This window comes from Ambystoma mexicanum, chromosome 2p (assembly GCF_040938575.1).
Source record: "Ambystoma mexicanum isolate Mex_15411 chromosome 2p, UKY_AmexF1_1, whole genome shotgun sequence".
Classification (NCBI taxonomy): Eukaryota; Metazoa; Chordata; class Amphibia; order Caudata; family Ambystomatidae; genus Ambystoma; species Ambystoma mexicanum.
In genome coordinates, this window is record NC_090923.1 from 757,350,272 (window position 1) to 757,494,450 (window position 144,179).

Here is a 144,179-nt window from a genome sequence, read left to right on the forward strand (position 1 = left end):
GAAATAGGGCAAACTTTGCCCTAATGCTTATGCCATGCAACTTTACACTTGCAGTGGTGCACAGTTTCTTTGATCTGGCCCCAGGAAGGTGCATGGCACAAGCCTCTACCCATTTACCTCCAAGATTAGTCTCCAAGTGGAGGGCAGCAAAGAGTCACAGAACTTACCGCACATAGCTGGTGGGCAGGATGACAGCGTGCATGCTGGAAGATAAGGTGTGCCTGAGTTACAAGAAACCTGAAGACATACTTACACACGGGCCGAATCACAAAGCTTTTTACCAGGTGTAATTGCAACCAACGGCTTGAACACGTTCGACCTACACCAGAAAAATGTATATCGATTCATGAAGAGGCATAAGACTGGTGAATGTTTTGCCACCTGCTTTCAGATGTGAGTGTGTTTTCCTAGTGCATCTGATGGACCTTCTGACTTTTACTGAAAGGTGGGGGTTCACTCTCGATTCATTCAGAAGCTTATTGTGTCCCATGTTCGGCTGTGCACGCACACGTTGGCCAATCTGACACCACGCGTAATTTATACCAAAAAAATCCCATCATGACCGCAAAAATAACAGTTTTCACTTCTATAATTGCACACTTAATTTCAAGGGCCTTTAGAGGCTGCTGCTGTTCTGGCTGCTTTCTCGCACATTCACGCAGCCTTTAACTGGAGCAAGCCTCGGGATCCCTTGAGAATCTCTGCGAGGCGCCCGAGCATCTCTCGTTGAACCCCATGTGCACCTCAGCATCTCTGAGGTGCCCCAGGCAGCTCCAGATTTGCTCCATTCAAAGCCTCTGAATACGTTATACGATAGCAAGTGAGAATCCTAAACTATCCAGAAATCCTCTAATGTTCACCTGTACGTACCTTCATGAATGATTTTCGGCCCCCAGGCACAGTGCTTATTACTGGGTGCCACACACATTTTCTGAAATGAGAGTAACATGACCACTGAATGGGAGACACACATAGCTTTATTTTACGGTGAAGTAGAGATCACCTAAAATACACCATGTTCATTTAAAGGGGAATGCCAATGAAAGGAGAAAAACACAAAACAGTCTTCCTCAAACCTCTCCCCAAAAAGCCCCTTTTTTGTTTTAAGGAAGGCTAGCTCAAGGGCAATGCGTTTGTTTTGGAAGCAAGCAACGCAGGGCAACGCAGGTTGGAATCACGATCCTACGCTTAGAAACCACTCGCTGGTATTGAGCGCTGTACAAAATAACTATTATAATAATTATTATAATTACCTAACCCTCCAGTTCCACACCTCTCCCACTTCCCATCACTCCCATGGAACCTAATTGAAAAGGAATTGTGTTCCAGGGAGGAGATATTAACTTTTGGAATGCCTAACCTCCGGGATTGGCACAGACACTCTGGTTTTTCGAGTCTTTCTCCGGGGCGCAGTGAAAGACCTCTGGGACATCTGTCTTGCCCATCAGTCTGCGACTGAAGGTCCTGTTTTCAGATTGCAAAATACAGAGCCTCTCTCTCGTCAGGCAAACTGAAATTAAAAGGTGGTTTGTTGAGGGTATTCACATTGTCAAGCTTTGATACCCTGCTAGCCTTTGAATCTGTGCCCTTCATTGAACACGGTTTTGCAAGGAACAAAACATATAACACACAGAGCTATTTTGCCACTAGAACAATTAATGGGTTTTGTGTCTCTTGACCTAACTGCCCGCCCCTCACTGTCACACAACTTCAAACAAAGCTAGTGAACATCTGTGCATGTATGAGACTGCTTGGGTTGATTAAGCTATTTATAAAGTAGCACTGCCCTGTAAGACAACTGCAATTTTCTGGAGCAAAAGGCTTGCATTGGGGCTAATTTGAATACCCACAATGCCTTGCTGATGAGGCTCTGAAATGGAGATGAACTTCCAGTGATTGTTAATAGGTGGTGTTTGGCATGTGTGACTTGGCTCAAATGGATTATGTGTGCACACACACATTCACTCACACATCATAGTTTACCTTGAGTGAGGCAATGGTAGAGTTTACGAATACTTTTAGCTGGTGGAAGGCACGTGCCAGGCACAGAAGAAATCTCAGGGTTTTTGATGTTCTAAAGTAGGCAGGTCCGTGCTTCCAGTCACTGCCATGTGCACCTACGAGTGTGGCATATTGCCCTCTTTTCATCATGTTGCAATATAATCACACTGTCTTTGTGCAGTTTTTTTCAAGAAGGTTTTTTCTCATGTAATGTTATTGCACACATTATGTAATGCTATTGTGGCCTTATAGTGGCTTAAGTCATATTTTCTTTCAAACGATGATTTCTCTTGGCTTTGATACCTATCTGCGAATTCTTCTTAAAGAGGCTCCGAAAACATTGCAGGCTCTGGTGGAAACACGTTGGCAGTTCTGCGTGAGCGCTCATGAGTCTCTGTGAAGGTCATCGGGTGTCCTAGCTTGTGAGTGCATCGCAGTGTGTGAGTGCATTTTCGTTGTGTTTCTAATGTTTGTTTCTTTACATTTGTGTGCTTGTGTCTGTGCATGCCTGTGAGTACCAATGTGTGTCGTGAGTATACATGATTGTCTTTGCAGTACCCACAATGAGTTTCCTTGAAAGTGCCCTAAGTTTGAAGGGTTTATAGGAGTGCCCTTAGAGTCACCCTTCATTGGTAAGCACCTGAGTGGTCGCTTCCTCAGGCAGTACCTTCAGTGGGCGCATCGCCCCAGCTGGGTCCACTGTTTGAGCTTCCAGCTAGCAGTGCTCTCTGTGCGGACTGCCTCCATGAGCACTCAGTGAGGGAGAGCTCTGACCTCAGTGACACCTTCTTTGGGCATCACTCTTAGTGTGAACCTCCTCCAGTAGTGTTTTCTGCATGGGGTTCAAGCAGCAGAGTCCTTACTGTACAGTTAATAGATATCAAAGGATACAGGAGGAATCCAGGGTGACACTTAGCAACTAACACTTGTAAGTATCTGGTTCAATCTAATCTGGGTAAGGATAGTCAATTAGGAGAAATAGAATCTGGGCGGACAGTTCTTGGTGAAAAAATTGCTGTGGATGTAAAAGTAGGGAGGTCTACGAAGGAAAAACACTAAAACACTACAGTTTAATCAAAGGAACAGAGTTAAAACAAGTATTAAATCAATCAACATGTGACAACCTAATCACAATCAAGCACAAATGTGTAATATATAATGTTCACACTGTGTGAAATAGGAAAACAAAAACAAACAGATCTAATGGTGAACAAAGGTAAAAACAGGTAAGTACAAAATCAATGGTTCAATCACAGTACAAAAGGCGATGGTTTTAAACATAGTTCAATTTAAGAACTCTGATATTGTTATGAGTCGTACAGTTTCGACATGTTTCAGTTCTTTGTCATGATATGAAATTATATGATAGTTTATTTATATAGCGCCTATTCACAATGTGTTACAAAGTGCTTCAAGGCAAGGGAGGGAACAAGAGAAAATACAAAGACATTCTTACAGGCCATGAACAGTAAGGATCTGAAATTAACTATCGTACTCGACCTGACGACATTTCAGATAGTGCAAGAGCTAAGACATAGATAAGGAAGGGAGGGAGAGAGTGGGAAGGAAATGGAAACAGACAATCGACTACCGTGCTAGTTTTGATGACATTTCTGATAGAGCCGGAGAAAACCAAAAGGTAAGGGAGAGGGGTGCAGAAAGGGAGGGGAGGAACAAAACAAGCGACTATCGTACTAGGCATGACAACATTTCAGATAGTGCTGGAGGGGGGGACAGTAAGGGGATGGGGCAGCGACAGATGAGGTTGCTATCATACTAGGTCCAGGGACAATTCTGATTGAGTAAGTGCATAGAAGAAAGTAAGGGGAGGAGGGGAGGAGATAGGAAAAGGGAGAGGGGAGGAGAGAACATAGATTAAGAAGTCAAAAAGAGTGGAGAAGCAAGAGTACAGAACTTTTTTCAGGAGAGGAATCAAATAGAATTCCTATCGTTGGTGTGGGCCAAGCACATGACCTTACAACGGTTCTTGTGGGGGCGAACAACACCAAATAGTGAGTTTTCAAAGGAGGAAATCAATGCTCCTAAAGCGGTGCTTGCGACCCCGCAATGTGCGTGAAGCTGACAGTCGACTCAATTCAAAGAAATAGTTTGATGAACTCTGTTGGCTCTGTATGTCCGGAGTCCTAATCAGCCCTATCAGGAGGGAACAATATATCCTGCGTGCCGAGAAGGACAAAAATGGAAAAATGCATGCCCCACATATTCATGGAATTTATTGTGCAGAGTAACCGTAATCACAAGTTGTGCACGGAATGCCCCCGACATGCCCACACGCAACGCACAAACAGCCAGAACAGCTACCTTTGCGTGCTCCCCCAGGCTTGAATTCACGCACCATTCAAACAGTGCCTTGGGGCCCCCGCAAGCAGACCTGCATCTCACGGACTCTGCGCAGGGTCCCCCATAACTGTTGCCAGCACGCCGACAACATGCATATGAAAAATCGTATCTTGGTCAAAACTCAGAAAATCTGTGTGCGAACCCCCGTAAACTGCTACTGCACCCCGCTACACTGCTTATGGGCACCCCTTACTTAGATCGGAGCTCCTGTTGCATACATGCACCCCAAAATTTGACATGCAAACCCACCTCCACGTTCCAAATCCTATGCGCAAGTGTACTTATGCCTGCCTTCGGGTGGCATAGTGATCAAGGGATTTGCGTAGCCATTTCTCTGCTGAGAGGCTGCGCGGGTGGTTCCGTGAATACGTGTCATTTGGCGCAAATGTGAGCATGCGAGAGATTGCCTGCGGGCTGTCCCGTGTAACGCTCACATTTTTGCATGTTCTTTCTCCTTTTCTGTGTTCCGCCCCTTTCCTAGCCCTCTGCGCAAGCCACGCCCACACTCAGCATGGTCTCTTGTGCAAGGCGCTCGACGGCTCACACAGATGTTCTAGGCCTGCACGAACTCCACGCAAGCCAAAGAAAGTCCCACGCAGTCGGTTCCATGAATCGACAAACATGGATTTGCGTGCAGTTTGGCACGCAAGTCCCCTATTTCCCACACAAATAATTCCTTGCATCGGCCCCTTAGACATCATTGGACATAGGCAGAGAAAGATGGATTGCTCTCCGTGACCTATTTATCCGGTTGGGGATCATGATGCTCATTATTTTCTGAGTGCTTACTTGAAATTCGGTTTGACTCGAAATTGGCGGAGGAGGAATCCTTGGAGGATGCACTTTGCATTCAATGCACACAAAAAGAAGGAGGACTATGTTAGTGCTCCCAGTCTAACATGGCTGACAGCCCTGCAGGCTAGTGTTGTAGCTTTTACCTAATCGAAAGGGGTTTCAAGATGGCCAACAACGTTTTGTAAAATTCTGATCAGGAAATACTTCTCAAGGGAACTTTTAAAAATATTATTGTCCTGTTTTCCTTTTACCTTTTCAACAACGCAAGTCAATTGCCATTATTCCGGAGATTTCTTAGGCAGTGTCTTCAGTGTGTACTTTGTTCAGCAGTGGCATAAGTAAGCTATCCTCGTGCAGTGCCCTCCCTGCAGCCTTCATCCAACAGTGTTAGAAAAATGTTTCTAAAGGTAATTAAATGGTGCACTTTGCATTTGTTGATTTTGTTCATTAGCACATCAATTCCTCCTCTGACCATTCATTGCACGTTCATGTTTTTTTGGATAACACAATTAATGGCAAAAAAATAGATAGTGACAGACAGAATACATGACAGTATAAACACTACACCACTCTGTCCTTCTATATGAGTGTCTTCTAGCCTCTTTCTGTGTCCCTACCTCAACTACCTTCACACTCCCATCCAGAGGTTTAAGCTGTGTGTTTTCACTGGGCAGGGCAAAAGAACCTAAATACAGACACGTGCTTTGAAACTACAAAAGTGGTGAGTTTAGAGCATTGGAAAAGCAACCTAACAAAACATAACATGACATATCAAATAACACTGAAATGCAAAACTCAGAACAATATACCACTCATATCACATCCCTGTCCTGAGACACCCCTCTCCCCCCGATCACACTGAACCAGGAATCAGGCTTGAATGTTATCACAATATATTTTAATAGGTAAACAACAATCACCAATGGGTTGACAGAACACTGAATAATACCTTTAATACATTAGGAATAAGTAATGAGCACCAACAACATATGCAGCATAGAAAATAAATATTTTGTGTTGGTTTGGACAGATGGCACTATGGTCAGAGGTTCCCCCTGCAACAACCCTCAACCCCCAATAGGCAGTTAAATAGATGGGAGGAGAGAGCAGGTATTCAGGGATAGCACAAATCAAACAGAATATCAGTCCTACCTCTCCCCATAAAACACAAGAGAAAAACGGAATTGACTTTTCAGCTGTCAGGATGGCTTTAACATTGTTTTTAGAATTGACTGGGCAAAAACTCCAAATATGGTCAAAAATACTTAAATTGTTGCAAATTCCTATGGGAGCCGCTTTGAACAGTTGCGCACAATCACAAACAATGATTTAGTCCAAAGAAAGCATTTGAAATCTCAAAGTCTAAGTAAGAAACAATTTAAAGTTATTTCACACGTGTAGAATTCTTTCAGAATTGTAATTCGCTGCAAACATTTCCTTGCGCGATATTCGCGATAATGGGAGATGCAATGGTTTCGGGTTCTATGGATAGCTACAGATGTTAGGTACAAGACAGAGTTGAAATTTCATTTCTATCATAAAAACTAGGGGAATTAAAGAGGTTTTAGTAATAGTAATTTTTGCGAGATAGGCGCGGGAAGAGAAAACAGAAATGCACTTTTGAAAATGACAAATGGGTTTTCTTACACTAGAGGATGACTATGAAAAAGCGAATACCACAGAGGGATCTTACAGTCACGTGATCTGTGTAACCCGCTGTAAAGACTGGTAGGGGGTGTCTGTACTTCTGCTCTCTATATGGTAGAGGAGAGGCACAGAAGACCCCAGCCAAGATTCTCTATTACGGTAGCAATGGACGAGCAATCAAGGCCCAGCTTCTCAGGAGGTGATGCAGGCTGGTTCTTAAGTACAGTGTAGTCCCGGAACCCCCACAAAGGAATGTCCACACACTGTATTACTGAAAGCACAGTCTTTATAAAATTAATATTCAAAGGTATGTACACGATCACAATAACGCACTTTGTACTCGGAAGTCAATAATGATAAATATATACAATTCTAAAGTGGTACCACCAATGTTATCGAATCTCATTAAAGTGCATCAACTGTACGGTTAAAATGTCACACAGATCAATAACGAGTAAACCAGCAATAGAGATAGGCAGAAACGTAAGATGGTTGAAACAATAGGCAGAATGCTGGCCCCGTTACCTAGACACAGTTCTGTGTGGAGATCCCCCCACCTGGGCAACCTGTAAATAAAAGATATATAGCACAAGCCCAGTCCATATGTTCAATAGTCTCACTTCTTCCTATTAAGGTTTTACCCCCCCAATGTACCTGGTGGAGTAGAGTTCTCCGACGATGCGCCGACCGATCCTTCTTGAGTGCCTCCCTTTCAGGCGGGAGCCACGGATCGTCGAGAGGTGTCGGGGAACTTGGCGTTCGGTGTCGGGGAATTGACGGCCCTTCTTGAGTGCCCTCCCTTTAAGGCGGGAGTCACGGGTCGTCGAACGTCCGATGGTGAACACGGTGAACTACGGCAGGGAAGTGGCAGCTTCGTTCCTAGCGGTGTTCGTCGACGACGGAGCGTTGACCTCCTGCAAGGAAGAGGCGTGCGGGGCACCTCGGTGAGGATAGCTCTGGACTGCAAAGAGTTGATGAAGAACTGTGGCCCAGCAAGGGCGTCGAGTCGTCGGCGTCTCTGCGGTATGTAGGTGGCGGGAAACCCACTGGTGGATGCTCCTCGGCGCGTCGACGGTCGGGCCTTCTCCAGTGGGAGACAAGCGGATGCCGATGCAGACGCGAGAGTCCGATGATCAATTGAAGTTCTTAGGCAAACTGGAGCATGGCCGCTCCGGTCGGCGACGGCGGTCGTCGACAGCGGCGGACAACAGTCCGAGTGCTTCTCCTTGGAGTTCTGCAGCAGTCCCCGTATCGGGTCGGTAGCCTGTCGAAGGTCTGTCTACCAGGGAGCGTTGGCAAAGATCAGCTGTGCACGATGGTCCCTCGTAGCTCGGGAAGAGGGTGCCTTACCAGGTCCTCTCTGGGTCAGTCCTTGGAGGCACAGCAGCTTTCAGATTGTGAAGGAGAGCAACAGCAATTCTTCACGTCCAGCAGGGCTTCAAGGTCAAGCGTCAGTTAATCCAGTTACTCGTCATAGTGGACTTCAGCTTCTGAACACGATTCCTAGTAGTGAGAGGCCCCCAGATATACTGTTGATCTCCCATTCATTCTGCTGGGTCACACTCAAGCATCCAATCACGACTACGGCATTCATGCAGGCAGGCAGCCAATCAGGCACACAAGGTATTCAGGCCATTCACTTCTCTCCAGACACTCACAACAAGTTATGTGTATTGGGACAAGTACCGAGCCACTCAATACTCCAAGCTGCATTCATACCGGTTTCGGGCAGGGTTGTCTCAGTCATTGTGTCAACTACCAGATACTAGATACCCACAACGCAGAATGCATATTCGTCACACACTCTATTCACCCAGGTCCCACCCACAGGAGGTAACCACAAAATACATCACCGAGAAGGCTCCAGCTAGTCTGACCGTGCCTTCACAACAACACCATATATGGCACTTCCACCCAACAGCCAGTCAGGGGGAAGGGACAGAGTCAGGGCTTCCCAGGACTTTGGGAAAACAAGGTAATGGGTAATAAAAAGCAAGAGGCCACCGGGGCCATCTTGTTTTCCATCAGGAATCAACTGATCCCAATGGCAGGGCCGGGGTATCCCAAAATGGAGGATACTCCGCGCACCTGTCAAATTCAGCATGGAGCTGCCACCAGCCCATACCCTGCTCTGTGGCCCACCCACAGGTGCCCAAAAACATACACTAGGGGCACAGGGTTGTACCCCCACCGATGGGTGCCATAAGGGTATCCCACAGGTCTGTTCACCAAACCAAAAGAAAGAGAGCTGCACCGCCAGGAGTCCCACATGAACTCCTGCGCGGAAAACACGACAGAACACATGATGAAAAGCAGTAAAGGACAAGGATACGGAGGCCCTGTCCCTCCGATGCATTTCCAGCATCACAGTCGCCCCCCCTAGACTGAGGTGGAGGGTGCCTAATCTCCCGCGGGATAGACACCCTCATCCAGACGGTCAACATACCTTCTGGAAAGGCCATCTGCATTATCGTGACTCTTCCCTGGTCTGTGCTCTATGGTGAAGTCTAGCCCTTGTAGGCTAATGGACCACCTGAGCAGTTTCGGGTTCTCACCCTTCATCTGCATGAGCCACTTTAGGGGCTTATGATCTGTTTGGACCTTGAAGGTAGACCCCGTAAGGTAGGGCCTAAAACGCCTAAGGCTCCAAACTATACTAACACATTCCTTTTCAACAATAGCCCACCTAAGTTCTCTACCCCTGAGTTGTCTACTGATGAATATGATAGGATGTTCTCTCCCTTTGTCATCTAACTGGGACAAGACAGCTCCAATTCCGGTGTCGCAGGCATCCGTCTGGACGATAAAGGGTCGGCTGTAATCAGGCGCACACAACACGGGTGCCCGACACAGACTTTCTTTCAAGCCATCAAAGGCCCTCTGACAGTCTTCAGTCCAATTGACCTTCCTAGGCTGCTTGGGTGAAGTCAGAGCTGTCAGTGGTGCAGCTATGGTTCCACAGTCCCCCATGAAATTGCGATAGTACCCAGTGAGGCCCAAAAAGGCTCTCGCCTGAGTTTGAGTGGTGGGAGTCTCCCAGCCCTGTACATCCTGTACCTTACTAGGGAGAGGTTGGATTTGACCCCCCTACCTCATGACCAAGATACGTGACTTTCCCCTGAGATATCTGATACTTGGTGGCCTTGATAGTGAGGTTAGCCCTTTTTAAGGCCTGCAACACTCTACCCAGATGTGTCAAGTGCTCTTCCCAAGTGGCACTGTAGACGGCAATGTCATCTAAATAAGCCACAAAAAAGGCTTCCAGCCCACTGAGAGCATGATTGACCAATCTCTGGAAGGTGGCAGGGGCATTCTTTAACACAAAAGGCATGACCCTAAACTGGTAGAGTCCCTCTGGGGTGGAGAACGCCGTCTTTTCCTTGGCATGGTCCGTCAGAGCTATTTGCCAATAGCCTGAGGTGAGGTCAAAGGTGCTCACCAATTTGGCAGCACCTATGGTGTCCACAAGCTCATCAGTCCGGGGCAATGGGTGCGCGTCAGTTTTGGTGACGGCATTGACTCCTCGGTAGTCCACCCAGAACCTCCAATCCTTGGTACCGGCCTGGGAACTTGCCTTGGGGACAAGGACCACTGGACTGGACCAGGGACTGGTTGAGGGTTCAATAACACCCAGATCCAACATCTTGGCAACCTCATCCTGGATGTGGTTCTTAACCGTATCTGACATTCGGTAGCTCCTGCTCTTGACAGGCACGCTGTCACCAGTGTCAATCTCATGCTTACACCACAGTTAAAAGCCTGGCGTCAGCGAAAACAGAGAGGCATACTGCTGGAGCAAAGTCCTGCAGGCCCTCTGCTTCTTGGTTGTCAAATCTGGAGAGAGCTGCACTCCCTCCACTGAGCCATCCTGAGGGTTGCTATGCAGCAAATCAGGAGGGTGCTCACTCTCATCCTCTTCTTGCTCTGAAGCCAGCAAGAGACATGAGACTTCTGCTCGCCTGTGGAACAGCTTGAGCCTATTAACATGGAATACCTGAGGGGCTACCCCTGGGATTCCCATGTCAACCAGATAATTGACCTCGCCCATCTTGGAGACTATCCGGAAGGGTCCAGTCCATTTATCTGCCAATGCCCGAGGCTTGGTAGGCTCCATCACGAGGACCTCCTGTCCAGGAGTCCAATCCACTTGCGATGCTTTAAGGTCATGCCAGTATTTGTTAAATTCCTGGCTGGCCTTGAGATTCGCCGTTGCTTGACCCATCATCTGTGTCATCCTCCGTCTGAGGCCTAACACGTAGTCCCCCACTTGCTTGGCGGGACCGAGAGGGGTGGCTTCCAAGCCTTCTCTGATCAAGGCGAAGGGCCCCCTCACGGGATGTCCAAAGAGCAACTCAAAGAGGCTGAAACCAACACCCTCTTGAGGTACCCATCGGTAAGCAAACAGCAGGCATGGCAGGAGGAGATCCCATTTCCTCCTTAGGGGCTCTTCCAAAGCACCTAGCATGCCCTTGAGAGTTTTAATAAATCTCTCAACCAGACTATTGGTCTGGGGGTGGTAAGAAGTGGAGAACTTGTAGGTTACCCCGCATTCTTTCCACATGGTTTTCATGTAAAAAGACATGAAGTTGGATCCTCGGTCAGAGACAACCTCCTTGGGGAATCCAACGCAGGTGAAAATGCCCAGGAGGGCCTGGGCAACCACCTTGGCAGTAACAGTCTGAAGGGGTATAGCCTCAGGGTACCTGGTGGCATGATCTACCAAAACCAGGATGAACCGATGTCCACCTGACGTTGGAGAGTAAAGGGGACCGATGATGTCGATGCCCACCCTCTCAAACGATGTGCCAACCACTGGCAATGGCTGCAGTGGGGCAATGACACTGCCTCCAGTCTTGCCAGACAACTGACAAGTTGGGCAGGTCCTGCAGTCGGACTCCACTTCTACTCCCATCTGAGGCCAGTAGAAATGGGCAGAGAGCCTCTGCTTAGTCTTCTTGGTACCAAGATGACCAGCCAAGGGCACCTCATGCGCCAACTGCAGTAGGAAGGGCCTGTAAACCTCGGGTACCACCAACCTCTTGAGGGCACCAGGTTCAGGCTTAGTGGGCTCACTAACAAGGAGCCCACCCTCCCAATAAATCTGGAAAGTCCTAGGCACTTCGCCTGGTGCCTGGGACAGGGCCTGTTTCCTCAGACCCTCGAGAGCGGGACACTCTCTCTGTCCTTTACAGAAGTCTGCCCGGGAGGGTCCCCCTTCAGCCAACGAGCAGTGAAGATCGGGATGATCCTCTGGGTTGAGAACCTCCCCCACAGGAGAGTCTTCTGGCTCTTCTCCCACAGGGGTTGAGACGGGGTTTACCACTGGACCCAGCCCGTCCGGAGCATGGATCCCAATGGGTGCTGTAGGAACAGCAGGAAGAGAAGGGGCTCCCTCCACAGAAGTGGCCTTCTTACTCTTCCTTCGTCGTGCCTTAGGCTGCGCCTTCGGCTCGGGTACCTGACTCACAGCCAGACCCGGTGTCACCTGGGACCTAGTGACCGCAGCAGCAGTCATGGGAAGACCATCCGTGATCAATCCCAACTCGACTAGATCGTTACCTAACAGAATGTTAGCAGGGACGTTGTCCTGAACCAGGACAGGAAGCTTTGCTGTCTTGTCTCCAATTACGAGTGTGACTGGGGCTACAGGCGATAATTTGGGAGGCCCACCAGCTAACCTGGTGGTTCTCAGAGGAGCGTCTACATAGTCCTCTGGCTTGAGCAGTGTCCTGTCCACCACTTTCATGCTTGCCCCAGTGTCTCTCAAACCAGTAGAAGGCTGGTCATTCAGTAGGACACTTCTCAAAAATCTATGGGTGTTCTGTGGGATAGTCGCCAGTACTTCCGCGTACTGGTCCCAGGCCCCAAGGGACACTAAGGAAATCTCTACGGGAGCACCAAAAGTGATCCCTGTAGAGGAGGGGAGGGCCGTGGCCTCCACCTCAGACATGGGGTAAGGGTAGGTCAGGCTGACAGCCTGTACTCCGAGTGCCTTACCTTTACACTTGGAGTCACCCCTTTTGTGATCCAGAGCCCCACAGTCCCAACAAGTGCCGGGAGTGCGGGGTATGGTACTGGAACCACCGGGAGCCTGCTTTGCAGCAGGTGGACCACTAGTCTTATTCCCACCCACAGATGACTTATCCCCACTAGATTGTTGGGTCTTAGGAGATGAGGGTTTAGGTTTATTCGACTGTGACTGCTTTTGGGACTCCTCAGCTTTCTGACAGGCCCCCTTTTCTTTGTCCTTGTCCTTCCCACTGGAGTCCTTAGGGGACACCCGGTGGGAGACCCACTTGTCAGCCAACCTAGCCAGTTTAAAGGGATCCAAAATGTTCTGGTCAGCAACATACTGACGCAGCTCCGGTGAACAGGCTTCAGAAAAATGCTAAAAAAACAACAGGTGGGACAATTCAACAAAAGTTTTCACCTTGTAACTGTCAATCCACCCCATCATATTCATGTGTGCAGCACTCACCCAGTTGACCCAAGACACATTCTCTCTTTTCTTAAAATCACTAACCTTTTAAGGTATTGGGTAGGTGTCTTGCCAAACTTGGCAATTAAAGCAGATTTCATACACTCATACTGACCCCTTTCTTCCACACTTAGCTTCAGAATACAGTCCTATCCTGTTTGAGGCACTCTGCTTAACAAACACTTAGCCTAATCTCTTTTGTCAACATCATGAATTGCACAAGCCATTTCAAATGCTTCAATCCATTGGAGGATATCTGAACCCTCCGAAAACACACCAACCAAATCCTTCATAAATTTAGTGTCTGGGGACCTGACACTTTCACTGGGTTTCGCTGAAGTCTCCAATCAAGCTTTCCCTAGCTGGATTCTTTGACATTCAGTGTCCTTGTCTTTGAGTTCAAGATCCCTATTCTTGAGTTCCACTTGTTGCGCCAGCTCCTCTTTCTTAAGCTCAGCATCTATTTCCAACTTGCGATATTCAAAGGCCAATTTCCTCCATAGTAACTCAAGTTCCAAGGTATTGCTAGGGTTCAGAACAGAGGCAGCAGGAATGGCGCCATTCCCAGAAACAGATTCAGTAGAAACCCCAGGGGCAGAGTCCTCATTGGTTGCATTCCCCCCTCATCAAGAGTTTCACCATCGGTCTGGTAGTCCACCAGGGCAGCGATCAGCTCAGCCCTAGACTTATCCATAAAGTCTAATTCCCTGGCTTCACAAGCACTCTGGAGAGCCTCTAAGCTCATCCGAGTCAATTTACCATTCGCAATAGACTCCATTGCTTGTAATGCAGTTATTTTGTACACACCCAAACCTTAATCGAATAAAGTGCAGATATTTTGTAAGTGGCACGGTTATACACTGATTCTTAAAACCATAAGCATCCCACCGCTGCCACCAGTGTAAAGACTGGTAGCGGGTGTCTGTACTTCCGCTCTCTATATGGTAGAGGAGAGGCACAGAAGACCCCAGCCAAGATTCTCTATTACGGTAGCAATGGACGAGCAATCAAGACCTAGCTTCTCAGGAGGTGATGCAGACTGGTCCTGAAGTACAGTGTAGTCCCCGAACCCCCACAAAGGAATGTCCACACACTGTATTACTGAAAGCACAATCTTTATATAATTAATATTCAAAGGTATGTACACAATCACAATAACGCACTTTGTACTCGGAAGTCAATAATGATAAATATATACAATTCTAAAGTGGTACCACCAATGTTATTGAATCTCATTAAAGTGCATCAACTGTACGGTTAAAATGTCACACAGATCAATAACGAGTAAACCAGCAATAGAGATAGGCAGGAACGTAAGATAGTTGAAACAATAGGCAGAATGCTGGCCCCGTTACCTAGACACAGTTCTGTGTGGAGATCCCCCCACCTGGGCAACCTGTAAATAAAAGATATATAGCACAAGCCCAGTCCATATGTTCAATAGTCTCACTTCTTCCTATTAAGGTTTTACCCCCCAATGTACCTGCTGGAGTAGAGTTCTCCGACGATGCGCCGACCGATCCTTCTTGATTGCCTCCCTTTCAGGCGGGCGGGAGCCACGGATCGTCGAGAGGTGTCGGGGAACTTGGCGTTCGGTGTTGGGGAATCGACGGCCCTCTCAGGCAGGAGTCACGGGTCGTCGAAGTCCAACGGTGAACAGGGTGAACTATGGCAGGGAAGTGGCAGCTTTGCTCCTAGCGGTGCTCGTCGACGACAGAGCGTTTCAGATTGTGAAGTAGAGCAACAGCAATTCTTCTCGTCCAGCAGGGCTTCAAGGTCAAGCGTCAGTTAATCCAGTTACTCGTCGTAGTGGACTTCAGCTTCTGAACATGATTCCTAGCAGTGAGAGGTCCCCAGATATACTGTTGATCTCCCATTCATTCCGCTGGGTCACACTCAAGCATCCAATCACGACTACGGCATTCATGCAGGCAGGCAGCCAATCAGGCACACGAGGTATTCAGGCCATTCACTTCTCTCCAGACACTCACAACAAGTTATGTGTATTGGGACAAGTACCGAGCCATTCAACACTCCAAGCTGCATTCATACAGGTTTCGGGCAGGGTTGTCTCAGTCATTGTGTCAACCACCAGATACTAGACATCCACAACACAGAATGCATATTCGTCACAGACTCTATTCACCCAGGTCCCACCCACAGGAGGTACCCACAACATACATCACCAGGAAGGCTCCAGCTAGTCTGACCGGGCCTTCACAACAACACCATATATGGCACTTTCACCCAACAGCCAGTCAGGGAGAAGGGACAGAGTCAGGGCTTCCCAGGACTTTGGGAAAACAAGGTAATGGGTAAATGAAAGCAAGAGGCCACCGGGGCTATCTTGTTTTCCATCAGGAATCAACTGATCCCAATGGCAAGGCCGGGGTATCCCAAAATGGAGTATACTCCGCGAACCTGTCAAATTCAGCATGGAGCTACCACCAGCCCATACCCTGCTCTGTGGGCCACCCACAGGTGCCTAAAAACGTACACTAGGGGCACAGGGTTGTACCCCCACCCATGGGTGCCATAAGGGTATCCCACAGGTCTGTTCACCAAACCAAAAGAAAGAGAGCTGCACCGCCAGGAGACCCACATGAACTCCTGCACGGAAAACATGACAGAATACATGATGAAAATCAGTAAAGGACAAGGATACGGAGGCCCTGTCCCTCTGATGCATTTCCAGCATCACACGCGCCTACTGTGGAAACTCTACTTCCTTAGATGAGAAAAGGGTCAGCGTAAAGATAGCTCTAACAATACTGGTTCTGAATGAAAGATAGGATGCGTTTGAGATAGGTATACTACAATACAAATATACTATGGGCCACAGTTCTTCCTATTAATGCTCACAGGATAAGTTATTAAATTGGACCGTCAGCTCTGGTCATTGGATTGGGTCTGGTCTAGGAAAGACAGCACATCAGGCACGGCACTGGATCAGCTAGGCCGGTCGCTGGGTTAGCACAGGATCTGCCCTCCAAGTCTGTGGGTATTTGAATCAGCTGGATAGCGAGTTCCTCAGGAAAGCCTAGTGGTGGCAAGCCAGAGAATTTCAGGATACTGGTTCAAATGGACTTCTCACACCTCACAGCGCTTCACTGGGTGGAGAGAAAGAATTTGAGGATTTGGGCTTTGCTTGAAATAGTCTGGCAAGAGTCTTGGCCTCTGGATCTGAAAGGATGTTAAAGCTGGATGTAGAATGCTTTATCAGAGTGCTTGCCAGCTGTCTCTATTTATGCTTTAAAATGATATCACAAAGTAGGTGTATGGGCCGGCTTAGCTAATCTTGATTCTGTGAGCTGGGATAGGATCAAAAATTCATCTCCGCCTTGCAATTTGAGTGATTGGATCAAGGCCGGATGATGTCACATTTTATGGTTTGCTTTGCAGTCCTCAGAGACCTCCCTTTAGCCACTGGTCTCAAAATCGGATTTGATACTATCGGGGTAATTCATAGAAATTTGCGCACAAGTGGGGCACGCGGCTGGCACACAGTGTGCGTGTGCGAATCTCTGCGCCAGCCGCGTGCACTAAAATCCATTTCCGCGCACAGCGTATTCATGGATTTTAGTTACCAAAACCAGCTGTGGCGCACAGTGGCGCAGCTACCCTTCAGCAGCGCCAGTTACACCCCCAAGAACGCCCCTCGCGCAGGGAAAAGCCATCAAAGTCCCCATTCCAGCGCAAAGGGCTGCGCTAACCCTGTACCAGCACAGCAAGCGGGGAACGTGTATTACTGGGGTTTGTGGGAAATTTCACACGCGATAGGCCTTCTGCGAGTGGGGTACATGTATTACTGGGGTTCGGGGGAAGTTTCACACGCGATTGGAGCCGGGTACGTGTATTTCAGGGTGCGCGGGTAGTTTCACACGCGATTGGCCCTGTGCGAGTGGTGTACTTGTATTTCGTTCGTTCGTGGGAAGTCTCACACGCGATTGGATCCGGGTATGTGTATTCCTGGGGTGCGCGGGAAGTTTCACACGCGATTGGCCCTGTGCGAGTGGGGTATGTGTATTACTGGGGATCGCAGGAAGTTTCACACGCGAAAGCGCCTGTGCAAGGGTGGTACATGAATTACTGGGGTTCGCGGGAAGTCTCACACGCGATTGGAGCAGGGTACGTGTATTTCGGGGGTGCGCGGGAAGTTTCACACGCGATTGGCCCTTGCGAGTGGGGTACGTGTATTACTGGGATTCGCGGGAAGTTTCACACGCAATTGGAGCAGGGTACTTGTATTTCGGGGGTGCGCGGGAAGTTTCACACGCGATTGGCCCTGTGCGAGTGGTGTACGTGTATAACTGGGGTTCGCGGGAAGTCTCACATGCGATTGGAGCCGGGTACGTGTATTTCAGGGGTGCGCGGGAAGTTTCACACACGATTGGCCCTGTGCGAGTGGGCTACGTGTATAACTGGGGTTCGCGGGAAGTCTCAAACGCGATTGGAGCCGGGTACGTGTATTCCTGGGGTGTGCAGGAAGTTTCACACGCAATTGGCCTGGTGCGAATGGGGTAAGTGTATAACTGGGGTTCGCGGGAAGTCTCACACGCGATTGGAGCCGGGTACGTGTATTTCGGGGGTGCACGGGAAGTTTCACAGGCGATTGGCACTGTGCGAGTGGGGTACGTGTATAACTGGGGTTTGCGGGAAGTCTCACACGCGATTGGAGCTGGGTACATGTGTTCCTGGGGTGCGCGGGAAGTTTCACATGCGATTTTGCTGTCAGAGCGGGGTACGTGAATTTCAGGGGTGCGCGGGGAGTCCTACACGTGAATTGGCAGTGTGGGTCCTCCCACGAGTTCCCTCTACACCCTCCACGGCCCCTGCAGGCAGACCACACCACAGGGGAAAACCCTGCACCCCTGGTCATGTCCCGCAGGCAGCCCATCCACCATGGGCATGCCCCCCAGCCAAGCCACATGTCACCTTGCACTACTGATCACCAACTCATGTCCCCTTGCACCCCCACACCCCAGCATAGAGGGGCACCTGCCAGCAGGTCCCCACTCATGTCCCCCTGCACCCCCAGCCCCCAGCACTGTGGGACACCTGCCAGCAGGCCCCCACTCATGTCCCACTCATGTCCAACTGCACCCCCACCCCCCAGCACTGTGGGGCACCTGCCAGCAGGCCCCCACTCATGTCCCACTCATGTCCCCCTGCACCCCCACACCCCCAGCACTGAGGGGCACCTGCCAGCAGTCCCCCACTCATGTCCCCCTGCACCCCCACCCCCCAGCACTGTAGGGCACCTGCCAGCAGGTCCCCACTCATGTCCCACTCATGTCCCCCTGCACCCCCACCCCCCAGGACAGAGGGGCACCTGCCAGCAGGCCCCCACTCATGTCCCACTCATGTCCCCCTGCACCCCCAACCCCCAGCACTGAGGGGCACCTGCCAGCAGGCCCCCACTCATGTCCCCTTGCACCCCCACCCCCCAGCACTGAGGGGCACCTGCCAAGAGGCCCCCGCTCATGTCCCCCTGCACCCCCACCCCCCAGCACTGAGGGGCACCTGCCAGCAGGCCCCCACTCATGTCCCCCTGCACCCCCACCCCCCGGCACTGTGGGGTACCTGCCAGCAGGCACCCACTCATGTCCCACTCATGTCCCCCTGCACCCCCAACCCCCCGCACTGATGGGCACCTGCCAGCAGGCCCCCACTCATGTCCCACCCATGTCCCCCTGCACCCCCACCCCTCAGCACTGAGGGGCACCTGCCAGCAGGCCCCCACTCATGTCCCCCTGCACCCCCACCCCCCAGCACTGAGGGGCACCTGCCAGCAGGCCCCCACTCATGTCCCCCTGCACCCCCACCCCCCAGCACTGTGGGGCACCTGCCAGCAGGCCCCCACTCATGTCCCACCCATGTCCCCCTGCGCCCCCACCCCTCAGCACTGAGGGGCACCTGCCAGCAGGCCCCCACTCATGTACCACTCATGTCCCCCTGCACCCCCACCCCCCAGCACTGAGGGGCACCTGCCAGCAGGTCCCCACTCATGTCCCCCTGCACCCCCACCCCCCAGCACTGTGGGGCACCTGCCAGCAGACCCCCACTCATGTCCCACTCATGTGCCCCTGCACCCCCACCCCCCAGCACTGAGGGGCACCAGCCAGCAAGCCCTCACTCATGTCCTACTCATGTCCCCCTGCACCCCCAACCCCCAGCACTGAGGGGCACCTGCCAGCAGGCCTGCACTCATGCCCCCTTGCACCCCCACCCCCCAGCACTGAGGGGCACCTACCAGCAGGCCCCCACTCATGTCCCCCTGAACCCCCACCCCACAGCACTGAGGGGCACCTGCCAGCAGGCCCCCACTCATGTCCCACTCATGTCCAACTGCACCCCCACCCCCCAGCACTGTGGGGCACCTGCCAGCAGTCCCCCACTAATGTCCCAGTCATGTCCCCCTGCACCCCCACCCCCCAGCACTGAGGGGCACCTGCCAGCAGGCCCCCACTCATGTCCCCTTGCACCCCCACCCCCCAGCACTGAGGGGCACCTGCCAGCAGGCCCCCACTCATGTCCCCCTGCACCCCCACCCCCCAGCACTGTGGGGCACCTGCCAGAAGACCCCCACTCATGTCCCACTCATGTCCCTGCACCCCCACCCCCAGCACTGATGGGCACCTGCCAGCAGGCCCCCACTCATGTCCCACCCATGTCCCCCTGCACCCCCACCCCTCAGCACTGAGGGGCACCTGCCAGCAGGCCCCCACTCATGTCCCACTCATGTCCCCCTGCACCCCCACCCCCCAGCACTGAGGGGCACCTGCCAGCAGGCCCCCACTCATGTCCCCCTGCACCCCCACCCCCCAGCACTGTGGGGCACCTGCCAGCAGGCCCCCACTCATGTCCCACCCATGTCCCCCTGCGCCCCCACCCCTCAGCACTGAGGGGCACCTGCCAGCAGGCCCCCACTCATGTACCACTCATGTCCCCCTGCACCCCCACCCCCCAGCACTGAGGGGTACCTGCCAGCAGGTCCCCACTCATGTCCCCCTGCACCCCCACCCCCCAGCACTGTGGGGCACCTGCCAGCAGACCCCCACTCATGTCCCACTCATGTGCCCCTGCACCCCCACCCCCCAGCACTGAGGGGCACCAGCCAGCAAGCCCTCACTCATGTCCTACTCATGTCCCCCTGCACCCCCAACCCCCAGCACTGAGGGGCACCTGCCAGCAGGCCTGCACTCATGCCCCCTTGCACCCCCACCCCCAGCACTGAGGGGCACCTACCAGCAGGCCCCCACTCATGTCCCCCTGGACCCCCACCCCACAGCACTGAGGGGCACCTGCCAGCAGGCCCCCACTCATGTCCCACTCATGTCCAACTGCACCCCCACCCCCCAGCACTGTGGGGCACCTGCCAGCAGTCCCCCACTAATGTCCCAGTCATGTCCCCCTGCACCCCCACCCCCCAGCACTGAGGGGCACCTGCCAGCAGGCCCCCACTCATGTCCCCTTGCACCCCCACCCCCCAGCACTGAGGGGCACCTGCCAGCAGGCCCCCACTCATGTCCCACTCATGTCCCTGCACCCCCACCCCCAGCACTGAGGGGCACCTGCCAGCAGGCCCCCACTCATGTTCCACTCATGTCCCCCTGCACCCCCCACCCCCCAGCACTGAGGGGCACCTGCCAGCAGGCCCCCACTCATGTCCCCCTGCACCCCACCCCCAGCACTGTGGGGCTCCTGCCAGCAGGCCCCCACTCATGTCCCACTCATGTCCCCTTGCACCCCCACCCCCCAGCACTGAGGGGCACCTGCCAGCAGGCCCCTACTTATGTCCTCCTGCACCCCCACCCCCCAGCACTGAGGGGCACCTGCCAGCAGGCCCCCACTCATGTCCCCCTGCACCCTCACCCCCAGCACTGTGGGGCATCTGCCAGCAGGCCCCCACTAATGTCCCACTCATGTCCCCCTGCACCCCCACCCCCCAGCACTGAGGGGCACCTGCCAGCAGGCCCCCACTCATGTCCCACTCATGTCCCCCTGCACCCCCATCCCCCAGCACTGTGGGGCACCTGCCAGCAGGCCCCCACTCATGTCCCACTCATACCCCCCTGCACCGCCACCTCCCAGCACTGAGGGCACCTTCCAGCAGGCCCCCACTCATGTCCCACTCATGTCCCCCTGCACCCCCACCCCCAGCACTGAGGGGCACCTGCCAGCAGGCCCCCACTCATGTCCCCCTGCACCCCCACCCCCCAGCACTGAGGGGCACCTGCCAGCAGGCCCCCACTCATGTCCCACCCATGCCCCCCTGCACCCCCACCACCCAGCACTGAGGGGTACCTGCCAGCATGCCCCCACTCATGCCCCCTTGCACCCCCACCCCCCAGCACTGAGGAGCACCTGTCAGCAGGCCCCCACTCATGTCCCCCTGCACCCCCACCCCCAGCACTGAAGGGCACCTGCCAGCAGGCCCCCACTCATGTCCCCCTGCATCCCCACCCCTAGCACTGTGGGGCACCTGCCAGCAGGCCCCCACTCATGTCCCCCTGCACCCCCACCCCCCAGCACTGAGGGGCACCTGCCAGCAGGCCCCCACTCATGTCCCACCCATGTCCCCCTGCACCCCCACCCCTCAGCACTGAGGGGCACCTGCCAGCAGGCCCCCACTCATGTCCCCCTGCACCCCCACCCCCCAGCACTGAGGGGCACCTGCCAGCAGGCCCTCACTCATGTCCCACTCATGTCCCCCTGCACCCCCAACCCCCAGCACTGAGGGGTACCTGCCAGCATGCCCCCACTCATGCCCCCTTGGACCCCTAGCACTGTGGGGCACCTGCCAGCAGGCCCCCACTCATGTCCCACTCATGTCCCCCTGCACCCCCAACCCCCAGCACAGAGGGGCACCTGCCAGCAGGACCCCACTCATGTCCCCCTGCACTCCCACCCCCCAGCAGTGAAATGCCGATCTCATGACACAAACCAAAAGTCAACTAGGTACATCAACACATGTCCGTCACACACATACACTGGTTGGAATTGCTTGTGGAAACCCACATTTTCACATGCATCAACCCAATGAGCGAATCCCAAACATGGGACTAAAAAATGAAAATGTATTATGTACATATAATCAAAATGAAATGAAAGCATACCAAAATATGAAACATTAAATGAAAAGCATGTGAAAAAGATGATTGAATGAAAATGATAACCAATCCAAAAAAATTAGAAAGTCACCCTCCAACAACGCAAATCCAAAGGAAAGGAAATGTAAAAAAAATCTCCATTGCTTCATGTTCATAATAAAAAAAAAAAGAGAAATCAATCCATAGTCCAACTATTTACAATCCATTGTCCAGAAAAAATAAATCCATTGCTCCATGTCCATAATACAAAAAAAAAAAAATGAATACATGATGAAACTATATACAATCCATTGTCCAAGGAAGTAAAGGGTCCATGATCCCAGCCAAACAAATGAAACCTACCTAACAAACTACCTAAAAATATAACTGTATACAAATTTGTGTGGCATTGTCCATTGACCACAAATAAACGGAAAACGAAAAGGAAACCTAACTCTAAAAACTATTTACAAGGGCAGCGGGCTAGTCCGACACCTCACTTTTGGATGTCCCGGGCCAGGGCATCATCGAACTCCTGCTCAATGTCCTGGAGGCGGTCCTCTTCCATGGCCCCGAGGGTTCGCAGGGACGACGACATGTTCTCCTCCAACTCCCTGCGAATTGCCTCGAGGCACTCGGCTCGCCTCAGGGCCCTCCGCATGGAGTTCTCCGCCCTGACCATCTTGAGCCATGCCTCTTCTGCCCGCTGCCGCTCCGCATCTATAGCATGGCCTAAACGCTGCCACACGGAAGACACTTCCAGTCCTGGGTCCTCCTGCCCTCTGGCCGATGCCTGCTCCTCCGATGTCGAAGGCCCCGAGCCATCATGGCTCCCACCTTGTTGCTGCTGCTGCTGTGCCTCTGCCTGTGCCCTGGCTCTTGCTGCCTGCACATCCTCCTCCGGCTGGGGTGCAGTTGTTGAGGTGGCCACCCCTGCTGGACGTCCGACTCCCGACTGTGGCAGGGATGTGTCCTCCACCAGCCTGGCCGCAGGGTCAGAGGCAGCTCCACAGGGTACCCAGGTGATACATGGGTGGGAAGATGGCATGGAGGACGACTGGCGCGTAGGGGGTTCAGGTGAGGAGGTGGTCACAAGGAGGTCCAGCACACAGAGGAATCCAGCACTGGTGACCCGTCCCAGCAGGTCAACGTGGTCAAAGAGGCACCCGAGATGATGTGCAGTCTCTTCACAAAAAAACTGCACGTCACTTCGCATGCCCCGTTGACGCAACGCTATCCCGGCCAGGACAGGCACAAAATGGTCCTGGATAGCCACATCCACAGGGAGAGGAAGGCCAGTTGTTGTGCGCTTATCCCCTCCCTGAAAACGGGTCTGGACGTAGGCATCCCTGCTGGTACCAAATGATGCAGTGACAGGATCAGGGACATGATTGCACACAGGCACCTCCGCGGCGGCCTGTGCTGCCTCCTGTCCCTGGTCCTGCACTGCACCACTAGCACCAGTGGAATCCCCACCTCCAGACCCTGTGTGTGTCCCTTCCACGGTCTCCTCCTCCACCAAACCCCCCACCAACCTGGATGATTCCATGCCATCTTCCTCCGTGGGACCCTGTGGGGTCTGAGCTTCCCCTTCTGCTGCCGTGGAGTCCACCGCCAACCTCCGCCTCTTGGACCTACCCTCGGCAGCTGCGGTCTGGGACGTGGCACCAGACTCCTCACTCCCCGACGAGATGACAATCTGGGAGGGGAGCCGGGCCTTGCGTCTCCGGCTGGCGGGACGATCCCTGCCGCTGTGCTCCACAGCACCCTCTCCGCCCTCTTCTTCAGTTGACGCTGCAGACAGGGAGAGATAAAACACAGGCATCAGGGAACTGTACAATGGACTGATACACACTTGACAGTTGCACATGAGTGGCAATGTTTAACTTCAGAAACGGCATCACACTCCATGACACACATGTCATTTTAACTCACACACATGAACATTTCAACAGCAATATTGCACCAGGCAGCACCATCCATACACATACAACAGCATGAACAGCCAAAGGTGAGCCTGACATCACATGAAACACAAGGAGTGCACTAGACATGCACACATGCCACCATAACGTACATGCATGTCTACATCTCCTCCAACTGTTGCAGTTATGAGATCGCCATGCATGTCATATCTGCCATTCATCCTTCCACATATCAGTGTCACGTGCATCCATGTTGCATCACAGTTGCACACTTGTCAGATACACATACATGCACATGTACACAGTGCAGATACATGCATTATGAACCACCATCCATGCCACAACCATGCCAATGTACATACACAGAAATTCAAACATGTGTGCTCCCACACCTGCATTTGCCCAGCATGCTTACCAACACATACACCATCAATGTGTCTCACAACTGAGAGGACTCACATGTGGCAGCCTCACGCCCATGTTCATACACATCCCTACATGGCCCTACATAAACACATGTGCAACCTGCACACTACTGGCACACGACGACACGCACAGCGTACTATCAACATGCAGGTACACTTACCGCTCGACTCCAGACGGGTCTGCCTCTCAAGGATCTGGACGTAGAGCGCTGGGCATATGCATTCCAGGACCCTCATTTGATGGTTCGACAGCTGGCCCCGTTGCCCCTTGGCATCCGCTGCCTTAGCGAGGCACCGGGCCTTGTTGAGGGTCCTGGACCTGAAGTCCTCCCAGTGCTTCTTGACATGATGTAAGTCGCGGACTGCCACCCCCTCCGAGTTGATGGCAGCCACGATGTCCATCCAGATCCTGGTCCGTCCTTCATTGTCGGCGCACAAACTTCCAAAGAGGGCATCATATTGCCCCAGGACTTGCTCCACCAGGACACCAACTTCGGTGGCAGTGAAGCTGGTGGCACTCTGCCTCTCTGGCTGGGGGTTGCCAGTGCTGACAGATAGTGTTGTGCTGGACATGGCAACCCCAGAGGCAGGAGTGGGTGGGCAACTGGATCCTGGGGCTGGGCTGTGGAGCGATGGAAACCCAGTCGGGAGTCTTTGGTTCCAGCAGGGGTGGTCACAGCAACTACACCCCTGGCTGACGTGCAGGCAGCAAATGGCAGGGCACGTGGGCAGCAGGCAGTCAGGCAGAAGCAGATGGCAGGTGGGAGTGTGCTTGGGGATCTGGGGGGCAGTAATTTGGCCTTCTGGGCAGGAGCGTGGTCTTCTGTGTGTTTTCGCGTGGCCAGCTCGATATGGAGTGATTTGGCACATGAAAAAATTGCACGTCAGCGTGCAATTCGAGGAAAGGGCCTTAGCGCGTAAGCGCGTCAGCACACGCACGTGATTTCATTGGACCAAAGGCCCTTAGCGCGTAAGCACGTAAGTTACATTACGTGCGCGGGCATTTCACTCATAGCACGTCCGAGTGTCATTGCGGTAATTGGAGGAAAGGGCCCGCGTACACGCGTATCTGACGTGTACGTGTGGGCCAGTTTAAAAGCTACGTGTAGGATGCCATTTCCTTGTATGTGCTTTTCGTGGAGAGCGAGTGGGTGAAATCTGTACTTCTTGTCGGTTCACACGCGATTACTTCACAGCGTTTCTAGTTCGTACTCCCTGTTACCTCTGACAGCTCTTTTCTAAATTTTTGTTGGGCCTGTTTCCTTAAACAGAGTTCACTTCTCCTTTTGTCCTGTCTCCTCAGACAGCGTACAATTCTTCTTTTGGCGGGGGTGTTGCCAACGTGCACACGTGCGTATTTTTCACGTTCCTTTTCCAGGCAGATGGTGAGTTCCGCACGTACTTAGCAACTGTGCTTGCCCCGTGTGTCGCGTTCCCCTTCAGAGGTCATTGTAGGCTGCGTGTATAATGCGTACACTTATTTTTGTGTTTCTGGGTGCCACAGCGTAGTGCGGGTTCATTTTTTCACGCACGTGGTCTACGAGGGGTTGCGTGCATGTTAATTTTTGATTTTGGGCTGCCTGTGCGTTGCGTGACCCGTTATCTTCCCGCAGGGGTCACAGACAGCCTTGTTAGAGCACTAGGGTACGAATTCCATCTAGTATCCTACCGCTTTGACCCCCAATTGCCCAGGACAATATTTTACTGCAACTCCCATATGCACAACAACATCAGTGCCATGGTTGGGAGGCGACCAAGCGGTAAGGGAGGCAAAGGTAGCCGACCTTCAAAAGGTGGGTGTGGTGGGCGCAGTAGGGGACGTTGCCGGGATTTGCAGGGTGCCCCTGTACCCCCATGTGTGGAGGAACAATCAGGGACACCCATGCCCCCCCCATGGTTGAGGGAAACGTGGCTGACATGATCCCAGCTCAGCCCCTGTTGGACCAGCCCATTGTGGCACCTGACCTGGCACAGGATGACTCCCTGGCTGACTTCCAGGTCAGCAAGTCTAGGCCATGTGTGGCGTTGCAAGTTGTTGTCATCAAGCCACGTGGATCTGGGGCAGCTATGTCATCTGCTGCCCCAAGTATGCAGGGTGGGGAGGCTGCAGGGGCAGCTGCAGCTCCATCCGCCCCAGCTCTGACTCTCCCAGCCAGGACAGTGTCAGTCCAGGTCCATCAAACTGACGTTCCCCCTGCCAACATTACCCTGCAACCAATGCCTGCATCAAGACCTATGGTCATTGTGCATTCCCACACTCCTACTACCCAGTCCACTGGTGATTCTGCCCCTACTGACCAGAGCGGCGTAAGCCACTCTGGCTCTGCTCCACCTTTAAAGAAGAGGAAGAAGGGTGCTTTGGCACGACAGGCTGAGATCCCAGCTATGGCTACACACTCTGTTACCTCAAGGAACCCTTGCTTTAATGAGGCGGAACTTGATGCACTTGTGTCCTATGTGTCGGCACATAGCCACGAAATGCTGGTGACTGCAGGGTCCAAGACCACAACTGGTCAACGTAAGGCACACTGGCAGATCATCGCCGACCGCATAAGTGCCCTTGGATTTGTGAGGCGCAAATGATTGCTACAAGCGGTGGAATGACCTGAAACACAGAGCAAAGAACAAGCTGGCCTCAAATCATGCCACTACTCTGGTGACTGGCGGTGGGTCTCCACAAGAGGACAACAAACTCACTGAACATGAGTCTGTTGCTGGGGCATTCGTCACAGAGGAACAGATCCAAGGTGTGGGAGAACTACCTGAATATGATGCATTGTCCGGTGAGTGCCCATGCATGTGTGTGTAATGCATGTGTATGTTGTTTGGGTGATGGGTTCTGATTGAGTGCCAGGTGAGGGTGTGTGTGCCTGAGTGGTATGGGTCACCAATGTGCTTCATCCAAAACATTCAGCGGCCTTGGATTTGGGTGTGACAGTATCCCTCCTGCCCACAGTAGTAATTTAGCGCTACATTATGGCAGTTGCCCTTGAAGTGGCATCTTGCAACAACATTGTATTTTTCAGTGTTCGTTCAGGCTGAGTGTTTCAATTCTCCCACTTTCGCTATGCATTCCTCAGCCCTATTGTCACAGTTGTGACATGCTTCTGTCATTGATGAACCCCACATTGGCTCACATGTGTTACCTTGTTAGGTGAATGATTTGACCATTCAGGCTGATTGAGTATTGGCCTGATCACATACATTTTTGGGGCTTGTTTGAATGTGGAACATGATAGTTGTTTCCTGTCATGTTGAAGTGCACAACCATTGATGTTTACATCGGCCTGCAATCACTGTATGTTTGTACACTGGATGTGTTGCAGTGTGTGGCACATGCCTATTTTGTCACACTATGTAGCATTTTTCATCACATCATGTCCATCTCACATGGATGGCTGACAGTATTCATTCACTGACATATGGATGTACTTGTGGAATGTACCATGGCTATGGTACATGACATCTGTGTGATGGCATGTGTCATGTATGTGTATTGGACATGCCACTCACAGGCCAATGTGTGATGGCAGTGCTGCCAGCATGCAGCAAATGTGTTGCTCTTCCATCTTGGTGTCATCAGTGTCTGCCTTTTTCCTCCCCTTCCAACTCAGTGGCAATGCATGCATGGGAGGGTTATAGTCATGTGGGACATGTGTAAATCATGTACTGGTTCTGTAGCTTGTCAGGCCTATTTGTGTGCTATGGTGCTAATGCCTGTTTCCATTTTTTGTCTTTCATGTTTTTGCAGGGGATGACACACTTGATGCTGTTGAGGTTGAGGTGCAGACCCAGGAGGGATCTCAGGCACAACCGGGCACCAGTAGGGGGCGTGGTGTGGTGGTGGGTGAGAACCCAATCTTGCTTCAGGCCTTTCTGTCCAGGGGTGTCTCTGGGTGCACCTCCCCAGACCTCTATTCAGATGCTGATTCGGATGACGAGACCTATGTGGCGTCGCAGGTAAGTGTTTCTAGCAGGGATTCTGTTCTGTCCAACCCACCTGCACCAGGGGTAGAACCCTCTATGGGGATGTCAGTGTTGGTAAGTCCGCCTTTGGCGGTTATGGATGCAGGGTCACACTCCACAACATCTGATTCTGTTCCTGGGCCAGCAGATCAGAGGGAGAATGCAGTCCTGCAGCCTCAGGCAGTGCCGGCACAGCAAGGTGCAGATCGCCTTGCCCCAAACAGGTGTGGTGCCCGCCGACGCGGTGGACATACGCCACCAGGCAATACCGCATGGGAACAATCCATGTACGGTATGGCAACCCAACAGGCAGCATCAGTTGAGATGATGGCTCAAGCAATGGAGAGGGTGGCCTACCATGTTTCTTTAAGTCTGAAAAATATCTGCATTAAAACCCATCCATATTAGACATAAAATAATATTCTATCCACTGGATAGAAATCACAGCATATGCACTAAAACGTCTCACAAAGACTCCAACAAGTGATCTTTGTAAAGACTTGAAGAAATTAGTAAGCGCTTCCACTGCTCTGGACAACTTCCATTCCAGTATGTTTTAGTCCACCTGCTGCATTACGAAAGGGGGCCGACTATATCCAAATCCACCTTGCTCCTGCCACTAATGGGAGCTGACGTACATTGAAAAATTGGGCTCTTATATTGTGCTGGAGTTGAGCCTCTATGCGTGAGACTGGGTGTCGAACCCGGGCTGCTGAAGGTCGTATTGTCTTCAAGAAAAGCAAGTTGCCCCTGAGCTATTCTACTGGCCCGATGTATCTTATTACAGATGTGTCTTCTCATTCACAGGGAATATATTGATCCTAAGCATTTTCTTAAAGTCTTTTATTTTTGAGTTTCTTTAACATTTTATTTTTGTAATTTCAAGTTCCATGTACTCTTTCTTGACAAAAGTAGAACTTATTTGTGAAGCCTGATCACATATCTAAGTTCAATAAATATGATAAATCACTGATGACTTTATAGCACAGATAACATGCAATGCAATGGGGCTTCCCACTTGCCCACATATATATGTAAGGACATTTCAAAGCATCCTACAGGCTAATATTTCAGGCACCAGCCAGCAATGATGCATAAAGGCATGATTTGCTCTCAAAACCACTTGGTACAGCATAAGAGGGATGAAAAAAATATTTGTTTAAAGCCTTTGCCTCATTAAGAGTTGGCCGGTCTTTAAATGAAGTGCCAGTAAAAACATATACCAGCACCTTTATGGACCAGCCAACTCCAAGTCTGACAGTAGGGGCTGTGATCTACCAGCAGGCCTGACCAGCTGGTAGATGAGCTCTATACGGCAGAGAAATTCCTGAATCATAGCGATTCAGACAACCCCATCCTGTGGGACTCCATGGAATGGGGAAAAGGCAGTTACCAGCGGCTCTGCTGCCCGTAATATCCTGGTAATACTGAGATATCAGATGGCGGAGACAGTATGGTAGTTTCCAGGTATCCCGCCTGAATAACCGGAGAGTTCAGGAAAAGAAAAGAAGATTTGGGTGTTGTTCACATAGAGTTGGTACGAGAACCCAAAGGAGGAGATTAGTTCCCCAAGATGTGGGATGTTTTTACCCATGCATCCTAGCCCTACCTCAAAAACTGTACAGTACTGACATGGAAAACATCATGATGGCCAGAGCTTCCCAGAAAATGCACAGGGAAATGCATGAAGAATAGGCTGCCACTCATTTTTGCCGATGTTATGGGCACAGAAGGGCACTGCCTAAAACCACCATTGGACTACCCACACAGTAGCCTGAAACCATTGGGAATGGCAATGCTGATTGCCAAAAGCAACCTAGAATTGTGGGGAATTCATTTTATTAAATCCCAAAAATGGGTGCATTACCAGTACTCACCACTATCAGAAAGCCGGCGTTTTAAAACCACCAGACTTTTTTTTTTGTGTAAAACTGAATAAATGAACCCAAAGCATGCCAAAGAAAGACTTACTGAGAGGTGAATACAATATAAAGTTATATTCTGAAGTGACTTGAAGGTTTATAACAAGACTGGCTGAGCTGTGGATTTCAGCAGTTTAAGTAAATTTGGACTGAAAGACACTAAAAATCTAAATGTTTAAAAGAAATGAGTGACCTACTTTTGAGTGTCACATAGGTTGCAATTGTTTAAATGTCATAGTTTTAAACTTAGAATCAGCATTCTAGCTGCATATGTAAAATGGTTAGTTTTATTTGAATGCAGAAAACTGGATAACTAAAAGTGACATTAGCTGGGGGCTGGCTTAAGGAACTGAATTCTGCCTACCAGCTACCCCCGACAGGAGTTGAGACTTGCACAACAGCTGTGTTCCCAGGCCTACCTGCCTTTTGCTGCTCCCACCAAAAGGGAGATGACACTTCTCTGATTGAATTACCAAGGGACTGCTAGAGACTAAACATAGGACCCAGGCAGAGGGTTTATTGAAGTGGCCATAAATGGCTTCCTCTTGAACAAAGCCATGTCCTGACTCAGGCAAATGCTTTATTATGGGGGCCGTAAAAGTGGCTTCCTCCTGGAAGGAAAGGGGAGGAGCACTGCCTGTGAGAGCATACTGGCTTGGCAGAACTGGAAAAACCAGAAATTCAACCTTGTGCTGGGGGGAAACCACACCCCTGTAGCCAGAATATGGTTTTAGAAAAAGATGAATAACTCATAGTACGGACTTGTCATAATTATTTAAATGATACCATAATTCTTGTGATTTTTCTGCCCACATTTTAAGAAGTTTTTAGAACCGGTGGCATGATCTGGGGGCAAACTAGCAATTAAGAGGGTATTACTTAAAATGTCTGCATGTGAAAAGTCTGATACATCATCAATTAATGCCGGCATGCCTTGCACACATTTGGGTAAATTTGAGTAAGAATCTGATATTGGTAACTTGACCAAAAAGTGAAAAATATTGCCAATTCTGAATGCAAGCCCCCAGGAAGAGCAGAGTTTGAACAGGGGCTACCATCAGTAAATGCATGATGGGTGCATGTAATTTCAAACCACTCTGTAGCTATGAAATATGTCTTTTTGATCAAATATAGATTGTGTGTAATTTGACAGGGGAGTGTCCTATCTGCAAGCCATTAAATGACATCGCTCTGACACTCCACTTCTTTTCCCCAATCAAGAGAGAAAGGAAAGCTTGACCAATCTGCAGTTGAGAGAGGGGCTGGCTAGTGATGCTGCACACACACCCACTTTCAAAACACATAAAAGCAGACAGTCAGGACAGATAGAGACAGTGAATTCCATCTGCTGCGGGACGCTCTGCCGGGAAAATCCATACTTTACCTCCATCAACCTTCAGAGAGCCAACATAGAGACTTCAATCTATCCACCTTCAGAGACCAAGACTTTACTTCAGAATTTGTAGCAGAGAGGTCAACTACAAGCTAAATCCCTCTTTAGCAGGCCTCAAATCATTGCCACTATCACAGCCAGGCGAGCTGTTTGAATTCTTTGCAAGAACCCTTGCCATTTGCCAGAGAGCAGTGTTGTATCCAGAGAGAGACCAGCTGAACCGGAGACCGCTGTATCCGGACCCACAGACCTGATCAGAACCAGAGACCCAGACCAGACCAGCAGAGTAGAGCTGACCCAGACGCTGTGCGCAGAGACCGTCCGTGGCGAGTGAAGAAAACCTGACCAGATCCGTGGCGAGGCCCATTTATTTCAAAAATATATTGTGAGTACCTAGCAGAACTGTGCAGAACCAATCTCTTAGTTAAAATAATATAATTCAATCTATTTTAATCTAAGTAGAACTGCCTCCTAACTGTCACCTGTCATTTCTAGTTGCTAGCTGTCACTTGTCACTTTGAATTTTAACATTCCAAATCCGAAAAACTACCTTTATTTAATCGCTCATATCTCCGTGACCGTTTGTCTTAGAAACTTGCAGTAACTTTCCTCTGAAAGCTGGGAATCTTGGCTTTTCAATGGACCTAGAACCGCATTCCTATTCCATAAACGTTTGCGCAATCGCGAAAAACGCACTCGCGAATTTGCAGCGATTTGCAAATTTCTCCACGTGGGAAAACCGCAGTTTCCTTGCTAAAAATTTGTTTGCCTCTTAAGAACCATCCCTGAATCATTGCTAGAGTGAGCCGGGACTAATATTAACTAGATACCACTCACCCTGAACCTCTAGGGGGAATTAAAAGCATTTTAGCATATTTTTCACTTCATTGCCAGCACATATAAAAGCATTTTGGGCCTGTGTTTCAAACTTCTATAGTCTAAGCTTGCTGGGGTGAACTGAATTACATTTGATTGCATTTGTGAGAACTGTGTGCTTTCCTTCCATTTCCTTGCATTGCATAAAAGGGGGGGTGAATTGCCAGAGAAAAGTGATTACATTGTTTTGTTGAAATCATATTGAGTATTTTCTGTATTGCATTTTCATTCAACATTATATCCATCTGAACTTATATAAAGCATTCTCTACCACCTTATTCTTCTGTTCCTATTCACAAGTGTGCTAGTGCCAGACTATCCATTATTGATTACTGCTCAGATTAGGTGTGATATTCAATTATTAAATTATTATAAAGTGTGATATATATATCTATTGTTTAAATTATCAAATAAACCTTTTAACTTGCAAAACAGAACTACTTCTTGGCTCAGTGGGGTCAGGGGGATTCCAAGAGAGGGGTGTTATATAGGGGTAGTCATCCAGAACGCATGAACTGGACATAAAGATATATCAATAAGGGTTTCCATTCAGTATCCCAGACTAGGCATTGACTTAGCTGTAGTGTTGAATTGAATCCTCTTACAAATTGGGGGCTCGTCCGGGTTGTTTGGGTTAGATCTACCATTTGTGCAGATTAATACAGCGTGCCAGCTGACCAGATACACATATCCGGTCGGATCACCACGCTGTGTTACGCTGTAAAGCACTCCTCAAAGGAACGCTCTAAGGAAAAGGTCTGTTTTGCAAAAATAAAATACAAACTTCTGTAAGTCAGGACAGAGACCAATCTCTAGAATGACGACCTTAGTAGACATGAAAATAGCCAGAGAGCACTTCTTACATAAGTTATTTGTGAGAGGTGAGTGGACTCACCAGGACCGCATGGTCTGGTTGCAGGCCATCACGCAACAGGTCACTGAAACAGGGTCAGATAAATGGGGAGATCAGGGTCCCCTACATGTGGCCCTGAGTGAACTATACATGGCTCCTAAAGCTAAGGATGAACAAGACAAGATGGTTAGGATAGCCGCATACCTGTACCTATATATGGGAGACATGCAGGATAAATGTACTGAAAGCCAAGATCTGGCGAATAAGCGACAGATGGCGTTAGAGAAGGTCCAATCTGATCTGGTCTCTTCTGAGCAGAGGCTGCAGGGGAGCCAGGAGTCATAAAATGAGATTAGACAGCACATCATTAAAATAAAGAGGGATATGGACATCCTGCAACAGGAAAAGGCTGACCAGGATACCAGATTTCTGGCCTTGCAGAAGGAGTACCAAGAAGGTTTGGACTCCCTACTGCAGAGCCAGAAAAAGCTGGAGCAACAATTAGACTTTAACAGGGCATGCACGGAGCAGGTAGCCACCCTGCAAAGTCTCTAGATAGAGTGAAGGCAGAGAGCAACAAGCTGATTTTGAAAGACCTGGATACCCAGGCAGAGTTTGATGAAGAACGCCAGAAAGCTGGTGCCTTTCAAAGGCAGAGGGACGACCTGGCGGCACAAATGCAGGCTCTTAGTCAGGAAAGAGACGCCTTAGGCCAGGAAGTCTGCCATTTAAAAAGAAAAACAGAAGAAAATCACTTGGCCCTCCAGGGGCTGGGTGTCATGATCTCTGCTTCCAAAAGATCAGGACTTGCCCGACTCCCTTGGAAGCAGACCCATAACCCCGGTTCCGAGTGCCAGCCAGTCCCAATTGGGACCTTTTGGACCCTGTCCTGGCGCCAGTGGCACCAGGCTCATAAAGATGCCCAGTCCCAGCGCTGGAAGCGCCGGGCTCATAATGCTTGGGTGGACTTACCTGCAGCAGACCATGCTGCTTACTTACCTGCCAGTTGAACCCCTGATCCTCTTCTGTTTGGGACTACTTTTCCTGTTGGGTGGGGCAGGAGCCACTCCCTAGGTTCAGAAGACTGGAACTCTTCTGGAAAGCAGGAACTCTTTTCTTACCTAGGCGTGGCTGTGGAAGGAGACACCTAAGCACTACAGGAGGCTATTTAAACCACACCCGATGGATGAATCTTGCTTTGCGTTATTCTGCATTATCTGCAGCAGAACGCTCATCGTGTCTTCTGCTTCTGATCCTGGGTCTAAGGGAACTAAGGCTTACCATCCTGGAATCCAGTCTTCAGCAGCACCTGTAAAGACAAAGAAAGAACAGGTTAGCACTACGGTCTTCAGTGGCAGCGCATCTCTTACCTGGTCCATCGGCTGTCACCAACGCCTCGTGCTGCATTCCGGCATCTGAAAGACAAAGGCTTACCTACTCTTCGCATGCTCCGGAGGTCTTCGCACTGCATTCCGGCATCTGAAAGACAAAAGCTTACCAGCTCTTCGCACGCTCCGGAGGCCTTCGGCGCTGAATCCCGCATCTGAAAGACAAAAGAAGGTGCGTTTAAAGACATTGGGCAACTTTATTACTCATGTGCCATTACTCCTTCCCACGCCGAATCCAGTGGGTATTCCAGCACCCTTCAGCTTCTCTAAAGCTCCGAACTTGTACCTGCAAGATAAAAGGGACAGTTAGTGCGCATCGTGAAGCAGGCTACAAGCGCTTACTTACGTGCTTCCAGGCGCTTCTATTCCTCACGCGGGTTCGATCCTCAACTCTCATCAGCCCGCCATCCGCCATCGCCGGAACCCTGCAAAACAAGAGATATCATTACAAAAGACTTTTAAGACATTTGAAGTGCCCAGAACTTACCGCTCGTGCAGTTAACGAGGGACAGCAGTCCTCTGAGGTCAAGAGGCCTGCACCCTTATCCAGTGAAGAAACTGGTTACGGCACCCTGCCCCGAGGCAGATGGAGAGCTCGGCGTTCACTTACCTAAGGTGAGGGTGTTAACCTTTGGGGTTCTACAGGAGAAGAGAAAGGGAAGAGGAGAGAGGCACCCAATAAACCCAGTTCATTTATCCCATATTTTCTATCTGCAGACCTCTTACTCTTCGAGTCAGACATACAGTGCACAGAGGTCCAGCCCAAAGAGCCAACCGTGTGTTACACATCTCCTTTGAAGATACGGCATTCACCCAGTCAAGACCGGCGCCTCTGCGGGAATCAGGTGAGCGTTACACTGGGTGACCTCCAAAAAGAACACCAGAACTTGTTAGAACACACCAGGAGGGTGGAGGATGCTCTGGCAAGAAAGGAGCAGGCCAATAGGGACACAGCTCAGGAGGTAACCCTCCTGCAGCAAAAACTGGCCCAGTGCTCCAGGACCAATCAGGAGGCACAGAGAGAGAATGAGGCTCTCTGCCAGCACAATGATAGACTCCAACAACAGGTAGCGATGCAGGAGAGACTGATAGAGTCTAGTAAGGCCTTAACTGAGGAACTGAAGGCGCAGGCTCTTGCATTGCAACAGGGAGCAGGGGCGGATCGAGATGAGGTTCGCTGGGAAAGAGAAACTCCTGAGCATAACCCCAGGAGCCCTAGTACCAGAGGCCTTTATATCTCTCAGTCCCTGGACTCTGCCACCCCCATGTCCCCTGGCGCACATGAGCACAGGGCCACAGGGATGGCAGATTACTATCCAGCCAGAAGCATGGGGCTCATAGGCCAGTACCACCCAGGAATGGAGGGGCGGGCATCCGGGTATGGGCACCCAAGCACAGTGCAATTTGATGGGGAACCCCAGGAGAGTAGGCCCATTAAGGGCATCCTGAAAACCTCTGCCCAGTTAGGTCAGTGGGGGGGGGTACCCATCAAATCCTGGCAGCAAGGAGGGATCTGAAGACTCCTCTGAACGGTACAGGACACAGGAGACCAGGTCCCCACATTCTGCCAGCCATTCCCAGGCTCGCAGAATCCGGGAAAGCCTGGAAGAACAGACGGGAACCTCTGGGAGCAGTGCCTCTGAGTCAGAAGATGAATGGACCAGGGTTACCCGGACCAAAAGGGCCAATAAGACAAAAAGGGCCTTGCTTAAGGACCCCTTAAAGCAGATTAAGGCAATCAGGAGCGTCATCACGCCTTATCATAAGAAAGCCAAGTATTCTGTTTGGGAGCACTTAGAGTTGTTTGAGCAAATGATGGAGACTTTTCATTTGAAGGACAGCCAAAGCTGTATTCAATATGTAAAGTGGACCTTCTCCCCGGAATACTCCAGTTTCTTTGCGGGGCTGGAGGACCAAAATCATTTAAGATGGTCCACCTATAAGGCGGCCATCTTGAAACATTTGTCTACTCATAGAAATCCTCAAGAGGCTCGCAAGGCAGCCTACAATTTACAATGTGGGGAGGATCAGGCCCCACAAGAATTTGTGCAGGAGTTAAAGCGTGCTTTTGCACAGACCACTAGAAGGGTGCGCACGGATAGCAGAGAATTTATTAATACGTTTTTCCATGCCTTGCCCAAATACATAATGACCCAGCTCGTGAGGGATTTTCACGAGAAAAGATCTTTAGACTGGGTCATTGAACAGACGACCCGGATCTATGAGGTGCAGAAGCCAATAGAAAATAAAAATAATGCGCCCAAAAACCCCAAAGCCAACAACACCCCTGCTGCTGTCAAGGTGGCAGAGGTAAAGGTCACCCCCGTTTTAGATTTGGAGATGGGGGGGCCTAAAAACCTACCTGCACCTAATAATGCTAGGCCCAGAAGGTCCTCGGGCCAGTCACAGACAGGTTCCCAGGGAGGCAGCCCCACAAATGGGGTCCCTCGCTCTCCTGATTATGTAAGCCCCCGTTACAAGGGAAACAGACCCATCCTGGGTTATGTGTGGACTCCTCCAGCCCAAGGGGGGGGATCCAGCCAAGCACCTAACCCAGAGAACTTCCCTCCCAACTTCTCACAGGAGGGCAGAAACTCACCAAACCCTGGGCAGAACTTCTTCCCCAGGTATCCACCCAACTTCCAGCCCCAAAATCCTCCACCCTTCTTTCCCCAATTCCCTGAGCCCAGACAACCAAATCCGGGAGAGGGGAGGCCAAGGGTGGAGGGGTATCCAAATCGTCCCAACCAGGGGTACTACCAAAGAAGGGATACCTACCCTTCCCGGGATCAGCCAAGGGGAGAAAACAGAGCCCCGTATCAGCCTGAGCGGGTTTCCCAGTTAGAGCGCCAGGTTCAAAACATGGCGCGGGACCTGGGTCACATACTGAGGGCTCAGCAGAACCCTCAGATCGGCATGCCGGCGCAGAACGCACCCAACTCTGGACCTGGTGCTCCAGAACAATGACGGGGGCAGCACCTCGATAACTCACCGGTTCCCAGGGAGGAGGCACAAAGGGAAGGGGGGTGTAAAGCCTTGGAGGAAGCTTCCTTCTTCACTTGTAAACAGCCCCTGGAAACCCAGGAACCGGAAACAAAATCTCTTGCCCCTGAAAGCCTGCCTCCTAAGGAGCAGAGGGGGGGTAGGAGAAACAAAAGACCCAAACAGACTCAGTTTGAGGAGGAGGTACAGATCTTCCAATTTGAGGGAGAGGGATCCTCAGAGGATCCTGGGAAAAGGATCTTCTCCTTCAGAGAGGGGGGAACTCCTCCCAAAGACAAATGGGTCCCTAGGGATGCAAATCCAGACTGGGGAGATGTGGAGACTGAGCTACCGCCGCCCACCATCTCATCCCAGAAACAACAGCAAGAAAATCCCCTGGTTCAAACCCATCCTGGTGACTGCCTCCAAAAAGGGGGGGGCGGCCCGGAACCGGAGCCAGGGGAACCCACAATGGCTCTGATCTCCAGTTGCCATTTTTTCTTTCAGATTCCCAAGGCTCTCCAAAGAATTCCGCCCAAATCTCTTCTCTAGCAATGTCCAAAACCAGAAAGTTAGCCCACCAGTTGTCCAAAAATGTGCATTATCTGTGCCCCCTTGAGGAGAAGGAGGGAAGATACTATGCCCCGGTACAAGTACAGGGACAGGGTACAATTTTGGCACTGGTGGACACGGGATCTCAAGCTACCCTTCTGTCCAGAAGGGCCTTTGATGAACTGAATGCAGGAAGGGGAGGGAATTACCAAATTCCTCTCACCTCACTTCCTGGACAACTCCAGAACTTTGACGGGAAGGAAATTCCCGTCGAGGGGACAGCAGATTTGGACATTAAAATTGGGCGACACAAGTTGAAACACCCGGTCATAGTTGTGGCTCCAGAGGGCACCCCTTGTTTACTGGGAATGACCTCCTGAGGAGGTTGTCCCCCTTAATAGATTGCGTAAACAAGGTCCTCTGGACCCAGACTAGCCGACCAATAAAATTAAAACAGAGTGTCAACCATGTTAGTTTAAACGGCACCTGCCACATGGTTGAACAAAAATCTGACCAAGTAGAATTTCACTTCCAGAATAGCCAAATTCCAGACGTGACAGTAATAGCAGTAGGACAACAGACTGGTGATGGGCAGACGTGACAGTAATAGCAGTAGGACAACAGACTGGTGATGGGGGGTCCTCTCTATTTCTGAAAATCAACCTTCCTTCCAGTTTAAGGTGGTATTCCACACTGGAAGGAAACACCCTGAAATTCTTTACTAATCCACAATCAGAAACTCCCACTCCTATAGTCCAGAAAGATGTGAAATCAGCTCAGAGCCTGGCTGATATTCAGCAAATTGGAGAGCAGTTGTTCATCCCTGTTCAGTTAAATGAGGGGAAGGACTCTGTTCTCGCTCAAGTGTGCGTGAACAATGGTAAGAGCTTCATCAGCTAAGCCATGTTTCGCCAACTCCCAAAAGATCCAGCCATTCCCACCTTCAAACTGATAGACAAATGGGAAATGGACCTGGAAGCACCTAATTCCAAACATCTCCTGCCAAGCAGGTGTATGCTCAAAATCTCCATTGGCAACAAGAGCATAGTCCACAATTGTTGGGTCGTGCGAGACGTCCCTGCCGCCTTTTACTTAGGCAGTGACATTCTCAATCGCTTTGCCATTAGTTTGGACCTAATAAACTTCAAAGCTTGGTCCCGATTAGCGGATAATCCCATGGGCTTTGATGATCCAGAAAAAGCATTTAGGTCAGCTCAATTGCTACCTTATGCAGTTGAAATTCAGATCAAAGAGGAAGTCACCATCCCAGAAAGGACCCGACAATTCTCCCTGGAAGTGAAAGTTAAAAGAGGACAATATTTGCAAAACCCTGATGCTTACATACATCTAAACGCTTCTCTCCAACAGCAAGGGTTGGGGGTAAACCCAACTCCATTAGTCAACATAGAACATGACACCATTCCAATAGAGGTGGATAACAGCGACTTAAAGAGTATTACTCTAGCCGCAGGCACCATTATTGGAATGGCGGTTGATGACCGACATTTTTCCATTGATTTAGGTAATGAACTGTTAGGGCAAATCCCCAAGGACTGCTTTGACAGTGACAGTGATGACAATACAACACCAGACAGGATTTTTACCCGGCATGGGGGGAACTTCCTGGTGTACACTTCCTGCCCCTACAGCAAGGAAGATGTGACTTGTGACTTCAGGAGGGATGAGGTGATTTTCCAGGTCCATGAGGGCTGCCTTTCCCACCTGAAGCCTCCGGTCCAAATCAGCACTCTGACCAGGGACTTCTCCACCCAGCTGGAGGAGGCCGCGGAGATAGCCAAACCAGAAGTCTTTCCAGGCTTCAGGCAGATGGTGGAAGAGAGAGTCAACCTAGCTGATGCCTGTGTGACTCTGTAACAAAAGCAAAAGTTGAAACAAGTTTTCTTGGATTTCCAAGATCTCTTTGCGGTAGACTCATATGACTGTGGTCGCACTGACATCCACACAACAACAATCCCCACGGACCCTGGCATGACTCCTGTGTTTGTGAAGCAATATCGCTTGCCTCTCGCATCAATGGAGTCCCTTACTGAAATAATTAAGAACCTTGAGTCCCGGGGAATAATCTGTCCAGTCCACAGCACCTTCAATAATCCGGTGCTGGGAATATTGAAGCCAAACGGCCAGTGGAGACTCTGCGCCGACCTCAGGGAGCTCAACAAACAGGTCCATACTTCCCGATGGCCTCTGCCCTACATTGACCAAGGGCTGGCCCAGATCCAGGGGTCACAGGTATTCACTGCAATAGACCTGACCAATGGATACTGGACCGTGCCGGTCAGTAGGGAGGACCAATACAAGCTGGCTTTTACCTTTGGGGGCCAGCAGTATACATGGACCCGGACTCCCTTCGGATACCTTAACTCCGGCAAAGAGTACAATATTTTCCTACATAAGGCCATGCCCGACCTGGGTGCGAGGGGTAACCTGGCTTATGTAGATGATGTCCTCATCAAAAGTTCATCTGTGGAGGAATACATAGCAGAGATCCGTTATGTTCTGACGCAGTTGAGGGCCGCCGGAGCAAAACTTTCCTTTCAGAAAGCACAGTGGTGTAGAACCCGTGTTAATTTCTTGGGGCATGAGATTACTCCTCAGGGTCTCTGTCCCCAGGAAAAGAAGGTGGAAGCACTCCAAAAACTGAAAGACCCCACAACTCTGCGGGAACTAAGGAGCCTCCTTGGACTGACTAATTACAGCAGAAAGTTCATTGAGCGCTACGCAGAAATCACCAGAACCCTGATTCATCTCCTGAAGGGGGGGGTCAAGTGGGAATGGGGTCCAGAACAAGCCGAGGCAGTAAGACAACTCAAGAGAAGCCTCTCACAAGCGCCTTGCCTAGCTTACCCTGTCAGAAACAAGGAGTTCTTCCTGGAGACGGGGTTCTCTAATACGTGCTTGACGCCAGTATTATACCAAAAGCATGACAAGGTCAATAAAGTAATCTCCTATGCGAGCAAAACTTTATCCTCTGTGGAGGAAAAATTCAACGATTGTGAGAAGGCACTCCTGGCAACGGTGTGGGCATTGAAGAATTACCGCCCGTTTATCCAGGGGGAACACATCATAGTGGAGACTCCACACCAGCCTCTGCAATATCTCCAAAGTGACAGAATCCGGGCCGGAAATGTGAGTAATTCCCGAATTACTTCCTGGATTCTGTCAATGCAAGGCTTTCCTGTGGAGGTCAGATATGGCCAAAACAAGAAGAATCCCCTCGCGCAAGGTCTGGCTGACTTGCATGATTGTGCCAGAGAAAACTGTCTCGAGGACGAAAGTCTAAAAATAAAGTACAACATGGAGGCATACCTTAATTCCCCACACAAAGTCTTTGAAGAGGACAAGTGTGAGGGAATGCCCACTGTCTATGTGGATGGATGCTCTTACCATGTTGACAACGACGGGGAGAAAGAACTGGTGGCTGGCGTAGGGAATGCCTGGGTGAAGGAGTTCCCAGAACCCTCCGCTGGATACAAAATTGGTCCCCGAAGTAGTCAGGTGGCAGAATTGATGGCTGTGCATCAGGCCATCCTCGCTGCTGTCCAGCATCAACTCCACGAACTGGTCATAATCACAGATTCGGATTATGTACGGAACGGGTTCGTGGAGCACCTGGTTAATTGGAAAACCAGAGGCATGTTATGTGCTAATAACAAACCCTTGAAACATGGGAAGTTGATCCAAAACATTGATGATCTGGTCACCTCGAATGAGATAACCATCTATTGGAAAAAGATCAAGGGTCATTCCAAAGTAGAGGGACCAGACAAAACTGGAAATGGCTTAGCTGATCAGCTGGCCAAAACCGGGGCCATCCAAGGGGATCTAATTGAGATTGAGTCCCTGTTGGGGGAAATCCAGGTCACTGCTATCACTAGGTCCCAGAAAAATGCTCACAACGACCTTTCAATTGCACAATGGAGTAAGGAGACCCCTGATGCTGATTTGATTACAGCTCAGAAGGGGGATCCAATTATTGGTAAGTTTTACCAACACCTTGAGGACCCTGAGAACTTTCCCCTGACGGATACCGATTACATTGGGAAAGAGGACCTAAGAGTGTTGATGAAATGTCCAAAAATGTTCCGAATCCAAGACGGTTTGCTGGTAAGGGAATCCAAAGCGGGCCACGATCAGTGGGTGGTTCCTACCTCATTCCGAAGCCTGATGTTAAGTCACGCCCATGATGCGGCCACCGCCGGTCATAGGGGGTTTCACACAACATTGGAAATCTTAAGAGAGGTTGCATACTGGCCACACATGGGGCAGGACCTCGACCAATACTTGAAGGGGTGTCTTGTGTGTGCACAATTTCAGCCATCATCCCTCACGCACCGTGCGCCTCTCCAAAAGAGGGGGATGACACTGCCATGGTCAGATTTACAAATCGACTTTGTAGGCCCCGTGATTCGCTCTACTAGGGGGAATAAGTACATGTTGACTGTGACATGCTTGTTTACCAAGTGGGTGGAATGTCTCCCAGCCCCAAATTGCAAGGCAGAAACTGCTGCTGCCCTGATGATTAACCACATCTTTTCCCGTTTTGGTCTACCTCAAAGGATTGAGTCAGACAGGGGTAGCCACTTCACCAGTGAAGTAATGACAAAGATGTGGGAGATACTGGGGGTCAAAAGGAAGTTGCATATTGCTTACCGGCCAGCTTCTTCTGGGGCAGTAGAGAGATGTAACCGAACCATTGTGAGCATATTAAAGAAGTTTGTGGCAGATTCTGGGCCAAGTTGGGATATCCGATTACCTCTGGTCCTAATGGCCATCAGATCTACCCCTTCATCTGCAACCAAAATGTCACCATTTGAGTTGATGACTGGGCACAAGATGTTGCTTCCTCAGCATTTGCTCTACAGGACCCAACAGCAGACACTGATAAATGCCTCCACAACTCATGAGTATGTGGAGAATTTAAGGAAACACCTTCAACATGCTTTTGCTTATGCTCAGCGGAATCTAGAAAGATCAGCTGATAGCATGAAGACCCACTATGACCTGAAGACTTCCAGGAAGGAATATCAGGTGGGGGACCGGGTCTATCTATACAATTTCCAAAGGAACCAGGCCAAACAGCGAAAATTTTTGCCTACCCTTTGAGATTATAGACAAAATCTCCCCTGTGGCCTACAAGATCCGCATCCCCAAAGGCGGTTTGGCAGAGGGGGAAGACAAGTGGGTCCACATTAACCAGTTGAAGTGTTGCCATCCCAGGCACACTCTGCAACAACTGGAGGAATCCTCTGGAATCCTAGAGGGTGCTGTCTCAGATTAATTCAGTTCTAACTTAAAAGATCCTACATATCGCCTATCAAATTCTGAGTTTCTCAATGTGGGTGTTTTCGTTTTTGAATGCAAAAAGAAATGTGCATGTTCATATGTTTTGACTATAAATTTATATGCCACCCCACTATATCAATGGTGGGGGAGAAATGTCCATGAATAGGTATTGCCGTTCTTCCTTTGTCATCCTAGGAGAAAGAAAACCTCGAGACTGGCCAGGGAGGATGATCCGGAGACCGGGAGCAGAGACGCAAGGGGCCCAGGGTACCGGCCAATTTTCCCATCAGGACCGGCGAGGAGGACCGATCGATCCGACCGGATGGAGGAAAAGATGCTGAACTGTGCCATCTATTGGAAGAAGATGAGGAAACATCCCAGGTCTTGCGAGTCCCATCAGTGAAACAGAATGGCCATCACAAGAGGGGGGCTTGTGGGATGTTTTTACCCATGCATCCGAGCCCTACCTCAAAAACTGTACAGTACTGACATGGAAAACATCATGATGGCCAGAGCTTCCCAGAAAATGCACAGGGAAATGCATGAAGAATAGGCTGCCACTCATTTTTGCCGATGTTATGGGCACAGAAGGGCACTGCCTAAAACCACCATTGGACTACCCACACAGTAGCCTGAAACCATTGGGAATGGCAATGCTGATTGCCAAAAGCAACCTAGAATTGTGGGGAATTCATTTTATTAAATCCCAAAAATGGGTGCATTACCAGTACTCACCACTAACAGAAAGCTGGCGTTTTAAAATCACCAGACTTTTTTTTTTGTGTAAAACTGAATAAATGAACCCAAAGCATGCCAAAGAAAGACTTACTGAGAGGTGGATAGAATCTAAAGTTATATTCTGAAGTGACTTGAAGGTTTATAACAAGACTGGCTGAGCAGTGGATTTCAGCAGTTTACGTAAATTTGGACTGAAAGACACTAAAAATCTAAATGTTTAAAAGAAATGAGTGACCTACTTTTAAGTGTCACATAGGTTGCAATTGTTTAAATGTCATAGTTTTAAACTTGGAATCAGCATTCTAGCTGCATATGTAAAATGGTTAGTTTTATTTGAATGCAGAAAACTGGGTAACTAAAAGTGACATTAGCTGGGGGCTGGCTTAAGGAACTGAATTCTGCCTACCAGCTACCCCCGACAGGAGTTGAGACTTGCACAACAGCTGTGTTCCCAGGCCTACCTGCCTTTTGCTGCTCCCACCAAAAGGGAGATGACACTTCTCTGATTGAATTACCAAGGGACTGCTAGAGACTAAACATAGGACCCAGGCAGAGGGTTTATTGAAGTGGCCATGAATGGCTTCGTCTTGAACAAAGCCCTGTCCTGACTCAGGCAAATGTTTTATTATGGGGGCCGTAAAATTGGCTTCCTCCTGGAAGGAAAGGGGAGGAGCACTGCCTGTGAGAGCAAGCTGGCTTGGCAGAACTGGAAAAAACAGAAATTCAACCTTGTGCTGGGGGGAAACCACACCCCTGTAGCCAGAATATGGTTTTAGAAAAAGATGAATAACTCATAGTACGGACTTGTCATAATTATTTAAATGATACCATAATTCTTGTGATTTTTCTGCCCACATTTTAAGATGTTTTTAGAACCGGTGGCATGATCTGGGGGCAAACTAGCAGTTAAGAGGGTATTACTTAAAATGTCTGCATGTGAAAAGTCTGATACATCATCAATTAATGCCGGCATGCCTTGCACACATTTGGGTACATTTGAGTAAGAATCTGATATTGGTAACTTGACCAAAAAGTGAAAAATATTGCCATTTCTGAATGCAAGCCCCCAGGAAGAGCAGAGTTTGAACAGGGGCTACCATCAGTAAATGCATGATGGGTGCATGTAATTTCAAACCACTGTGTAGCTATGAAATATGTCTTTTTGATCAAATATAGATTGTGTGTAATTTGACAGTGGAGTGTCCTATCTGCAAGCCATTAAATGACATCGCTCTGACACTCCACTTCTTTTCCCCAATCAAGAGAGAAAGGAAAGCTTGACCAATCTGCAGTTGAGAGAGGGGCTGGCTAGTGATGCTGCACACACACCCACTTTCAAAACACATAAAAGCAGACAGTCAGGACAGATAGAGACAGTGAATTCCATCTGCTGCGGGACGCTCTGCCGGGAAAATCCATACTTTACCTCCATCAACCTTCAGAGAGCCAACATAGAGACTTCAATCTATCCACCTTCAGAGACCAAGACTTTATTTCAGAATTTGTAGCAGAGAGGTCAACTACAAGCTAAATCTCTCTTTAGCAGGCCTCAAATCATTGCCACTATCACAGCCAGGCGAGCTGTTTGAATTCTTTGCAAGAACCCTTGCCATTTGCCAGAGAGCAGTGTTGTATCCAGAGAGAGACCAGCTGAACCGGAGACCGCTGTATCCGGACCCACAGACCTGATCAGAACCAGAGACCCAGACCAGACCAGCAGAGTAGAGCTGACCCAGACGCTGTGCGCAGAGACCGTCCGTGGCGAGTGAAGAAAACCTGACCAGATCCGTGGCGAGGCCCATTTATTTCAAAAATATATTGTGAGTACCTAGCAGAACTGTGCAAACCCAATCTCTTAGTTAAAATAATATAATTCAATCTATTTTAATCTAAGTAGAACTGCCTCCTAACTGTCACCTGTCATTTCTAGTTGCTAGCTGTCACTTGTAACTTTGAATTTTAACATTCCAAATCCGAAAAACTACCTTTATTTAATCGCTCATATCTCCGTGACCGTTTGTCTTAGAAACTTGCAGTAACTTCCCTCTGAAAGCTGGGAATCTTGCCTTTTCAACGGACCTAGAACCGCATTCCTTTTCCATAGACTTTTGCCGCAATCGCGAAAAATGCACTCACGAATTTGCCGCGATTTGCAAATTTCTCCACGTGGGAAAACCGCAGTTTCCTTGCTTTCCTTGCTAAAAATTTGTTTGCCTCTTAAGAACCATCCCTGAATCATTGCTAGAGTGAGCCGGGACTAATATTAACTAGATACCACTCACCCTGAACCTCTAGGGGGAATTAAAAGCATTTTAGCATATTTTTCACTTCATTGCCAGCACATATAAAAGCATTTTGGGCCTGTGATTCAAACTTCTATAGTCTAAGCTTGCTGGGGTGAACTGAATTACATTTGATTGCATTTGTGAGAACTGTGTGCTTTCCTTCCATTTCCTTGCATTGCATAAAAGGGGTGGGTGAATTGCCAGAGAAAAGTGATTACATTGTTTTGTTGAAATCATATTGAGTATTTTCTGTATTGCATTTTCATTCAACATTATATCCATCTGAACTTATATAAAGCATTCTCTACCACCTTATTCTTCTGTTCCTATTCACAAGTGTGCTAGTGCCAGACTATCCATTATTGATTACTGCTCAGATTAGGTGTGATATTCAATTATTAAATTATTATAAAGTGTGATATATATATCTATTGTTTAAATTATCAAATAAACCTTTTAACTTGCAAAACAGAACTACTTCTTGGCTCAGTGGGGTCAGGGGGATTCCAAGATAGGGGTGTTATATAGGGGTAGTCATCCAGAACGCATGAACAGGACATAAAGATATATCAATAAGGGTTTCCATTCAGTATCCCAGACTAGGCATTGACTTAGCTGTAGTGTTGAATTGAATCCTCTTACAAAGAGCAGAGGTGTAGAGTGCAAAGAGGAGCAGAATCGAGATAGAGCCTTGTGGAACACCAACAGTTAGAGGAGTGAGTTTAGGGGTCTTGTTCTCCAGTAGACAGACCATTGGAGAGGTGCAAGGTAGGATTAAATCCAAGCAAGAACTTGAACACGAATTCCAAGGAGAAAGAGGGTATTATGGCGATCAGAGTGATCAACAGTGTCAAAGGCAGCAGACAGGCCAAGGAGATTTAGGATAGAGGATAAGTTGGAGTGCTTAGCAGAGGTGATGACGTTGAACACATTCATGAGAGCAGTTTCCGTGGAGTGACAGGAGTGGAAACCTGCTTGTAGTGGGCTTCGAAGGTTGTGGATGTCAAAGGAATTGCTAAGATGGTTGAACACAACCCTTTCAAGCACTTTAGAGTAGTGCGGAAGGAGAGACACTGGGCGCAAGTCAGCCGGTAGGTTTGCGTCAGTCTGTTGCTTTTTTTGGAGAGGGATGACTGTGACTGTTTTGAAAACAGAGGGAAAATAATCTGAGTTGAAGGACAGCTTGAAGAGTTCAGCTAGGTTAGAGGGCACTAAATGGGAAATAGGGTTGACTAGTCAAGGAGCAAGAGGGTCTAATAGGTCACAAGAGGGGTTAGCCATCATCAGTAGAAATAGGGATATGGGTGATAGAGGTAGAGGAAGATGGTAGAGTAGGCAGAGTGGAGAATGTAGGAGGAGGGTGTGTGAGGAAGGTCGGGAGAGAGTCTCTAATTTTGGACATTTGTGCAGCAAAGTATTCAGCTAGGTCATTAGCTGTGAGAGTGGAGTTGATAGTCATAGACTTAGGAGGAGTGTGGCGTGGATGAGGGTGCCCTGCAGCAGGCAAGGATGATTGAAATGAGAGTCAATGAGGGTTGGGTAGAATTGCCTTTTCAGTCTATCAAAAGTGGACTTGAGAGGCTTCAGGGCAGAGAGGTAGAGTTGCTGGCCCTCATGCAAGTGGTTACTCTCCATTTGCACCGCAGCCAATGCATGTCTGAGCAGTGAGAGTGTATGAATGGGGTGATCCATGGTTGAGGATGCTGAGATTTAGGGATGAAAGTAAGCAGTCGGAAGTGAGAGGAGAATGAGCCCTATATTAGGGATTGGAAGCTTGAGAAGGCAGCCTTGCTGGTAGAGGCATTGGGTGTGAGGGAAGAGAGTGAGAACTGTAGATCGGAGAGAAAGGAGGAATGGCAGAAGGTTTACATTTCCTTTTGGTAATAGGTGAAGCAATTGATGAGGAAAGGTCAGATGGTGGAATGTAAATGGTGGTGGAAACAACTGAGTGATAAGATATGGATGGTGTGACAGTAGTATTTGTGGCTGAGAAGGAGGTGTAGATAAATAAGAGATCCAAAGAGTTAGCCCAGTGAAGTTCAGATTTCTGAAAAGTGGTTGGATATGTAAGGGTAAAGTCACCTAAGAGAATAAGATGATGTTTATTGGAAAGAGAATCCAGGAGTTGCCAAAGATCAACAAAGAATTGTCCAGTGGGACTAGTTGGGCGATAGATCGAGATAATGTGAACTGAGTAAAATAGTAGAGATGGTGAAGTCAAAAGAGGTAGGAGAGTATGTGGCATTGGAGATTTGTGAGGCATTGAGAAGCGGAGAGAGTAGGTGTCCGATGCCTCCACCTCTGACAGTCAGTCAGTCAGTCAAGGAGAGTGAATGAAGGATAATTTGTAGTCATGTAGTGCTGCCAGAGTGGCAGTGTCAAATGGCGAAATCCAGGTTTCAGTGATATCAAGAAGGTCTTGCAGAGTAGAGCTGGAGTGAAAGTAGTCAGTGATAAAGGACATTTTGTTGCCTACAGGGTGAGCATTCCAGGGTGAAATGTTCAGTTGATGAGGTAAGGAAGAGTATAGACGTTGAAGAGAGAAGTAAAGGTGTCTGTTGATGTAGAACCCAAGGGGATTGGAACAGGTGGTCAGCTGGGGTGTGAAACCCTTGAGGTTCATAGCAGGGTGCCAGGTCTGGATATCAGGGTGTTGGGTGCTGTTTTTTATCAGTAGGAATTATGTCTTGTAGCGGTTGTGCTTCAGGTAAGCACTGGACATTGAGGGCTGGATCAATGTGAGGTAGGCCTTGCTGTTGATGTCTCTGATGAAGGCTGTCTTGAGTTAGAGCTGCGTGTCATCTGCATATTGGTGGATATGGATATTGTGTGGGTCTGGTGGGTTCTGAGCTGTTTCATATAAAATACTTCACTTGATGTGACATCATCAGTGGGAGCACACAGTTAGGTACAGGAAGTGTGTGTATGTGTGTATGTGTGTGGGTATATATGTTCATGTGGATGTGAATTGGGGAGGGAAAGTTGCCTTAAAAGTTGGGGGACAAAATAATGGATAGAATGTTTTACATTATTTTATTTTTTATTTTATTGTATTGTGCATGTTAGTTTGTTCGCAAACATTTATACACATTTCTTCATCACTTACTTCAATTCCTTTTCACATTTAAATTCAAGATAAAAAAGACAATTTCTACATTGTAGAATCATCACACACTCCCAAAAACCGAACACAAGGCACAAGACATTTAGGCTTGTCTTTAGGTCCATACTTTAATATTAAGTTTCAATAAGTTACGTTGGAGCAGTCTTTATCCTCTTTTGCATTCCCTGCTATACGGTCATGACCAGGTTTCTTAAGTCATCATGACAGTCTTCTGTTTCATTTCAAATTCTTTCATTTGAAGTTCCATCAGGTTTATTCTTGCACATGTCATGCCGATATTATGCCCTTCCAAGAAGTAGGCCCACCAGTCATCCAATGATGGTGTTTGATATTTCTCAAGGTACTCGCCTAGGAGGGTTGCTCTCATACCGGCTCCTTTTGGGCATTCAAATAGAACTGCTTAGTCGTCTTCAGACTACCTTCAATGATACAGAGCCTGCAAATGCCTTCATCCAATCCTCGTCTTCGCGTCCTCTGTATTTATTAGTCTGATAGACATTTTGCCTGATCCGTATTAGGGCATCTCAATGATGGATACTTGGAAATTTCTGCAGGTAATGCAGAACCATGTTTCTCTTCCTTTCTGAACCTTTGAAATCTCTTGTTACTACAGTTCTGGCTCCTCTATCTATAGATCTTATCCAGCCTCCTTCCTGCAGTTTTGTTTTCACTCTTCCTGGCTTGTTTATGAATTGATCTATTGACGAGTTCACGGACTTGAGATGGTCCCCACACCTGCTTTTCCATTCATTCAGTATTGAAGTTCCTTTCCCGGAGTGTTCTTCTTTTAATATTTTGTATCCTTGTGTCGCGTGATAATTTCTTCAACAGGTTTAGGCTTTTCCACAGCACTACTGACTCTAGGGATTGCAGGCCCAATTCTCTATGGATAACTGCTATCGGAATACTTTTCGGTAGTCTCAGAACTTTCTTCCAGAATTGACCTTCAATAGCCTCCCACACATTCCATGATAGATTTAGTGATGTTTCTCCTCTGTATGTTACTACAGGAATGACTTTGTGTCATGATGCCTACCCCCGGGGACCCAGACCACGTCCAGCAACCCCGGAAGCAGGCATCAAGTTATCCTAAGCAAGCCCAACAACCCCTGCTAGGGACTATTTGGGTCCAGTCCTGGCGCCTATGGCACCAGGCTCATATGGAGAGTCATTCCTGGCGCCATAGGTGCCAGGCTCATAGATTAAAACTTACCTGATACAGACCATGCTGCAAACTTACCTGATGCAGACCATGCTGCAAGAGCTCCAAGCCAAAAGAGGCTTGGAAGGGACTACTTTACTTAGGGACTATTTTTTACTCGGGCGGGGCTGGGGAGGAATACTTACCTGGGACTACTTTGGAGGCTATTTAAACCACGCCCGAAGAGCAGCACACGCTTTGCGTTATTCTGCATCCAGCAGCGTAACGCTCACCGTGCCTGCAAGTCTGCATCCAGCCTTCTGCCACGCCCGCTTCGAGTTTGGAGCTCCTAGAAAAAGGGAGAAATAAGGCTAAAAGGGTAGAACAAGAGCAATACCTTTAATCCTTTCCTGAATTCCCGATCCATCGCGCCTTCGAACTGGAAGAAAGAAGTTATTTTATGCTCGTCGCCCTCGCCTGCTGCAGCGCTGCGCTGAACTCACCAGCCTTCGCAGCATCTTCACATTCCACCGCATCCGCCTGCATGTTCCCGCCGCACTCCAGCACCTAAGGAGAAGACAAGAACAGCAAGGTGAGCCAAGGGAATACACAGAGGAATATTAGTTACCCCCCATAGACTTACCTGATTTTACCACTGGGGGTGCTATTCCTCTTCACGGGTCGGCGCAGCTTCCACTGCATCTTCGCCGAACCCCGGCCCCTAGGGGGAAACAAAAGGACAGCAAGGTGAAACAAAGGGACTAACAAGGGGAACCCTCCTCACCACAATAGACTTACCTGATTTTACCGCCAGAGGTATTATTCCCCAAGACTTCATACTTTCTCTCAGCGCCTGAATAAGGGAGAAAGCAACAGGTTACATATTGACATTATTTTATCGAACTCTTTTGGAAAATACAAATCCTTACCAGAATACTATCGGTTGCCACAAGGAACTCTTCATTAGGGTCAAGCTGCAACCTGCAAGGAATCGGACAAGAGTGAAAGTCAGGCATTTGAACTCTTACGAACTTTATACTTACAGCGTCTTGCCGGGAATCTCGGAGTCAATATTGTTCTGGAACTCACCAATTCCTTCGAGCCAATGAAGCAACTGGTTATCAACGCGCCCCTGCGCTCAATGCAGGATGGAGAGCTCATCTTTTCAACCCATCAGGTGAGACTATAAGAGGGGACATCAAAGGCGATCTGTGGGGAGAACAGCGGGGGTGGGGGGATTTACGCTCAACTCCACGGGTGGTTAATTCCCTTTCTCCATTTGCAGAAAAATATTCCTACGGGCCAAGCAAACGGAGCTAGGTGGGCCAGTCCAGTCCGTCATCTCGGCCCTACGCGTCACATTAGTGGAGACCGCAGCTGTCCAGTTACGATCGACGCCTCATTGGGAGCCAGGTGAGCGTAACACTTTGCTAATGTAGAAGGTTTGAAGAGGGATTAAAGAACATTTTGCATATTGTGCGTGTAGTATCATTGCTTGGGCCGCTAGCTCTGACACCTTTTGATATAATTAATCTTTTCTTGCCATATCAGCAATTGATAAATTGAAGTGTATCCCCAGATATCTTACATCTCTCACTTTCTCTAAGGAATCATCTCCAAATTTCCACGTGAAGTCTTTGCTACGAGCACCCTTGTTTGCACCAATTGCCATGATTTTAGTTTTGTCACTATTGATTGGTAGATCATTTTTGCTCATGTACACTTGGATTTTGTTTAAAAGATGATGGAGGCCAATTTGAGTCTGTTCTAGGATAACCAGATCGTCAGCATAGGTGATTACATGTAGCCCCTCGTCATTGATTTTTCACGGAAAATGTAGGACTGATTGGGTAAATTTGGCAAAGTCCACTATGTAAACTGTAAATTGAGTCGCTGTGAGTGGGCAGGCTTGTTTGACTCCCTTGATGGTCTTAAAGTAGGCTGTGCAGCCTCCGTCCTTGTTTAGTCTTACACAGGATTCTGTTCCACTGTGTAGTGCTAGGATTAGGCCCAAGAGTTTGTCAGGACAATGTGATGCTCTTAATTTGTCCCACAGTGTCTGTCGATTTACATCATCAAATACATTTTTCATATCTATGAACGCCACATATAGACTCTTTTTAGACCTTAGTGCTTAATTTTTCAACAATGATAACAGGAACAGATTTAGGTGTGTCCTTGTTCCTTTAGTAAATCCCGCTTGACGCAGGTGAGTTATACTTTCTTTGTCTGCCCACTGTGATAGACGTTCTTGTAGTAGCCCAGCAAACAGTTTCCCTACTACGTCTAGTAGTGCAATGGGACAAAAATTTACGGGATTGTCTCTTACCCCTTTCTTGAAGATTGGTAATATTAGGCTTTGAAGCCACCATTTTGGTAGTTTTTTGAGTTTTTTTATTCTTCCAAAAACTGAATTTATGAACATTGCCCAATTGGTGGGGTCTTTTTGAAGATGCTTGTTTGACAACCCATCTGAACCTGCTGGAGCAGACTTTTTAAGTTTCAGTATCTTTACCTCTATTATCTTTGCACAGGTTTCAATTTCCCACTCAACTTTGTAGGGTCTTGTGTCTATTTTTAAATTTGTTATGTTGCTGCCAAAGATTTCCTTGTAGTGTGTAATCAATTTTGTCTCTGGCATGCTGCAACTAAACCGGCTCCTGTGATGTAATTTTGTTCCATTTAGAATTGCCCACATCTCGTTTGGATTTGCCTTTGACATTGCTTTCAGCATCAATTCGCCTTGACTTGAAGACGCATCAAATTGTGACTCAATAGCCAATTTGTATATCTCTATCTCCATGCTTTTAATTGCTGCTTTGACTCTTCATCTGTCAAAAGCTTTTTTTGTTTTTTGTTTAGTATGCGTAAGTCCTTTCTCATTTTATTATGTTCTTTCACTACTTCAATATCAAAACCATGTTTTGGCTTCATTAGTGGTTGTTTAATCCCTGTATTCTGCGTCTTATATGCTTCCAGCAGGTGCACATATGATGGATCATTCGTCAGTTCAAACACTGGGTCTTCATATCTATTTAATAGGCTTCTTACATCGACAGCTCGAAGGCAGAGTTTGTTACAGCCTTGATTTAATAAAGAGGTCTTGTCTATAGGTCGTCACAGCCAAAGCTTTACTTAGCTTCCAAGAGAGTTTCAGGATCTTGTGATCACTTTTTGTTTGTTGGATTACATCAAGTCTTTTTATCTTGTCAAAATGGTTTTTGGAGATCCATATATAGTCCATTGTCGATTGGTAACTCCCATTTTACCAGGTTGATTTTCCATGCTCGTCCCCTTCAATGTTTCCATTCACCATATACATGTAATTCGTGTGCATCTATTTTATCCAAAATTTTAACATAGGATTTTGTATTTCATCAGCAGTACCCAGCTTGTCTGCAGCTATGCAGTCAATGTTCAGATCACTGCAAAGCAGAATCATTATGTTCTGATATTGACAACGCTTCAGGACAATGATTTCCAAGATTGATTTTTATATTTCATCCATCTTTGATTTCTTTTGATTCCAGTAGACATTTATCACTATTAGTACGGGGCCTTCATTTATTCCCTGAACTTTATATTCTATGGTAACCCACAGAACAAAGGGATTTGGAATGCCCCGTTCAAGAAGTCGAAAATTACTGTTGCTCTTTATCAAGGTAAGCAGACACGAATACGGTCTTCCTGCAGTGCCTTTTTCAGCTGGATTCCACACTGCTTTGTAACCATCACATACTGGCTTAGCTAGCAGCCACGTTTCCTGCAGACATATAATCTGCGCCACTCTCAAGTCTGGGAAAGATGAGTTAAAAAGATGTCGGAATCCTCTACAGTTCCATGATATTAGATGTTCGTTTTCGTCGCGGTCAGGGCTTGGTTGCTAAACCTTTCTTGGGCTATTTAAAGCTTGTGCTATCCAGGTCCAATCTGTGTGGTCTCCTTGAGGTCTATTGTGTAAACTATGTGGGTATCTTGTATTGTTCTTCCCACCATTGCTGTTTACTGTTACCTTGAAAGTTTGTTTGTCAGGTACCTCAGATCTTGGGATCACCTATAGGTCTCGCTGTGTACTATGTGGCCGTTTTTTTCCTTTTTGTCAAGCCTCATCTGCTGGTGATCATTAACGTCCATTATATCGTAATTTGCTATTTCAAAACCATATCTCAAGAGGTCTTTGGAGCTTTGGAGTAGGTGTTCTTTCACTATCCTAGATTTTAAATGGAGAATCACTCTATCCGCTCTGTGCTCGTCCTTGTATTCCAAAATGAGAATATCGTCTGAAGCAATTGTTCATAATGAGGGGATGCTGTGAAGCAATTTCATGACATTTCTGCTGTTTAGGTTTGTGTCCATTTCATCCCTCCAAATGCATTCTAAAAGTATTTTTTTTGTTTCATTAGCTGGCATCTAATCAGTTATTTGGTGTAACTGCTGATTAGTACTAAATTCGACTTTCCTTCCAGGACCTTTAGGATTCCATTCAAAAATGTTGCTTGTGTTAGATCCTCGATTCATTTCAACAGTGTTTTTTCTATCTCTGCATTCCCTTGTTTGATCTATTTTTTTGGCAATGATCAAAGAGATCGGGTCCAGCATTTGATGTCCATCTTTTTTCCCGCTCTCTTTCTTTTGTCCTCCAGCGTTTGAAGTTTTTTTTGATCCTTTTCTGATTTATTTCCTTAGACTCATTTCCTCTGGCAGGCTTTGTCTGGATTTACAGTCGTATAGTGTCATTTTGCGACACATTTCGGCTTTTGTCTCGTGTATCAATTTCAGTGTCCTGCCCTATACTTCTTTCGATCTCATCAATGTAAAAGGAAATGTCATCTATAAGTTCACTCCCAGTAGCCCCTTCGGACTCGTCCAATTGGTTCATATTGTTTGTTGAAGCTCTTGAATCTAAATCTACAGCGTCTGTGGTTTCTCGCTCTTGCTCCTCATTAATCAATTTCACCATTGTATGAGTAGTCTGACATTTCTTTGTTTGTGGACTAGCTGCCTTTGAAGGGCTAGAGAGATTCCTTAAAAATGCTCTTGCACCATTGGATTTTCGCAGTTTTCCTGGTGGGTGGTTTTTTGGTTTTTTCCCTTGTTGGCTCTGCAGGGGTTTATTACATCTGGGTTGTTGAGCCTAGGCAATTGTTTCCCTTGTTGGCTCTGCAGGGGTTTATTACATCTGGGTTGTTCAGCCTCTGGCCATTGTTTCTGCACTACTTCTCCTTCTTTTGCGTTCTGAAAGACTGAATATGTTTCTGCAACTAACAAACTTGTTTTCGGTCCTGTAGCGGTGAGTGACGTAGTGCTTTCTTGGGAGACCGAAGGGGGAGGTGGAACAGAGCACTTTACTGTCATACACAGTCTCACATTTGTCCCCTGAGACACTATATTCGCTGGAATGTCTTTATTAGACCTGTTACATATATGATTTTGAAGTCCTAGACACCTGCAATCATTGTTTTCCCCCTTATTGTAGGGGTCATGCATTGGTGTATCTTCCTTTTTTTTGGTTTGCTGTTTGACCGCACTTGATCTCATCCATTTTATGGAGTCCAGTAGTGCTTGCATTAATATTTTATTTTCCCCTCTTCCCCCGCTTGCTATGTCACTTAGCCTCCTTTTCCAATTTTGTGATATTTCCGCTTCTGTATTCAGTCATTCTACTACTTTTGCTGTCAAGGTTTCTAAGTAGGCCATTTTTGTGATTATCATTGCTTGTATTGTAGCATTGTCCTTCATGTTTTCGCTCATCACCTCGTATCATTTTGTAAATGGTGCAATCGCAATGGTCATGGCTGCCATTACGTTGTTATGAATTTGAATGCCAGCCGCAATCAACAAATAGTTTTTCTGGGGCACATCTGTCTCTGTACACTCATTTGATTTTACATTACTTTCTTCCAGAGTTTTATCACCACTGTCTGTTTCGTGTTGTTTTTGTCTTTCGTTTGTTACTTGTCCCAGGCTATTTCCCTGCCTTATCTGTCGGCTGGTGTCATGGTCAGATATTTTAGTTTTTTGATGTTGGTCCTGCACATCTGAGTTACTGGTCTCGTGTTACCAATCTGGTATTATTTGCTTACCTATTTTTTTGTCTGTTTTTTTACTTTTTTGTTGGCTGCCAGGTACCAGATCTATCTAACCAGTGAGTCCAGCCATATCAGTTATCCTGAGATCTCTTGTTGCACACTTTGTTTGACTGGCATTTTCGTGATTTTGCTGCCTTACAGTGGATTGACAGATGGTTTCCCTTAACGTCTCCATTACGTCAGTTTTTCCCATTATTTGATTATTGCTCATTGTTTACTCCTTTTCAGGTATGGACGTTTTTCCCTGTCTTGCCATTTTCAAAATGAAACTTGTGCGATGCTCTGGTTCTTTTATTTTGTTTAGTGGTGCCATTGTTGAGTCCCTCGCCACCCGATCGTTGAAGTGAAACCATCGCTGTTTTCGTGGATCCGATGATATTGGCGTAGATATTTGTCTTATTGGGGGAGAGCCCTTGAGTTTGTTTATCGGTCGGAACTTGCTTTTTGTACTCTGAATGACCTCTCTTCCTTCACCGTTGCCAGTGAAGTCCAGTATTTGGTCGATACATACAGCTGGGTCATCTAGTTTAAAACTCAGACTAGCTGAATTTGTGTGCCGGCAGATTTCGTTAGCCGGTCCCGAGCAACGTGGGTCGTCCTCAGTTAGATCTAAAGCACGGGCGCATGTCAGGATTTCCTGCCCCGTTGCGCCGCTGCTCGTTTCGTTCATTTCGAATTTGGAAGAAGCTTCTACTTGTGCCCCACCACCGGCGAAAAAGTCCTTCGACTCACTTGCCTCTAGGATTTCTGTGTCTGTTGGGTCCATGCAGTGTTTGGGAATGAGATCTTTTTTCCGCTTACTAAACTTGCAATCGCTCCGCACATCACATGTACATGTTGCGTCTGAGAGCACGTTCGAGAGTGTATTGTTTATGTTAGCCCACACTGGATTTTTATCAAATGCATCAGTCAATTCGTTCCTACTGCTCATTTCTATTGCGGCTCTTGCAGCTTGCGCCCAGATGTCTTTACGAGTATTTGCACTGCAAGTCGTGTGCTTTCTTTGGTATGAACGAGTGTTTGATGTGAGAGCCGGACTCTTCGTTCTTCCATTGACTCCCAGCAAATCGCAGTAACTGGAGTAACTGGACTCCTACGGACTCATGTGCTGCGCTAAGCACCGTGAGTCAGTATAAGTGGGAGGGAACAACTTAAAACCACAGTACCAATCCACAGTACCAAGGGAGCCAGGCTGGTGAAATCAACGTCGCTGCAGCTCCTCTCACACTGACACATGAACACAGAGGGCCTCATTGCAACCTGTGCGGAATGGGTTCAAACCCACACGCACTATTACAAGGTCCCCTTGCGGGACCCGCTCTGGACGTCTGGTTTTTCCAGACGTCCATAGCGGGTCCCACGAGGGGACCAGGGAGCTAACAACCATTCATAATGGGCCCGTTGTTAGCTCCATCCCCATTCCCATTGAGCCCTATGAGGGCTCCAATGGGAATGGGGAAGGACCTGGCCCGGGTTCTCTGAAGGAGGAAATACCGGGCCCTCCATACTCGGAATCGGCCGGTATTTCCCCATTCAGGGAACCTGGACCCAGACACGATTTTGGAGCTAGCCATGCCCTTAGTAAGGGCATGGCTGCCTCCAAAGTCGTAATGAGGCCCAGAGTCTCTGGAGTAACTGGACTCCTACGGACTCACTTTACATTAATCATAATCATTGAAATTGCTCTAGCCAACCTTCCGTACTGCGGCCTTTTAGCCTATTGACATCATGAGAGGGATGTATGCCTTTACTTTGCCCGCATTCACTTCACCATACATTCACTTTGCCACATTTACTTCTCCATTCCTTTATTTCTCCTTTCTTCCAATCCTCATAGCATTCACATCCTCATTACAGGGAGAGGCCCACCGTGCCCCCCTTCATTTTTACCCAATATTCTTTTCCCTGACATGCCTGGACCCCAACCGTAACATTAAGCTGATCTTAATCACATCCATTGCCCCCTTCACAATCTGCAGATGCAGAGAAAGTGAGGCTTGAGGAAGTAAATGCTCGACAAAGTAAATGTCTGGCGAAGTAAATTTAGACAAGGTAAGTGCAGACCGAGTTTTCTGGGCAAAGGGGGATACCCATTACAGCAGATGACAAGCCATATTGAAAAGAAAATCCTTCTTGAGCGGAAAACAATGTGAGCAGGCCGACTGTCTTCTCTCTAGTAGGGAGACAAACTAAAACCATGAAGTGAAGAATACACGTTTTGGATTGATCATAAGCACTGGCATTATTCTGGCCAAGTAGGGTGGTGGCTGTTGGGTGGAGACCCATGAATAGATTGCCCTTTACAGATGCAGCATTTATGGGGGAGTCATTCTTTGGTAGCTTAGCCCAGAGTGGGGACTCATTTGCAATACTTGCTGTGGAATGCATTGCAGGAAGGTGCTGCACAATAATGGCCAATGATAGTTGGAGAAAAATCCCACACAATACTCACTGGTGACAGTTGTGGTTGTGGGGAAATACCATAGACACACTTGTCTGCTAATGGTACAGAGGGGATTGAGGAATTGCACACAGCGCTGATATGTTGCTAGACATAGTCGACAGAACAGTTTTCCTGATAAAGTGTGGGGTTTCCAGCACTCTTGAAATAAAACATTTGGAATTTCTATTTCCAAAAGGTATCGCATGTAGATACTAGCTGTGCTCTATAGGCTTCGAGGTTTAACCATATTCCAAAAGTGTTCCAGAAGTGGCTCATATGCCGCGTGGCTCCGCATAAGGTTAGCAGCAGGCTTCCTTCTGCCGGGTTCTTTATTCTGTGAATTGTCCAGTTTATTACCTTCGTAACTTGTTCCAAAGCCACACAGAGGTTCTTTGGTTAGTGGTGAAGTTCACCCCACCCGTTACCTGCCTTTGAAGTTAAACCGCTTGGCGTCATAGACTGGTGTAATGGGATGGTGTTGACATCTCAGGGGGTAGAAGCAATGTGCTAACGAGAATGCCCAGAAGTGACAGATCTGTAATAGGGCCCTTATGACCAACACAAACAAAAGAGGACTAGGTCTGGCCTGGTGGAATTACTCAGTCTGTGTGCACCCTCCACCTCATTATGTCTTAAACACTATGTCGAACCATGTAGGAATAAAAAGTTCACCTCAGAGAAGTTTGCATTGCGGTCTTTGGGACGCCTAAAGTGTAGCAGACCCATATTGCTGTCATTGAGTGAGTGAAAGCATTTACAATGTACCAAACATGCCACTGTATTGCCCCCCCACCCCGGGCTCAGAGGTAATTGGCCAGATGTTGCACATGTGGAAGACCACAACTAAAGGATTAAAGGAGGTCTAACGATAACCAGAAGGGTCGGCTCTTAATGGAACTTCCTGAAGCCTCGAGAAAGCGGACGAGGGCTGGGAAGGAGCTTGATTAACAGAGTATCCCAACATATGCGCGATAATGCAGTCAACCACGTGGCACGATCGCTGCATGCTATTCAAGTGGTCTTGCACTCACAGATGTAATGTATATTGACAGCATTCCGGCGCAGCGACGTGTGGTAGCGGGAGACCGTGGGAATAAAATGGTGCCGCTGTTTACGGATTAAATACAAAACGAAGGGGAGATCAGGGTAAAAGGAAAATAACAGGAAAAAAAAAGAACAAAAAATGTATGACAATATTATCCTTCGCACCAAAAGTAGATCCAGGATATAAATTAACAAAAGTACATTTAAAAAAATGTAGGCACATAGGGAGATTTATGTGGGATCACAGTTTTTTATTTGGGAGATTTTGGACAACATACACGATTATAAAATACTCATCTTTGTCGGGTAAAATAAAGCGGGGTTTATTGTTGAGTTCCCCGTAAATCATGTAGAGGGGAAGTGTTACATTTGCTTATTGATGCAAATGTAACATGGTCCCCTGCTCGCAATTTTTTACCTTTGCATGTCGGAGTGCAAAAGAGAGGATTAAAGTGGTCTCCTTCATTTTGCACTCTGCCACACAACATGAATAATCGCAGCCTGGCAGGCAGCGTGTACAATGGATTCCTATGGAACCTGCCTGCTTTTTGCTGGTGTAATGCATTTGGGAACACAAGACACAGAGCTTAATTTCCCCAACGTTGCATAACGTGCCACAGCACACGCATACGAACATAATGACACAAAACTAAGAGCAAAAATGAGCAAAACTCCGGTCAAAAGGAAAACTGCCACTCAGAAGCAACATTTGGAAGGAAGGCTTAAACTAAAACACAAGAATGGAGAAAAGTAGAAGACCAGTAGGAGTGTGTGGCTGGGGGTCGGGGAAGCAGGGACACCCCATCAAGACAGAAAAAGGTGTACATTACAAAGAACCATATCTTGTTAACATTTCTAGAAAGAAAAGATGCATAGGAACAAAATACATATATCTTAACAGAACATTGGTCTCTAACATGTCAAAGCAAACAAAAACACACACACATACACACACGCAGCAAGGAATAGTTGACATTTTTGGTTAGTGGTAAACATGTAACCATTCTGAAAGGGTATGGATGGGCTATACTATGATGACTGGGTTTTCAGTGTGGTGTAACTTACAGGATGTTAAGAAGATGCTTCATGAAGAGGAGGGTGTTTATCTCTTTTCTGAATTACCAAGGGTTGGGAAGAGTCTGATGTTAATGAAAATAGGATTCCACAGGCTGAGGCATATATCGAGAAATCCTATTTCCTGGTACTTTCTCTTTTTTTAATTTCTGTCTGCTCAAGTCTTGCCAGAACCTGACTTTTAGTGATGTGATGGCTGACAGAAATTGTGATTTTGTCTGCCTACTAGGAAGGAGCACTTACAGTAACAACTGTGTGTGTGATTCAGTTGGATTACATATGATGCATACATGTGGGGTTTGTGCAATTTGTGATGAAGCGGGCAGTGGCACTGAGGATGTTTATCATAGATGCTTGGGTGATGATGGTTAAACCGCTGAGTAGGACATTTGTTCATATGCGATAGGTGGAGTGCTTTCAAAGTGGCTGGTTTCGGTAGGAGGGCTCCATTCTCTTCATGGGGGATATTCTCTGGATGGGGGATATTCTCTTCGTGGGGGATATTTAATACATTGCAGTTTGAGTTTTCATCACGTTGTGAGTTTTGAAGAAGAGATGGCTATCTGTGTGGAATTCCATTTGCTTAGTGAAGTGTGTCAGCGGCAGGATGAAGCCCTTGAGGTTCATGGTGGTCAACCAGGTGTAGATGTGGGGGTGTTCCGTTCTGTTGTTGAGAAGCAGGGATTTCTCCTTTTTGGTCTTCATACTGCTTTAGGCGTTGGACATCCAGTCCTGGATCTGGGCAAGGGAGGCCTTGAAGTGGTGGATGTCTTGGATGGATGATATCTTCAGGTAGACTTGTATAGCACCGGAATATTGGTGGATGGGGATGTTCAGACTGGTGAAGAGCTTTCCAAGGGGTTCCACAGGGAGGTTATGGACTATTCCTAATGGAGGGAGGTCAGAAGGACTTGAATATGGTTGGTGCTGTCGCTTAAAGCCAATGCAAATTGAAAAAAGAGTGAAAATGCAGCTTAGTAGCTATTTCTCCAGTAGTTTGCAATGAAATGTTGTAATCATTTGTATTAGATCATTGAATTATTCTTTTTTTTACATTTTTTTTAATTTGTTTATGGTTAAAAATATACCTTTACAAACATAGATAAATTCCATTCAACTAAATTAAGACACATATCAGTGAATACATTACTATATAAAACAAACACTGAAATGTTGACATAACACCATGTATTTCCCTTCTTATAAAAACAATAATTAAAATTATGTCATAATTCTTTCACCCTCTATTTGCCTTCCAACTACATAGAAATATAGGTCAACACTACTTACATCTAGGGACATATAACTTGGTCATGTTACAATCATTCATCACCTCCTCTAATAATAAAACCCAATTTCGGGTTGTACCTATTGACCGCCATGTTCTACGAGTTACTTGCTAGTTTATTACATATGTGGCCACAACTATTAGCTAATGTGTTCCGACCTGGGAGTGAAAGCCCCAAAAGCGTACAATACAATTAAACCCCTTCTGTTTTTCACATGGTTGCCCAGCCCAGCCAATTGTATTCCCTGAGGTTCATTAAGGCGGACAGATTTCCTAGGCCTCTATACAACTCCTATAGCTTTTCTAAACAATTACGGATTCCCAGCTAGGTCAGCCTCAATGATTTTTAGTACCTGTACCAGCGCAAAGATGAGAGGATTATGGATGCCCTCCATCATCCTTGCCCATAATATTTCCAACGCGTCTTCGAAATTAGTTTCCACAAATTTCATCAGGAAATTGGTTCGAGTCACCCTAAACTGAGGGCACTCAAGCGCCAAGTGTTGGATTATTTTATCTCCCGAACACAGAAAATGAATGTCACATTTGTCTCTCTTATACACATTCAAACCCAGGGCTTTTGAAATCTTAAGACCTTTCTTTTTTGTAAATGCTGTCACACACCAACTCAATTATGCTATGAATTATAACAATGGTGGTGTGATCCACAAGGCAGTCTGGGGCCTGGGACCTCCCTACATCAAGCTTTCTCTCCCCAAATACCTCCCTTCTAGAGTTCTTCAGTCCTCTAGCTCTAACTCTCTGCAGGTCAGAAGTTTCTCCAAGCAGAGAGTGGGAGGTAGATCCCTTTCCTCGACAGGCTCCTCCCTCTGAAATGGCCTCCCTGCCCCCTCAGACTTGAGCCAGATTTTCATAAATTCCGGAAATTGCTCAATACCTTACCTTTCTCCTCGTCCTTCCCCTCTCTTGCTATTATCCATCTGCTACTGCAACTGGTGTTTGGTCCCTTCTAAGTCAAACAGCTGCCAAACATTCACTAACTAATCTCCCCTCAGCATACCTTACCAGCACCCCGAGCTAGTCTGAATCTGGTCCACCTTGTCCATTGCACTTGTCTTCCCTTCCTATCCCCTCGTTTCCCCTGGCACTTGCCCTTGTGGCCTCCCTTACTGCTTGTCCTTCCCCTCTGGAACCCCAAAACCCACACTTCTCCCCCTACTCCAACCCCCTGCACCTTTTCACCTTTGCTCATTGTACTTGCATGGTAGGATTGTCACAAGGCCACCATAACTGGCACTGTTGTTATTGCTGTACTGTGTTACTATTGTTTCTTTTTTCTATGTGCACCCCCCATATTTATCTTGTGGCACCTGGAAACACCTTTGTATAGGCGCCATACAAATGTCCAATAAAATAAAATAAATAAAAAGATGACATATGGAATGTCCTGAATGACCCCATAAGAGACAGAACTTGTCATGTTGCACTTCGGCTATGGGAGCAGTAAAAGGCAGGATTTGTGGCCAAGGGGAACCTGACGGGTCAGTGGGAAGAACAAAGAGAAGGTCAGTGGGACAGCGCAGAAGAGAGTCATTGAGGCAGTGTAGAAGATAGTCTGTAAGTGCAGGCAGTAGAGATCAGTGGTGGGGAAGGCAGCCGAGAGACTGTGTGAGTGCAAGAGGGTTTCTGGGGAGACCAGGCAAGAGGATGTGAGCAGGGATTAGGAAAGTGTGTGTGTGAGAAAAAGGGGGTCACAGCTGGGGAAGCAAGATGGTGTTAGTAGTCAACAAAAGATTATGAGTGATGTGTAGTTGTGTATCAGTGGTGGACCAAGAGAGTGAAACAGGGAGCATGTATCAGTGTGGGAGACAGAAGGTAAATAACTATCAGCTGAGTGGAAAGGAATGTCAATAGGGGTGTCGGGCTGGAGAGTGTCAATGGGAGGAAAACAATGTCATTAGGGCAAGCATGTCAGTGGGGTGATGGACAAGAGTGAGTCATTGGGTGGGGTCCCTCTGCCTTCAAACACATTGTTCACGCTTACACAAGATAACACATCTCTTCCACTGGGCTGTCTCCACTGTAAGGCAAGACATCTAGACAACCAGACAAGAAAAAAACAATCCTCTAAGAAAAAGGTCGCAGTGCACCTCTTTGCAAGAAAACAAGTTTTATTTTGTGTACAAAAAGGAAAAAAGGTGACAGAGGGTCCCATAGAACCCAACTTCCACGTAGCTCTCTGTTAGTTCAAAGCAAACATAGCTTTTTAAGGAGAGACATCATCACTGATGACGCACACAATATACAGTGTTCATCACCCACCCTCATTGGCTACCATCTATATAAATACTACTAGTCCCGTGTGGTTCCTTGGCTTATTGGCCACATTCTAATCTACCTCTGCCTGCTAATGTGTGGTCCCCTACTCCTTCAGCTTGGCTTCCGATTACCTGATTGGTGGACCTCCCAGACTGTTACCCGCCCCTTGGGCCTAGTCACATGGGGTGCACCTGGTCATTAACATGAACTCAGTCAATACCTCAGAGATCAAATAGTCCCTTTAGAATAATGCAGCACTTATCTTGATACAGACATGCGGGGGCCCCCACCATGCCTCCCCGTTGTTGGACTCCATTTCTTGGTATCCACTCTTGCTCCTCGTATCACAAATCACAGGATGCTTTGGTCTTGCCTCCCCCCTTATCAACTGCCCCTCCACGTAGTTCCTCTTAGGCCTTTAAAGGACCACACTCATCAGCCAACTTTGATGGACTTAGGTATTCTCTTTTATGGGAGGCTGGAAGTTCAAATGGGATGGCCATTATCCTTGGGGATACTGATGCTCTAAAGCTAGGCCAGGCCTTTTGGAAGCTCAACACCTTTACCATGGCTCCCATGAGTTTGTCCTTCGGGACAGGTGCAGCCCTGTCCGTGCTCGGCCATTCCCATTCCTTTCTAATTTTGCAGACCCTAGGTCGATACAATTACATTTTTGAAGGCCTCTGTGTTCAGTTTCTCTGCTGGGGCCTGCGATGGGAAGGTGATTCAAAACTTGTTACCATCCTGTACTGCTACTTTCAGCAGGGCTTGCACATACTAGGCCTCTTTTCATACATTGTGGTGCTTCAGTATTTCTCGTGTCGGAACTACGTTGGCATCCTTGTACACTATATTTCAACTGCTACACTTCCAAATCGCTCATGTCCTATGCCGGGCCTTACCTAAGCTTCCATACCGGCCACAAAACCCTATTTGTTATTCCCATATTGCATGTTCCACCCCTCTAAAGCCGTGCACGTTAATTTTCTCGTGCACTGATATATTTTGTGCAGCCTAAACATTTGGGTGGGCATGGGAGCTGAACGTGCATCCCAACACTGCCCAATGTGAAAGCCCCCTGTAGTTGATAGAACTTTCCAGTTGCATATGTTGTCTTTTTCTTCGGACTCCTCCACGTGACATGCAAGGGCATGGAAACCTCCATCTGGCACTGGGAGCCTAACTAAACAACAGCAAACACTATAAGGTAAAGCATCATAGCCAGAGACCATGCAAATATCAGCGATGTGTCGTATAAACCCCAGTAGCATAGCATCTAGTCCAAGCCCTGTCAAGAGGGATGTGAAAGGTGGGAAGGAAACCACAGAGAGCATCACTGAATAAAGCGTGACCTTGGCTTGAGTACTCTATGGTTGAGGGTCCTCTGTGATAAAGATTCTGTCTAGTCAGTGTTCATAAGGTTGTCGGGGGGAAATTCTGCCGGGGTCGGCCGGGCCGTCCGCAGACCTCCGGGCAGAGAGGCCCCAACTCCTCCCGTATATCCCAGATGAGATAGAGTATGAGACACACACAAGGAGCAAGGTGACTCTGCTGTTTATTAGACAAAACGTCAGGGATGGGTCAAGGAGCGTACGCGTTCGTCCTGACACACACACAATCGTGGGGCTCGCAGGCCCTTTTACTGTATCATGACGCGCTACTTGCGTCACTTCAGAAAGTTAACAAAAAACCTATCGCCACTCTTAATTGGTTGCTCGAGTGGTAGGGTTAGTATAGCACACATATAGAGAACGATGTTAGTGGACAAAGGGTAGTCAGGTGGTATATCTGGGTTGTCCCTACAATTAGATACATGAGAATTGTTACATGAAGACTCCTGGGGATTGGTTAACATTACTGACGTCAGTGATAGGAGCCCCATGTTCTGATTGGTGCGCCCGTGAGCTTCCCAGCCTGTGACCACCGCTGTTCCCAGCTCTCGGTGTACCTGCAAGTTGCAACAATGTTTCACTATGGGTACGTGCAGACAATGTGAGGACTTATTCATAGCTGGAAGGCTGACCGCTCCCACTGTCGCAGATGTCCATTGAGCCTTTCATGTGTATCTGCCTGTGTCCCGTAGCGATAGATCCAGACGCCTCTACTCTCCTGGGTTTGGCATCTCGTCAGGTTCGGCTTGGTCACGTGGGGAGGGACCGTGAAAGAGGCAGAATTCTGCACAATTAATATTGTTTTTCCACTGCGCGTCTGGTTTAATTTGCCGGTGTGACTTTAACGTTGGTGCGCGGAGTACGAGGTTGCAACATCGTGCCTTTGATGATTTGTTCTTGGAATGTGGGTTTGCAACATTGCGACCTTGGCTGGTTGCTCCACCGGGCTCTTTCTGCAGGATCAGCAACCTGACTCTTGCTTTGTTAATGTCCACGGGAGCTCTTGTTTGAGGCCTACTCGGCCTGGTGCATAAGTAGTCCGTTTGGTGCATAGGTGCTTTAGGTTATAGTGGCATATAGTTCCATGACCAGTATCGTGTCTCCATTATACCTCTCATGGTGGTAACGGGTTTCAAGAGAAGCGTGAGCAAGCTTTATAGATGAGTTCATGACGCGTCTTGCGTTTCTGCATTCTGAAAGCCTATGTAAAAATAATAAAGATGCACGTCCGTGAATATGCCTGTCGCCTACGTCATAGCACTGAGTATATTCTTCGTGTAGATTGGTGTGGGAATGTTCAGTGTGTATATTTGTACAGATGTGCTTCCCGTTGTCTAGGTCGTCATGGCATCTCTAACGACGTGTAGATTTTAGTCTAGTTGATCCGTGCCGCAGGTGTCGGCATGGCCAGTGCGGGCTGCTGGGCAGGCAGATGGACACATCCGTATGTTCCTGTACCAGGGTACCTGGTCGTCTGGTAAATGGACAAACTCTTCTCGCGGCGGGTGTCTGGGTCATGACCCTCTAGGCCAAGCGCGAGAGGTGAAGGACGGGAGCCTGGTCTTCCATTCTCCCACTTCAGTCCCCCCTCTGGTCGACTTGTCGACCACAAACATATCCTTCTCGTTATCTCCTCTTACTCGCCATATCTTAGTTATTCCTCCGAGATGTCCATAATGGTTTACATGATCTTCAAATGACCAATACATATATTCACAGGTTCCTCCAGGAGTACAGTATACCCATCTTCCTATGTAGCTCCTGGGGTTCCTTGGGTTCTCGATCTTCACTGATGGTGGGTCTAGATGGTTGGTGATGATTTGGGTGCGCAACTTCTCCCTCTCCTGTATTATCACACCTGTATGCTGGCCGTCATCTGCTGGCATCAAGGGGTGCATTCCCACCATTTCCAGCAACTCGTCAGTAGTGCGTGCCTTTCGGGCCTTCCAAAATCTAATTATGATCAGAGTAGCTCCAGCCAAAATAGTACAACCCACTATTATTTTCAGTCCATCTGACAGCCAGGATGGCATCCATGACCATAATAGTGAAAACCAGCTCTTATCCTTGTTTACACCGTTACTTTCATCCATCATTTTGGAGTGCATCTGGGCCAGTTGCGAAACTGCTTCTGTCAGTGTACCATTGTCAGCATCGTTGGCAGGTATGAACGTGCAGCATGATTGTCCTATCTTTGCACAAACTCCTCCTTCCATAGCTGTGAGAAGGTCCAATACATATCTGTTCTGGAGTGCTACCATCCTTACAGCTCGCAGCTCCTCTTTAATTGCGTTAAACCCATTTACTGTAGAATTGATGGTCATCATTAGTTCCCATCTAGTTATTTGGAGCCATTTTGCGTTTGCGTAAGCCTGCAGTCCCGGGTGTATTATTGAGGAGAAGAACATTGCTGCTCTGCTGAATAGTCTGTGTTCTGGCGGTATTGATGTTAGTGCCGTTTCCGACCGTCCCCACAGGTAATTTCCTGTCAGTGGCTCTCCTTGTCTTTTTCTCCTATTTAGGACAGTATCATTGTTGTTGGTCCTGTTCCCTTGCTCCTCCTGAAGTGGTGCAGATCTCTTTCTTCTCTTATCCCCCTCATCCATTTTAGGGAATTTCTCCACATTGACGTGCTTCTTAGGTACCACTAGTGATGGTACATTGACGTGTACCATTGTGCACACACCATTCCACAGGGGAGGCAGTGTATGGTATGCCTTTTCTCCACAGGCCCAATAATGGTCCATTATTACTGCTGTTCCCGCTCCCCCCTCAGGTAACTCCATCACGCTTGCACAATTGGTGTTATATCCTACGTCCACCTCTCCTTTATGCTGGTAGCATACCTTGGGCGCAGTCAACGGTAGTATTGTTATTGGGTCTTCATCTTCTTCTACCCACGTGAGCATTGGTACATACTTGATCCACGTCGTCCAACATCGGTGATTGTGTGTCTCGATGGTTGAGATAGTTTCTTTTGTTACCATGTTGCTGCCAATCACTCCTATCTCCCAGCTGTTGTCCAGATACACCTTTCCTGTTATAGTCACCAGCGGCCTCTCCCAGCATCCTTGTTTACCCGGAACTTCAGTGGCGTACCAATCACATGGTAGATGCTGCAGTGTTACTTTCTTTGTTTCTCCTTTTGCAGGGCCACTTGTTATGTATTTGAATGCTTCAGCATGTAAACTGGTCTTGTGATAACTCAAATAGGTCTTGAGGAAGTTGTTTTCATATGGGTATGAGTCTCGTGTTTTCCATGTCATGTGCACTACTGTTCCTTGAAATCTTCCTTTCGTTTGGAACAGTGCCAAGTATATTATGCACTGTGCTGTCTTTTCATCTATTTCTGTGGCAACAAATGTTCGTGAAGCGCTCATGGCGTATGGTATTAATGAGCAAACGTAGCAGCTATCCTCAGTTGTCTGCTTACCAATGCGGGTCATGTGTTGGTACCATATGTTGTTTGTGACGTGTGCTGAATCTTGTATATAATTATCAATACCTTTATTGTCTGAGTATGTGCTGCGTTTAACTCTATTTTGCTTGGGTGCAATGTTACTATTACCACCTGACGTAACACCTGTTGCAGCAGGGAACGGGGGTATATTAGGTTTGGGTGCAGCAATAAAATTGATAGCATAGCTGTACTGCCAGACAGAGGCAGCCAAGAACCCGGTGATCATAAAAATCCCTATTATTTTTATTACATATGCTAATCTCACCGGCATTTTGCTCTTACCTTGCTGCAGTCCTGGCAGCGTATTCTTGCGACGTTAAAGTTGCCCGCCTAAAAATTCTCAAAAATGCTCGTTATTAAATGTTAGTTTTGTTTCCTTTAAGCTCTCCCTATCAAATAGTCATTCAGTGCCCAGGCGAAGAGCTGCTCCCACGCTACTCTAAGTGATCGGTCTCTTAGGACCGGAAAGTATGGGCGGAGGTGGGGCATGGAATATTCTATGGCCAGGAGGAAGGCTGTGTAGTAGACACGTACCCTTCTCCTTTTTAGGTATGTTGGCCTTTTTATTTCGTATACAAATTGGTGTGACAATTCTTCTGGGTAGTTATCGTCTGGGAGTACCATCTACGCCTGGACAGTGAACTTGTTAGTTAGCTTTTTCTTGACAATACAATATTACGCAGTTCCTGTATGTGCGAGAGAAAAAAGAGAACATTCACGTGTTTACATGTGTATTTGTGCAGGCAATGTCTTTCAGTTTAAGTTATAACTGTACTTGGGAGTCAATGGGCGGGGGTTTGGGCTCAGATGGCGGAAGTATTTTTACTCTTTGAACGTGCGACCATGGGGTGGGCAGTATGGGGATCACCCCTTTCTTCGTCAGTTATTGTCTCCGGGGTAGCTGCATAGTGACACGGTAAGGGAACAATTGGGTCGTTGTCTGTGGTGGAACTTCCTTCCGCTGTCGGGGATGTTGTTGCTGTTCTTCCAATGGACCTGTCGTTGGCGCTGGGGCGGGTCTGCAGTTTGTAGATCTTTACATCATGTAGGTGGTTCCAGGCACGCTTGTCCTTTAGTTTTACTGCTCTTGTTGATATGTCCTCTACCAGATGGGGGCCAGTGAACCTCTTATCGTTCCATTTTCTATTGAAATTGCGAAGTAGCACGTGGTCACCTTTGGCAAGTTTGCACAAGTTCTCCTTTTCCAATTCTGTACTTGCGCCTTCTTCTTGATTGCTGGTAGACCCGCCCCGTGTGCGCTCGAGCTGTTGAGACACAAACACGACACTAGTAATCAAAGAAGACACATACTGATACATTTCATCACCTAACACACTCGCTAAACTTTCGTGGTCAGTGAATGCCCTTGACGTTGGCGTTAGGGGAAGGAGCATTTGACGTCCAGTAACCACCTCGTAAGGGGTGAGGTGGTGGTCGGACCCTGGCCTATTCCTTAATTCGAATAGGGCTAACGGAAGGCAATACAACCAACTTTTCTTTGTTGTTTGTTGTATTTTTGCAATTGCCTCCTTCAATAAGCCATTCAGGCGTTCACATACTCCATTAGCCTGTGGGTGGTATGCACATGCAAATTTGTGTTTTATGCTCAGCAGGGATGTGATATGCTGGAACATTTCGTTTGCGAAATGCGGGCCATTGTCTGATCTTAACACCTCGCACACTCCCCACCTGGGGAAGACCTCCCTTACTAGGAATTTGGCTGCTCTAAATGCATCTGGATGTGAACAGGGCCCTGCTTCAATCCACCTAGAAAATGGGCATACTACTACAATCATATACCTATTACCTTGACATATGTTGATCATATCAACATAGTCAATGTGAAGGTGCCGAAAAGGTCCTTCTGGCCGGGGTATGGTACCTCTTATCACTTTTAGAGTATGACCGGCCGTAAACTGTTGGCATGTGAGACAATTGCTGATAAAATTTGACACATGAGAATTTAACTCAGGACAAAACCAATCTTCTCTAATTCGTGCTGCAATTATTTCCTTGCCTGTATGGGCTGGGTGATGTAATTGGCTCAGGGCGGTGTTTAAGAGTGCCAACGGTATTACAACTTTCCCAGTGCCACCCTGGCGCCATAGTGCGTCGGTTGGTGACATTGTACATCCTCTTTTTACCCATATTTCTTTTTCGGCCATTGGTGCAGCCGCTTGTAGCTCCATAATCTGTGTGGCTGGGAGATGGGTGTACCCTTCTCTTATTAACATCTCCCTAGCCATTCCCCTCCCTCTCCCTCTCTGTGAGTCTGTGGGGTTCCATATCTCACCAAAGTATGCAGCATATTTCGCATGTGCGTCTGCTGCTGCATTCCCTTTTGAGACGTGGTCTTCACCATTTGTGTGTGCGGTGCATTTGACTAGGGCTAGTTCTTGGGGGTCGTTTATTACTTCAATTAGTTCAGCCAACAAGAGGGCATGTTGCACTGGAGTGCCATCAGCTCTCCTAAACCATCTTCTTCTCCATTTTGATAGCCCTGAGTGGACAGTGGATGTAACATATGCACTGTCGGAATATATGGTTACTCGTTTGTTAAAACTTTCCTTTAATGCCAATATTAGTGCAACCAATTCCGCGGCTTGAGCAGAGTAATGCTGTGGTAATTGTACACACTTCATAGCCACACACACCGGCGCCTCCATCATTTTTACTACTGCTGCCCCAGTCCTTCGTATCCCATCTCCTTGATCAATAGTTGATGACCCATCAATAAACAAAAGCTCACCTCCCTCTAGTGCGTTTTCTTCAACTTTTCTAGTACATGAGTACATTTCAGTTATTTGGGTGCAGTCGTGGGCGTAATCTCCCTCCTCAATTACTTCTGCTAGGAACCTTGCAGGGTTAACCGTGCTACATCTAACAATTGCTAGTTCAGCTCTAGACAAAATGATCTCATAACCTGATGCCCTCTGTGTCGTTAGTGTGGACTTGGGTTTATTCAATATTGCAAATAGTGCATGTTCCACAAACAGTGTAGTTGGACACCCCATGGTTATTGCTGATGCTTTTTCCACTGCAAAAGCAGCTGCAGCGAGACCTTGTTCGCAAGGGAAGTGGCCTAACATCACAGGGTCTAAGTGACCGCTGTAAAATGCTACTGGTTTATAGCCCATGCTCGTTTTTTGGGCCAATACTGCTTTCATCACTGCTGAGTCGCAATGTGAAAATATAAAAAAGCGTCGCTCATAGTCTGGGGATGCCAGTACTGGAGCAGTTGATATCGCGCCTTTCAATTCGTCAAAGGCCTCCCTCATTTCCATAGTCCACCCCAACTTTTTCTCCCCTTTATTGGCATCCCTCAAACCCTCAAGCAGGGGTCCTATGTATGAACTGTAATCAAATACCCATGCTCTACAGTAGTTGCACAGCCCCAGAAACTGCTGCAGTTCTCTCACAGTCTGTGGCACGGGAGTACTTGAAATGGCCTGTGCTCTTTGTGGTGCAATCTTTCTTCCATGTTGGGATATCAGTTGGCCAATGTAAAGTACCTGTTCCTGACAGTATTGTATCTTTTCCATGTCTACCTTGTACCCCTTTTCAGCCAATATTGTCAACATTTTTAAGGAGTCCTCTCTACATTTACTTTCGTTTGTACTGCAAATTATTATGTCATCCACATACTGTAACACTGTGCTTTCCACCTCAACGTTACCCAAATCCATCTGTATTACTCTATTGAAAATTGAGGGTGATTCACAATACCCCTGTGGTAATCTGGTATGTTTCCACTTTGTATTTCGGTAAGTGAAGCTTGTTAAATCTTGTGAGTCTGGGTGTAATGGTATTGAGAAAAAAGCATTTTTAAGGTCAATCACTGTAAATCGTGATGCTTCTGCTGGAATGCCACACAATATTGTGGCCGGGTTTGCTGTTACTGGATACTCTGCTTCTACTATGTTGTTCAAGGGCCTGAGGTCCTGTATGAAGCGCCAAGACCCCCCTTTAGCCTTGCGCACCGGGTACACAGCCGTGTTACATGGTGATTCTGAGGGGACCAATATGCCATTGTTTATAAGGGCCGTTATGGTTTCATATATGCCCTCATCTGCCTCTTTTGACAATGGGTACTGTTTCACTCTTGGTAGTATGGCACCTTTTTTCAATTTTATCCTTACACCCCCTATGCTTTTTATACATCCCACGTCATAAGGGCTAATAGTCCATAATGATTTTGGCACCTTTGACATATCCTCCTTAAAGAATGGGACTGGGGTGCATGCGGGTGCCTCAAGTGCCATTGCAATTTTCTGTGCTACTTGTTTGTGAGCCACTCTTAGCCATATTTCTACACTCATCATGAACACCATTTCACCTTCCTCCTTTTCTTCTGAGAACAGCTCTTCATCTGACACCTGGGTCAGCCTACATCCTTCTGCTAGTGCTATCACTGCCCTCCATGCTCTCCCTTCTTTATCTTGGGCGTGCACAGCAACATAATCAGCTGTTGCAATAATGCTCTCGATGTCCATTACAAACACCTTTCCTTCTGGTTCATTAACTGGTGTTTCTGGTCGGAACAGATAGGCTGCTGGCCTCCTCCATATTTTCCCTTATATCCCTGGCATCCATGCAAATGCCATGTCTGTGCCATACTGGAATAGCTCGCCATCTACTGGCTCAGCCCTAATCGCTGTCTGTCCACAGTATGCTTGCATAATCTGTCGTGCTGCGAGCATGTTAATCCCTGGAGTAGAGCAAATTATGCCATCCTCTGTAAAGGAGATCGTCATATTCAACCTGTTCATTATGTCCCTCCCCAGTATATTTACTGGTGAGGCACTATAATACAAATGTGGAACCGATAGATCATAATCTCCAATAGATAAGGGAACGTTATCAGTAAATGGAACCAACCCTTTAGCCCCAGAAAATCCTTGGGTGTTCATGGCTTCGCCTGACATCTTAAATTTACCTTCCCTTATGCAAGGCCGGGTTGCCCCGGTGTCAACAAGGAATGATAATTTTTTGTCACCTATCGTTACCTCTATGCGTGGCTCCTCCGCACTATTAGGTGTTACTGACAGGATGGGACACACCAAGGCCGTCTGTGGGCTGTCCTATTGGGGGTACAATGATTGGCCATTCCCTGTGTAAGGGTTGTGTCCCAACACCGTCACCCTACCCAATTGCGTTTGTTGAGTTTGGGGTGGTTGTATTAGCGCTACTTGTTGTTGTGGCAGTGGCTGTTGTTGTGTTATTTGTTGGTGTGGCAGTGAATATGTTTGTGGCTGCTGTTGTGTTGTTTGTTGTTGTGGGTCACTTCCTTGTTGTGACATCTGCTGTTGTTGTATGCCCTGCTGTTCTTGTGAGGTCCTAGGTTGTGCTTGTTCATTCCATGCTGGTGTTCCTGGCCTGACCCTACACGTACGTGACATGTGTCCTAATAGTCCGCAGCTCCAACACACGGGTGGTTCCCTGCTTTGCCATGGGAAGCTCCCTGTGTTGTCCTGGTATACGGGTTGCCCTGTGGGGTAGGAATTTCTAAGTCCCCCCGCCTGTTGTTGGGTATTATATCCGTATCCTCTCCCTCTCATAAATCCTCCTCTCCCCCTGTTATAACTATAATACCCAGCTCCTTGCATTGGGTACCCTCTTCCCATGTTTGGTGCGTGTAATTGCAGAGGTGGCACTTGCTGTATTACACTTTGTGAAGGTGCTATTTGAGCGGGATCTTGTGCAGCCACTACTTGCGTGGGGCTTTGGGCCATTGGTGTGGGCGTAGTTATTAGTGCCCCTTCCATTGTGTATTTAGTAAGTTTTCTCTGTACTAGTTTGGCCTCTTCTGTTTTCCTGTCCTCTTCCTTTTGTTTCATTTTTCCTTGCCATGTCCTGCAGTGATGTACTATAGTCAGTTGTATTTCTGGCCATGGTTTTGCTTCCATTCCCACTACTTTCTTTAGTTGTTTCTGAACTCCTTCTGGGAGCCCTTGTACTAGTATATGATAAAATATGGCTGGTGTTTTGTCCCATTGTTCTCTAGTTTCCATGCGCCACTTCTCTTGAATATCCTGGATATAATCAACAGGATCCTCATTCTCACGCATCTTACGGGAAGTAATGGCTCCTATGTCTGATGTGTCTGGGTACTGTACTCTCAGTGTCTGCCATAGCGCATGTCTGCAGTTTGCAAATGGTGCCCCATCATGCGATGTGTTCGTTATTGATACCCCATGGAATCCCGCTCTCTTCCAAATGTCATCCGCTCTATCCCCTAATATTGATATTAACAGGCCCTTCACATCTCCTACTGCTAGTTTCTGTCCTGCGGTGTGTTTTTCCATTTCATATATCCACTTACCCGCACCTCCACTTAGTGATGGGAGCCTATATTTTATATTTTCTTTATCCGTGTGTTTCCAAGGTACATACTGTGGTCTAACCCCTCCTCTCTCCAACAGTGGCATCAATTTGTGTCTTGTGTCCCCCTTTACGTTCCATAATATCGAGTCCTCACACCCCTCCTCTTCTCCCATTTCCTTTACCTCTTCAAGTTCGTCCTTATTACCCCTGCTCGTACCTCCTTCTCCGTCCTTTCCCCTTTTTTCATCATTTCCTGTGTTTAATGTGGGCATGTTTATTTGTCTGTCTTGTCTGCGACTAGGGAGGTCTCTAAGCCGACATGCATAGGGAGTCAGTTGGTCCATGAAGGGCGCAAGCTTTATTGTGCGCAGCGAGCGTGTGGCGGTTGAGCATGTAGGGTGCGATGGGGGAGGGCGTGATGGAGATGGGGATGGCGTAGATGGGGATGGCGTGGTTTCCTGGGTTTGTTTTTCCACTAGTTTTTCCACCCCCTCTTCACTTCTCTCCAGCTCCTCCCTTCTCCTACTGATCCATGGCGAGTCTATGTTTGTTTGAGTGAGGTATAGCTTATCTAAGCTTTCCCTTTCACTCTTTCTTCCTTCCCTCTCTACTCCTTCTTCCTCCTCACTGCAAAAGTCAGTCATAAAGGGTATCCCCCACTCTGCCTTTTTCCCTTTTATTGTTACTGTTTCTAAGTCTATTAGGTCCATTTCTCCTTTTCCTTTATTATCAACTGCTCCCCCTAGTGCTGATGTTGTTGCTACTTCTCTACTTCTATATAAATCCCCCCATTTTTCACTCTCCCTACTCCTCCCTTCTCTTTCTCCTTCACTCCTCTCCTCCATCTCCCTACTATTTTCCTCCCTTTTCCTTTTTAATTCCTCCATCACTTCGTTGCTCATCTGTTCCAATATTCTTTCATCCTCTCTCTTCCTTTCCCATTTCACCCTTTCTCTTTCTATTACTTTCCCCTCTTCATATTTCTTAGCTGTCTCTGATAGTACCCTCCTCCTCCATATTGCCATTTCCTTTTCCTTTTCTTCTTCTTCCTTCTTCTTTTCTCTCAGCACTACTCTTGACACCCTGTCTGCTGCTGCTTTTACCCTTTCAGCTTCTCTCCTTTGCTCCTCATTTCGTTCCCTTAATTTGTCCAATTCGTCCTTACCTTCTTTCCTTTTCCTCACTCTCTCTCTTTCCTCCCTCTCAAGCTGTTTGATCAATTCATTCTGCTCATCCCTTAGTTTTGCTAACCTTTCCTCCAAAATCTCTTCCCTTTGTCGTAATAGCTCCTCCCCCCTCATCTCACTCTCTCTTGTACTATCCTCGTCTGTTCTCTTTACTACCTCCCTCTCTTCTCCAGTTAGTGAACCTCGTAATTTTAATAATATCTGTGCAGCTACCCACTCATCATTTCCTATCTCTACAGTCTGCTCTTCTCCAATCCTCCCCGCCCCCATTGGTATCTTCCTATGAGCCACATATGGTGGAGGGCTGTATGCCGGGTTCGAGTATCCTTCAGCCGCCCTTAACTGTCCTTCTATTTCTCCTAATTCTCTTAAAGGGTACAACCCTCCTCCCTCTGTTTTCACTCCCGGTGTAATGGGTATCTCATTGCTCGGTTCCTTTTTTATGTCGTCTGATTTATCAATCTTTTCTCCTCCCTGTCCTCCGTTCCTCGTATTCTTTGTGCTCTCACACCCCTCTTCCCCATCCGTTCCTTCTTTCTTAATCTCCTTTTCTTCCGGTGTTTCCCCCATAGTGAACATTCCATTTGGTCCTGGTCGGGACCCCTGGAACATCCTCCATAAGTTAAACACCTCCACATGGTTTGCCAACTTCTTCCCCTTGTATGTATTGTGCAGATGGTTTAGCAGTGAATGTTGGGCATATGGATCGAAACTACCATTAGGCGGCCATGGTGTTAACATTTTGTTGTCCGTCCCCTGGGTCCACTCTATACTGTACTTAATTAATTTCTCCCTATGGGGTGGGAGTGTGGTGCATATGTGTTGTAGTGGGGTAGTGAGGGTGTTCCCCCACCCTCCCGACCCTGTCCCGTATGACATAGTGGCGCTCCCCTTGTTACCCTTCCCTTCACTAGCAGTTTACAATATACAACCTTATATTGTTTACCTGGCCCCGCAAGTGTGGGGACTTACGACAATCCTTTGACAGAATATGCAGTAAAACTTATTAAAAACATAGAACAAAATATATATATGTATCATTTTATATTGTATATTCCTTCCCCTACGGCCCCCTGCGGCCGAAGCGCACGCAGCCCCCTGCGGCTGCGTACCCCTTACGACGCTCTTATACAGTCGTCCTGTTTCCCCGTTCTCCTCCTCCTTTTACACTTGCCGTGGCCGGCGTTCTCCGTGCGCAGCCACGCCCCTCTCCCCTTCTCCTCTTCCGATCCACTCGTTTATCGTTTATCTCCGTATCCGCTCCCTTATCATATTTCTCTTCCCCACCATTCTCAAAAGTTCCTTGTGCTCGCTATATCCTATTAAATCCCTACTGGTGACGTCACCGATTTCTTCGAGCTACTGGTACATTCTTATTATGTTCTTTAAGTTGAAAATACACTTGCAATCTACCCCGCTAACCCTACAGCTGTCTTCCTGTCTCTCCTGGAACAAGGTAATCAAATCAATAATATAATCGGACTGCGCACGCTGCGTCGCCTCGCGTGTGATACGCCCCTCAACAGGAGGGCTTAACCAGCCAATTATCTTCTGTATCGGGCGACTAGGCAACTAGCTACCGTCTACAGGGAAACGTCATCTATCTATCGAGTTTCTTGCTCGAACAATAGGGATCCTCGTCTACTCATTGATCAGTAAATGCCAAATCGTAGGAAACCACACACCCACCCTCACACGTAGTCGCGACTTAGGCCAATCAGTGTCTTACGAGCGGCCGCACGTGATGTTTTCGTGCCCCGCCCCCCTCTTTCGTGTAACGTAGCCGACTGCTCTCGCACTCGTTTCGCTACCATTCATTCCATTTCCAACAGTTGTTATACCTTCGCCGCGCATCTGCACAACACCTCCCTCCTCCCTTATTTACTTCCTCCCCTTCCCTCACAATTTCGCATTGCTTGTTGTGCGTGTCATGCTCACCAAGTTCTCTCGATGCAGGGCCGCTCGACTGCGTGCACCCCTCCAAGCGGCTCGCCACCTCCCCTCGTCTGGACCACGTCTGGACACTCGCCGACCGCGGGCGGGATACTTCTCAACCGGCTCCCGAAAGGCAAATATCCGGATTGCGCTGTCCGGTCTTCTCGCAGCTCCGCAATGGTCCTGTAGTCCTCAGAAGGGGGCAACGGCAGAGGGGGCCGCGCCGCCGGGCCTCCTCGCAACGGGAGTGCCTGGAAAAAGTAAAAAATAAAAAGTCGATCTTAAACAGATCTCAGCAGTGCCTCCAACTTGTCGGGGGGAAATTCTGCCGGGGTCGGCCGGGCCGTCCGCAGACCTCCGGGCAGGGAGGCCCCAACTCCTCCCGTATATCCCAGATGAGATAGAGTATGAGACACACACAAGGAGCAAGGTGACTCTGCTGTTTATTAGACAAAACGGCAGGGATGGGTCAAGGAGCGTACGCGTTCGTCCTGACACACACACAATCGTGGGGCTCGCAGGCCCTTTTACTGTATCATGACGCGCTACTTGCGTCACTTCAGAAAGTTAACAAAAAACCTATCGCCACTCTTAATTGGTTGCTCGAGTGGTAGGGTTAGTATAGCACACATATAGAGAACGATGTTAGTGGACAAAGGGTAGTCAGGTGGTATATCTGGGTTGTCCCTACAATTAGATACATGAGAATTGTTACATGAAGACTCCTGGGGATTGGTTAACATTACTGACGTCAGTGATAGGAGCCCCATGTTCTGATTGGTGCACCCGTGAGCTTCCCAGCCTGGGACCACCGCTGTTCCCAGCTCTCGGTGTACCTGCAAGTTGCAACAATGTTTCACTATGGGTACGTGCAGACAATGTGAGGACTTATTCATAGCTGGAAGGCTGACCGCTCCCACTGTCGCAGATGTCCATTGAGCCTTTCATGTGTATCTGCCTGTGTCCCGTAGCGATAGATCCAGACGCCTCTACTCTCCTGGGTTTGGCATCTCGTCAGGTTCGGCTTGGTCACGTGGGGAGGGACCGTGAAAGAGGCAGAATTCTGCACAATTAATATTGTTTTTCCACTGCGCGTCTGGTTTAATTTGCCGGTGTGACTTTAACGTTGGTGTGCGGAGTACGAGGTTGCAACATCGTGCCTTTGATGATTTGTTCTTGGAATGTGGGTTTGCAACATTGCGACCTTGGCTGGTTGCTCCACCGGGCTCTTTCTGCAGGATCAGCAACCTGACTCTTGCTTTGTTAATGTCCACGGGAGCTCTTGTTTGAGGCCTACTCGGCCTGGTGCATAAGTAGTCCGTTTGGTGCATAGGTGCTTTAGGTTATAGTGGCATATAGTTCCATGACCAGTATCGTGTCTCCATTATACCTCTCATGGTGGTAACGGGTTTCAAGAGAAGCGTGAGCAAGCTTTATAGATGAGTTCATGACGCGTCTTGCGTTTCTGCATTCTGAAAGCCTATGTAAAAATAATAAAGATGCACGTCCGTGAATATGCCTGTCGCCTACGTCATAGCACTGAGTATATTCTTCGTGTAGATTGGTGTGGGAATGTTCAGTGTGTATATTTGTACAGATGTGCTTCCCGTTGTCTAGGTCGTCATGGCATCTCTAACGACGTGTAGATTTTAGTCTAGTTGATCCGTGCCGCAGGTGTCGGCATGGCCAGTGCGGGCTGCTGGGCAGGCAGATGGACACATCCGTATGTTCCTGTACCAGGGTACCTGGTCGTCTGGTAAATGGACAAACTCTTCTCGCGGCGGGTGTCTGGGTCGTGACCCTCTAGGCCAAGCGCGAGAGGTGAAGGACGGGAGCCTGGTCTTCCATTCTCCCACTTCAAGGTACTACGTTAATCTTAGACAAACATCTTGTTATTATATTAATTTCCATAGTTTTTAAAACATCACTCAGAATAGATACCATTAGCACTTTCAATTATTGAAGAAATCTATTTTCAATGGCAATATTTTGATGGGTAGATGTGTCGATATTCCTGATTTCTTTTGTTTGTTTTAGTCACATACAATGAAGCAACACTCATTTCTCAACAAGGTAAAATGGCAGACTGAATCTACATCATAATTGTTATTTCGAGGACCTTTGAACAGTGCCTTAAATGCCAAGTGTGTGTGGTGGGCTTAGCGTGCTTCGAATGCTTATCGCCTGGTTGCAGGGATTAACCATTAGCCAGTTTCGACATGAGTTGTGGTTTGTAATCCGACTTTGGCAGCAGCACGTTTTCAATTTATTTCAACTGCTCATTTGCCTGTCATCTCTTTACCGCAGAGGCACTTTACTTCTTTGAACAAGGATGTGCACGTTGAAAGTGAAACGTGGCAGATTGGAGAGCGCTTGCCTCGTCTCTCTACAGCAGAGTGGCGTCTCTAGACATCAAAATTAGGGGAGTGATGGGGCAAACGAAAGGGCACAAATAGGACCAGGGGGTGAAGTGGTGGCACATCAAATAAGGGTCAACAGGCCAAAATGGCTTAAGTAAACGTATATTTCAATAATATGGTTAAAAAGGTGAAATGATACGAGTTCATTGTTGGTTTAAGACAAACTTTTCGAATCAAGTTAATTTACACCCTACAAACTCATGTTCAACAGCTGCAAAAAAGACCCTCAAAAAACGTCCAAAGGCATATGGTTTATCAAGCTTTTTACTGTGTGTTTTTTCATTGAACACATTGTAGCATCATCTGTTGCTCTAGCTTTAAAGCAGTTCATGAACAATTGCACAAGCAAGGTAATTAACAGTCTGAAATCCGCCCCCCCCCCGCTCTTCCCTTTCATAGGTACCTTCAAGGTCCAACCCACATCACCCTGATGGGCACCTCAGCCAAACATGGATCCTACAATTCCAACATAACAGTTCTACTGCCTTCCCTATGGTGCTCCTATTGCTTTAAACGTAATCCATAACAATGTTCCATCTAACCCTGGTCCATTATTTCAAGTTCAACAATAATAATATCACAATGTTATCTAGTGCGCCATTGCAGATGTCTCGCTCTTTTCTATGTGCTATAATACATGTTATTATGATCTAAATTAATGGTAATGTAGCATAATGTAAAGTAGTGTTGTAAAGTGTATCTCCAAAATTCTAGGTGGCCTTGTGGATGTAGTTTTGCCAAAACAAAAGAGGGGGTTGGTTATAAGGGAGAGGCAGGTACTAACCATGTGGCATTGATGAATGCAGTCCCGAAGTACCAGTGCGTGTAGGGTTCTTTGTGGTTTGTGGCAATGACACTTGAGCATGTGTCTTATCTAGAAGTACAAACTCAATATCTATTAGATGACAGTGCTGGGGAGCACCTGACAGACCCCACAGTATGTGATAGAGATAAAGATGTTGACGGCTGTGCAATGAGCTCTGAGCTGCTCCCCGTTGTTCCTGTGGTTGGAATGGTGCTAGCAGGCATAAACCTAATGTGTGTAGATTAAAGGTGATAGTAGATTGAAAGGTTGTGGAAAGGGGAGATGATTTGGGGCTACTGAGAAGTCATATTTGAACTGTGAGGATGGACTGAATCGACAGAGTTCAAATTGTGTTGTTAGCTATTTTGTTGGTGGTGTTGCTGTTCAGTGTTCCATTGTACGACAATTGAAGGGTGGTGCCCTGAAAAGGTTGGGAAGACTTACCCAACTGGGTTCCGACCTCCAAAGTGTTCTTGATTTGCGTTTTGTGCACAGCTGAATTTCACATGTCACTGAGGCTGACCAGAAGGGGTCAGTCTCTATTTTGTCCCGTTTGCAAGAGTAGTGCTATCAGTTTTTTGTGTCCAGATTTTACGTGGCTATTATGCTGTGAAGATCCATATGGTCCATCCATTGGGCACACCAGAACCCTGCTGATTCATCTGAGTGGTTCTTGTGGGTCTTAAGAGTCCCAGCCTGTGATTAGAGGTTGAATGTTGGAGGTGGGAAGTGCTCCTTGGTCCAGTCTTTTGAGAGTGCTATGGAGATTTGTATTTTACAGTCTAGTGAACAGTCAGGTTTTGTGAGATATTTTGAAAACTAAGTGATTGTCCTCTGCGGAGTCACCTGGCATTATGTTCCATAGTTTGGTTGTTCGGAGAGAGAAGGAGGTTCTTCAAGTTACTCAATTTACCAACTTCTGAAAGATGAAGGGCCTAGTCAACCCTGCCAGAATTAAAATTTGGAACTTCAGGTTGCACTCAGATGTCAATGATAAACACTTAATCAGTCGGAAATAATGCAGCCTGCAATTCTTGGTTTGAAGAAATAGCCCACACTAACCCAGGACTGGAATCCATTTGCTGTCTCCAAAGTAAAGTGTTGCATTTAAAACTTTGCGCTTGGCTAACTCACAGGATATACTGGACTCAGGACCCCAAATACGTATGCAAACTACAACCTGCCTCAGAATCTGAGGTCCATGTTGGAAGACAAAATTACTCAAGCATCATTCAAGCATAGACATTTAGGAGACTACGTCTTGGGTGTAGGTGAGTTAGCTGCATGGAAATAAAACACAGACAAATATTTAAATAAAGTAGAAAAAGAAGGTCAGGCGCGCACTCTAGTTCCCAGTGATTTAATCCTGATGTAAGTAATAACAGGGTTAAATCCCAACAAAGTTAAAAAAATAACAGGGTTGAATCCCAGATGCAAATAGTCCCAACAATGTAAAAAAATTACCAGGGTTAAATCCCAACTGCTGCAGTTCAAATGCACAATAGTTCTACTCCTCCAAGTACTTTCAAGTCTCAAACTCTCTTCAGGGAGGCTGTGTTGGCTGTGTTCCTTTTCAGGTGTTGCTACTTTTTTAATTTGAGTCTCAAGGGATTCTGGTTATCAAGAGGCTCCCCGTTGTAGGGGTCTCCCTTCCTCCACAGAAGGAGGCAAGTGCTTGCAGCCCAGCAGCAGACATGAGGAGGTCTGCCAGAGGACCCCCACGCCCTGAGCTGAGCCATAGAGAGTGAGGAGGAGTGCTGCGAGCTAATGCTAGCTGCATCAGGGATGGAGACAGGCAGCAACTGGAGGAGGAGACAGCGGAATGTGGGGCTCCAACGGGGGGGGGGATGACTCTCCTGGCTCCTTTCGCTCTCACTCTGCTAATGTACTGCGCTCACAGGTAACATCTCGTACATTCCAGGACTAATGTCTAAGAGGTCTTTTGGACAGTAATGAGTCTTCCCCAAGAGAAATCCCCACCCATTGAACGAAAATGCGGGTACCTGACATCACTGTTCTAATTTCTGAGTTACCCTGCACAGGTGCAGTGTGGGAGCTACTTCATGTACATGAGGTAATTTGCAGCAAAGAGTCTACTGATAGCTAGCTGAGTTCCTGAGGCAAGCACTCCAGCCACCCCATAACAGAGATTGCTCCCCGGGACAAAAGCTAGCAGTCTTGAGCAGTAGATCCACAGGTAGAACAAAGGGGCACCATGACAGCTTGGGAGGGGGGTGCATCAGACAAGTAATGGTCCTTCCTCTCTTTACCATTTATAAGGCAGCACATGCGCTGCACTCAGCCTGTTACCTACCTCCTCACTCATCCCAGTATAGTAATACACTCTGTGTCTATTAAATTACCCTGCTACTAATCCCCCAACACCCTTATCAATCCTCCATTGGGACTAGTCTTACCATTCTTTCATAAATGCTTAGCTACCCTTGTCATATAGGTGTGGTGGGGGCTACTCCTGCATGAATGCATGAGGTACATAAGAGGCCTTAAAACACCAATTTGTGACCTGACAGTAAAGGAGGTTTTAAGTTTAAAGGAATACAAGAGTACAACAATTGTAACAATTAATATGTATTGCTTTCTCTTTTTCTCCCTTTTTTGTGTTTCTTGTGAGTGGTTTATCTTTACAATGTGAATTTTGTCTATTGATATATGGTTAATTCATGATTGTGTCATTATTTGATACTTGGTCTACCTTGAATAGAGAGTTAGTCGTGAGAAAGACCGTGTTGACTACAATTTTCAAGAGCAGGATTCAAAGGGCATGTTTGCTCTGTTACATGTTGTTAGATAATTTAGGAAATTGGAAATGAAAATCCAAGATACGAAATAATATCATATTTCTCAAGGATATTTTTCAAGGACTTAACAGTGCTGTAATAAGTTTGAACATACTGTGAATTGGCAAAATCCAGGCTACTTAACCTATGGGAAAGCGCAACTGAATTTGCTGAGGGTTTTGAGTTTGAATAGCAATGTAATAACAGATATGATGGGTGCTATATCATGGGTGCCGAGTAAAAAAAAAAAAAAAGCCATAATGAAGAAATAGCTATATTGTCTGCACCAAAATGCCAGTATACTGTTAAGGATTTCAATTAGGCGATACACTCTGCTCTCAGCCTATTGTACAGCGCAATTGAAAAACTTATTTGATATATAGATTCAATTATTTGAAAGATGTACCACTCGTATCACACCCCTTACTTAAAAATACCCCGGGTCACGCTGGACCAGGAATCAGGCTGGTTTGTAGAAGGTAGTATTTATTTATTTAAGATCAAAATCACAATATATAATAGATACAACAATCACCAATGGGGTGACAGAACACTGAATAATATCTTTAATACACTGGGAATCAATGTATAAACAACAGCAGAATGCAGCAGAGAACACAAAACTTTCAATGGGTCTGAAACAGATAGCACTGTGGTTAACAATTCCCCATGCAACACACCTCCACCCACCAATAAGCACATTTAAATAGATGTGAGGAGATAGCAGGTATTCAGAAATAGTACAGATCAAACAGTGTCTCACTTCCACTTGCTCCCCTTACATAGAAAGAGAAAAATGAAGTGGGCTTTTCAACTGTCAGGATGACTTCTAAAGTGGCTGAAAAAGAACTCTAAATGTGTGGAAAAATGCTTAAATTATTATAAATTCCTACGGGAGCAGCTTTGAACAAATGCAAACAATCACAAGCAATGGTTTAATCAGAAGAAAGTAGTTTGGATCTCAAAGTCAAAGTGGGAAATTATAGAAAGAGAGTTCACACGTTTAAGGTTTTGGCAAAAATGCAAATTCGCAGCAAACTTTTCCTTGCACGATATTCACAATAACAGGAGAATCCCACTATTTTACAATGGATAGCTATGGATGTTAGGTACAAGTAGGAACTGAAATTTCATTTCTAGCTATAACGGTGAAAAAGTTGTAGAGGTTTTAGTGAGAGGCGTTTTTCAGGCTTCAGTTTTAAAATCAGAGAAATATTGACTATGGACTAAAGCATCCAAGCTAGGCCACCAGGATGGCACAACGTAAGAATCAGGAGTGATTTGCGACTCAATCCTGGTTCCTTGATGTCCACCTCGGAGCGCTAGGCTGGTCACTAGAATAAAATTAATAGATCTAAATTGACAAAATGACTAGCAAAAGGATGCTTTTACAGATAGACAGAATAAGATTTCACTACGGATTTAGACAATGTTACTGATTATGGAAGTAAGGATAGTTCAGGGGTTAGGAGGGGACAAGATAATGGACAGTAATCAACAGTTTCTAGCTTCCTGTTAATACTCACAAAACAAATGGATTTAAGATTTTGGACCATCAGGATTCTGGACCATTTAAAGGGTAATTCATAGAATTCAGCGCACAAGTGGCGCATGCGGCTGGCGCACAGTGTGCGCGTGCGAATCCCTGCGCCAGCCGCGTGCGCTAAAATCCATTTCCGCGCACAGCGAATTCATGGATTCCAGCCACCAAAACCAGCCGTGGCGCACAGTGGCGCAGCGACCCTGCAGCAGCGCCAGTTACGCCCCCAAGAACGCCTCTCGCGCAGGGAAAAGCCATCAATATACCCAATCCAGCGCAAAGGGCTGTGCTAACCCTGTACCAGCACGGCAAGCGGGCTACGTGTATCATTGGGGTGCGCGGGAAGTACCTCACGCGATTGGCCCCGTGCGAGCAGGGTACGCGTATTTCCGGGGTGCGCGGGAAGTTCCACACGCGATTTCTGCAGGGTACGCGTATCTCAGGGGTGCGCGGGAAGTGCCACACGCGATTTCAGTAGGGTACGTGTATTTCGGGGTGCGGGGCAAGTTTCACACGCAATTTCAGCAGGGTACGTGTATTTCAGGGGTGCGCAGGAATTTCCACACGCGATTGGGCCCGTGCGAGCAGGGTACGCGTATCTCAGGGGTGCGCGGGAAGTGCCACACGCGATTTCAGCAGGGTACGTGTATTTCAGGGGTGCGCGGGAAATTCCACATGCGATTGGGCCCGTGCGAGCACGGTACGCGTATCTCAGGGGTGCGCGGGAAGTGCCACACGCGATTGCAGCAGGATACGTGTATTTCAGGGGTGCGCGGGAATTTCCACACGCGATTTCATCATGGTACGTGTATTTTGGGGTGCGGGGGAAGTGTCACACGCGACATCAGCAGAGCACGTGTATTTCAGGGGTGCGCGGGAAGTTCCACACGCGATTTCATCAGGGTACGTGTATTTCGTGGTGCGGGGGAAGTTTCACACACGACATCAGTAGGGTACGTGTATTCCAGGGGTGCGCGGGAAGTTCCACACGCGATTCCATCAGGGTACGTGTATTTCAGGGGTGCGTGGAAAGTTCCACACGCGATTGGGCCCGTGCGAGCAGGGTACGGGCATTTCAGGGGTGCGCGGGAAGTTCCACACGCGATTCCATCAGGGTACGTGTATTACAGGGGTGCACGGGGAGCACCACACGTGAACTACACGTGTGGGTCCTCCCAGGTGTTCCCTCTACACCCTCCATGGCCCCTGCAGGTGGCTCACACCACAGGGGACTACCCTGCACATGTCCTGCAGGCACACCATCCACCATGGCCATGACCACCAGCCAACCCACATGTCAACTTGCACTACTGCCCACCAACGCATGTCCCCCTGCACCCCCAGCCACCAGGGGCACCCTCCACCAGGCCCCCACCCATGTCTCCCACCACCCCCACCCCGCAGCAGTGCAGGGGCACCCTCCACCAGGCCCCCACCCATGTCTCCCACCACCCCCACCCCCCAGCACTGTGGGGCACCCTCCTCCAGGCCCCCACCCATGTCTCCCACCACCCCCACCCCCCAGCACTGTGGGGCACCTGCCAGCAGGCCCCCACCCATGTCCAACACATGTCTCCCACCACCCCCACCCCCCAGCACTGTGGGGCACCCTCCACCAGGCCCCCACCCATGTCTCCCACCACCCCCACCCCCCAGCACTGTGGGGCACCTGCCAGCAGGCTCCCACCCATGTCCAACTCATGTCTCCCACCACCCCACCCCCCAGCAGTGCAGGGGCACCTGCCAGCAGGCCCCCACCCATGTCTCCCACACCCCCACCCACCAGCACTGTGGGGCACCCTCCACCAGGCCCCCACCCATGTCTCCCACCCACCCACCCCCCAGCACTGTGGGGCACCTGCCAGCAGGCCCCCACCCATGTCTCCCACCACCCCCACCCCCCAGCAGTGCAGGGACACCCTCCACCAGGCCCCCACCCATGTCTCCCACCACCCCCACCCCCCAGCAGTGCAGGGGCACCCACCACCAGGCCCCCACCCATGTCTCCCAGCACCCCCACCCCCCAGCCACCAGGGGCAGCCTCCACAGGCCCCCACCCATGTCTCCCACCACCCCCACCCCCCAGCACTGTGGGGCACCTGCCAGCAGGCCCCCACCCATGTCTCCCACCACCCCCACCCCCCAGCCACCAGGGGCACCCTCCACCAGGCCCCCACCCATGTCTCCCACCACCCCCACCCCCAGCACTGTGGGGCACCCTCCACCAGGCCCCCACCCATGTCTCCCACCCCCCCACCGCCCAGCACTGTGGGGCATCTGCCAGCAGGCCCCCACCCATGTCTCCCACCACCCCCACCACCCAGCAGTGCAGGGGCACCCACCACCAGGCCCCCACCCATATCTCCCACCACCCCCACCCCCAGCACTGTGGGGCACCCTCCACCAGGCCCCCACCCATGTCTCCCACCACCCCCACCCCCCAGCACTGTGGGGCACCTGCCAGCAGGCCCCCACCCATGTGCAACTCATGTCTCCCACAACCCCCACCCCCCAGCACTGTGGGGCACCTGCCAGCAGGCCCCCACCCATGTCCAACTCTTGTCTCCCACCACCCCCACCCCCCAGCACTGTGGGGCACCTGCCAGCAGGCCCCCACCCATGTCCAACTCATGTCTCCCACCACCCCCACCCCCCAGCACTGTGGGGCACCTGCCAGCAGGCCCCCACCCATGTCTCCCACCACCCCCACCCCCCAGCAGTGCAGGGGCACCCTCCACCAGGCCCCCACCCATGTCTCCCACCATCCCCACCCCCCAGCACTGTGGGGCACCCTCCACCAGGCCCCCACCCATGTCTCCCACCACCCCCCACCCCCCAGCACTGTGGGGCACCTGCCAGCAGGTCCCCACCCATGTCTCCCACCACCCCCACCCCCCAGCAGTGCAGGGGCACCCTCCACCAGGCCCCCACCCATGTCTCCCACCACCCCCACCCCCCAGCAGTGCAGGGGCACCCACCACCAGGCCCCCACCCATGTCTCCCAGCACCCCCACCCCCCAGCCACCAGGGGCAGCCTCCACCAGGCCCCCACCCATGTCTCCCACCACCCCCACCCCCCAGCAGTGTAGGGGCACCCTCCACCAGGCCCCCACCCATGTCCCCCACCACCCCCACAGCAGTGCAGGGGCACCCTCCACCAGGCCCCCACCCATGTGTCCCACCCCCACCCCCCAGCAGTGCAGGGGCACCCTCCACCAGGTCCCCACCCATGTCTCCCACCACCCCCACCCCCCAGCACTGTGGTGCACCTGCCAGCAGGCCCCCACCCATGACTCCCACCACCCCTACCCCCCAGCCACCAGGGGCACCCTCCACCAGGCCCCCACCCATGTCTCCCACCACCCCCACCCCCAGCACTGTGGGGCACCTGCCAGCAGGCCCCCACACATGTGCAACTCATGTCTCCCACCACCCCCACCCCCCAGCACTGTGGGGCACCTGCCAGCAGGCCCCCACCCATGTCCAACTCATGTCTCCCACCACCCCCACCCCCCAGCACTGTGGGGAACCTGCCAGCAGGCCCCCATCCATGTCTCCCACCACCCCCACCCCCCAGCAGTGCAGGGGCACCCTCCACCAGGCCCCCACCCATGTCTCCCACCACCCACACCCCCCAGCACTGTGGGGCACCCTCCACCAGGCCCCCACCCATGTCTCCCACCACCCCCACCCCCCAGCACTGTGGGGCACCTGCCAGCAGGCCCCCACACATGTGCAACTCATGTCTCCCACCACCCCCACCCCCCAGCACTGTGGGGCACCTGCCAGCAGGCCCCCACCCATGTCCAACTCATGTCTCCCACCACCCCCACCCCCCAGCACTGTGGGGCACCTGCCAGCAGGCCCCCATCCATGTCTCCCACCACCCCCACCCCCCAGCAGTGCAGGGGCACCCTCCACCAGGCCCCCACCCATGTCTCCCACCACCCCCACCCCCCAGCACTGTGGGGCACCCTCCACCAGACCCCCACCCATGTCTCCCACCCCCCGCACTCCCCAGCACTGTGGGGCACCTGCCAGCAGGCCCCCACCCATGTCTCCCACCACCCCCACCCCCCAGCAGTGCAGGGGCACCCTCCACCAGGTCCCCACCCATGTCTCCCACCACCCCCACCCCCCAGCAGTGCAGGGACACCCACCACCAGGCCCCAACCCATGTCTCCCAGCACCCCCACCCCCCAGCCACCAGGGGCAGCCTCCACCAGGCCCCCACCCATGTCTCCCACCACCCCCACCCCCAGCCACCAAGGGCACCCTCTACCAGGCCCCCACCCATGTCTCCCACCACCCCCACCCCCCAGCAGTGCAGGGGCACCCTCCACCAGGCCCCCACCCATGTTTCCCACCACCCCCACCCCACAGCAGTGCAGGGCACCCTCCACCAGGCCCCCACCCATGTCTCCCACCACCCCCACCCCCCAGCAGTGCAGGGGCACCCTCCACCAGGCCCCCACCCATGTCTCCCACCACCCCCACCCCCAAGCACTGTGGGGCACCTGCCAGCAGGCCCCCACCCATGACTCCCAACACCCCCACCCCCAGCCACCAGGGGCAGCCTCCACCAGGCCCCCACCCATGTCTCCCACCACCCCCACCCCCCAGCCACCAGGGGCACTCTCCACCAGGCCCCCACCCATGTCTCCCACCACCCCCACCCCCCAGCAGTGCAGGGGCACCCTCCACCAGGCACCCACCCATGTCTCCCACCACCCCCACCCCCCAGCACTGTGGGGCACCTGCCAGCAGGCCCCCACCCATGTGCAACTCATGTTCCCCAGCCAACATGTCATCACAATCTAGATCCCTGGTCCCTATGGTCAGCCTCCAAATGCAAAACACCCACCCGAGTATTGCATCCACCCACTCATAAATTGCAATTACATCACAGAACACCAATTGCAAGTTCCGAAACAAACACATCTCCCTCACATACACCCAATGGGTGTCAGTGAAACTCAAAACCCATATCATGAAATGCATGAAACCAATGAGATACCACACATTGAAGTTCACCAAAAAAAATATCTATTAAAGGAAACATAAATAGAATCAAAAATTAAGAAACAGAAATGTGAATGTACAAAAATTAAAAGAAGCATGTCCGTGAAAAAAAGCAAAACCAAAAATAAAATTCCAAAGTAATGGTGTCCAAAGTCAATGTCCACAAAACAAAATCCAATGGGAAATAAAAAAGAAAGCCATTGCTCCATGGTTAAAATTTGAAAAAAAAATACAATCCAACAGTGAACTATGTACATGGGAACAAGCCAGGGTCCATTATCCCAACAAAAGAAAGGAAACCAATCTAACTACACTAACTAATAAAATAAACTATATACAAAAATGTGGCCAATGTCCGAAAGGTCCAAATAAAATCAAAACAAAAATGAAACCTAACACTACCTACATAACTATGTACAAGTGCAGTGGGCTAGTTTGACGGCTCACTTGTGGATGTCCCGGGCCAGGGAATCATCGAACTCCTGCTCAATGTCCCGAAGGCGGTCCTCCTCCATGGCCCAAGGGTCTGCAGGGCCATCGCCGTGTCCACCTCCAAACCCCTGTGGATTGCCTCGAGGCACTCGGCCTGCCTCAGGGCCCTCCGCATGGAGTTCTCCGCCCTGACCATTGTGAGCCGTGCCTCTTCCGCCCGCTGCCGCTCCGCATCTATGGCGTGGCCCAACCGCTGCCACACGGAAGACACTCTCTGTCCTGGGTCCTCCTGCCCTCCGGCCGATGCCTGCCCCTCCGATGTTGAAGGCCCTGAGCCTTCATGGCTCCCACCACGTTGCTGCTGCTGCTGTGCCTCTGCCCGTGCACTGCCTCCTGCTGCCTGCACATCCTCCGCCGGCTGGGGTGCAGTCATAGATGTGGCCACACCTGCTGGATGTCCGACAACCGACTGTGGCAGGGATGCCTCCTCCACCAGCCTGGCCGCACCGACAGAGGCAGCTCCACAGGGCACCCAGGTGACTGATGGGTGGCAAGATGGCACGGAGGACGACTGGCGTGTAGGGGGTCCAGTTGAGGAGGGGGTCGTAGCAAGCCCCATCATACGGAGGAATCTGGCCTGGGTGACCTGTCCCAGCAGGCTGACGTGGTTAACGAGCCATTCGAGATGACGTGCAGTCTCCTCATGAAAAGATTGCAGGTCACCTCGCATGGCCCGTTGACGCAACGCCACACCAGTCAGGACAGGCTCAACCCAGACCCGGATAGCCACGTCCGCAGGCAGAGGAAGGCCAGTTGACGTGAGCTCATCCCCTGCCTGAAAACGGGTCTGGACGTAGGCATCCCTGCTGGTGCAAGATGATGCAGGGACAGGATCAGGGACAGGATTGCACACAGGCACCTCCGCGGCGGCCTGGGTTGCCTCCTGTCCCTGGTCCTGCACTGCACCACTAGCACCAGTGGGATCCCCACCTCCAGACCCCGTCTCTGGTGCTTGCACGGCCTCCTCCTCCACCAAACCCCCCACCAACCTGGATGACTCCGTGCCATCTTCCCCTGTTGGGCCCTGTGGGGTCCCAGCTGCCCCTTCTGCTGCCGAGGAGTCCAACTCCAACCTCCGCCTCTTGGACCTCCCCCCGGCAGCTGCGGCCTGGGACGCGGCACCAGACTCCTCACTCCCCGACGAGATGACAACATGGGAGGGGAGCCGGGCCTTGCGTCTCCGGCTGGCGGTGGGATCCCTGCCGCTGTGCTCCACAGCACATTCTCCGTCCTCTTCATCAGTTGACGCTGCAGACAGGGAGAAACAAAACACAGGCATCAGGGCACTGTACAATGGACACATACACACATGACAGTTGTACATGAGTGGCATTGGCAAACCTCAGCCATGTCATCACAATCCCCAACACACGTCATTTTAACTCGCACACATGAGCCATACCACAGCCATATCGCAACTGCCAGCACCATCCATACACATACAACAGCATGAGCAGGCAAAGGTGAGCCAGACATCACATGCAACACAGGAAGTGCACCACACATGTACACACACTACCACACTTGCAAGCATGTGTACACCTCTGCCAAGTGTCGCAGTGTTCAGACAGGCATCCATGTCACATCTGCCAATCAGGCTTCCACATACCGCTGTCACATGCATCCATGTTGCATCACTGTTGCACCCTTGTCAAATACACACACATGCACATGTACACAGTGCTGATACATGCAGCCGAAAACAGCATACATGCGTGACATCACGGACATGTCTACTTACATACACATTCATCCAAACATGTGTGCCCACACAACTGCATTTGGCATGCAACCCTACACACACAAGCACCATCCATGCCTCACACATTACAGCCCTCGCATGTGTTAGCCCCACGGCCCTGTACACCCCCACCCATACTCGACCCCATACAAACAGATGTGCAACCTGCACACTACTGAAAAATCACCACACGCACTGCTCACAATCAGGATGCATGTACACTTACCGCTCGACTCCAGACGGGTCTGCCTCTCAAGGACCTGGACATGGAGCGCTGGGGATATGCGTTCCAGGACCCTCATCTGTTCTTCCGACAAGTGGCCCAGGCGCCCCTTGGCATCCGCTGCCTTCAAGAGAAGCCGGGCCTTGTTCAGGGTCCTGGACCTGAAGTCCTCCCAGCGCTTCTTGACATGTTGTAAGTCGCGGACTGCCACCCCCTCCGCGTTGATGGCAGTCACGATGTCAGTCCAGATCCGAGTCCGTCCTTCCTTGTCGGCGCGGGAACTTCCGAAGAGGGCATCATACTGCCCCAGGACTTGCTCCACCAGGACACCAACTTCGGTGGCACTGAAGCTGGTGCCCCTCTGCCTCTCTGGCCGGGGGTTGGCAGTGGTCTCAGATGGTGTTTGCCCCGACATGACAACCCCAGAGGCAGGAGTGGGTGGGTAACTGGGTCCTGGGGCTGGGCTGTGGAGCGATGGAATCCCAGTCGGGAGTCTTCGGTTCCAGCAGGGGTGGTCAAAGCAACAGCACCCCTGGCTGATGTGCAGGCAGCAAATGGCAGGGCACGTGGGCAGCAGGCAGTCAGGCAGCAGCAGATGGCAGGTGGGAGCGTGCTCAGGGTTCTGGGGGGCAGTAGTTCGGCCTTCTGGGCAGGAGCGTGGTCTTCCGTGTGCTTACGCGTGGCCAGCTTGATACGGAGTGATTTTGCACGTGAAAAATCTGCACGTCAGCGTGTAATTCGAGGAAAGGCCCTTAGCACGTAAGCGCGTCTGCACGCATACGCATTTTCATTGGACAGAAGGCCCCTCAAGCGCAAGCGCCCCTGTGACGTGACGCGTACAGACGTGCATGGGCATTTCAGCGTGTGTGAAAACTGCACGTCCGTGTGTAATACAATACGAGGAAAGGGCCCATGCGTGTAAGCGCGTGTGAAAAACTGCACGTCCGCGTGCAATACGAGGAAAGGGCCCATGCGCGTAAGCGCGCGTGGAAAACTGCACGTCCGCGTGTAATATGAGGAAAGGGCCCATGCGCGTAAGTGAAGTGACGCGCGCGTGCGTTTCCCTCAGCACGGGTTAAAGGTGAGCGGGCCCAGCAGTTCGCTGTACGTGCCTTTCATGGAGACCGACGTGTGTTGCTGCTTCCTGTTGTTTCGCACGCCATCACAACTTCACAGCTATCAAGGACATATCTCTTCTTTTGGCGGGGGTATTGGCTACGCGTGTTTTTCTGCATCGCGCTAGTCAGACAGTGAGTCGCACACGCTCTTTTTCCCACTGCGGATGCCCCTGTGTATCGCACCCATTTTCGATGTCATAGTAGCCTGCGTGTCCCACCGTACGCGTTATTCGTGTTACTGGGTGCCACCGCGTACTGCGGGAGGTTGAATCCACGCACGTAGACTGCAGGGTTGCGTGCACGGTTTTACTGCAGTTTTGGGGTGCATGAGCGTTGCGTGCCCCCTCACCACATCACCGGGGTCACATACAGCCTTGCAGGTGCAGGGGGGCTGTTAACATCTTGCTTCCCACCCCCTTCACCCCAATTGCCCAGGTCAATTGTGGTGTACACCTCCCATTGGCACCACTCCATCTGTGCCAGCACTACTACATCTGTGCCATGGTTGGGAGGGCACCAATGGTGAGGGGCGCCTCAGCTGGGCGTCCTCCTCGTGGCGGGCGTGGTGGGGGACGTGGCCATGGTGACCAGGGAGTAGGGGGGCTCCACGGTGTCCAGGGCAGCCACAGAGGGGGAAGAGGCAGGGGTGCGCCACTTGAGCACAATGTTGTGCCATGTGTCGGTGCAGCCATGCCACCACCCCCTGTGGTTCCGGGGGATGCAGCTCCTGCATCTGGCACTGGCACCCGTACGACCCGGCAGTCCGTTCCATCGACTGCCACGGGCCCAAGGGTAGTGGTAGCTGCAGGTGCAGCTGTGGACACCGCCACCCAGGCTCAGGGTCTGCCAGCGCAGGCTGCGTTGGCACTTGAAGAGCCCTTGGTAGATCTCCAACAGGCCAGGGGGGAAACCATAGGGGCACGCCGGGCTGCTCAGACCAAGACACGTGTCCCTGGGGCAGTCATGTCATCTGCTGCCCCGAACAGCCGGGTGTTGGCAAGTGCAGGGGCAGATGCACCCAACAGCACCCCGGTTGTGAGTCTGCCAACCAGGACCGTTGCGGTCAATGACCCTGCCACAGCTGATGTTGCTGCGCAGGGTCCATTAGTGGGCACCCAGCTGCCACTGACACAAGTCAGGCCTTTGGTCATCCCTCCACCTGCCACTCCATTGGCTCAATCCACCGAACCCACTGACCATACTGGTCAGGGCGGCATTAGCCAGCCAGGGTCTGCGCCACAGTCCAAGAGGAGGAAGGTTGCACCTGCAGACTAGGCTGGGATCCCACAGACAGCCACGACCTCCTGCACGTCGAGGAAGAAGCCTTTCTGTAAGCAGGAACTGGACTTCCTCGTGGACTACGTGCGGGGCCACAGCCGTGACATGCTAGTGGGTGCCAATAGTCAGACTACGGCTGCCCAACGTGACACCCACTGGAAGCATGTTGCGGAACATGTCAGTTCCTTCGGCCATGAGGTGCGCACGGCGCAGGAGTGCAAAAAGCGTTGGAATGACATCAAGCGCAGCACTAAGGCTAAGCGTGCCTCAAATTACAACTTGACTATGGTGACTGGCGGTGGGCCTGCACCAGAGGAGGAAGAACTCACTCCGCATGAGGCTCTCGTTGCGGAGTTCATACCACCTGAATTGGTCGAAGGAGTGGGAGAGATGCTGGACTTTGATGCCCAGTCCAGTGAGTGTTGATGCGTGCTTGTTGAGGACGTGTGTGTTTCACTTGTGGGATGTGTTGTGCATGATTGCTGCTGCATGTGACGTGTACATGGTTCTGATGCATAAGTAATGCAATGCTTCCGTCATGCATGTCTCCTCTGCCTGCATGCGGGACTCCATGTGGGCATGCTCCCTTGCCCCTCCTCCGCCACTCTGCACCCCCAGTTCCACCTTTGCACTGGTCTGCTTCAATCTTGCCAATGTGTAGTTTCTTGTTCATGTGTCCTGTGTAGATGCTAACTTCCAGCGTAGAAACTGCCAGACATATGCCCTGTGGTACAGCCTTAGTACTCGATGCAGGGTATCTCACTTGTACTGTGCATGGGTCAGATGTCCCGCAGGGACATGAGTGCCCATTCATGCTCCATGTGCATTGCACGCATGCCCCTATGTGTCCTTGACTGGATGATCACTGTAATATGAGTCCTTGGTTATATACATTGCCTGCCATCTCATCGGCCTCCCCATGTCAACTGTGGCTCAGTCCTGCGTTGCACACAATCTTTAGGCTCTGACTATCTGTGTGGCTCACAGGCCTCAGCCTGTTCAATGGCCAATGACTCTGTCCAACTCTTGTTGTGTCTTCTTCACACGTGGGCGGCCTCCGGAATTTTCATCATGTGTCCTGCCCACTGTCCCAGCATCATTTGCAGTGTTGTAATTTGAATCACATTAAGCTGTTGATGCCAGTCAACACTGCCTGTCAATACACAGGTGTATGGTCAGCCTTTTGATACCATGCTAGGCATCCCTGCTTTGGTACTGGGGTGGAGGGGTGCTTGGCTTCTAGACATGGTACACATTGAATGCACAATGCACGTGATGTGTGAATTTGACATTGCACTGCCTTCACATTTCCTGCCACACACCATGGAGTGCTTGTGCATGTAGGTAGTGAGTGGCGTACACATTTTCTGCACTGCATAGACCCACTTCCATGGAAACTGCCACCTTTCAACAGGTCTGATCACAGAAGCTATTCAAAGTAGACCCAGCATGCATGCCAGGTCATATGTTGTGTGGCACATGTCTGCCGGATGCCTTTGCTGTCGGTGTGTGTGTGTGTCGTGTGCTTCTGACATGTGTAGTGACCTTTTTTCTCTCTATTTTTCAGGTGATGACGCAATGGAGGCGGAGGATGGTGTTGTCATGCCAGACACAGGGTTGGTAACACCACATCAACCCGGCACTAGTGGGGGTCGTGGGGTGGTAGGCCACGAAAACCCCCAAGTGCTGCAGTCCATCTTGTCTCTGGCTGCCTATGAGTCCAGCCTTGATGACGACTCTGACGTCCATGTTGAGTTGGATGAGCATCAAGTCCATGTGTCAGGGGTGAGTGATTCTGATGTGGACACTCCTCTGTCTGCGACACCTGCACTGAGGGATCAGACAGTCTTGGTTCCTCCGCCCGTGGTGGATCGGGACGCAGGGTCACCCTCCACACCAGTCACTGATGTGCCTGGGACATCACGTCGATGGGGGCATGTAGTCGTGCAGCCGCAGGCGGTGCCAACACAGCGAGGACCCCTGGTCCTTGGGTCCCGCAGGGGTCAAGCCCGGCAACGCGGTCGCCGCGCGCAACCGCTGTATACTGAGTGGGAGCAAGACATGACTGCCAATTCCGAACGGCAGGGGGCAGCAATGGAGAACATCGCTGAGAGCATGGAGCGTGTGGCCCGATCTGTGCTCCCCCCTGCTAGGCAGGTGCTTCTCCAGCAGCAGGCGGCACGGTCCACGGCCCGCTCGCTCAGGCTGGGCATGGCGGCCTCAGACAGGGCACGCCAGGCTGAAATGTCGTCTCTGCGTCAATCAATTGCTGCTCACACAGAGGCGCACATGGATGCCCTGAGGGAGGAGTATGCTTCCCTCAGATCCACTCTGGGTGTCCTTATGATGTCCCAGAGGCAGCAGGCAGAGGAGAGGTTTGCACAGCTTGAACGTACCATCTCGGCTGAGCTACAGGCTTGCCGGGAGGTGCAGCAGTTGTCCAGCCAGGCCTTGCAGGAGGAACTCCGTGTTACACTTGCTACCTTGCAAGAGGAAGCACGTGTATCACGTGAGGTTCTGCATGCAGACCTATGTCACACGCCACACAGAACCAGGCTCACCCGTCCGGCAGACTTGCTGCCGACGAGGGGGAAGCTGCAGGTAGGCGTGGCCAGGCTACTGTGCCACGTCCTCCTTTCCAGGATGAGCCAGACTCGGACGACCATCTATCTCCCACATAGGTCGGGCTGTGCAGGCGTTGAGCCCATGGAGGTTTTTTTTTTGGCTCAGCATCATCGCATGTGGATGTTGAGCAGCACCCTGTACCTCCCCCCTCCTGGGTGCCTCCCCTCCCCCCCGGGTCGTATGTGGCCATTTTTGATTTTTCTTTTAGTTTAGTTAGTTAAGTTTCTGTTTGATAGTTAGTTTAAATAGGTAATGTAGGTTTTCCATTGTTAGTGCAATTAGTTAATAGTTGATTTAGTTTAAAATTGCTAGTCTATTGTGCTTTCATGTGACGGTTCAGTGCTTTGTGGCTTTTGAAGGCATCCACTGTCTGTTCCAGCTGGGCCCTTCATGGTTGTCTTGTGTATGTGTTTGCTGCTTGGGGTCCTTGACTCACATATGCCACTCCTGCCTCCCTTATCCATGGGCACACAAGGATGGTTCGGTGTTACAGAATATTACACAAGGGCTTTGGACTGTCAAATCTGTGGCATGTCTGGTGCTGTGTGACTTGTGTTGACACCCGTAGTGGGGATGATTTTGGTGTCATTGTCCACTGTTCGGCTTTTGCTAGATGGGGTGTGTCATGAATAATGTGTACATTGATTGCTATGCATTGTGTAGTATGTTTCATATCTTTCCTGTACACGTGCTTGTTGCAATTCATGCTGTAGGTAGTGTACCACACTTTGGATGTGAAAGACGGACTGATGGTGTGATTTGTGATGTGACTCTCTGACACGGTCAAGTAATGAGATGCCTGATGAGACACACACAGATGACTTTGAAGCATTAATCATGTGTTTCATGCCCTTTCTGCAGGGGGATGAGCCTCCAGAGCACCTTTGCCAGCAGACATGGCCCATTGGACGACGGAAATCTGGACCCGTTTGTTGGTGCCCACATGCACATGTGTGCACAAGCAGAGACACAGTGATTGCAGACCCACATCCTAGAACTGCTGACATGTTCCAAGGAACTCCAGGCAAGGTGAACATCACAGGGGGGCCACGACACAGCAAAGCTTGCACTAGGCGAGTTGCACATGCAGGCTTAGTCACAGCACTGAGGGTGAGCTTAGACGAATATTGGTGTTGAAGCACACAATGCAGCTCAGATGTGTTTGTGGACTGATGGCTGTTGATAGTAGGATTGTCTGGGACACATGCAGGGGCAGTGGCACATACCCTCCGGTACACCAAGGTCCATTGAGGCACTTGTATCAACCATGTAGCCTTCCGAGACATGGAAAGGGGCAGCTCACAGGGACATACAGCAAGGGACATACTCGGGTGCAGTGCATTTCATTTCCATGTACTTTATGATAAATGCACTGCCAACTTTGTTTCGGTCATGGTGGTACGCAACTTGTACTGAAGTCATGGCTTGCTATATGGGTCTGTCTGCTTACCCAGGGAACATTGCATGTTGTGTGAATTGTGACACATTGGTGTTCCATTTGCCACGCACCCACCGGCGGCTGACTTACTGCATTGACTGTGTATGACCCGTCACAGGGGTACTGATATGTATGGGTACGAAGCATCTACACCAGATCGTCTGTTTGTAGAGTACTTTGTTGCTATGGGGCATGTTTGGTGGTGTGTTTTTGTGTAATTGGCACGTACTGGATGTTGACTGTGGCTCTCTTTGCAGCATTGCAGTGCTCCTGTAACCGGACCTGAGAGTGCGCAGGCAGGAGGCCAGCACTCAAAACCAGAGCTAAGTGTCTTGTTGTTTTTCTTTCAAACTGCTCTGCATAGGCTTGCTGGGGGGGTGCACTAATGCATGGATGTATGTGTGATTCAATTTGGTATGTTTTTTTCCCCCTAATCACCCGGAATCCTATGCAATTTTGAACCCTGTACCCTATACCCGGTGTTCCTGCTTCCCGTACCTATCCAAGCAACGTTCCCTAACCCTCTTTCCCCACTGGGGTTGCGGATGCCTGTGTAAGCCCCGAACTTGCAGGCGCCAAAACCCTAGAGGGGGTGGTTGGTTCGTACCACTCCTAGGCCTGGACTACAGAAGGCCATAACAATGATGTCCAAGTTTGTTTGGATTGTGTATGTGTTCATACAGGTAGTACATTTTCGTTCATTCCCTACTTTCATGTGTCATTGCTCCTCCCCTCTCCTGCCACTCATTCCAGTTATCCAGTGTGCCAACACCTGTCCCGACTGCATATCCCTGAACCTCCTTCCCCACCAGGGTCTCAGGGGCCTGTGTGAGTTTGACCTTGCAGGCACCCGGGACACGGTGGGGGTGGTTGTTTCGTGACACTCCCGCGCCTGTACACGTGACCTGTGACAATACACATCCGTTCATGATGCATCATCCTATGTTATGTACCACACATGGTTCACATCCTGTTGTGACATTGTTTTACTGTGCTACCTTGGTTGTTGCATCATTGTGGTAGTACTTAGCCTTTGTGAGGTACTGCTACGTCAAGTCATCTACTGGAGGGTGTTCGGGTTCGTTTTTATGCCTTGGATTTTGTGATTTTGGAAAAGTGTGGATTCTGAGGGTTCAGGCATCTTTTTACACACAAGGTGGGAGATGGTGACGAAGGGTAAAGTGATCCTGTGGCCAGGTGGAATTGAGGGTTGGAGGCTCCATGACCCAGGTGCAGTTGTTCAGTGGGTCATGGTCATTTGTGAGGGCGGGGGGGGGTTGTTGTTGATAGTTGCCTTGCCCTGCAGTGTGATGGGAACTCTGACATTGTAATGGTGGTATCCTATGTACATGTTGTGTTCTGCTGATCAATGCCTGTTCATGTGTTGTGTTTTCCTTTCAGGTGCAAGTGGATAGTTGTGGTTTGACATGCTGGGGTGTACACATGGTGAATGTTCACATGTGATGTGTAGGGAACACTGATGGTCACTTGAGTGCACATGCATATGTGGAGTGCATGTCCTTGCAGAACCACACACTTGCACTCTGATGCACTACATGTACTCCCACCCTTGCATATCCACATGTACACTGTTTGCCTTCTGGTGCCCACTGTGTCCCTGCAGCACATGTTCTGTGACCGATTATGGATCCAGTACATGCCTAATTTGATGTTTGATGTAGTCTGTCACTTAGATGTGATGCTCAGGGTGTGCATCACACACAATGGCTGTTCACTGTGCTGTGCGATGAGCAGTGTGTTGCAGGAGTAGGACACTGCACACATGAGCTGCAGTGTTGATTTTGCAATGCATAGTGTGCATGTAGACAGGCATTCATTGTTATGTTACATCTACGACTGTTGTAATGCATTTGGAAATGACTTATTTTGGGTGGGAGATTTTGTTGGTCTGTCATTTCATCTGATTCCGGGTCAGGCATCATTGTCTGATGCCACTGTACATTTAGGACATGGCAATGTGTACCTTATCGTTACTGTGTTGGTGTATGGGTATTGCTTGCCATGTCATGTTGATGTTTGGGAGGGTTTGAGTGACATGACAGTGATGGCCAAGGCCTGTTTTGCAGGTGTGTGTGATGCACACCTTGCATGTCAGGGTCATCCGCTTCTCAGAGCAACTAGCTGGCGGTAGATTTCTCTCCGCGGCAGGGCCCTCCCCCTGGAACAGACTTCCTGCCTGACTTGAACTTGAGGGGAACCATCTCCAGTTCTGGAAGCACCTCAAGACCTTCCTCTTTGCTTCTGCTTACTCTCTGCCTCTCCCTTGCAGAATTCTTCACTGGAACTGCACTGGAGCTGCAACTGGGTCACTCTCACCGACCTCGGTCCCTGGCCCAGCCACTCTCCACTTGCACTGCATCCCTGGCAACCCCTGCACTGCAGTACTGTCTCTCTATCCCTACAGCCCTCCCTTCCCAGCACTTGTCAGCACTTACCTTTGCAGTTGCCACCAGCCGACCTATGTATTATTGTTTTGGGCTACTTCCCCTGTACTGGACTCCCCCCCACCCTTCCCCTTGCACTTTTCCCTTCCCCCTGCCCCTGCACTTGCACAATCTCAATGACACCTGGCCTAGTAGTACCGTTGTCTGTCTTCCCTTGTTCCCCCCTCCCTGCCTCATTGCGCCTTGAAATACTTGTGTATGGGCCATATCATGTCATATGTCATATGTGTGCCTTTTGGTCACACAGGATAGCTTGTGTTTAAGTAGCTAGGGATGCAGACGATGTGGCACTTCCATGGCAACTATCTCAGGGTGGTAGGGTTGTGACAGTTGACTGTCTCTTTGTCATCATCGATTGTCACCTGGTATGTGCCAGGCCTGTGTGCACTCCGCAGGGGTGGGAGTTTAGGTGAAAAATGTGGCCACAAGCTGGTTCCGGGCTTCCTCGCCACGTGCCCTGTCCCCTCCCATGGGCAGCGCCTGTGCCTGTGGTTGGGGATGTGGGGGCACCACCATGTCCACCGGGACGCCCTGCCGTGTTGCAACATTGTGCAGGACATATGCTGCCACAATGATTCTGCACAAAACTGGTGGTGCATAGAGTAGTTGCCCACCAGAGCGGTCAAGGGAGCGGAAACGTGACTTGAGCACTCCGAATGTGCGCTCCACTATGCCCCTGGTTGCAATATGGGCGGCGTTGTATCTTACCTGGGGTGGTGTGGTGGGGTTCCGGATTGGCGTCATCATGTGGTTGCTCAGAGGGTAGGCACTGTCCCCTGGGGAGGTGATAATAGTTGAGATTATTAGGGTTTGGATATTTGTCTGTGTGTGACTTGCATGCATGTGCAAGGGCATTTGTACTGACCTAGGAGCCATGTGTCACCATGCTGCCCAGCTTCCAGGGCCCGGCTCAGGGCGGACATTCTGTATATGAAACTGTCATGGGTGGAGCCAGGGTAGTTTGCATAGACAGAGGTGATGATTCCCTTTGCATCACATACCACCTGTACATTGATGGAATGCCAGTGCTTGCGGTTTCGGTAGATGTGCTCAGTGGCCCTAGGTGGACGTAGGGCCACATGGGTGCAATCTATGGCACCGAGCACTTTGGGGAAGTGTGCCACCCTGAAAAAATCCAGGACAATGGCCTGCCTTTCTGCGGGTGTTCTGGGCATGTATATGTGCCTGCGGATTGAGGGGCGCGCTGTCATGATTGCCAGTACCTGGTGTAGGCAGCGTGACTGCGTGGCCTGTGAGACCCCCCCCCACTATGGCAGTGGTCCGCTGAAATGACCCAGTGGCCAAAAAAAGCAGGACATTGAGCAGCTTCTCCAAGGGGCTCAATGCTTGGGAGCAAAGGGTGGGGGATGTGAGGTCATCTTCCCACTCCCTGACCAGGTCTAGGATGATATGGGGTGGAAACCTATACCTGCCGTAGACCTGGTCGTCAGGCATCCCAAAAAGGCTTGTCCGTGGTGCGAAAATGCGTGTCCTGGCAATTCTCTTCCTCCTGCGGTGTCCCACGATCAGTGCAGTGACAAATGGGGCATTCATCGTAGCTATATATACGCGTTTGTTGTTTGCGCGCACTTTTATGCTGTGCGCGGGGACGCCTCCGCCTGCCTTCATGTGGGCGGACGCGTTGACGCCTGTGCACGTCTTTTGCCGAGCGCGGGTTTCCCGTATTCGGATACGTGGTAAGACTGTACGTCCGAGTGTCACCGCGTGTGATCGGAGGGGAGTGAGCGTACACGCGATTGGCCTGGGTACGTGTGTTTCAGGGTGCGTGGGAAGTTCCACACGCGATTAGCCTGGGTACGTGTGTTCCGGGGTGCGCGGGAACTTTCACACGCGATTGGTGGAAATCCACGTGTGTTCTGTCATCACGTGCAATGAGGGAAACACCCGCACGGGTCACGTCACAGACGCGCTCACGCGCTATGGGCCTTTGGTCCAATGAAATCGCATATGCGTGCTGCCGTGCATACGCGCTAAGGGCCTTTCCTCGAATTACACGCTGACGTGCAGATTTTTCACGTGCCAAATCACTCCGTATCAAGCTGGCCACGCGTAAGCACACGGAAGACCACGCTCCTGCCCAGAAGGCCGAACTACTGCCCCCCAGATCCCCGAGCACGCTCCCATCTGCCATCTGCTGCTGCCTGACTGCCTGCTGCCCACGTGCCTTGCCATTTGCTGCCTGAACATCAGCCAGGGGTGCTGTTGCTGTGACCACCCCTGCTGGAACCGAAGACTCCCGACTGGAATTCCATCGCTCCACAGCCCAGCCCCAGGACCCAGTTGCCCACCCACTCCTGCCTCTGGGGTTGTCATGTCGGGGCAAACACCATCTGAGACCACTGACAACCCCCGGCCAGAGAGGCAGAGGGGCACCAGCTTCAGTGCCACCGAAGTTGGTGTCCTGGTGGAGCAAGTCCTGGGGCAGTATGATGCCCTCTTCGGAAGTTCCCGCGCCGACAAGGAAGGACGGACTCGGATCTGGACTGACATCGTGACTGCCATCAACGCGGGTGGCAGTCCGCGACTTACAACATGTCAAGAAGCGCTGGGAGGACTTCAGGTCCAGGACCCTGAACAAGGCCCGGCGCCTCTTGAAGGCAGCGGATGCCAAGGGGCGCCTGGGCCACTTGTCGGAAGAACAGATGAGGGTCCTGGAACGCATATCCCCAGCGCTCCACGTCCTGGTCCTTGAGAGGCAGACCCGTCTGGAGTCGAGCGGTAAGTGTACATGCATCCTGATTGTGAGCAGTGCGTGTGGTGATTTTTCAGTAGTGTGCAGGTTGCACATCTGTTTGTATGGGGTCGAGTATGGGTGGGGGTGTACAGGGCCGTGGGGCTAACACATGCGAGGGCTGGAATGTGTGAGACATGGATGGTGCTTGTGTGTGTAGGGTTGCATGCCAAATGCAGTTGTGTGGGCACACATGTTTGGATGAATATGTATGTAAGTAGACATGTCCGTGATGTCACGCATGTATGTTGTTTTCGGCTGCATGTATCAGCACTGTGTACATGTGCATGTGTGTGTATTTGACAAGGGTGCAACAGTGATGCAACATGGATGCATGTGACAGCGGTATGTGGAAGCCTGATTGGCAGATGTGACATGGATGCCCGTCTGAACACTGCGACACTTGGCAGGGGTGTACACATGTATGCAAGTGTGGTGGTGTGTGTACATGTGTGGTGCAATTCCTGTGTTGCATGTGATGTCTGGCTCACCTTTGCCTGCTCCTGCTGTTGTATGTGTATGGATGGTGCTGGCAGTTGCGATATGGCTGTGGTATGGCTCATGTGTGCGAGTTGAAATGACATGTGTGTTGGGGATTGTGATGACATGTCTGAGGTTTGCCAATGCCACTCATGTACAACTGTCATGTGTGTATGTGTCCATTGTACAGTGCCCTGATGCCTGTGTTTTGTTTCTCCCTGTCTGCAGCGTCAACTGATGAAGAGGGCGGAGAAGGTGCTGTGGAGCACAGCGGCGGGGATCCCACCGCCAGCCGGAGACGCAAGGCCCGGCTCCCCTCCCATGTTGTCATCTCGTCGGGGAGTGAGGAGTCCGGTGCCGCGTCCCAGGCCGCAGCTGCCGGGGTGAGGTCCAAGAGGCGGAGGTTGGAGTTGGACTCCTCGGCAGCAGAAGGGGCAGCTGGGACCCCACAAGGCCCAACAGGAGAAGATGGCACGGAGTCATCCAGGTTGGTGGGGGGTTTGGTGGAGGAGGAGGCCGTGCAAGCACCAGAGACGGGGTCTGGAGGTGGGGATCCCACTGGTGCTAGTGGTGCAGTGCAGGACCAGGGACAGGAGGCAGCACAGGCTGCCGCGGAGGTGCCTGTGTGCAATCCTGTCCCTGATCCTGTCCCTGCATCATCTTGCACCTGCAGGGATGCCTACGTCCAGACCCGTTTTCAGGCAGGGGATGAGCTCACGTCAACTGGCCTTCCTCTGCCTGCGGACGTGGCTATCCGGGTCTGGGTTGAGCCTGTCCTGACTGGTGTGGCGTTGCGTCAACGGGCCATGCGAGGTGACCTGCAGTCTTTTCATGAGGAGACTGCACGTCATCTCGAATGGCTTGTTGACCACGTCAGCCTGCTGGGACAGGTCACCCAGGCCGGATTCCTCTGTATGATGGGGCTTGCTACGACCGCCTCCTCAACTGGACCCCCTACGCGCCAGTCGTCCTCCGTGCCATCTTCCCACCCATCAGTCACCTGGGTGCCCTGTGGAGCTGCCTCTGACGTTGCGGCCAGGCTGGTGGAGGAGGCATCCCTGCCACAGTCGGGAGTCGGACGTCCAGCAGGGGTGGCCACATCAACGACTGCACCCCAGCCGGCGGAGGATGTGCAGGCAGCAGGAGGCAGTGCACGGGCAGAGGCACAGCAGAAGCAGCAACGTGGTGGGAGCCATGAAGGCTCGGGGCCTTCAACATCGGAGGGGCAGGCATCGGCCGGAGGGCAGGAGTACCCAGGACAGAGAGTGTCTTCCGTGTGGCAGCGGTTGGGCCACGCCATAGATGCGGAGCGGCAGCGGGTGGAAGAGGCACGGCTCACAATGGTCAGGGCGGAGAACTCCATGCGGAGGGCCCTGAGGCGGGCCGAGTGCCTCGAGGCAATCCGCAGGGGTTTGGAGGTGGACACGTCGACGGCCCTGCGGACCCTCGGGGCCATGGAGGAGGACCGCCTCCGGGACATTGAGCAGGAGTTCGATGATGCCCTGGCCTGGGACATCCACAAGTGAGCCGTCAAACTAGCCCACTGCCCTTGTACATAGTTATGTAGGTAGTGTTAGGTTTCATTTTTGTTTTGATTTTATTTGGACCTTTCGGACATTGGCCACATTTTTGTATATAGTTTATTTTATTAGTTAGTGTAGTTAGATAGGTTTCCTTTCTTTTGTTGGGATAATGGACCCTGGCTTGTTCCCATGTACATAGTTCACTGTTGGATTGTATTTTATTTTCACATTTTAACCTTGGAGCAATGTTTTTCTTTTTTATTTCCCATTGGATTTTGTTTTGTGGACAGTGACTTTGGACACCATTACTTTGGAATTTTATTTTTGGTTTTGCTTTTTTTCACGGACATGCTTCTTTTAATTTTTGTACATTCACATTTCTGTTTTTTTATTTTTGATTCTATTTATGTTTCCTTCAATACATATTTTTTTTGGTAAACTTCAATGTGTGGTATCTCATTGGTTTCATGCATTTCATGATATGGGTTTTGAGATTCACTGACACCCATTGGGTGTATGTGAGGGAAATGTGTTTGTTTCGGAACTTGCAATTGGTGTTCTGTGATGTAATTGCTAATTATGAGTGGGTGGATGCAATACTCGGGTGGGTGTTTTGCATTTGGAGGCTGACCATAGGTACCAGGGATCTAGATTGTGATGACATGTTGGCTGGGAACATGAGTTGCACATGGGTGGGGGCCTTCTGGCAAGTGCCCCACAGTGCTGGGGGGTGGGGGTGGTTTGGAACATGAGTTGGACATGGGTGGGTCCTGCTGGCAGGTGCCCCACAGTGCTGGGGGGTGGGGGTGGTGGGAGACATGGGTGGGGGCCTGGTGGAGGGTGCCTCTGGTGGCTGGGGGGTGGGGGTGGTGGGAGACATGGGTGGGGGCCTGGTGCAGGCTGCCCCTGCACTGCTTGGGGGTGGGGCTGGTGGGAGACATGGGTGGGGGCCTGGTGGAGGCTGCCCCTGGTGGCTGGGGGGGTGGGAGTGGTGGGAGACATGGGTGGGGGCCTGGTGGAGGCTGCCCCTGGGGGGTGGGGGTGGTGGGAGACATGGGTGGGGGCCTGGTGGAGGGTGCCCCTGGTGGCTGGGGGTGCACGGGGACATGCGTTGGTGGGCAGTAGTGCAAGTTGACATGTGGGTTGGCTGGGGGGCATGGCCATGGTGGATGGGGTGCCTGCAGGACATGTGCACGGTAGGCCCCTGTGGTGTGAGCCACCTGCAGGGGCTGTGGAGGGTGTAGAGGGAACACCTGGGAGGACCCACACGTGCAATTCACGTGTGGTGCTCCCCGCGCACTCCTGTAATACACGTACCCTGATGAGATCGCGTGTGGAACTTCCCGCGCACCCCTGTAATACACGTACCCTGATGGAATTGCGTGTGGAACTTCCCGCGCACCCCTGGAATACACGTACCCTGCTGATGTTGCGTGTGATACTTCCCCCGCACCCCGAAATACACGTACCCTGATGAGATTGCGTGTGTAACTTCCCGCAAACCCCCGAAATACACGTACCCTGATGAGATCGCGTGTGTAACTTCCCGCGCACCCCCGAAATACGCGCACCCCCGAAATACACGTACCCCGCTCAATCGCGTGTGTAACTTCCCGTGCACCCCCGAAATACACGTACCCCGCTCAATCGCGTGTGTAACTTCCCGCGCACCCCCGAAATACACGTACCCCGTTCAATCGCGTGTGTAACTTCCCGCGCGCCCCCGAAATACACGTACCCAGCTCAATCGCGTGTGTTACTTCCCGCGCACCCCCGCAATACACGTGCCCCGCTCGCACAGGCCCAATTGCTGTATGTTGCCACTTTTGTGATGTGCTGGGACTCTACCGCCTGCCTTGGTGTGGCGGACGTGTTTCAGCTTGTGCGTGTCTTTGGCTGTGCGTGGCTTTGCCCTATTCAATTCCATGAATACGTGTGGTTCGAGTGCGTGTGGGCGTTCCGTCTGCTTCCCTGCAGTACATCCCCAGTTACGCCCTTATTTTCGCTCGTTGTTCCCCATTCCGCGCGTTACGCCCCGTGTCCCGCCCACTTTCTGGTGTATGCGCCGAGATTGTTCGCTTTCACTGTGCGCGTCGCGCACGCCTTTCGGGATGTTGCAGTGACTTGTGCGCCATGCACGGGTTTGGCACACATCCCGAGGTAAACACGCGTAGGGACTTCCATGAATCGCACGCGTGCGCCTGTTTTTTTGCGCTTGCGCCTGCTTGCGCCTGCTTACGCAAAGATTTTCGGCGCACGTTTGTTCCATAAATCGGCCCCTTAATCGGATCTATCAGGGACTGACAGCTGGGCACATCGGACTGGACAGGGTCAGCCAGGCTCTCTGGTCACAACACGGCACAGGACTGCACGGGATCTGCCCTTCTTGTTTCTGAGGATATTTCAATTCAGCAGGCAAGCATTAACAGCATGCCCGGCTGTATTATGATGCTTCCCCTAGGCTTTTGGGATTCTTTTCTAGAATTTGAGGCCTACTTGAGAATGGTTCAGCTATGCATAGACCTTTGCTTTGCCGAGTTTCTGGAGTCTGGAACAAGGAAGATGTAGATTTCAGCAGCAGAGCGCCCCGCCAGCAGTAAGGAGATATAAAAGTTGTAGAAGTCCCTATGTGTTGTCAGCTGTCCCTATGTATTATGCCCGATGACATCCCAAAATGGGAGTATTGGGCCAGCTTAGCTAAGCTTGCCCCTGTGAAAGGTGATTGGGTCAGAGTCTACTCTCTGCCTTGATAGGAGGAGAGAAACAGAGTGTCATATTTATGGTATAATTTTATGATGCTGACAATCCACCCCTAGCCACTGGAACACAAAGTCTAATTTTGGCAAAATACATATTTACTCATGTGCAACCTCTATAAAAATCATGGAGTATCTGCTCCACTGAGAATTTGTTTCAACTTTCTGCAGAATTTTGTCAATTTTGTAATGAGAACATGTTCCAATATTTCTGTAAATTTCCACAAATATGCATGTTTACCATGGGAATGTGTGTATAAAGTTTCACAATTCTAGCTCAAATACAATCCCCATAAAAACACATTTATTGCCATTCCTGTTCAGAATAAGCTACACGGTTGTACTAAATTTTCAAAGGTAGTGCTAAAAATTAGGTTAATTAATCTGCCATTTTCAGATTTTGCACCCCTTCTGATAATAAGTTATATACCTTCTAAAAATGTCCATTAAATATCCTGTTAACACCAAATGGTCAGTATTTGTCACTCCTTGAAGCATGTGGTAGCCCCCTGCTTTGGAATTTTCTTCTGTCAGCCAGGAGTTTCCTGGGCTGCAGCAGTTTTTTACAACCTTTCACACCTTCAATATCCTGGGTTGGAGGATGTCCATTGTTTAGTCCTGGGCTGGAGACAATAGTCTGTCCTAGCCTGAAATTAGCACAGTTCAGCCAGCATCTGCTGAGAGGAATGCCCTCCCTCTGGATAGAATTACATCCCCCTGCCAGGCTTAATTTAATTGTTAAATTATTATGGCTTGAAATTTGCACAAAACAAACTTGTTGCATCAAATAACAGATATAATTCTCATTCAAGATTTTAAACCTATGGGATCAAAAACAACTACAATATGGGTTACTATCAGTAACAGGCCTCTTATATTGCAAACATTTGTCTTTCAGTTCAGAACATTTTAAAGTTTAATTAGGCCCCTGACAACTGTCATCACAGGTAGTGCTCTGCTGCACAGAGATTTTTTTTACAGAACCACAGGCAGGCCACTTTTGCTGTGGAGATCTCTTTTTGCTCTTAGCCTTTCAGGACCTTGTAAATTCACAGTGATTCCTTAAACTAAGTGAATTGTAGCACTCAATGATTATTTTGAATATTTGGAAGGTGTTATGTACCGCATTCTGAAGTTTCAGCAGCAAAGAAAAGGTGATTTAAAGCAATAGTTGGAGTTTCATTTAGCAAAGCACTGCTTTTTCCTTCTGCACTCCACTTTCAATTGTTGTGGCGCCCAGTGACACATTTCAGTAGTGAGAGCTCTGTTCCACCGCTGACAACATATGGGGCAGATTGGGCAGCCATCTTTTTGTGCGTTGAAAAGCAAGATTTCCAGGGGTTTTATCGCGCACAAGGGTTTTGCTGCCATTTTGCTGTTTCTGGCACCACCATAACAGAGTGATGCAGCATAGCAGAGCCAAAAATGGGTCAATACATCCCACAATAGCCACACAATAATATGGTTCCTTCTTGCTTTGTCACAGTCATAAATGCCATGTCAAAGTAAGACATAGGCTGGCTGCACCAAAATGCCAGTCTAGCCAAGAATAACTAATATCATGCTGGCGTTGCCCATTAAAAAAATGCCATTTCATAGTAAGAAATTATAGCTTGACTTCCTGCACCGAGATGCCAGTCTAGCTATGTATAAACAATTATCATGCTTGCTTATCTATATATAGCCATTAAAAAATACCACGCCACAGTAAGAAATAGCTAGACTGGCTGCACCAAAATGCAACTCTAGCTACATAATAAAACCTATCATGCAAGCTTATTCATAGATGTCCGTTAAAAGATACCTTGCCACAGTAAGACATAGATAGCTTGGATGCACCAATATTCCAGTCCTAACAACACCTTTCATGCTTGCTTATTCATAGATGCCCATAGATGCCCATCAAAAATGTTTAAATGTCAATACATTTTTTTTAAAAAGCATGCCAAAGTCCCCCCACTCACCGCCTGACCTATCCCCAAAAACCCCAGCCTACCACAAATACAAGCACACACACAATACAACATTCACACACTATATCACTCAATCAGTCACACACAGCATGCAGCTGCTCATTCACACTTGCACCCATACATCAAACAATCACTCATTCACAGACAAATACACACGTTTTTTCTGCATTAAAATATCTTTTTTGTTCGGAGGATTCCTTTACCCATGGACTGAAAGCGTAAGAATGTGAATTTCAGTGGGACTTTTTTTCCTATTTGTGTCCCCTTTGTAGAAGGACATGCACTGCCGCCCAAGTACCACATATCTCCCTTGTTGTTTGTTGATAATACATACACACATATACACATACAAAGAGAGGTCAGGGCGCAAGGTAATCATGTGGTGGTGGTCAGAAAAAAGTAAACATAGGTAGACATAAGTTTAAAAAGCTTACTTCACTTTGTCTTTTATGTTGTTTGAATGAACATGTAAGCTGCATATTTATTAAAAAAAACATACTGTACCCAGCATGCGGGAAGCCTGCTTTCAGAATAGATGGCCCCCACCCCAATGATATTCATGGCCCAGCCATGTGGTTCCAGCTTCAGGCCATATGAAAGGAGAGCTAAGAAATCAAAGGCGCTGTTAAAACGTGATTGCGCGCTGTTAAAACGTGATTGCCGGCTGTTCAAAGAAGAACCTGTTAGACTCCTGGAAAGTGTTCTTTGACAGAGGGGAAACAAGGCAACAGTTTGGTGGGGGAGGGGAGATCAAAGCAGCAAATAAGTGAGCAATTGCCCCTCTTTTTACCCCTGTAGGAGCACCTTTGCTGCAGCATCACAGAGGTTTCTAGGAGCCACCTTGGCATTGAGGATGCAAAGGTCCCACAGGTGCAATTGTTGACAAGAAAAAACACGTAATCTTGCTGAAGCTTCGATTTTTCCAGTTCCGCAAGCATTTCTTAGCTCCTTCGTTTTAACCACCGAGCACCTCCTTTCATTTGACTAATGCAGCTCATATGCTAGGTGTCGCTCCCCTAACAAGTTCCTCAGTTGGCAATGCGCCTTATCATGAACTGCTTTTCCTTCCCTCACGCCCACGTCTAGCATTTCCACCCCACCCCCGAGTCTCCTTGCCTACCTATATGTTTAAATCTCGAGGCCTACCTGACAGCCATTGGACCAGGTAATCCCCACGTTCAACTTAACCAAGCTGCAACAGCACAACGCCTCAATGAGCCTTTGGGCATCAGTATAGGTTGGGCGGTGCAGTAAAAATGTGGCGGTAATAGCGTTACGGCCGCATTACTGCACCGCCCAATCCAGAGATTAGGGGAAAGTCGCGGCAAGGTGAATGTGCCTACTTTCCTCTGATTTTCGGCACAATTACTGTGGCGCAATTACCGCCACAGTAATTGTGCCTAAAAAGTATTTATTTTGCATTTTTAGCAAAGCGCACACACAGCCCAGAGGCATCGAGGCGCTGTTACGGAAGTTTTTTTGTCTTAGTTGAGTATTTATAACATGCTTAAATACCCAGAGGTTTCTAAGCACGGACCCGGGGATCAAACCTGTGTTGTTTTGTGTCATCTTGCTTCCAAGGCGAGCACGTTGCCGCTGAGCTATCCTCCTGAAAACTATTGCGCTATTGAGTCCTATGGACTAAAACAAAATGGGGATTTACGCCGTCACTGCCACTTGTGGCTCCAATACGGCCAGACCAAGTGGTGGTAACAGTAATTGCGTTGGGCGGTATTCTGACAGATTTACCACCAGGATACCATCCAATTTATAGTGAGGGCCTTTAACTATTAACAAGAATCCCACTTTCCTGGAGATCTAAAGACAGCCTTCCGCATTCCAACTTATTTGCATTCTCATTAGATTACCCTAAAAAAAAGTATGTCTTCTGCACCAGAGGAATCCTGTGCCAAATGCCCCTGGCTGAAAAGACATAGGCCCTCATTACGACCCTGGCGGAAATCAACCGACCGGACCGCCATAGCGTAAATAGCGTTTCCGCCATTGCACGATGGAGTAAAGTGCGGCTCATTCCGACCCATCGGGCACGAGCACCACGTTATGGCGGAAGTGCAAAGTCTGCGATGGCGGAAATGACCCTAAAACGGCCCACACCGCCGCCGTACGGCGCCCTAGGTGCAATACCGCCACCCATCTCAGCGGACACCGCAGTGAGCGCCAACCGGAAAGTACGGTGACCGTAAATATACGGAAACGGAAGTAAAAGCATGGTCCCGGAACGGGAAACATCCCGCCGTACACCTATAAAACCACAAATTCCACACAACCATTAAAAATACTACCCTGAGACACATCCCAACCCGTCATCCACCCTAGTGAAACCAAGAAAAATGGGAAAAGTAGCGAAGAAAGCGTGCGACCGCAAGCGGCAGGTCCACTTCTCCCGTGAGGAACTCACCGTGCTCACAGAGACCCTCCAGGAGAATGCTGCCGCCGTCTTCTCCACGCAAATGACCAGGACGGCACTTGCGAACAAGAAGGCCATATGGGCCCTGGTGGCACAGCGGGTAAGTGCGGTGGGGACCGCACCCCGCAACCCACAGCAATGCAGAAAGCGATGGGACGACCTGCGGATACGCCTCCGTAGCATACTTTCTGCCAACCGCAACATTGCCACAGCTACCGGGGGAGGATCGGAATCACCCATCAAGTTGACCCCCTGGGAAGAAATCTGTGCCTCCACCATTGGAATGGAGAGCATAGAGGGAGTCGGAGGGATGGAGAAAGGAGTGCAGACATCCGAAGATTCAGGTAGGTGTCCCAAATAAAACAATGCCAAAACCACAATGTCCAATCATGTGAAGTACCACGTGCCCACATAGTGCAACAGGAACACATGTCCAGGAGAACGTCCACATACATAGGCCTGATAGCACACTTTAAAACTTACATCAAATACATAAATAATTAAAAATCCTAAAAACACCCTCTACACGTGCAGCAGGCACACCCTAACTGCAGGCTGCCAAACAACTGCACCCTCACTCCACACACAAATGAAACCACCTCCAAGGCCCGACCCAAATCACCCTCAGGTACCACCCCAATGCATGTGATACATTGCCATTCCAATTCCCACAGACCCATTAATAACGCTCGCCCTCCTTTACTCCACCACAGGGTCCGATCCAAACGACGAGCTCCAGGACACCCCTACCAGCACACCTGCAAAGAGGGCCAAGACCAACGGCCAAAGACCCTCCACCTCAGCTGCACGCATCAAGACACGGCAGCAGCACAAATCAAGTGGCAGCACAGAGGAGGGAACTCCAACAGGCACCCCAGCAGCCAGCATGCCCACAACACCACCACCACAGGTCCCCCCAATGGATGCCACAGTAGGCACTGCTTCTGGTGGCAGCAGCACCATAGGTGACACTGCATTAATGGCAGCATGCTCCGACACAGAAAACGGGGATGTCGAAGTTAGATCCATCCATGACCTGTCTCAATCCCCCTGTCTGTTCCATCCCGTACACCATGAGGATACCACGCAGGGGCACCCACAAGACGACGACTGGCCATCCCCCACAAGCCCTGTGGCAAGGCAACATGAGGTGATCAGCCACTCTGTGACACCACCGCAAATGGCCATGGCCCAGCAGAGGCAACAGTCCCTCGACCAGGTAATCGTGCAACAGCAGCAACTGGCCACGCTCCTCAAGGACCATGCCGATGAATGTGGGGGCACTAAGGCAGACATAGAAACATCAACTGAGACACTTAGGGCAGAAATGGAGAGAAGCACCGAGAGCCTGAGGGGGGAACTGCATGCGACGTCCAAAGACGTATGTGCCGAACTTGCCGCAGTGCGCCGTGTGCTCACTGAGCTCTCACAAACCCTTAGGGACATGCATGGACGTGAGCAGGCAGAGACATCATCCGTTGCAAGTTCCGTCCAGGGCAGCCCCCAACGTAGATCTGGGAGGAACCTGCGCTCCACAGGCAGGGGTGCCCCTGATACCCGCAGAGGGGGCTTGCAATAGCGACTGCCCACTGACAATGAGCATCTTTGGACACTGGTGTTCGGGGGGGAGGTAGGAGGGTGGAGGGGGTGTGTTGGGCTCACTTGGGTGGCGGGTCGATAGGGTGTTTAACATGATATCACATATGCCATAAACAATGCACGACCATCCAATGAGATGTGTGGACATTGATCTTTGTGTACGAGGCCATTATAGGCGTACAGTCCATATTGTGCATGTTCCAGACACACACAGTGCCACGAGTCCCGTGTCCATGTATCAGCCACCAGGCGTGAGTGCTAGAAGCATGCATCTATCAGATGCTGACGAATGTCACGGCCCTCCTGTGCCTCGCAGACTCCTTGAGGTGCTGCCACATCCCCACCCTCATCATGACCATCATCAGGTGCTTGCAGTTCTGCGTCAGGGGGCATGGGCACATTTCTACGTACGCACATGTTGTGGAGCATGACACATGCCATGACCATCTTTGCAACCTTCACATGGCGGTACAGGAGTGCCCCGCCAGACCTGCTGAGGCAGCGGAAACGAGTCTTCAGTAGGCCGAATGCCTGTTCTATGACTACACGGGTACGTGAGTGGGCATGGTTGTAGTCCTCCTCATGCTGGTCCCGTGGGTTCCGGACTGGTGTGAGGAGCCATCTCTTCAGTGGATACCCGGCATCACCTGTATGTGGACAATAAAGGAATTTTGAGGAATGCCATTGCTACGTACGCACCCCCCCCCTTCCTGCCAGGTCATTGCCGCATCACATACCCCACATCATCATGCATGAAATGAGACTCACCGAGTAGCCAGGATCTGTTCCCTGCGTGTCGCTCCATGTAGCGTGGTATTGTAGAGTTCCTCAAGACCATAGAATCATGGGTTGATCCAGGGAATCGGGCACAACAATGTGTAATGATCCTGTTGGAGTCACACACCATTTGTACATTCAGAGAATGAAATTGTTTTCGGTTGCGGTACTGGGCCTCCATGGCATGTGGGACGACCAATTCCACATGGGTGCAGTCGATGGCACCAATGCAACCAGGTATGCCGGCAAGTGCATGGAATCCCACTTTTGTGTTGGTAATTTCCTGCTCCGAGCGTGGTAGAGAGATGTAGTCGTCTGCGTGCTTCAGGAGGGCATCGAGCACTTGCAATAGTGTCCGTGAGAACAGTGGCTGTGATATGCCATGCAACTGTCCGACTGTGTGCTGGTAGGTGCCTGTGGCCAGGAAGTGGAGTACAGACACCACCTTCAGTAGGGGTGGGATGGCGGTTGGGCTATCTATCATGCTGACAAGGTCAGCCTGTGTCATGTCCACAATGGCGGTTATGGTGTCCCGGTCCAAACGGTAGAGGGTGTGGATCTGCTCATCAGTGAGGTTGAACGGATGTGCTCGGAGGCGTGGGATTGCGGGCTGCCTGCGTGGTGGTAGTGGCTGTGCTGGCGGCCCTTGCTGGCCCTGCCTTGCCCTCCTCCTCCTCCTGCGTCTCCGCCGTGCGGCCGGTTGTAGTTGGTGTTCGTCTTCTTCTTGAAGTTGGAGTACTTGCAGTGCTATCAGGTCCCCCAGGGCCAACATAGCTAGTCCTGCCGGTAGCATTTCGGAGTGGGTGTGGTTGTGGGAGGAGACTGGGTGTGCAATTTATGTGTTTTCAGGCTGTATGGCCTCCACCTGTGGTGATTCATTCCACCTGTGCAAGCTGCTCTCCCCTTTGGGCGAGCACGTCCCGCACACAACGCTGCAATTCGACGAATGGCATCTTGCTATTACAATCATGTATTTGTACCCGATGGCAGTGTAACATTGGTTGATATGTTCATTCGGCTATGGTCCCATTGTTTCACATACTATCTTTGCAGTCGCGAACAGACTTGTGAAGGGTCAGTGGAACGTAGTACTCGAGTAACGGTGGACCCTCATGCAACACTGTACCGAGGTTCACCGACGGGCGGGGCGTCCCATTTGTGAGTGTAGGCAGTTGCCATTTTCACACACAGCCGCACTAGATGGATTAATTTGTGAATTCAAGTGGCCACAGATGCCTTTTCGACGTGATGTTGCAAATGAGGAATTCGAAGGGCGGCGCTTTCGGTTTTCAGCTAGCGGCGAGGAGATGCCCACAGGTCTGACTGCAAATATAACGTTCTATTGTTCAATGTCTTTGGGACAGGGGCCATGGCGAGGATGCAATGATTGATATGAATAGTTTGGGATGCGCAATAGCGACGTGGGCGATGAGGCCGGACGTTCCCAAATACATGTTACTTCACAACACTGGAATTACGGGCTGGGGCACAGTGGATTTTGCAGGCTGCATAACGCACAGACTCAATGGAAATTTCACATGCTATGTGAGTATGGAAACAGGCGTTTTCATTACGGGATGAGGGAATGATGTATGGATGCATGGACAGATGATTTGATACAGAGTTTGCCATGTACAGGGCTTCTTGGAATCTATCCGCCTCCCCTGCGCTATGTGATGCAGGGCTGCCATAGTGGGACCATCGTCTATCTGGCCTTGTTGAGCCCTCCCTGTCTCGACGCGCCTTCAGACACTTGTGTCTATGCACGTTACCAATCCCATCTGATGGATTCTCTTTTAACAGACGCATGCACAGGTACACTCGTTTGTGATAGTGTTTTCACCTCGATATAGATAGTTATGATTCGCAAGTGGTTTTTGGGTGGTGATGATCCTTTGGAGTGGGCTAGCATGCATATGGCTGTGGATTTGGTGTGATCATTGAAGTGAGTAATTCAAATGTAGTTCTGATGGCCATACTATTCTTTTTCATTTCATTTGGTTGACAGGTATCTCCTCCCCTTTTGCCACTGCCATCTGTATGCCACTCCTGCAGATGGATTTTACTCCCGACACCTGCTGCTTCGTGTTAATCAGTGGAGCTGCATTACGATCTTATGGGACGATCGCCAATGGGCCACATGCCCTTACGCAGTACTAGTGGCTAGGAGCAACATTTCGGCCTTTCAGCTGGACTAGTGCCTCCCTATTGGGACGGCCCTGCGGTTCTAGGCGCTTCCATGTTGCCTTTTCGTACGAGAATGTAGCCCCTGTGTACCATGAAGGAACAGGGCGTCACACAAGAAGTAGCTGGTCATTTATTGCGGATGCAGCCCACAATGGTGAAATGTATTTTGGAGTTCATGGCCTAATGGCTGTATGGGCTTGGAGAATTTGTTGTGCATTAAATTTCTATTCTGATATGAACCGTGTAGCGTTCTTCTTTGCAAGTGATGTGGCATATTACTATTTGGGGAGCGATGTATTGTGAGGAGATCTGCATTGGGTTCCAGCTTCGGGGTATAGTTGCGTGGTACTGTGCTGGGCGCGTTTGCCTACGAAGCCCAGTGAGGTCAGGGATAAGGGCTGCCATTATGACTGTTTTGATGATGTCATGCTCAGGGGCGGGGGATTAGCTTTTGTGTAACAGATGCCGGTCAGCCAGTTGGATTGGTGGAATGATGAGATTATCGGAATATTGCTGGTCACAGGTGCCTGTGTTTGCGTGCGTTTCTTGGTGGGAGACTGAGGTCATGTCCATTTGTATAGCTTCTGTATTCGTGCCATCTGTGCCCTGCAGCTCCCATTGGGCCCTCTTGAGATTCATTTGTTCGTTGGCAGGCATGGATGACTAGTACATTTCACTGGTTGCATTGTGTGACTTCATTGCACCTACGGGGGGTTGTACAATGTGGCCAGGGAGCGGTGTACAGGCACTCAGTAGGGCCGTTTACGGTTGGTTCGCGATGCCGTACTTCTCACCATGGCGGAATGGTACTTTCCGCCGTGCTTGATGGCGTTAGGTGCATGTCCGCTAGGGTCAGAATTCGCGTACCGTTGCGCCATGGTGGTAATTACGGTTTGGCATGGCGCGCGCGCGCGTACTTGGTGCAGTTAGCGTTGGCGTTCACTACGGTGTCGCTAATGGCATCGTACTTTGCGGTGACGGGTCATGATCGCACCGAGCGCTATTCGATGGCGGTATTGCATTTCCGCCATCGTTTTTCGATTTCCGCCAGGGTCGTAATGAGGCCCATAGGGTCTCATCAGGAGTTGGGTGGTATCCTGGCGGTAAATCCACTGGAATACTGGCCAACGCAATTACCATTACCGCCACTTGGTCCGGTGGTATTACCGCTGGATCACAAGTGGCGGAGTAAGTCCCCATGAAGACCATGAAGTAACCTTTGCAGTGAACAATGCAACCAAGGAACACTCTCATCCAATGTAGGAAGGTTTTAGTTGTTTCACCCTCTTAGTTAATGTTATGGTCCCCAAAGGTTTAGAAGAATGGCCCGGACTGGATCGCTTTACAAGTTCCTTAGGTCTGCCCATAAAAACAACACAAGTGTCACCGCATTCGGGGACTAAATGGCCAGTTTTGCAATGATAGGGCATTAATAGATCCAATGGATAGTCTCTCAATCAGACCTTGTTGGCCAAAGTGGCATGGGAATTTGAGGATAAAACTCCTGTGGTCTAAGGGTGAAAGACCGGCATTAATCAATGAAGGTGGGTGTCAGGGAGACGTTTTCAGCTGGATACTTGCTGCCTAATGGTTTAATTGAGTTAGGCGTTGTGACGGCCATGATCTGGCCAGACGCATGAGCTAACAAAGCCGCTTATTATTCACTCTTACAGAGGAAAGGCAACAAGACAGCCTTGATATTAGGCAAGGTGCACCCATAAAGACCATGCATCCGCAAAGCCCACAGGGATGTGGATCTCGTGCGAGTGGAACCGCTGTTGACAGGGCATACTACAGGTCTGTCTGTATGGATATCCCTGAGTTGCAAGAGTTGCCTGTAGTGGGTTACCAAGATTAGGCAGAGTGCTACAAGGCATAATGAAAGTGACCTACTGTCAAGGGTTTGGGACAGAGAATCCAGGCCTAACCAAGAGGAGTTTGAAGGTGTGTACACAGTTTTTGAAATGAAAGTGCCTTCTATACTGAGCGGAAGACACTGAGGGTAGGGCCAGCCAAGATCTGGCTGTGCCCTTGAGCCAGACAGTCTCCACGTTGAACTCATGCTTAATGGTCAGCTTCCACCTAGACAACTGTTTCTAAGGAGATAACAAAAGTATAAGCATAACTCTTTCTCAGCAGCCATTTATACAATCTAACAACACATTACCCTGTATCACAAACCCTCCCACTTTGTAAGCATGGCATAGATTCTCCAAACTCATTCTAATGCCAGTTGCAGTCTGCCCCAAAATAGGAAATGCAGGCCAATGCACAAAAGCTCAGAGTCCTTATTCCAGTTACTTAGCACTTGTTACCCTACTTAAGTTGCATGTGACTGGTGACAGGCCCTGGCCACCCTCGGTCATTCACAGCTCCACCCCAGATGTATACACATAGAACATAGAGTAGAACCACCTCCTTGGAGCCCATCAATCAGGCTTTAGACCATGTCACGGTATGGAGACAGCTCTAATTGATTTAAAAACACAGATACACGAACTGAAGGACAAAGGAAATACAGCCATGTTATTACTTCTTGACCTATCAGCCACCTTTGACCTGGTGGATCACCAGGTTCTTTGTAAATACTTGGCTTTGGCGGTGTACTTCTCACAAGACGCTATCACCTGGATGAAATCCTTCTCGAACAATAGGACTATGAGAGTCTTATCACCACTAGCATCTGCTGACCCGATACCTATAACCTGTGGTGTGCACAAGGTTCTTGTGTCTCCTCAACTATGCATAATATATTTACAAAGCCACTGTTTGATAACCTAGACCATCTGGGTGTCACCTACACAAACTATGCAGATGACACTCAGATCCTCATACCTCTCTCTGGGGACTATGACAAGGACTTGGCTTTGGTGAATAAAATATACCTGATCATTAGGCCTGGATGGCTGTACACGGTCTATGCCTAATTGACGATAAGACCGAGCTCCTAATACTCGGCACTACAACTAACCACAACAAACTGAGCACGAGCTACACCACCTTCAATATCGATGGCAACACTATTAAAGTGGTGAAAGAAGTAAAACACATTAGGCTTTTACCTCGATTCCGCCTTCACACTCAACAAACAAGTCAGCACCATGGCATCCTTCACAGATTACACCTGTAAGCTTATCAGGTCTGCAAACTATTCTTGTCCAAAGAAAGCTGCACAACCCTAGCAAGAGCCCTTCTGTTATCCAAATTGGATTACTGTTATGCTTCGTACTTGGGGGCAGGCAAATATCAATAAAATCCGAATCCTGCAAAACAATGCTCTCAGAGTGGCTCATAGCATACCTAGGAGAGAACACCTTGTGGGGTACATTGACCACTCAGCAGAATTCCCATCCATAACCAAGCTGCGCTTCTGCAGTTAACAGCAAAATGGCTGTGCTGGCTCCTTGGAGCACCATTGCATCAAAACTGCATTTTGCAGTGACAAAAAGATGGCTGCACCATCTTGCCAAACACCTACTGGGTGAGTTGGAACAGAGGGCACACCGAGAAAGGTGACAGCGTGTTCTTGGGTGCACCCAAAATAAGCAAATCAAAGCAGCGCTGCTCTGCTGCTTGCAAAAAGTTCCCATTGAAAAGGGAATATTTTACACTGAAAAGGATGTTGCCCTGACACTATTTTCATCTATTCCACATCACATTGCTGTTATCCACATGGCCCTGCCAAGCCCATCCATATCCACAGTGTGCTTCAGCAGAAGAAAGCATGATCCCTGCAGGACAGGCTGTGCCAGCCAAATCTGAAAAATCAAAAGAAACTTCACTTTCATCCGCAGAAAATGCTTGACATTTGAGTAACAAAATGTCAAAAAGATCAATGCTTCAAATAAATCCTAGCTCTCTGGGCCTATGTCAATTTCAGTGCATCTGTGGTTCAAGCAAATTGCTGTATAAAAAGAACTGTTTTTGGCTGCAAAACAATATTGGGAAGTCAGATGGAAGAACCAAATTTAAAAGGGAAATGCTAGCAGTTTTTATCGTGTGTCAAAATGGGCTGTTACAAACCAAATGAAAATGCCTGTTTTAAAAGTACAATGTTGCATAAAAATGTATCCTTACCTAGCAATGTGAAGGGGATTTTGCTGGGGAACATACATGGGATGTTTTATTCAACAGGCTGGTTTTTGATTCAGAACAAAATAACAGAAAATAAAAGAATTAAAATATATTGGCTGGATTATGCAAGCTGCTGGCGAAACTGAGGCCTTCCCCCACAAAAAGAAGTCACCATAAACTTCTAGGACACATGCTTGAAAACTTTGAAAGGACCAAGAGGACTAAAACATCCCCTGCCCAGTAGACTTTTGTCTGTGCTCCCGGCTGAGACAATAGATCTGGGAAACCTAAGTGCGACCTGGGAAGTGACACCAATTATTCACTCAAACCAAAGAGTTTCAAAGAAAAACTCCATGACAACCCTGGGGAAGCTGACTTTTTGGAGTAGCCTGAAAAGACAGGACCACATTTGGAGGACACAGACAGTCCCATTTGGCTCAAGTTACTATTTGATGAATAAACGTTTAAGACTGTTAATACTGTAACCGAACAGCTCAGAAATGTAAAAGTTGTACAGTTTAAATGTAATTTCTGTGTCTTTCAAATAAGATATCTTGGCTGTCCATAGCATGTATCAGACACAAACACCGGAAAAATGTGAATCACGGGGAAAGGACATATGATGGAACGTTAGAAATTAACAGAGAAATGCCCTATGATAACATGTACCCACACCTAAAGTTATAGAATGTTTAGTAATATATTTCTCACTAAAAAGTGCGAAAAACTGGTAGAAAGGTGAAACAAAGTCTGATAACTATAGAGTTGGACTGCCATGCTCAGCATGAAATATATAATCTGCCTAGGTAATTTGTAACAATGCTATAATTGCGTAAAGGTGTGATTTATGAGAAGAATGATTTTAGCTAAAGTAACTGGGGGATGATCCTATGCATTGTAAACCCACATCATAAAGCTGATGTCAGGTCTCTAAAAGTACAATCAGCTGACACGAAGGCAGTAACAATCACCCCTGACCAATCCAGTTGTTTAGGGGTGTACTCAACCTAGGCCTGTCCTAGCATATAATTCTATGATGTCACCATGCTTTATGCAAAGGGTGGCTGACAGAACTCTGGACACACTCTCTCCTGAATTTCCAGTGCGTGTGTTCCTGATCCTCCACCTCCATCTTGCCAGATTCCAGATTCCACTGCAAGGCCAAATCAAAGCATACCTTATCCCAGCAAGGCCTAGATTCAGAAAATCCCACTAAAATCCCATTAACCAGGGGAAAAACTATGGTACCCTTTTTGAGGGGCATGCTGAGACCAGACCGGCTTGTTGCCTGCTAGCTGCATGCCTGCTGTACCTCTGCCATCCACCTGTACTTGTTATGCAGTGACCAGAATTGCCCAGCTGTGTGCTACCTGCTGACCCGAGCTGTGCAGTGAACAGAACCTGTTTGACTGTTCCAATATTCCAAATTCAAGAGTGGACTGTGAGTATTTCCGCATCCCATAGAACACATAGCCTACCTTATCTTGGCCCTTTGTCCCACTCTTTAAGCAACCCTATCCATACCTTGGTCTTTTGTCCAACTGTCAGAATTCCCTGTGCATTTTGTGTGTGATTTCCTAGTGTTAGTGCCATTCTTTCATTCACCCCATCCTGTAACTCATTAGCAATATTTTGAATAATTTAATTAATTTCCACGCTAAGAGAAACGTGGCGTGGAGCAGGTTAATGTGTTGACTTAACCTGTTTCGTGGCCAAGCCAACGCTATCTAGCCTTGATAATCTAGCTTAAGTAAATCTTGTCTTTCTTTCCCAGCCGATTTTCTCTCTTTCACGGCTTAATTTTGCCAAAATCAAACCTCATTTTATCTTGCAAATCTCATCCAAATCTTCTGCTACAATCCTCCTTTCACTTCTTTATTGTCCCTGTGATGTGCATCTATCCCCAAGCCCAAAAACCACATTCCAAATCTGAGTATTTCACCCGTTTTTGACAAAAACTGTTTGTGTCATTTAAAACAGCAATTGAGAAAAAATTCAACTTTCCAACTTCAATTCGGGTGCATCGTGTTCTTACTTTCAACTTGTTTGTGAACTGTAGGCCTTTTGTTGAGAACTTGCCTTGTGATTGCCAGTCTTTAAATATTCCTGCTATTGTGAGAATTCATATTTGCCTCATAGATTTAACCACACATTAATTATTTATTTGTCAATTTCCAAGTGTCATTTTATGACATTGCAGTTTTGCCTCTTATTTTATGGGGGAAGGTCGGATTTTGATTCTGCAAAATATCCCTGACTATGTGCTGCTTCTTTCTGTCCATTCCCAATTGGATTCATAGGGGTTTGGGAGGGCATTGCAGGGGGAAATCTTAACTCAGGTGCTATCTACCCAAAGAGAACAAGTGCTCCTATTCATCTGTGCATTGTATATGTTCTGTTAGAAGGTTAACCAAGTGTATTGCTTCAGTTTTCATTGTAATTATCACCCCATTGGTGATTGCTGCCCAATATTAACATTTTATGATTTTCTTTGAAATTTAAAAATAAATAAATATTGCATTTTCACCGACCAGCCTGGTTCATGGTCCATTATGACCTGGGGTATTTGAAAAAGGGGTTGTGAGACGGGTTGTGTGCCATCTCAAATTGAATTTGTAGAATATAAAGAGAAAGCATTCCAATTGTGTGCTACATACTAGGCTAAGACCAAGGTGTGTCACCCAATTGAAATCCTTAACAAAACTTGGGGGCTCGTAGCCAGGGTTTGGGTTTTGGTTGCCACCCGTGTCAGATTAACACAGCAGATTAAACTCCAAGATGGTGATACTTTGTGTGGTTGGAACACTGTGTTACACTGTAGAAGCGCCTCCCCAAAACAAATATTCTAAGTACCAGGCCTGTGTATAAAATTACAGCTAAATCAACCCCAAAATAGACAAAAAGTGACAGACTACAGGTAACACTTACATAAATAAAGAAAGAAAGAACACTTTAAAAAATGACCACAGTAGAGATAAATATGGCCAGGGAGCACCTTCTGCACAAGTTATTTATCAGAGGGGAATGGACAGAACAAGATGAAAAAGTCTGGCTAGAATAAATGATACAACAGGTCATCGCCATAAACATGGACCCGTGGCAGGACGGTGGCCTTTTGCATTAAGCTTTAAGCGAGTTATACATGAGTATGAAAATTAAAGAGGAGAAAATTAAAATTGTCAGAATCACGGCCTACCTTTATCTCCATATGGAAGTGATGCGGGAAAAGCATGAGGAAAATACAGCTCTTGTGCAAAATCAATCTGAACTCTTAACTAAAATCCAGACCGAACTAAAATTATCGGAAGAAAACTTGCAAAAGAGCCAAGAGTATGAGGCAGAATCTGGAAATTACATTAACAAATTAAAAGAGGACTTGGCACTCCAACAGCAGAATAATGTAGACCAAGAGGCCCAATTAAATGTATTAAGAATGGAGTAACAATAAAAGGTTTACTCCTTGCAAGAGGGTCAACTGAAATTAGAACAACTAGTGAGATACAATAATGCCAGCATAGAGCAAATGGACACATTACAGAATCAGATAAAAAAATTGGAAGAGGAAAATAATAAATTAATTATGAGAGACCTCCACTCTCAATCAGAATTTGATGAAGAGCGCCAGACATTAGGCGCCATAACACAACAGAGGGATGACCTGGCTGAAAAAAGGGCCGCTCTGTATCAGGAGAAAGAGATCCTCCACCAGGAAATGTTTAATTTAAAAATCAATCTGGAGGGAAGGGAGTCATATCTTCAGGGACTGACTGGCCTAAAAGAAGAATAAGACAAATGAATGGGAGATAGGAGACAAATAATCGAGTTAGAGCAGGCCATGGATGCTCTAAATGTGCAGAAAAGGGAGGCTCACCTCCTACAACAGAAATTGGCTCAGTGTTCCCAAACTAGACAGGCAGCACAGAGAGATAATGAGGCCCTCAGTGAGGAGAAAGATGGGCTCCACAAGCAAGTGGCAGCTCAAGAGCGGGTCATAGAGGCCAGTAAAGACCTGATAGCTGAGCAAAACGCTCAGATCTTTGTCTATTATCAAGAGATAGGGGCTGAGAAGGAAAAACTAGCAAGGTTGGAGAAAGAGTATACTAGATGCAACCCAAATTGGAGGGACCATAGTATGATGACCTCAGTACTAAGGGACTCAAACTCATTTAACACTTTGTGAGCTGCTGACTTCATGGCTTACGGTTCACATGAGCCAGAAACCACAAGGCCATCAGAATTAAATTGGCCTAGCAAGATGGAGCTGACAGGTCAGCGCACCGTAGAAATTGAGGGAAGGGCGTCCCTGTACAGATACAAAAATATAAAGGCTGATGTCTCTGACCCTGACCAGGAAACCTCCTATGAGAAGAAGGTCAGGGAGCTAGATCTGCAGAATCACTACCTCCAAAGGTACCAATTTGTTCGATAAGCACAGGAACAACAGGAAAAGAGGCCCCAAAAGAGCATTGTGAAGACATCCACCCAATCAGGACAGTGGGTGGGATACTCTGATAACCCTGGAAGCAGGGAGGAGTCAGAAGACTACTCTCCTGAGCGACATAGAGGAGAAGAACCTAGGCCCCACCATTCTGTGAGCCCCTCTCAAGCCCACAGAATCAGGGAGCGCCTCGATGATCATGAGGGGACCTCAAACAGCAGCGCCTCTGAGGGTGAATGGACTCAGTTGATGCGGTGAAAGAAGGTTGATAAACCAAAAACAGTTCTGGTGAAAGACCCCATTAGACAGATCAAGGCCATCAGGAATTTCATGACACTCTACAATAAAAATGCAAAATATTCTGTCTGGGAGCATTTGGAACTATATGAACAAATGATGGACACATTTCACATAAAAGATAGCCAGAACTGTATGGATTATGCCAAATGGACATTCTCTCCAGAAGTCTCCAGCTTCTTTGCTGGACTGGAAGTCCAACAACATTCAAGATGGTCCACCTACAAGGCGGCCATATTGAAGCACTTCTCCACCCATAGAAACCCCCAAGAGGCTCGCAAAGCGGCCTACAATCTACAATGTGGAGAAGATCAGGCCCCACGAGAGTTTGAGCAGTAATTAAAACATGCCTTTGCCCAAACCACCAGGAGGGTGTGCACGGATAGCAGGGAGTTTATCACTACCTACTTCCATGTGCTTCCAAAATACATTATGACCCGATTGATGAGGGATTTCCACGATAGAAGATCTCTGAACTGGGTGATAGAGCAGGCTACCTGGATATATGAAGTCCAAAAACCTGCAGAAAATAATAATCTGGGTAAAAACTCCAAGCCAGCTAACACCCCAGCTGCTGCTAAGGTGGCGGAGGTGAAGGTTTCCCCATTTTGGACCTAGAAATGGGGGGAGCCTAAAAATGCACCAATCCCAAACAAGCAAAATCAGAGACCCAGAAGGCCTGCGGCCCAATCCTGAACAGGTGGCGGTCAGGGAGCTAATCCCATCAATGGGACCCCTAATTCCCCTGATTATAAAAGTCCCATGTACAAGGGCAACCAACCTATCTTAGGGTATGTATGGACTCCCCCAGGCCAAGGGGGAGGACCTAATCAGGTAAGTACTACCTCGGGAAACCACCCTCCTAACTTCCCCCAGGAGGGCAGTAATCCCCCAAATGCTGGGTTAAGTTTCTTTCCCCGGTATCCCCAAAACCCCAACCTGCAGGACAACCCTCTGTTCTTTCCCCGCTTTCAGGAGTCCAGATTACCCAATCCGGGAGAAGGGAGGCCAAGGGTGGAGGGTTACCAAAATCCACCCTATCCAGGGTACTCCGGGAGAAGGGATAGTTACCCTTTCCATGAACCAACCAGATTTGAACAGAGACCCCTGAACCAGGCGGAACGGGTGTCCCAAATGGAGCGCCAGGACCAGAACCTCACACAGGATCTGGGTTGCATGTTGAGGGCTCAACAGAACCCTCAGATGAACATGGTGGCTCAGAACCCCACAAACCAAGGGTCTGGCACCCGAGAACAAGTACGGAGAGAGAAGGAGAGAACCCCGACAACTCACCGGATCCAGAGGAGGAGGCACAAGGGAAGGGGGTGTAAATCCCTAGAGGAAGCTTCCTTCCTCAATCGTGAAAAAGCCCGTGTACACCCAGGAACCGGAACAAAAATCTCTTGCCCCCGAAAATCTGCAACCCAGGGAACAGAGGGTGGTTAGGAGAAGTAAAGACAGTAAAAAGGCCAATTTTGTGGAGGAAGTTAGTGTCCTCCAGTTTGAAGGGGAAGAATCCTTAGAGGATCTGGGGAAAAAATCTTCTCCCACAAGGATGGGGGAATTCCTCCCAAAGAAAAATGGGTCCAAGAGAGTTAAATAAAGACTAGATGGGTGTGGGGAATGATTTAGAGTCACCCATCCCTGGACCCCAGAATTGTTATCCTGAGAAGAAAATAGTAATGGAGGGATACGCTCCACAAATTGGTTGTAGTGACTGCCACCCAGTAAGTGGGGGCAGCACAGAGCTAAGGGAAACAGGGAATTCCAAAATCTGCACTATTTCAGGATGCCAAATTATCATTACAGATTCCCAGACTCTGGCACATAAAATTTTCCAAAACTCCACTGTGTCCGAGCCTAAAATAAAGAAATTGGCCACCCAGCTTGCCCAAAATGCACATTACCTTTGTCCGCTTGAGGAGAAGGAGTGGAGGTTTTATGCCCCGGTACAAGTACATGGGCAATGTACATTTTCAGCACTGGTGGACACTCTTCTGTCAAAAAGGGCATTTGAGCAGCTAAATCCAGGAAGGGGGTAGAGATACCGGACTCTCTCACCCCTCTTCCTGGACAATTACAGAACTTCAACGGGAATGTCGAGGGTACTGCGGATTTGGAAATGAAAACTGGCCGACACAAAGTGAAACAGCCAGTCATAGTCGTAACTCCAGAGGGAACACCCTGTCTACTAGGGAATGACATCCTACACAGGTTGTCCCCCCTAATAGACTGTGTGAACAAGTTCCTCTGGACTCAGACTAACAGGCCAATCAAATTAAAACAGAGTGTCAACCATGCTAGTTTAAATGGCACATGGTTGAACAAAAACCTGATCATATTTAGTTTAATTTCCAGAACAATCGTATACCTGACGTGACAGTAATTGCTGTAGGACAACAAATTGGTGATGGGAACTCCTCTCCATTCCTGAAAATCAACCTTCCTTCCAGTTTCAAGTGGCATTCCACACTGGAAGGAATTACTTTGACATTTTATACTCATTCACAATCTGAAAATCCCAATTCTATTGCCAAAAGTGATGAGAAACAAGCTCAAAGTTTAGCTGATATTCAGAAAATTAGAGAACAGTTGTTCATCCCTATTCAGTTAAATGATGGGAAGGAGTCTGTTCTCGCCCGAATGTGCGCGAGCAATGGTAAGTGCTTCATCAGAGAAGCCACGTTCAGACAGCTCCCAAAAGATCCAGCCATTCCCACATTTAAATTGATCAATAAGTGGGAAATGGGCCTGGAAACTCCCAATTCCAAACATCTCCTGCCTAGCAGGTGTCTGCTCAACATTTCTATAGGTAACAAAAGCATAGAACATAATTGTTGGGATGTGCGAGATGTCCCTGCTGGATTCCATTTAGGCAGTGACATTCTCCATTGGTTTGCCATTAATTTGGACCTGATAAAATACCAAGCCTGGTCCCGACTAGGGGGCAATCCCATGGGCTTTGAGGATTCTGAAAAAGCATTTCGGTCAGCCCAATTGCTGCCGTATGCAGTTGCAGTTAAAATTGGAGAGGAGGTCACCATCCCTTGACAGAACCGACAATTCCCACTTGAATTAAGAATCTACACCTCAATGCCCATCGCCAACAGCAGGGGTTTGGGTAAAACTCAACCCCATTAGTCAAATAGAATGCAACATCATTCCAAAAGTGGTGGATAACAGCAACCTCAAAAGTATCACTCTGGGCGCAGGCACCATCATTGGAATGGCGGTTGATGACCGACATTTTGCCATGGATCTAGAAAATGAACTGATAGGACCAATCCCCAATGACTGTTTTGACAATGACAGTGACAATGACTTACCACCAGACAGGAACTTCACCCGGCAGGGGGGGAATTTCCTGGTGTACTCTTCCTGCCCTAATGGTGAGGAAGAGGTGATCTGTGACATCAGGCAGTATGAGGTGATATTCCAGGTCCACAATAACTGCCTCTCCTACCTCAAATCCTCTGTCCAGGTCAATACTCTAACCAGAGACCACTCCACCAGCTGGAGGAGGCCGCTGAGATAGCAAAACCGGAAGTCTTTCCAGGCTTCAGGCAAATGGTTGAAGAGCGAGTCAACCGTGCTGATGCCTGTGAGACTCCGGAGCAAAAGCAAAAGTTGAAACAGGTGTTCTTAGATTTTCAAGATCTCTTTGTGGTGGATTCGTATGACTGTGGTCGCACCGAAATCCAGACTACAATTTCCACGGACCCTGGAATTACTCTTGTGTTTGTGAAGCAATATCGCTTGCCTCTCGCATCCATGGAGTCCCTGATGGAAATCATCAAAAACCTTGAGTCCCGTGGGATAATTCGTCGAGTCCACAGCACCTTTAATAATCTGGTACTGGGTATTTTAAAACCAAATGGCCAATGGAAACTCTGTGCAGACCTTAGGGAGATAAATAAACAGGTCCACAAGTCCCGATGGCCTCTCCCATAAATTGACCAAGGACTGGCCCAGATCCAGGTGTCAAAGGTATACACTTTCATTGACTTGTCCAATGGGTACTGGACCGTGCCCATCAGTAGGGAGGACCAATACAAGCTGGCCTTTACCTTCAGGGGGCAGCAGTACACGTGGACCCGGACTCCCTTCGGATACATAAACTCTGGCAACAAATTCAACATCTTCCTACATAAGGCCATGACCAACTTAAGTTAAAGTGGTAACCTGGTCTATGTGGATGATGGCCTGATGAAAAGCTCAACTGTGGAGCAACATATAGCGGAAATCCGTTATGTTCTGACCCAGTTGAGAGTTCTTGGGGCATGAGATAACTCCAGAGGGTCTCTGTCCCCAGGGAAAAAAAGTGGAAGCACTCCTAAAACTAAAAGACCACACAACTCTGTGTGAGCTAAGAAGTCTCCTTAGACTGACTTATTACAGTAGGAAGTTAATTGAAGATTACGTAGTGGTCACAAGACCCGTGATCCACCTGTTTAGGGGGGGTCCAGTGGGAGTGGGGTTCAGAACAAGCCAAGGCAATAAAACAGCTCAAAAGAAGTCTCTCAAAAGCACCTTGTCTCGCTTTGCCTGTCAAAAAGTTGTTCTTCTTGGAGACAGGGCTCTCGAATACATGCTTGACAGCAGTATTATATCAAATGCATGACAAGGTGAATAAAGTCATCTCCTATGCAAGTAAGACTTTATCCTCTGTGGAGGAAAAATTCAACGATTGTGAGAAGGCACTCACGGCAACGGTATGGGCTTTGAAGAATTACCGCCAGTTCATCCAGGGGGAACACATCATAGTGGAGACTCCACACCAGCCTTTGCAATACCTCAAAAGTGACAGAATCCAGGCCGGATTCCAGAATTACTTCCTAAATCCTGTCAATGCAAGCCTTTCCTGTGGAGGTCAGTGTGATGCTGGAAATGCATTGGAGGGACAGGGCTTCCCTGTCCTTGTCCGGTAGTCCTTTTTCACTTATGTTCTGTATTGTTTTCTGCCCAGTAGTCCATGTGGGACTCCTGGCAGTGCAGCTCTTCCTGTTTTTGGTTTGGTGTACAGACCCATGGGATACCCTTATGGCATCCATGGGTGGGGGTACAACCCTGTACCCCTAGTGTATGTTTTTGGGCACCTGTGGGTGGCCCGCAGAGCAGGTTATGGGCTGGTGGGAGCTCCATGCTGAATTGACGGGTGTTCTGAGTATCCTCCATTTTGGGATATCCAGGCCCTGCCATTGGAATCGGTTCATTCCTGATGGAAAACAAGATGGCCCCTGTGGCCTCTTGCTTTCTATTGCCTGTTACCTTGTTTTCCCAAAGTCCTGGGAAGCCCTGACTCTGTCCCTTCCACCTGACTGACTGGCTGTTGGGTGGAAGTTCCTTATATGGTGTTGTTGTGAAGTCCAGTCCAGACTGGCTGGAGCCTTCCCAGTGACTGTATGTTGTGGGTACACCCTGTGGGTGGGACCTGGGTGAATGGAGTGTGTGACCAATATGCACTTCTTGTTGTGGCTGTCTGGTTTCTGGTATGAGAGACAAAGACTGAGACAGCCCTGCCCGAAACTGGCCTGAATGCAGTGTGTAGTGTTGAATGGTTGGGTACTTGTCCCAATCCACATTCCTTGTTGTTAGTGTCTGAGAGGGAGGAGAATGGCCTGAATGTACTGCGTGCTTGATTGGCTGACTGACTGACTGCATGAATGCCCTTCTGTATGATTGGCTGCTGAGAGTGACTCAGTAGTGTGGATGAGAGACAGGATAGTATACCTGGGGACCTCTCACCACTGGAAATTGTTGAGAATCTGTGTCTACACTTGAAGAGGAACTGGAACTGCTGATCCTCGACACCCAGCTGGAAGAAGAAGACTTGCTGTTGCATTTGCTTCGACCTGATCTGAGAGCTGCCAAATTCGTCGAAGACTGATCCGAGAGAGGACCTGGTAAGGCGCCCTCTTCCCATGCTCCGAGGGACCATCTAGCACCGCTAACCTTCGCCGAAGCTCCCTGGAAGTCAGACCTTTGAAAGGCTGCCGACCCTAGACGGGACCGCTGAGGAGAACGAAGTGAAGCACCCGGACTTCGCCTCTGTCGAAGTCCATTGCCGTCGACCAGGATTCGCAGGTTTGTGTAACCGCTGGAGGCCCATCGAAGTTGTGTTGCCCAGACGAGGGGACCGCTTGATGCCGTGCCGCCGACGACCGGAGTCGCCCGCTCCTTTGCCTAAGAACATTCGAATTGAAGGACTCCCTTGTCCGCACTGATGACCGCTTTATCCTGACGGAGAGAGTCAAGGCCGCTGACGCGCTGAGGAGAATCCGCCGGTGGGTTTCCCTCCACCTGAAGGCCACAAAGACTTTGACGACTCAACGCCTTTGCAGTTCTTCGGAAACTCTTTGCGGTCCTGAACAATCAATCGCCGAGGTGCCCCATACACCTCATCCTCGCAGGACGTCACCGACGAGCACCGCCTGGATTGACGCCGTGGTCTCGGCACCCTCGAACTTCTCATCGACGCCGTTGACGCCAAGTTCACTTTCTTCGACACCTCTCAACGATCCGTGGCTCCTGCTTTAAAGGGAGTCACTCAAGAAGGATCCCTCAACGCGTCTTCGAAGAACTCTACTCAACCAGGTACATTGGGGGATAAAAACATTATAGGAGAGAACAAGACTATTAAGCAATATATGGACTGGGCTTGTGCGATATCTTTATTTTACAGGTTGCCCAGGTGGGGGGATCTCCACACAGAACTGTGTCTAGTGGTAGGGGCCAGAAATCTGCCTATTGTTTCAACCATCTTGCGTTCCTTCTTATCTCTATTGCTGGTTTCCTTGTTATTGATCTGTATGACATTCTAACAGTCTAGTTGATGCACCTTAATGAGATCTGATAATATTGGTGGTACCACTTTAGAATTTTATATATTTGCCATTGTTGATTTCTGAGTACAAAGTGCATTATTGTGATAGTGTACATACCTTTGAATATTAATTATATAAAGACTGTGTTTTCAGTAATACAGTGTGTGGACATTCCTTTGTAGGGGTTCGGGGACTACACTGTACTTAAGAATCAGCCTGCATCACCTCCTGAGAAGCTAGGCCTTGATTGCTCGTTCATTGCTACCTTATAGAGAATCTTGGCTGAGGTCCTCTGTGCCTCTCCTCTACCATATAGAGAGCAGAAGTACAGGCACCCCCCACCGGTATCTTTACAGTCAGATATGACCAAAACAAGAAGAGTCCCCTCGCACAAGGTCTGGCTGACTTGCATGATTGTGCCAGAGAAAACTGTCTCAAGGACGAAAGTCTTAAAACCCAGGACAACATGGAGGCGTACCTGAATTCGGTCCCCGCAGTAGTCAGATGGCAGAGTTGATGGCAGTTCATCAGCCACCCTTAATGCCATCCAACACCAACTCCTCAAACTGGTTATAACCACTGATTCAGATTATGACCAGAACGGGATCATCGAACGCCTGTTTAATTGGAAAACCAGAGGCATGCTATGTGCTAATAATAAACCGCTGAAACATGGCAAGCTAGTCCAAAATATTGATGATATGGTCACCTCTAGTGGGATGACGATCTATTGGAAGAAGATCAAGGGGCATTCCAGAATAGAGGACCCCGACAAAACTGGAAATGACCTAGCTGATCAGCTGGCCAAAACCAGAGCCATCCAGGGGGATCTCCTTGAGATTGAGTCCCTGTTGGAGGAAATCCAGGTCACTGCTATCACTAGGTCCCAGACAAATGCTCACAATGAACTCCCAACTGCCCAGTGTAGTAAGGAGACCCCAGATGCTGATTTAATCATGGCATAAAAAGGGGATCCAATTATTGGAAAATGTTATCAACACATTGTGGACCCTGAGAACTTTCCCCTGACGGATACCGATTACATTGGGAAAGAGGACCTCAGAGTGTTGATGAAGTGTCCAAAAATGTTCTGAATCAAGACGGTTTGTTGGTAAGGAGATCCATCTCTGGCTGTGACCAGTGGGTGTTACCTACCTCATTCCGAAGCCTGATGCTTAGTCATGCCCTTGATGCAGCCACAGCCAGTCATTGGGGTTTTCATACTGGCCACACATGGGGCAGGACCTTGACCAGAATTTGAAGGGTATCTTGTGTGTGCACATTTTCAGCCAACTTCATTCACACACCAAGCTCCCCTCCAGAAGAGGAGGATGACACTGCCTTGGTCAGATTTACAAGCAGATTTCATTGTGCCCGTGATTCACTCCTCTAGGGGGAACAAGTACATGTTAACAGTAACATGCTTGTTTACCAAATGGGTGCAATGTCTCCCGGCCCCAAATTGCAAGGCAGAAACAGCAGCTGCCTTGATGGTCAGCCACATCTTCTCGCATGTTGGCCTACCCCAAAGGATTGAGTCAGACCGAGGGAGTCACTTCACCAGCAAAGTGATGACAAATATGTGGAAGATACGTGGGGTAAAACGGAAACTTCACATTACATACCGGCGGTCCTCTAGTGGGGGAGTTGAGAGGTACAATAAAACCATTGTGAGCATTCTAAAAAAGTTTGTGGTAGATTCTGGGCCAAGTTGGGACATCTGATTACTACTTGTCCTGATGGCCATCAGATCTACATCTTCTTCTTTGACCAAGATGTCTCCATTTGAGCTAATGACTGGGTGAAGGATGGTGCTACCTCAGCATCTGTTCTACAGAACACAAGAGCAGACACTGATAAACGTCTCCACAACACATGAGTATGTTGAGAATCTAAGAATACACCTTCAACATGCTTTTGCCTACTGTCAGCAGAATCTGGAAAAATCTGCAGAGGGGATGAAGACTCAATATGACTTAAAAACAACAAAAAAGGAATACCAAGTAGGAGACAGGGTCTACTTGTACAATTTCCTAAGGAACTAGCCCAAGGAGCGGAAATTTCTCCCTAGCTGGCGCAGACCTTTTGAAATTGTAGATACAATTTCACCTGTCGCCTATAGGATCTGCATCCCCAAAGGAGAACTGACAGAGTAGAAATTGGACCATATTAATCAGTTAAAGAGGAGCCCAGAGAAAACCAAATTGAGGAGACATCTGGAGAATAAGAACAAGAAAAAAAAGAACCAGAAGGTAACAGATAGGTTCATAGGGATATTTAATTAACAGGGAGTAAAAAAAAAAAAGAAATCATTGTCATGACGAAAGGGGATCACCAAAACTCTAGCCAAACCCATAGTTATCTGTGTCTTGTGAGTGATCATTTGTCTTTTTGTCTGAATACTGTAACAATTGATATACTGTCCAACCTCTCGGAAGGCAGTCAGTGGGAAAATGTAGTAACCAGTTTGTATTTATTTAATAGATTCATACTGGGTGCGCTCGTCATAGACCGAGGAGGACCTCACCGGGGACCTGGAAAGTTGAGATGGAAGAAAAAATTGGGGGTGTCTCTCAACACCACAAAGGAATACTTCAGGGAAAGCTGGGGGTGTCGTGCCATGCTCCAATGAGAATCCGCTCCCTGATGGAAGGACTCCTACCTGATGAACCCCACTTTGCTCTACTCTCCCTCGACAAAAAGTTTCAGAAGAGTCAGGGGGGAATTTGTGGGGTACATTGACCCACTCAACAGAATTCCCATCCATAACCAAACTGCGCTTCTGCAGTCAACAGCAAAATGGCTGCACTGGCTCCTTGGAGCACCATTGCATCAAAACTGCGTTTTGCAGCGACAATAGGATGGCTGCACCATCTTGCCAAACACCTATTGGGCGAGTTGGAACAGGGGGCACACAGAGAAAGGTGCCAGTGTGTTCTTGGGTGCACCAAAAAGAAGCGAATTAAAGCAGCGCTGCTCTGCTGCTTGCAAAAACTTCCCATTGAAAAGGGAATATTTTACACTGAAAAGGAAGCTGCCCTGACGGTATTTTCATCTATTCCACATCGCATTGGTGTTATCAATAGGGCTCTGCCATGCCCATCCATATCCACAGTGTGCTTCAGCAGGAGAAAGCATGATCCCGGCAGGACAGGCTGTGCCAGCCAAATCTGAAAAATCAAAAGACACTTCATTTTCAGCCACAGAAAATGCTTTACATTTGAGTCACAAAATGGCAAAAAGATAAATGCTTCAAAGAAATCCTAGCTCTCTGGGCCTATGTCAATTTCAGTGCATCTGTGGTTCAAGCAAATTGCTGTATAAAAGGACCTGACTATGGCTGTAAACCAATATTGGGAAGTCATATGGAAGAACCAAATTTAAAAGGGAAATCCTAGCAATTTTTACCATGTGTCAAAATGGGCTGTTGCAAACTAAAAAAAAATGCCTGTTTTAAAAGTACAATGTTGAATAAAAATGTATCCTTGCCTAGCAATGTGAAGGGGGTTTTGGATTCAGAACAAAATAACAGAACATAAAAGAATTAAAATGTATTGGCTGGATTTTGCAAGCTCCAGAGCAGGTATTTCTGCTGGTGAAACTGAGGCCTTCCCCCACAAAAAGAAGCCACCATAAACTTCTAGGACACAGGCATGCTAATTGCCACCTTGAAAACTTTGAATAGACCAAGAGCACTAAAACATCCCCTGCCCAGTAGACTTTTGTTTGTGCTCCAAGCTGAAACAATAGATCTGGGACACCTATGTGCGACCTGGGAAGTGACACCAATTATTCACTCAAACCAAGGTGTTTCAAAGACAAACTCCATGCCAACCCTGTGGAAGCTGACCTTTGGGGGTAGCCTGGAAAGACAGGACCATATTTGAAGGACAAAGGCAGCCCCATTTGGCTTAAGATACTATTTGATGAATACACTTTTAAGACTGTTAATTCTATAACAGGACAGCTCAGAAATGTAAAGGTTGTACAGTTTAAATGTAATTTCAGTGGCTTTCAAATAAGATGTCTTGGCTGTCTATAGCATGTATGGGGCACAAACATCAGAAAAATGCAAATGAAGGGGAAAGAACATATGATGGAATGTTCAAAATTAACAGAGACATGCCCCCCATGATAATATGTACACACACCTAAAGTTATAGCATTTTAAGTAATATATTTCTCACTAAAAAGTGCAAAACACTGGTAGAAGGGCGAAACAAAGTCTGATAAACTCTAGAGTTGGACTGCCATGCTCATTGTGAAATATGTAATCTGCCTAGGTAATTTGTAAAGATGCCAACATTGCATAATGGTGTGATTTATGTGAAGAATGATTTTAGCTAAAGTAACTGGGGGATGATCCTATGTATTGTAATCCCACATCATAAAGCTGGTGTCAGGTCTCTAAAAGTCCAATCAGCTGACACAAAGGTGGTAACACTCACCCCTGACCAATCCAGTTGTTTAGGGGCGTACTCAGCCTAAGCCTGCCCTACTATATCATTCTATGATGTCACCATGCTTTATATAAAGGGTGGCTGACAGAAATCTGGACACAATCCCTCCTGAATTTCCAGCACCTGCGTTTCTGATCTTCCACCTCCATCTTGCCAGTTCCAGATTCCACTGCAAGGCCAAAGCAAAGCATACCCTATCCCAGCAGGCCTAGATTCAGAAAATCTGACTAAAATCCCATTAAACAGGGGAAAAACTGTGGTACCCTTTTTGGAGGGGCATCCCGAGACCAGACTGGCTTGTTGCCTGCTACTGCATGCCCGCTGAACCTCTGCCATCCAGCTGTACTTATTATCAAGTGACCAGAATTGCCCAGCTGTGTGCTACCTGGTGACCCGAGCTGTGCAGTGACCAGAACCCGTTTAACTGTTCCAAAATTCCAAATTCAAGCACGGACTGTGAGTATTTCCCCATCCCTTAGAAAACATAGCCTACCTCATCTTGACCCTTTGTCTTTGTTCTACTCTTTGAGCAACCCTATCCATGCCCTGGTAATTTGTCCAACTGTCAGAATTCTCTGTGCATTTTGTCCATGATTGCCTAGTGTTAGCGCCATTCTTTCATTCACCCCATCCTGTAACTCATTAGCAATAATTTAATTAATTTCCACGCTAAGAGGAACGTGGCGTGGAGCAGGTTAATGCGGCCGACTTAACATTTTTCATGGGCAGCGCTATCTAGCCTTGATAATATAGCTTAAGTAAAACTTGTCTTTCTTTCTCAGCTGATTTTCTCTCTTGCACAGCTCCATTTTGCCAAAATCGAACCTCCATTTATTTTGCAAATCTCATCCAAATCTTCATCTATAACCCTCCTTTTACTTCTATATTGTCCCTGTGATGTGCATCTATCTCCCAGCCCAAAAGCCGCATTCCAAATCAGAGTATTTCACCTGTTTTTCATAAAAAACATTTTTGTCATTCAAAACGGCAACTGAGAAAAAAATGCAACTTTCCAATGTGTGATTCGGCTGCATCGTGTTCTTACTTTTTCAACTTGTTTGTGAACTGTATGCCTTTTGTTGTTATATTCCTGCTATTGTGAGAAATCATATTTGCCTCATAGATTTAACTGCACATTAATTATTTATTTGTCAATTTCCGAGTGTTATTTTATGCCATAGCAAAGGGCTTTAATATCCGTTTTTGCCTCTTACTGTATGAGGGATTTTGATTCTGTTTGGTGCACAATATCCCTGACTCAGTGCTGCTTCTTTCTGTCCATTCCCAATTCCATTCATAGGAGTTTGGGAGGGCATTGCAGGGAGAAATCCTAACTCAGGTGCTATCTACCCAAAGAGAATAAGTGCTCCTATTAATTAATTTAATGTATGCTTTGTATATGTTCTGGTAGAAGGTTAACCAAGTGTATTGCTTTAGTTTTCATTGAATTTGTAGAATATAAAGGGACAGCATTCCAACTGTGCGCTACATTCTAGACTAAGACAAGGTGTGTTGCCCGATTGAGATCCTTAACACGATCTCACACCTGAGGAGACAGATCAGATCGCTCTCTAACAAAGACAAAATTATGCTGGAAACCTTATCACTTACGCATAAATGTCTCATTTAAGCAGCCCCTAGCTACCTATTTGGGAGAATCACTAAAAAATCTACTGCACACCCAACAAGGACAGTCAATTCATATTGTCTGGTTGTGCCCAGGTTCAAGCTAGAAAATGCAGGAGGAAGTAGCTTCCCTGTCATGGCAGCACAGGCTTGGAACACGCTACCTCCTTCTTTGAGAGCCAACCAACCTTTCTCCATGTTCAGACACAACACCATAAAGTAGCTTGTCTCTAATGACATAAATGGTTCATTTTCAGCCCTGTACACATGATGATATCAGAATTATCTGACATATAGGTCTTACTAAGTAACGCCTTCTGACGACCAAGTAATCCCTCTGGCTGGATTCTTTTGTATAGATTCTCCTTGCCTCTGTTTCTCTGTATAACTGACTGTACTTTTACTGTATCTATTGTATTTTTGCATTTACTGTATTATTGTACCTATTGTAACTAAGCTGAAAGTATTATTGCAACCTGTGTGAAAGGCGCCCATATACCTTTAGGTTGGGTACGCCATCTAAATAAATAAACAAACAAACATTCAATTAAATTACTCACCAAACATTCTCCGAGTGGCTCATGTGCACTGTACACCAACATCCCATCTCTCACTTTTTACAGCCAGAAGGACAGGACCCAAGCACTCGTCTACCAATAGGTGAGCAAATGGCAGTTTAAAGGGCTCCTATGAACAGCACACAGTTTTACATTAGAGACAGCGGAAAGCTCTTGACAGCCTGGAAACATAAAAGCTGTCCCTAATGTTTCATATGGTGTTCTCCATGCTCTGCCTGATATGTGCCAATATGTAAGAGCACTAAGAGTACCAAAGTAAAAGGAGAATCAAAAAGAGCTTGAAGGTGAGAGCTGTGAGCTGAATGCCCTATACGATGAATATTTCTGAGCTACAGGCTGTATTTTGGTATATTCAGTAAAGTGTGTACGGCTCATGACCCACAGCCGAGGTTATAATCTCTACTGGAAGATTGGAATGATGCAGAACTTTCCAGGTGCATCTTCGCTTCATTCAATGGCTGGATTGCCTTAAGCCTGCATCCACTCTTGATAGTAGGCTTGAAAATGTCCGCTCTTCTTTCTGTTGCACAGGGAAGTTCCAGTGCCTACATGTAAAAATCCCACACGACATCAATCATCTCTGCCATTATCTAGCCATCATCCAGTCCTGGATGCTATCGCCTACCTGAAACTTAACCCACACAAGACCAAATTCATCCTCATTGCCCCCCTGCTAAACAAAAATGTGTTCAACATTCAACAATGGCTCAATGATATGCGTCTAGAAGGATTTCATCCACAGCTCGCGGATTTAGATAAATCCATAGGCTTCACAATTGACAGCAGCCTGTCCTTCCAGAAGCACATAGCCTGGAAGGCTCAACCAGCATGGCTCCAAATCTCCATCCTTAAGACTGTAGTTCAAGCGCTTGAGGTCTTGCACATCAATGGGGGAAACACCTCCCTGTTAGGGCTCACAGCCGCTCACTCGGCTTGCCACCATGCTGCAGCAGGCCTTATTTTGGGTGCCCGACAATCCGACTGAATCACCCTCATCCTACGCAAACTACATTGGCTTCCTCTCCGAGCCAGGATACTTTTCAAATATGCATGTATCACCTACAAAGCAGTCCCAAGTAGCACACCAGCGTGTCTGGCAGCTAAGCTCCACATATATGGTGGCACAAGCTTCTCACACAGCAAATTCACCAATTGTCTCGAATCACCACTCCTGTTATCAGCTTGGAATGCCGCCACCATTTTCCAGTTCCACAAACCTCTCAAAATGTGGCTTTTTCAACATCTGACCAAGTACTAATCCCAATGGATGCACAGATTGACGCACAGACAGCAAATCACAGTACTGTTCTACTGTTAAAATACAGCGGCCCAGATGCTGGCTTGGCATGCCCTGTACAAAGCTCTGCTACTCTCGAGCTAGGGCTGCGCTTTAGAAAATTAAATAAAATAAATGAATGTGTCCGGTCCTAGGGAGCCAGTTTACTGGGAATGGCGAGAGACTCGACCAGGTGAATTATCAGAGTCTTTGTTCTGATAGGTGGAGTGGGCCAAACAAACTATAATGCATTTCTGCGCACCTGCCGCTCCCCAAGTGCCTTCTTACGTCAGCAACTTCTACGGGGCCAGAACCCAGTCGGCTTTGCGCCTCATGAAAAACATGCTGTCGGCATCACCTAATGTATGACATGATGGCACGATTAATACACGATATTGTTATA